The sequence below is a fragment of the Styela clava genome, chromosome 2 (genome assembly GCF_964204865.1).
Source record: "Styela clava chromosome 2, kaStyClav1.hap1.2, whole genome shotgun sequence".
NCBI classification, from domain to species: domain Eukaryota; kingdom Metazoa; phylum Chordata; class Ascidiacea; order Stolidobranchia; family Styelidae; genus Styela; species Styela clava.
Genome location: NC_135251.1, coordinates 6,427,986 through 6,572,164, shown reverse-complemented (window position 1 = coordinate 6,572,164; position 144,179 = coordinate 6,427,986). Strand labels below are relative to the sequence as shown.

Genomic DNA, 144,179 nt, shown 5'->3' with positions numbered 1-144,179 from the left:
CAGAGTTTTCTAACGACCTAAAATCGCCTTTTTCACAATGAAACGTCGAAAAGTCATTTTAACATTTAATTTTAATCAACTTTATGTTTGGTAATGCAAGAAATGGCTAATGACATGTCACCAAGCATGCGGAGTTTAAAATCTGGGAAATTTATTTTAAATACCTTATCTGGTTTGACGTTTCTAAATTTGCATAACGGTCGGTACATTTTTTTGCAAAATATGGAATTGAAACGATACGTTAGGTGCAAAGATGAGCATATAACACCATAACGCAAAGACAACGACTTTTCAAATTTGTCTTTTTTTTGCGATAGCGAGCGCCGTTGGCAAATCTCGCACAATTCACGATTGAGTTGGAGGCGCACGAGTTCGGTGTCCAAACAGAGCGGCGCAGGTCACGTGGTACCGGATATTCGAATACATAGTAAAATGCCATTCAAATATTTTGTAATACAAATATTTTGCCCAGCCTTAGTTGTTACGTGTGTTGTTGTTACGATGACTTGGTATTTTAAATATGCGCTTAAGGTTTGTTGCAATTTCACCTTGCGTTGTTTGTGTGCGGCTCTTCATAACTTTGAGGTTTGAAATGCGGCTCTGGGACTAAAAAAGTTTGAGAACCACTGATCTAGACACTTTTTCAAATACATGGCAAGAGACTGATCCTGTTATACCAATGACGATGTGATTTCGAGTAAGACAGATAGTCTCAGACAAAGCTTATGGTCGGTGAGGTAGGCTTCGTCATATTTGTGCCGCAATAACGGCGTGGTCGAGGCGATTTCCTCTTGGTTGTATAAAATTAGTTGTGTTGTCCAATGTGGTTTAACAATGTATAGGCCTATACAATGTACCATACTTCTTTCCCTTATTACAAACGAAATTATATAATTTTAAAATATAATTTTAATTTATTACAGGAATAACCAAGAAGGTGGTGCATCCAATAGTCAAAACTGTGCTTGTATCAACCCTAACACAGGAAGATGGGCTGACATTGGCTGTGGTAAGGCTATTAGAAGATACGTCTGTCAGTCAGGTAAGAATATAATTGCTTTACACCGAAGACATCAGTCTGATACAAAATGTATTGTCTAGACCAGGGCTTCCCAAACTAGAGGCCGCGGCCCCACACGGGGCCGCGAAACGAATTTCAGGGGCCGCAAAGAGAAACCCTATTTTACACAAAGTACTACATCTATTGTACTTTTTTGGACTCTTGATTCGAAATCCAATTATATATCAAAACTGGTGTAAAACAAAAAACTCCCGTTTCCTAGTGAATACATAATCATATTGTATTTCCCAGAAAATAAGACAGCGTCTTCAATTAAAAAATTAATATGTATGACTTATTTTGGGGGATGCCTTTTATTTACATTTTTCAAAAACAAAATTACAAAGTAGAAAATTACGAGATTTTTAAATATACCAAATGTGAGAACCGAATTCTATTTACTTATAAATAACACGCTTTTATTAAAAATAACTACCAGTCATAGATTATTAATCATTTAAAACGTGGAAAGATTTCTTGATATCGACTAGGTAAAAAAAATTTGCAGATAAGTCATATATATTTTAAAGAAAAGGGCTCATATTAGGATAATTTTTAAACTTCAGGCTATAGGCCGCATTTTCAGGCTCGGTCTTATTTTCGGGGAAACATGGTAGAATCCCCACGCTTGCATAAAACAAATAATGACGGCTTCAATCGTTAAGCCATCGGTTCCCGAAGCCGATTTGCTTAATGCGTCTCGAAACTTGTAGGGTCGCCGTAATTTTCCCTGATAATTTGGCGCGCCCGAACTGCTGCATTTTTTCAAATGTGTAGTGAGTAACAATGCCGGATAAGGACCATGCCGTCGGGTGCCAGACTTCGTAATTCATTATCATTGAGACCTGCATTACCAAACATTGAGCCATGGCTGGACTTGCTATGCAGCATAAAACATTCGCACTCATTACACTGAATAGTCGAGCAACGTTATTGTGGGTGAATGTGAATTTGTTTTTGGGTAGGCCTACTGATAGTTGAGAGTTAACTGTGTCAATAAGATATCAAAAATGCATATTTCTAACTGTTAAGCATTATTAATAGGGGCCGCGAAAATTTTTAATATATTGAAAGGGGCCGCGAGCTCAAAAGTTTGGGAAGCCCTGGTCTAGACTCTAGTGCAAAGTTTCCCAAACTTTTTGAGCCGCGTACCCCTGTTTGTAAATTTAATTTTTGACGGACCCCCATTCTATGTCGTATCAATTTCTCTGCCTAACCAACGAGGATGAATAATGTTTTCATTGCCAAAATGAAAACTCATGTAAATTTGAACCAATACATACTGACGTTGAATACTGGCAGGTCAACGGCATGTTGATAAGATTATGATTTATTTCATATTTAATTATTTTCATATCGTTGCAAACCCCCTGCGCAGTCATCACGGATCGCCAAGAGTCCGCGGACCCTAGTTTGGGTAATCCTGGTCTAGCGCTAAAAAATAAGAAATAGGACATTCCACGTTCGTAAATCGGTAATGAGTATTTTGAACCATACGAATACTGGTTAAACTACGAATATATGTACATTTCACATGGTAGAGTGGCAGATAATTCTAATGAGTTAAAATATATACGAATTTATATAAAAAAAAATCCATTACATCAATTAGTTACATTACATTTTTTTAAATTTAATTTTACAGAACTTTTGACCATCAAGGCTACTAAGGCAGAAGCAGTCGTTATACGAGGAAATTCAACATCTATTACGTTGGAAATAAACAATCAAGATGGGCCAGTGAACATAAATGTTTACAAACTTCCAGACGAAACATCTGTTGTTCACTCTAAACCAGATGTTGAATCCACTTATACTTACACAACAGATCCAATCAATGATTCTCAAAACGTTACTTATAAGTTTGTCGCGACTCCAACAACTGAGACATACAGTAGAGCAGCAACAGTGGATATTTATGTACATTGTAAGTTGACTATTCTTTTATGGAATTTCTATGCCGAAAATTGTTTTGATATGACGTTATTCACATCTTCAGCTCGAAGTAAAGCCACTGTTATCTATGCGAACAGCAACGGTATTTCGGGTTTGGCATATTTCCCCATTTTTAAACACAGGGTGAGTTGGGAGACATGAAATTAAAATCCGAGATATGTAATCTTTGATGCCAAAACAGTTAATTCAACCAAAATCAGTATTTAAACTTCAATATCTTATTACAATATACGAAATATACTTTGTTACAGTCATAAGTCCATTCACAATTGAATTAATCAAAATGAAATATATGTAATAGTACAGCAAACAATACCGGAAATAATCGTTTCAGACAACGCCGAAACGGACTCGAATCATGCTTCTTTATCGGAAGTCATTGCATGAGCTCATAACCTAGAATTACGATCATTTGAAAATTATCTTTAGCAGAGTGTTTGATCAAGAAAATTATGATTAAAGTATTCAAATGAATGCTTTATTTGCTCATCCAATCTTAAATATGAATCTTGTCAATCTAATGCCCAAATTGTATCTCGGTGATGTGCCCACTCTACGCCGTGCGGATGTGCAAGTGCGAGCTTTCAGCGAAAAGCGCAGTCTGGTATGCATCTCTTGTCTACTGTAAAACTATTAATTGTGCCTTGACATTGTATTATAAATTATATCTTTACTACTTTTTTATTTTTAGATCCGGTAAACATAACAAACTTGTATCCGGTCGAAATTTCATCTCCCGTCACTACTGGCCCAAGTTACGTGACTTGTGAGGCAACAGGTGTGCCCACTGCTGAAGTGAAATGGTTCAGAGATGAAATGGAAGTTTCAATAAACACAGATAATACAATATATCAGATGAAGAGCGTTGGGAAATCGTTACTTTGCATTAAAAGCGCCTTTCAATCGGAAGACGGATCCTATACGTGCCGCGGGGTTAATTTTATCGGTGATGCAGCGCAGAAAAGTGAAATGGAAGAAAGTATCACGTTATCAGGTAAACCAGTAAGCAAACGGTACTCCCGAAGTATGTGAACCAAGATGGCGGACATCGGAACGTAGTATGTGTACCAGGTTAGGATTAGGTCATAATTTTATTCCAATTTACCTTTTTTCAGTTCTATTACCAGTTCGGGGAATAGCCAAGTGACTCCCGTAATATTTGTATGTGAAATTATAGCCCTCACCTGGTACACATACATACATACATACTACGTTCCGGTGTCCGCCATCTTTGTTTACATACTTCGGGAGTACCAAATTTTAATCCATAAATACGAACCAATATAAACAGTAAACAAATAATGTTCCGATCGATAAGCACAAATAGAAAAACTTAATATATTGAAATATGAAACAAAAGAATGATGATGGTGCGTGTAGCACATTCAGGATGTCCATAAACACAATTTACAATTTCAATATATCCTAACCAGGTTTGTGGATTTTTAATCAATAATTGGTAAGTATTTCTACTTCATTCAATACATCTGTGAGGGTCAAAACATTATATGTTATCGATAAATTTCATTTGCAATTTTGTTACAACTTTAAGACTTTATGAACTTCCTTTGTATTGCTAATAATATTTGCACAATTTTTTTATTTAAATTTTCAGTCTATGGATCACCAAAAATTACAGAGAACAAAGTACAAGAATGCAGTATTGATGGGCAAATAACAATTGATTGGAAACCTAACAACCAGACTGTCGGTATAATGCACAGGTGACTAAAAAATGTCTAGAGTTTCTTTTCAAACGAAATATTAAACAAATTTTTCTCTAAAAAGGGCTCTGTAAGACAGGCACTGATATTTATAGAGCTAATAGATATCTTGGAAGAGCCTTAATGTGTCCGGTACGTCATCGTCAAGAAATTATTAGCACGTGGGTTGATAGACGATGGCATGTTGTTTAACCTGCTTGGCCAACATTTCTATTGTTCTACCTACTGAATTATCGTGCCAACAATTTCACAATTTTAGAATATTTTAACCCGGACAACCTGATAATAAATATTGTGTGCAGAATTTTATTACTTGCTATTAAATTCTATCTCAATTCAGTTGCAAAACCCCGATTCAGGACTTATTTCCGACCTAATATATCAAATAGACATAATATATCAAAAGCAGTGGCTGTTTTTTCAGAGCCTAATTTGAAACCATAAATATGTGGAATGAAAATACCGAATATGTAAAACGTACGTACTTTACGTACTAAAGTATAACAATTTCTAATAACTTAATATAAAAACGCACTATTCAATTCAAAGCTATAATATTTTATTTAAAATCATTTTTTCGATTTTTTGCAGAATCGAAGCCGTCAGTCACAATAACATATCCCGCAATCATTCACATATTACCGAGGCTAAAGCACAGGAAGTCACGACAATAACAGGACTTACGCCTTACACTAACTATACCATTCAGGTATTCTGAATCGATTGCCTTGTTTACACTGATTGAAATGGTACTCAGAATTAATGTATACTAAAGGAACCCACTTATTTTTAATATCACTCGCCAGATGTTTCATCTCTCATGTGTGTTCATGACTCGGAATATCAAACTAATCCGTGTAAGGTAACCAGAACAGAGACATATAGTCGTATAGTCTGAATTCCATTTTATGAAGCTTTAAAATAGAATGAGCTGAAAGCGAATGTTAACAAGTCTTTAAAGACTCGCAAGGAGCGAATTTCTAGCTTCCTTAATCATTTACATTTTCGTACTAATTTTTATCACATTTTGGCACAGAACAAGAACTTTCTTCTTCTTGCAGTGTTGCAATGTATGACGTAATAAATATGTTACTTTTTGTTAGATAGATAATAGACGTTTTACAAAATATCATCGTATTTTTTCATTAGCTCAGTTAGTCTTATTAATTGTGATATTTAAAATAAGTACGAATACCGATTAAAACATTTCGTTTTTTGAAATTAGTGAAATTTCAACCATCACTTGTAACCTTTGTGAGATATTTTATTCTCATTAATGTGGCTGGCGTTGCCTCTCGCCTAATCCAAGATTAATAAATTGTGCGTGCTTGTTATAATAAATTCATTAGTTTCGTTCCACACTAGGGTACGAAAAAGTAGTATTCGTACCAATGAAGGGAGATTTCCCCAGTCGGTAAAACGACAGCATATCAAAGTTATTACCATCTAGTTGAGTCATTGCGTTTGAAATTCATTTTTTGCATTTTGAGCACTCTTGGTTCATCACGAAACAACAATGCATAAATCACTAAATCATGCTAAAAACAAATTGATTTTTTCAGATCACTGTCTGTCCGGATGAATGTATTACAAAACTGAATGCAACATCGACTGTAGAAACCGGAGTTGGGTTGCCCGATTCAGTTACAGACGCCGGAGTTATTCAAGAGAATATGAATGCCGGATATTGCACAGTAAAATGGTCATGGAGCGATCGAATACCGAAGAGCAGTACGACATTCGAGGTATTTGTAAACATTCATGAATATATAAAACACGGGATTGTACACGAAACTAATCCATAATTTCTCAATCGTTATAATTGACTAGTATAATTGGAAGCAAATTTTAAGAAACAATTTTGCAAATTTCAATGTGATATTTCTAATCCGAAAACCTGTACAAAACTAGAGTTAAAACGTATCCAATCACAATTAGTTTCACGTCAATGCATATTGAACGAGACTGTCATCTGAATAAGGAACGAACACGTAATTTGAATGATTCCGTATTAATAAGCTAAATTATTTTGGAAAATAAGGGAAAAAATGTTAAGATTAAGTGGCATTAAACGAGATGTACTCGATATATTTATTGTAGGTAGCTAATTATTCCATATAGATAATACTACAAATGAACGCATAAAGACATTCTTTGTCGAAAAAATATAAATTACAAAGGTGTGACCGTTGACCTTTTTATATGTCACTTTTTATATTTCTATTTAGTTTATCACATTCTGGGTGATATAGAATTTCATAATGTCTTAGCGTTGGTGGATTGCCACGTACAAATATTTTTCCACATTTTAAATTCAATAATTTGGTTTCGGCGGGACTAACTATTTATCCTTCTTTTATGTTTTTGTGCCGGTGGATCCGTATGCATACAATGCAAAGATGCTGTAGCAAGAATAAAGTTGACTATCCTAAGTGATTGAAGATTCCTAGTGTACACTAACACAAATATATTTCTGTGACGTTTCGGGATAGATTTCAAGATTGAAACACCACTCATTTTATATTATAGATAATTACAGAATCAACTCTCGTCCAACTCTCTCCAAATATAGAGCAACAAACATACAGTAATGTGCAATCTTATGCTGGTGGAACGCTGGAATATTTCCAAGTTCAAATTGAAACAAAACCGAACCGGAACTACAACTTTTACATCAAAACAAAAACCTGTGCCGGGTCAAGCAACACGTCGAGAGCCGATGGAGAATGTGTTACAGATATGGCAGGTAACAATTACATCTATAGTTGAAGTTGGTCATGAAATAGACAATTTTTGTTGTACAGGGCATATAAACCGGAAATTCTACGACTGAGGTGAGATCGCGAAAAATAGATACCATCATCACTCAAAACTATGCTAGAGTCCAACCTAAATTTATATCTGGAAGTAAAAATAGAACTGAAACTTGATATAGTAAAATACAGTGTGACCACAAAAACAGAACCCATAAATGTTTATACCGTCTACAGAAATATAGAAGAAAGCAGAAAATGTATTCTATTTGTTACCCTTCAATTTCTGTTTGTGCTTAATGGTACTCAAAAATTCATGAATCTAGGACGCTCTGCATAAAAGTTATAGAACGAGCACTTTTCTATAACATTATACCATGATAGCAGTAAGCGGTTTGGGGAGATTTTTTTAAATGACAATGCCTCTTAACCAAACCAAATAAAAAGCTCGTCTTTGCTTTCAAAATGTCGCAAACATTTTCACCCATATTGCTCCTTGTGATATGTTTAGTGCAATATCACCGAATAGGTCTTTGTAATAAACCGATCCGCTAGTCTATATTATTATATAAACACCAGATAAAAAAAAGTTTTTTCTCGGAATAAATAAAAAAAAAATTAATGCAATTTTTACAGTTGCTATATTTATTACAAGAAATATAAACATAAGTTTTGGAAATTTGCGTCACATAACGCTTTTTTGCATGAGACAATTCAAAATATTGCATAGTGATGTCTCTAGCCTCTGGGATGTTTCATTGAGGGTCAGCTTCGCGAAAAAGGTTGGAAACCACTGCGTCCAACGTGTAACACCAAACTTCAAGACTGATTCAAACAATGGTTTATTTATCTTGCGAATCTAATATTTATATTTCATCTGCGTAGCACCAGAATCTGTACCAGAACCAACTTTAATGAATTCTACTGAAAACTCACCAGTACAGCCGATAAAAGTCAATGTACCTAATGAGTCGAATGGTACAATAAGGTAATACAAGAGACCCGTCATAAATTTTATTAAAATATATGGAAGCTGAAATATGATTTTCTGACGTCAATTATTTTGCGAAGAATATTATTTAATATTCAATTGGGATGAACTAGGTATGTTATGCTGAACTGAAAAAATTCTGCATGTTCCTAAATGGCGAATAAGGCGAATTTATGGTTTGCCAATGAAGAATTTACACTAATCATACATGATAGCAGAAACGATTATTCAAGATATTTAGTTACGCATTCATATATTTAAAATAATATGGTATCCGATGAGACATTCAGAACTTGAACTATTTTAATAAATTGGACCAAGTAATGTAGGATGAAGCAGATAAGCAAAGCTCAACCATATTGATTCTGGTTATGCTAACAACGTAGTATATTTCCAAGTATCCGTGGGTTCCTATCTGACACTTTGTACGAGAGGAAGTTAGGAATTACTAAAAAGGAATTCAATAAGAATTTAAACTAATGATTAGTTTTAGTATTAACGTTTATTTAGAGCATTCTTCTCAATTGCAGCTGTATTTTTGTGCTCGTGAAATCAGGAAGTAAATTGACAAACAACGCAATAACGATAGACGATATCAACCAGGCATCGAATGTAGCAATAAACCAAGCACCGGGTGATATGGATTATCTGGCTATTGCAATACAAAGGTAAATCTTATATTAAATATATGAACATGTTTATGGATATTCAGTAGCAAGGTCACAATAACTAACTAAAAAGAATGAAAATTTATTTAAAACAAATAAATAAAGTTTCAGATGACCACTTCCGTACCAGAAGTTAAGAAACCTATTGAGTATTTAGCCTCATCAAATATCGATTTAATCAAGGCAAAAATTGATAAAGCTCGGGAAAAGAGTTGGGTGACTAGTCTTGGTTATTGCATAGAGAAGGTAATTGGGACGAATATTTTAATAGCTACTGCTACCTTCAGTTGAAAAAATTATAATGTTTTCTTTATCATTTTCTCTATCCCCGCTAATTTTAAATGTGCCATCAGAGTTAGTTGGAAAACCTCATTTTTATATACCCCGTAGTGGGATGTATAGTGCAATTTTGGATGATATTTAATTTTTATGACATTCAGTTAAAACTTTTCAATTACATTCAAATCATAAAGGATTATTTAAAATCATTGAAGGACTACTTTTCATATTCCAGGTCCGAAATCAACGGTTCTTCAATAGAACTAATTTTGGGCGAAGACACATTTAGTAGCTGCGATATCTCTTCGTCTCCTGGCAATAGAGGAAAACGTGCAACAACACAACATATATCAGGAAGAAACTTGAGACTGAAGGGCGCTGTAACTTACAGGTGAATTATATTACATATCATCTTGCCGCTAGCTAATTTGCGTTAGTAACGCCGCGGTCTAAACTCTTTGATCCCTGAAAGCCGCTATAGCGGCTTTCCCGAGAAAGTCTTCTGACGCTGAAAGCCGCTTTAGCGGCTTTCGCATCCCGTAAGAGGTATGCAATTTTGAAACCTCATATCTCGCGAACCATTTATCATATTTAGACAAGTTTCACATCGTGTGAAAGATAATCTACAAGACTAAGTATAATTTTAAAATTGAGATAAAATATTGTGATCATCTTATGAAAATTGGCAAAATTAAAAAGCATAAAAAACTTCTGTAAATTGCTCAAATCTAATTGACAAAACTCCAATTTGTTTTCGATTAAACCTAGTACATTATGGACAAAATTTGTAGAATTTGAAAATAGCTTTCCAGTGATACCATTAGATTGAACTTATGTTGCACCATTCAAATTTTAGAAGCATTTTTATTCGTGATTTTGTTTGTCGCAAGATCGAGGCGACGTCAAGGTGACGTAAATAACGACCTAACACATTTACGCCGTTACGCAGCGACGTTAAGCAATTACGTTGGCACGTAGCACGTTCACGTTTCATACGAGAAACACTTTTCCTCGCATGCTCGTAACGTCATTTACTTAAGTTCATACTCGTGAAGCGACTAACGACTTGTAAACGATACACGGGGAAATTTACGCATTACATCCAGCCTCAATATCGGTTCGACTAAAACACACAATACGCAGTGTCATTGCCGTTTTAATTGCATAAAGATATGAAAAATACGAATAGCAAAAATAAGGATTTCTAAAAACGGATTGATGGAACATATCGATGGATGCATTGTTTAGCGCCATTGCTGAGTTTTATTGTGCCATATTTTCTTCTTCCGATAGATGAATACTATCCAATATTTCATCTGGACAAAGCTTTCGTTTAAAATCCACTGTAAATATAGCGATATCAAGAATGTAGCGTATATGCAGTAATTTCGAAAATCTAATGAGGCCGCAAAATGTAAAACACTGACCAGGTGAGCTACTGGTGCCACCATGTCTTCCGTGTACCCGTTATCAGTTTTTTTTTTTATTCAATCTTCATGATATCCAACGGTGAATAATTAGCCTTGATGTTTCCGGCGGAACCTCATAAATTCATGAGGATCAAATATTTCGTTTTGGCCATTCATTTTCGTCCCATATCCAAATAGTAAACGTACGTATATAAAATGGCCTTTAGATTCTAGCAATTTTACTATGTTCGATCAAAATTCGTCTGAAAGGGTTTTATCTGCGGCCGAGGATATGATACTGATGCAATGATGACACAATCTGCACTCAAGCTGTGAACGACCAGATGTGCAATTGCGCAATATACCTCACGCAAAGAGTTACGCACGATACGTCGCATGAACGTTATCACGACAATGTCGTCGTCGCCCTTTGCGTCCTTACGCAAACTTGGCGTCAAAATAGTTGATCAATTTTGTTCGCAAACCATTTGAATCGATAGTACAAATTCTGCAATAAAATGAGTTATGCGTATGTTAAGAAAGTCATCCGTATATTCTCCGAAAGGTAATTTTGTCTACTTTTCAAAATTTTACTTATATTGATGATACATTTCTAAAAAATGTATTAAATATGACCAAAATACAAAAAAGTAGTAGATGGGGCTAAAAATAGGCTTACACATCTCATCAAAACATCTCGTGAAAAATAATGCCAGTTAAAAAGAAAAGACTAGATAAGCTTTTATATGACATATTACGGACCATCTGATATCTAATGGTTTAGAAGTTATTTTGGTTTGAAATTAGGGATATTACAATTTTTTAACGCATCAAATCGATGCGACGCCGTGGGAGGTCAGGGTGAGAGAGTAGCATCGTTCTGGGGAATCAGAGTTCAAAGAGTTTTAAAGACTGTTCGGTACCGTTTCACCTCCACGAATATGATACATGCGTCTTGAGCCATTTTTGTGTCAGTCTTTTTCGAACTGGTATTCGGTATTTAATACTATTTCTGTTTTACCATTTGAAGTAACCGGAAAAATTCTCAACGAAAGATATTTTCTTACAGTTACTACGTGGTATCTTCAACACCATCTATTACGTCCGGAAACACCTATTTAAAACAAAGTCCTCCTAGTTCATTTTATCATGACTATATTGAAGGTATATTTATGCAATATTGGCGAGAATGGTCCGAAGTCAGCTTAATTAATGCAGTAGACTTTCTCTAACAACGTTTAAGTGATTTAATTTGCTACTCAGTCGGATTTCAAACAACTAATTTAAACATCTTTTGGAATTTGAAGGACATGTTCCCTTTTAAAACAATGCTTTGTATTTGAATCAAGATTTTTTTATTATACCTAAAATCCTTTTGGAAGTCTCAGAAAAAATAATATTTTTTTTTCTATGACAATTATACATTAAATGTCTGTTGGATTTAAAATTTCAATTTTCTCCTTGTTATTGTTAAACGAAAACAAGCATAAAGCATTTTGTTATTTCTAAATAAATTTTGTACCAATCTGTCGGAAGTTAACAAAATTTTATGCAATGGTATATGATATTTTGCGCTTGTTGTATTAAATCGAATTATTCAAAATTTGAATTTGACACATTTGCTTTTTTTTCCATTTAAATCGAGATTTTATTTTTTATTTTTTTTTTTCATTTTTCGTTGTTGTTATTTTTAGTGATTTAAATATTTACCAACAATTCCTTCCCAAACTTCAGGCATATAAAAATTTGGCTTCGTTCTCCGTTAGAGTATCACACTAATGTTTAGAAAACGCTTTTTTAAATTTTCATAGGCAGCATAGATTATTACTTTGTCAAATTGTTTCTCTGTCGCCGATCAATTTCGATGCAAAAACGAAGGTATTAGGTATAATTTGTTAGATACTTGTGCCACCAACAAGCTTATATATTGAGCGCAGGATTTAAACTCTTGTTTGATCTCTTTACGTAAATAAAACAAGTCATAACTTTAATGATATACATTTTCTTAGATTCCAGTTTGTGGTGGATAGCTGGTATTATTGGTGGTTTGGCTGCTTTGGTTACTGTGGTTCTGATAGTCATTTACATAAAGAGAAGGTACGTCTTTTCGGCCAATTGAGCCATTTTTCTGGTTCTCCTATTTTATCTAGTTTTACTTCATTCTTGCGTGTTAATTTTCAAGTCTTTAGAATATTTTCACAGAAACTATAGTTCGACCAGCATACATATTTCCTAGTTACTAAATCGTTTTTTTTTTTTAAGTTCCGAGTTATCTCTTAGCTCATTTTTTTCTTGCCACGTTCACTGGAACCTTTAAATATGTCGCATTGGATACCATTGCCTAGGATTACGTCATCGTAAACTTGATAACTGTCACGTTGGCTTTTCACTGGTAATCATATCAAAACTCGCAATTTTTGTTGGGAAACAAAATCTTGAGCCAATGTTCGGAATAGCAACTTGTCCGTTTACTCGCTTTACAATAAAATATATATTAAAAATATTGTTTAATTTATCCAGGAATCATATTAAAAAATTGAATGATCGAGATTCCAAGCGGTATAGACTCCCTGCTTCACGAAATGAGATGGATGAAAGTAAATAAACAATTACATACTTATGTTTGAAAGGTTAATTTTAGCGTGATTTTCGTCAATGCCAAAATTTGAAAAAAATTATTTCAAATTCAGTAGTTTAACTTCTTGAGGGCAATTTTTTTTTTAAATTAGGAACAATATAAGTTGTATTGGTGGGTTCTTTTCTAGAAAAAGTAAACTAAACTTTATTGGCGACTTCTTGTCTAAATTTGTTAGAGTGCTCGAGTCAAATATTGGATGCAGTATTGCACATATGGGCAAAATATGAGCAGTAGTGGTTATAACCAAACTGTATTGCGAATTCATGTGTAGATATCAGGACCCGATTTAAAACAATCTTGGAAAGCCGGGAATATTTCATCTACGTCATTTTACACCCAATCTAAAATAAGTGCTGGGTCTCATATTTTCATTGACGAGTAAACCACAGGATTATTACATGCACGCGACTCTAACTTTAAATTTCAACTTTTAATTTTCAGCTACAGTTTATGCGAACTTTGGGGCTGATATTGAAGAGAAAGATGAATCGAAAACTTCAATTTCCGTGAAAGAGTTACTTGCGGTATTTGAACAGAAAAATGCAAATGGCGGAGAAAAGTTCTTGGAAGAGTTCACGGTAAATTTTGTTGTAAAACAAATGTAATCTACAATACATTGAATTTAACTTGTCAGGTAAAGAATTCAAAAGAAACCATGCAATTATACACAGGTTTACAGTCCGTAATGTCTAACACGGACATGGCAAACTACGGCCCGTGGCCTAAATCCGGCCCGTTGCGTAATTCAATCTGGCCCGTCTGATGTGTGATGTCGCAACCAAACGAAAGCAAATTTCGATTTTTTATCTAAAATTGCGATAAAATGTAGTATGGGCAGGAGGCTTATTGTTTTCCACTTGCTTTTGTGACACTGTAAATAAAATCCTGTTCATTGAATATAACTTTTTCGTCGCCCGGTTTTGGCACCTGGTTTAAAAAATCTTGCCCACCCCGTCGTTTGATCGTCAGTAGTTGTGATAGGAGAAAGGCTTGAGCCCTACTAGATGGCAAACCATTGAACCAACCATTATGTCTTCAGGCTACTTCTCATCAAACTACATTGATTCGTACTGAAATAGATAGGGTTTGTCTTCACATTTATTTATCTATCTATTTAATTAATTAAGGCCCTCAAGAGAGAAGCTATTACCATATTTTCAACAGACATAGCGTCAAATGAAAACCTGAAGACTAAAAACAGATATAAAAATATTTTACCTTGTAAGTATATATGATCAAGTAACTCAGTAAACGAATAAGACACTAAATGGATATTTGGACCATTTTGCTTAACTGTCGTTCGTGTAGTTAGAATCGAAAATATTTTTCTTGATCACTGTTCTATAGACTTAATTGTCTAGCCTAACAACGGAAAAGTCTCCTAAATTTTTTTTAACTTTTTATACTTTCCAATATTCTTCATGGTCTCGTTGTTTTGCAATAAATTTTATTATTATTGAATAATTCGGCCATCGCCACACAAACAAATATTTCCCGTAGTTTAAATTAATTTTACGATTACTGAATGTCAACTGACAATCTACTTTGTGTCCATAGGATTTGTGGCTGTTCTTTATGTTTACTTATAGTCAGGATCTGAAAGTAATATAAAAGTCATCTCATGTGTCAAAGTGGGATTAAGAAATGAAACATTAGTTGAACAGTGACAGTGGTGTTCTAAAACAACTAGATTTTATTAATTTATTTTGTTTTACCAGTTGACTTATCCAGAGTTAATTTGAAAGGAGAAAACGAAGAAACATACATTAACGCCTGCTATATTCACGTAAGACAACATTTATGTTAACCGCCCATTGAAAACCAATTCCATAGTGGTGGATCGTAGGTCTAGTCCACTTTTTGAATGATAAAATTTTAACCCATAAAGTGAGATTTTAACAGTCCGGTTCCGTAGCTTTGTATGGCAGGGTCAGACCGTCTATGCATAACGGTAATTTTGTAAAACTGTGCTTACTTTTATTTTTTTATTTTCCGTTTTCAGGGCTACAGTAAGTCCAGAAAGTTCATCGCAACTCAAGGACCTCTTCCAACTACAATAGATGATTTTTGGAGAATGGTGGTTGAGCAGAAATCTAAAGTTATTGTTATGCTTACAAAATGTGTCGAGGCACAAAAGGTACGTACGCAGCAAAATCGAGTATTGTTAATTTCTAGTAATATATATCGGGTGTTCGTGAAAACTTTAGAATCAAAAAAAAATTTGTCGATATCATATATTGTTATGGCCCTCACAGATGAAGACAACAAACCTATTTGAGATATATTGAGAACTGCGCTCCAGCAAACTAGTTTTGACAGTCGAGCTAAGATTTTAACTAGAGATGAGACATAGTTTTTTTTTTAAGTTTTTTTTATTTGAGAATCTTGGTGAAATAGTAATCGTTTTGTTATTCCAGCATTTTTGCTTTCTATCTCTGGGCAATTTGACATGAGAAGATTGCATAGATAATTTGAATTTGTTTGAATTCATTCTTGAAATGAAAATTTTTATATCTCACATCTTATGTTAATATTTTCAGAAAAAGTGTGAAAAATATTGGCCAGACGTTGGACAGGAACAAATTTTCGGCCAAATTAGAGTATCTTGTGATAAAGAAGAAGTTTTCGGAGGCTACAAAAAGAGAACTTTTACTATTTATACTGAGGATGAGGTAAGAGATTAACATTTTTTTGCGTGTAATACGCATTTTTTCCATCTTTTATATACCTATTACATACATATCGAGTCAAAATGAATGTAACCGGGAAAATAAAAAAAATAGCTTTCAAATATTATATAAATTTCAAGAAAATATTTGATGTGTTATTATCATCCATAAAAAAACTTCCAAGCAATAAAAATTAATTTTTCAACTTCACCGTTTTAACAATACAGTGAGAGTTACAATGGGTAGTAATAAATTGAAAAATAGGAAATTTGCTTTTCAAATAAATATTGATTTCAATTATTACAATTCTACTTGGCACCAAAGAAATCAAAATGTTGTATGGACTTCAAGTAACGACCCGGTGCCTTTTTATAATTCATAAAAAGAGGTCATACAAAAATAAAAACATTATAAATTTCGATTGCTTAGTCACGAAATTTAATCAACTTGACATTCTTTTTATCAGCCTGCCTATCAAGTTGAACAATACCATTTCCTGAATTGGCCTGATCACGGAGTTCCTGTTACAACTTCTAACTTTTATCGATTCTATGAAGCCTGTATGGGAAGTCATGGAAATGAAGATTGCCCTATTATTGTGCATTGCAGGTCAGGTATTGCAAGCATACAACAAGTTTCATTTCGTGAAAAAACCACCCGAAAATTTTTATTCTTATTGCTAATGACTTGTGAATTTACTTCAAATGTTATTTCGTAAACGTTTGATTTAAATTACTATGGCATATAGTGTAAAACACGAAATTAATCGCACATTCGACTGGGGCTTAAAATCTTGGGTCTACCGTACCGGTTCTACACCAGTGTGCCATGGCTCACTGCTGGGACACAAGAAAAATTTTGATGTTTGTAACAAACCTATTAAAAATTGCTAGTCATTGATTAATAAATTAGCTAATTTTGACTGTAGTGGCAATGCATGATGATGCTGTTTTCTGCTACTGGGTAATTTACATTTTATTTATCAAAGAGGTAGTGTCTATGGCTAGGCATTTCGAATCAAATATTCGAATCGAATCGAATAGTAAATTATTCGAATCGGTTGAGAGCAAATTTTCGAATCGCCGCCATCTTGTTTTACTCTTTCCGCCAATGGTCAAGTTAAATTTCTCAACTATTTTTCATTGAAGCCATATTTTTTCTACACAATTCTGACATATGACTCTTTTCTGTATTGAGGTATTGATGAAAACGTGTTTTTCTTATTGTCAGTGATGTATTCTATGTTTTCAGTAATTTATGTGTCTGGAGGACCTAAAATAATTAGAAAGTTACATACAATTTTCATACCTTCCAAGTATTCGGGATTCGATTCGAAAAAAATATTTGATTCGATTCTGAAATCATCAGGTATTCGATAATGCCCAGCCCTAGTAGTGTCTATCTTTGGTAATTTTTGCTTGTAGTTTTCACCTTGCATGAGAAAGTTATTGGGCCACAGAATTTCTGTGCAACAAAAGTGGGCCACTAAACAGAAAAAAGTTAAGAACCACTTGTCTGATGCTTGGTTTTTTACTCGCAGTGCTGGAGCAGGTCGCACTGGAGCCTTTATTGGTTATGATTGCTTGATTGAAGAAGCTGCTCGTACAAACCGCGTGGACATCTACCAATGTGTTATTAAAATGAGGCAACAGAGAGTCGACATGGTCCAGACATGCGTGAGTATTCATTTTTTTATACATAAATCTTAAAAACATTAGATATTTAATGATTTGTTCAAAAACATAGAGGATCAAACTTTCGTTAAACTTTCAAAGATTTTTAACATTCTGTGACTCTCCTCAAACAATAGTTTTGATATTAAAGGGTTTCATCACTTATTTTATTTTTCACGTTTGGGCAAAAGAAAAAGTATAAAGCATATAATGAAATTTACTTTTACGGAATCCACAAAATATTCAATAACAAATAAAATCAAAATCGTGTAGATTAGAAGATAAACTTTCACCAGCATCGACTAGGCTTGTGATTTGCAACCTTTTGATGGAGGAGAAACCCCAAGGAAACATACTGGTATAGATGGACTTAATGTGGATCTGATTTTATATTAGATTTTACGATTGTATTTGTTATCGTGTTTGCTCCCGACACTTAATATCTATTTCAACACCATCTTCAATTTTGCATGCGAAACGATTTATAGATTGATTAATTGCTTGTTCTAAAACGTTCTTTGTTTATTAATAACGTAACAAAGTTTGTCTCAATTCACACAGGATCAATACAAACTTCTACATAAGTTTTTGAGCGAAAACCATTTGTTCAAAGATTCAGATGCAGATGACATTGAACTCGGGGTCAAGATTCAGGAAGATAAAGGGTAAGTAACACATCTCGTTCGGATTATTGAAAATTTGCTTAAAGCAAAGTCATTATAACGGAAATGAAAACCGAATGAATACTGATATTAATGTTGCAAGCTACCATTGGCATGCTTATGGCTATATGCAGGGTCATTGTGGCTCCAGAGTTGTCCGTAGCTATTCAGGCATCCAGTACCGGTAGACAAGAAACTATATTTAATTCATGGTCTTCCTGACTGGGAAACCGCAGCTTGTGAAAAATCTTGACAAGTTTTTTGGATAAAAAAATAATTTTTCTTATATAGAAATTGCATAATTAAAATATAATAATGTGCATTCATGACCATTTAAGGAATCTAAATTTATTGTGGTTTTAATTACAAATAGGCTACGAATAAGAGAAATTTTGATGAGCAGGATAATAAAAAACCAATCAAATGACAAATGAATAAAATGTTACCACTCAGTCAATTGTGAAACACTTTCTCAATACTGGGTTGACTAATATTTGTTGATAAACTCGGTTATCCTATATTGATCAACCATATTATGAATGATTCCAAGAAGAAATATTGGCGTAAAATTGTTGTTAAAGTTGAGAAAATCAGTGTGTATTACTAATTGTTTTAGATATGTTCAACGAACTTCAAGAATTAAGGAAGAGTTTAAAAATGTTGATGTTGCTTCTGGAATTAGTAAGATCAGTGAAAAACATGGTATGTATCATAGTTTTACTTTCAAGCTAGGCCGGAAATAGTAACAAAATGTTTCCGGTATCTACTGCTGGACGGGGTCAAATGACGAATTACGTCAAAGGAATCTATATATATATATGGTAAAGAAGGAAAAATCACAAAAAGAACTGAAATTGATTAGTGTCGGTGAAAAGCAAATTTTTTTTTTCAAGAAAAATAATCCTACCAACGACCACAAAATTATCAAAAATAACTTCGGAGAATCGATATATATAGCTCTATATCTGTATTAGCTTGCTACTATTAGCTGTTGATGTACTGATTTATAACCTTCCGATTTCAGCTGAGAACTACAAAGTTATCATAATGTGGCAGCAGGGAGATGGAAACGTGATACCAAAACTAAATGCCAATCATATCGAGGTATTTTCTTCGTTATTTAAATATTTATACATGTCTCTATTCAAAGAATTATTGATTTTGTAGTACATTATTATATTGGAATAACTAAACACGTTTATAGACATAATTTAATGTTTTTATACATGCATTGACTGCAAACATGTGTTTTGTTTGATTGTAAATAACCTCAACGCCCATAAGGTCTTTAGAATCGTCTTAGTGCTTAAAATTTGAATTTTGGAACTTTTTGTTCACAATTATTCAGCTTTCATCTATTTCTCCCAGTTAAACGGAAAATGGTAACTTTTCTTCTAATATATTCCAACTTGGGTCCGATCTCATGTTCGAGCTTAAATAACGTTCTGCACTTTTCGTACATGTATTCTTGAGTTTAGCATCTTTTTCTTTCTTCTATTATATCCGAATTTTTTTTACAGACATACGACGAATCTATTCGCTTGATTGCGTGTGAAGGACCGAAGTTAGCAAATGTTGAAAATTTCTGGAGAGCTGTACTTGATAGTGAAGTCACAACAATTGTAATGCTGAATGAACTTGTTAAGCAAAATGTAAGATTATTTAATATTTATTCGTAGGATATTTATATATATATATATGTTCATTATTTCATCTAGTAAATTTCGGTTAAACAGTGTTCGAAAAGTTCCGTTGACATTGCGCAAACTAGACACGACTTGGTTAGAAATATTTATGCGCTCATAATGAGCCCTTATTTACACATTCACATCATGGGTAAGATATCGTTGACATGCTGTGTCACTGACTACCATTGACTGGGCAGTAAACTTATAATGTTGCTTGTTTCAAAAAAATATATATTCCTCAACGCTGTGAAATACCATATACCTGAATTGTTTGATAAACTTATAGCATGAGTTTTTGCAAGCCAAACATTTCTAACTAATGTAATCAGTATCCAAACAAACAAATTAGTATCACTTACAAATATGAGTGGGGTATTTATTTACTGATCATTCCCGACAGCTTCACTTTTCGTACTGTTAATCACAATACTTAGGTGCACAACATACAGTACTGGCCATCAGAAAAAGGAAAATCAACCACATTTGGAAAAGTATCTGTTCAGCTAAAGAACTCGAGCTCAACAGAGGAATATCTCAAAAGGAATTTTTTGGTTACACGTGGTGATGAACGAAAAGTAAGTTCTCCAAAAAGCAAAACTTTACCACAGTTTTTTTATTTGAAATTTCCTATTTATTTACCATGTGTTATGCTATTTTGTGTTACATAAAATATTTGTCTAGTCTAAAACAATGTGAAAGTTTTGATTTCTGTCTGATGTATTTTGGCAAAAATACTTAGAATAACTTGTGGTCCATAAAAGGTCAAAATCGAATATTAGCTTTTGTCGTATTTAGGAAGTGACGCAATATCACATCTTGGGTTGGAGATCCAGTGCGTGTCCCGATGACGCCACTACTGTACTTGACGTAATCGATGAAATTCAGATGAATGCTTTGAAACAGGATGTTTCAACAGTATTGGTGCACTGCAGGTATGTAGATCAAGATAAATACTTATTCTCTACTGATACTTGACAAAATTAATGAAAAAATTTGGAAACTCAGGATAGGACGGAATTAGGGAATTCGAGTACTAACCCAGTTCGAAGACGAACAATTGTATTTCAAGTCATGAAAGATGAAAATTACTCCAACAATTGTAAAATATTGGACCTTTATGTCGTCTCAATTGAGTACCAGTTTCATATAAGCGATTGTCAATAGTATTAGGTCTGTAGCATGAATCTTCTTTTATTGGAGAGTTTTCCGATTTTATAAAAATAACACACAGAGTAAGCAAAAATAATAAAATCAACAATATATTAGAATCACTGGCGGAATTCAGCAATTTCGTCTTTTTCTCGAAAGTCGTGATCATTAGGAACTTGTTTATTATTTTCATATTGAACATTAGACGACGCAGCACATGGGCAGCGACGACTGATGTTGCATTTGGCGTTTTTAAATTAATTTGACAGATTTATGCAAATTGTGCCATTTTATTTCTTAATTAAATAGTGCGTACAAAATTTTCTGAAATGAGAGAACTTGTTGTTAGTGATTTCGATATATAAGATAACTTTTTTTTCAACTTTAGAACCCAGCCACTCCTTCGAATATATTTTTTCAATATTCCATATTCAAAACTAATTTTTTATTTTCAGGGATGGCTTGGGAAGGACAGGGGCATTCTGTAGCATAATGAATTTGATTTCCCGCGCTAAAATCGAAGGAAAAGCCGATGTGTTCAGAGTTGTGAAGGATTTGAGAGATTGTCGACCAGGAATGATTCAATCATTGGTGAATTAAATTTTGTCGACACTTGAATCTTCGAACTATTCAGTAATTTAGTCACTGAATTTGCTTCTTTAAAAATGGAGCTTTAAATATTGAATCAATAGTAATTAAATTAACAAATACGTTCTCTTACTGACTGGACATGACCCATTCATTTTCAATTTGTCTTCTGATTTTCCAAATCATGTGTGATTTGCTGTGAAATTTATAAACAATTAAAACTTATTCATTATCTATAGCTGTATTTGTAATATTTTTACAAACAATTAATTAAGCAACATTATTTTTTGTTGATTCCATATTGACCACGAAATTGGAGAGTGTTACATATAAGCATTTATAATTATAGGCATATTCATATATTTCCAGGACGAATATCGATTCTGCTACCGAGCTGTTGAGCAGTGGCTATGTTCTAATAACGTCAATAGAAAAGAATTCGTAGAAGAAAATCCATATGAAAACGATGTGCAGTTGCAATATGGTGGTGCGATTTACGAGAATCACCAGATATCAGTTTAATTCAAAAAATGTTCAAAAATATTACGCTTTTATCTGTTCTCCTGATCTCAGGCATTATTCAAATTGTGCAAGTCGTCGTAGTGTTTCATCGTATAATTAAATCATCATTCTCATTTATTCCAGTATTTTAAATGACTGCTTTATGTTTTTTACATTTTGCAATATTTGGTTTATACAATCGTTTATTCTGGATTAATTTTGAATTTGTCATTTTTGTCAAAAGAAAAGTTACTAAAACCATGAATTATTTAACTTTTCAAGTCGTCATAGTGTTTCTTCATATATTTAAATTATCATTCTCATTTATTCTAGTATTTTGAAAACCTGCTTAGTTTTTTTTTTGCTCTATTTCCTCATTATTGTTTTATTCAATTTACTCGTTTATCATATATTAATTTACCAAAAGTTATCATTTTAGTGAAATGAAAAGTTACTGAAACCATGAATTATTTAACTTTTGCAAGACGCTGTATTGTTTCTTTGTACTATTAAATTATCATTCTCATTTATTCCAGTATTTTAAAAACTGCTTAGTTTACTTTATTTTTTCAATATTACCTCATTCAATCTACTCGTGTATTTTGAATTAATTCCCCAAAAGTTGTAGTTTCAGACAATTGAAAAATGATCGAAACCATGAATATTTCGTAGATTCGTAGATTTAGCTTTTGCATTTTTTTGGTATTATTGCAATTATATATAGTAATATATTAAGTCCTCACAAAATTGCAATGTATCTTTTTGTCTCACCAGAAATCAATCTGGATCTTATTAGGCCATATAAGAAGAGTATAATTAAACAAAAACGTTGGTTATTCATCACTTAATAGACATTCGTGATTCAGGTATGTTACAATATTCATAGTGATTCTTTTATGCAGTGGTTTGCTGAGAAACCCAAAAAAAATTTCATGCAACCAAATTTTTGGGGTCGCCGCCCATAGGCTGGGAAACACTGATTTAAAGTATTTCTTAACTTAACTTCTCTCGGCGTTATGGCATGTTTTGCCTATTTAATGCATATAATTTTTAAAGAGATTTTGAATTACAATATTAAGGTAATATACTAACTGAATGAGTTTGAATAATTCCTGTTTTAAATATCCGAAACCAATATATTTCGAAGGGTGTTTTGCATTTTGGTGCTATCAGAGTTACTGTTTGAACACAGATAGCCATTTTATTGGAAATATCAAAAATTTTCATATTGATTACTAAATTTATTCCAAACTGTTTGTAAATGTGAATTAATATTCGACATCTGGCAACGTACACTTTGTTGCGAATAACACAAATTCCGCAATTAGATTATCGTTTTAGTAGCGTTTTCATTCAAAATAGCACATTTTTTCATAAATTTCAACTTAACGACTTTAATTATAGGCATCATCGAATATTTATCAACATTGTAATATACTTAGCAAATTGAATATCTCTATATGAGGTAACGTTATACATTGACGTTAGGAAACGCTAAACGCTGTTTCTTCTTTTATTATTCGATTTCGCACCGCATTGCTTTCATTTTTAATTTTGTTTTAGCCGCGTCATGTTATTTCATAACTCACTGATATAGTGTTATTGCCACTAGAATGATGAAAATTAAAATTGTATCAGACGTCAAATTGATGACGCCAGTTTTCTCCTATATATTTCAGTCATAATGCATGGATCTAAAAAACTTTTCTATGGCGTCACGTTTTTCGTCTTTAATTTTTGATTTTGCTTTATTGGCTGCCTTTTCATTATGATCCCAAATAGTCCGCTAATATTTGTCTATTACAATCAAAACTACGCATTTCATAAACGTTTCCTTATTTAAGTATAATTTTGTTTAGGTATTTAGTGCATGCAAATCCACATATTCAATGTAAAACAATCACTGTTAATAAATTTATGATTATTCACAAAATCTGTGATACTTGTTGCTCAGATGGAAAATCTCAGTTATATATGACTAGTACATTGCTATAGAATATTAGGACTAATGATATTATGTTGATGATTTTGAAAAAAGGCACTTCCAATTATATGTCGAGTTATTAAGGGGCGGAATGGGGTGGACGACAAGACATTCGTGCATTGAAGTAATACGATATTTTAAAAATTTGCAGTGCACGACAATCTTTACGAATTTTGATTTAGTGCAGTGTGTACTTTCTTTCATTGTCACGAAGGTCTTTGATATTTCAGAGATTTCCATGAGTTTTCCAGAATTAACTACAAAAAATTCTAACTAGTGTATAACTTCGCTAAATGCTTTAATATAGAGTAAGGCAAAATTGTTGGAATGACTCTGGTCATATTCAACGTTTTTATACAAAATAGTTAAGCCAAGACATTTCAAGTACACGCTCGATATCGTAGTGAGAAAGGGAGAATGATAATTATAGTATTAGCCACAAACTAGTCGTATTAATGTCGAGGTGAGTATTATCAACATAAAACAACAAGGAATTTTCAACTGCATATAGTCCATTAAAGCTCATTTGTTCAGTTTAGTTTTGCAATAATGAAAGATTGATTGATTTGTGACTCCAAAATGAAAATTAGACATTGACTGAAACTTGATAACGTACAATATTATTTTATTAAAATTCAATATATATATATATGCATCATAGAAAAATAAATATCATGTTTGTCTATTATATCTCAATTCTAACAAAGTTGATATGCACACCGGAATGTAAGTAAGATGGATGAATGTTTTCAAACGCAACTAATCAGATCAGGTTTCAAATTCCGATACGACTAATAAAAGAAATGATTAATAATTGGATATTGCGTGGTTCCATATGGAACTCAACGATAGGTTGGTTATTTGTTGTATGCATTGTCAGGTCATAACTTGAGTGGGATGTTGATATGTATAAAAGTTTGATTTTGAGTCCAGATAGATTGTATATTATTGTTATAAGCGAGCCACCGGGGTTTAATCGGAGTTTGAAATAAGATGCGAACTTGATACGAAAAATGATGAATAACTGATGATTAGACCTGATCAAGACCAAAGTCGAAAGTGGTTTCACGAATTTTATTCAGATATCTTGCCTTTTATTTCTTTTATTCGTTAACATTTGTGATTAATTTTCACCCATCCGATCACATCCTGGGCCTGTGTCTGGGGTGTTCAATCGGTTCAATCAAATGTCATGAACAAAGCTGTACACAAAACCAAACAGAAATTGCAATCGCTTCATTAACAAATACTATTCAAATGTTTTTTATGTTCATGAGATCTTTGTGAAATAGTTTTATCTGTAAATCAGTTTCTGTAGCACAATTATTTACGTAGATAAATATCTATTGCATATCAGTAAAAGATTTTCTAGAATCAGATTACTCTGTTTCATCAAAATTGAATTTCACCTCATGCGTAGTTACTAGAAACATAAAAAACCTAAAATCAAAGTGACTATTAATCTACATAGCGGAAAAAATGATTATTTCTAATGAAAAAGAGTTTTGTATCAATTTTCAAGTAAATAAAGAAAAGTTTTATAGTTTCATATAATGTATAATTAAAACATTTTCTAGCACATTATTTTATTTCATTTCATGAACCATATTTCTTCAAATGCATAGGTTCTCGAAACAACCACATAAGTACAAAAGAAAATAATATTGAATATCACTGAACAAAATTGATTATTTTCAATAAAAAATCACAGGCTTTTATCAACTTATGATTGATCAAGCAAGTAGGTATACATTTTACAGGAATAAGTAGTATATAGATAAATTGACTTTCTAGCACGACATTGCTCCTTTTCATTAAATTGATATTTTTTCGTAAGCATGATTAGCGAGAATTGAATCTTTGTTTTCATACTTGTAATGTACGTTGAGATAACCAGCAGAATCTGAGAAAAATTGTTAAATACTCTGAAATTAGTTATGTATTGACAGATTTAGATTTTATTTTTACAGTGGTTTCCAAATTCAGGTACTTTTCAACTTGTAATGTCGACATTTTTGACTATGTTTGCTTTAAAATTTTCTTGTTTGGTAGATATATTGAGTATTGAGAGCAAATACAATGTCCAAGAAGCAGGAAAAATGAGACAAAATAGTTTTGTATTGTATCTAACCTTCGCTTTTTACTGACTGCGATTGAATTCCAATTGGGTTAATTGAAGGTTGCTCATAAGTATGCTCATCACTTTCTTCTTTTTGAACATTTCGTCTTGAATAAGATTTGACTTAACATAGTAAGTTTAGTGAAAATAACTGGGAACATATAACTGTGAATTTTATAGTATTACATCCAGAAAGTATCACAACAATCAGAAAATTATTATGGACTATCTTATTAAGATGTCAGAATATTTTGCTAATCTCCTAGTAAATTGGCAACTTCAGTGAAAGTAACTGAGAACATATAACTGTGAATTTTATAGTATTACATTCAAAAAGTATCACAACAATCAGGAAATTATTATGGACTATCTTATTAAGATGTCAAAATATTTTGCTAATCACCTTTTTTTTCATATGCCAACGATGTCGTAGTTATAGTCCTTTTGCCTATAAATCTCAAGTAAGAACAGAAAGGTCCATGCGAAATAAATAATTTATGAATTACTACTACCCACTGAGTCATTATGTAGTAATTAGGACATTCTTACTTTTTTCTGACTAATAGGTAAATCAGAATAACAACGACTGCAATCACGAGTGCGCCAACGCCAACTCCAGCTATCCAGACATAGTTTGACTCTGTGTACCTAAAAGTTGATTGTTTTTACTAGAATATAATTTAAGTCATTATTCTGAAATTAGTATATGGCAAATGATCGTAAGCTAAATTAGTAAGTATAGTTTATTCGAGGTTATTACAGGATGAAATAAATTACTATTATTTGAGATCACTGACTAGTTCTAAACAACTTCTTTTCTCTATTTTCTTTCAATCGCTTCGAAAAAGTTAGTAAACGACTTATTTTTAGTGGAGATCAAATTACAACTACAGAAAAAGTGAATACCTTCAGTTTCTTTCAGGTTGAATACCGCAGAAGAACTGCGGTAAAGCAAAACTATACCCGAAGTCACTGAGTAAGTTGAAGTAACTGCGTAGTAGCTGTGACAATATTAGGGGAATATTATAGATCATAATATCGGTTTAAAAAATTTATCAAAAGAATTCGAGTTGCTATTCAAAGCCAATAAAAGGGTTTGTAGTTGAACTGCATGGTTATAAATTCAAATCCTAATTGGCGTATTCTATAGATTGCTTTTCTTCTGGGCTAACTACTTATTATTGAACACGTAATGGATCTAGGGATCGTTTCGGTAATTTTGTTGTTCTTGTTGGTCTTCTTCTCGGTATCCTTATGAAAAAATCGCCCTTCTTCTTGGATTACTGGACCAATTGCTTTGAAATTTTCAATAGTTAAAAATTAATTTAGTTTTTATCTGTATTAAATTTCAATTAGGGGAACACTGTTTTAAACTCATTTCAAGCGATTCTGCGATCTAACATCAGGCATACACAGGTACGGTACTGGTGAGTTACAGTACCGCATAGGATTTCCGGGGAATTGATGATAAAATATTTTGTTTTGTTCTTTTCCCTGGTAACATAGAAGTTACCCGGATCACTTGGTATTTCAAGTTTCGTTGAAATTGAATAAAGAAAAATAAATCCTATTTACAGGACCTGGGAAAACGATGACAGTCCACAAACCTTTTTGACCGCCGATTCAGGTACGGTACTGGTGAGTTACCGCATATGATTTTGGGACGTTTTTTATGGGAAATGGTTGAATGTGGTGCCTAATCTGGTTTTACGGAAATGACTCGGATCACGTGATATTTCGATTCACGTCATGTTTTTGGGACGTTTTTTATGGGAAATGGTTGACTGTGGTGCCTAATCTGGTTTTATGGAAATGACTCGGATCACGTGATATTTCAATTCACGAACTGATTTATGAAGAATAGATTAACGTTGCAGGTCCGGGAAAAGCTATGACAGTCCCTGAACCGTCACCGTATCCCGAAACAGGTACTGGAAAGTTACCGCATGTGATTTTCGGTGAATTGCCGATTTACTGTTCGTGTCCATATATTTGAGCATAGCTCTCTTGTTATTCTATGCTTTTGCGCTGGTGGATCTGTATCCGATGATGTAGCAAGTGTGACAAAAATTAACTGTAGCAAGTAAAAGTATAAAGTAACTATTCTGATTAAATCGAGTGACTTGCTGTACACTAACAGAAACATATTCCTGTATTGTTTTGTCAGACGAAGATCCTTCATCAAGCGTATATGATTTAACCAACCTTAACCAAACAAAATGTTACAAAAATACATTTCTCTTAGTTTGCAGCTCTTGAATAACGACTCTTGAATCACCCAACCCAGCGTAACTCAGGATAGCCAAAAAAAAATAAAAATAAATAATGGTTATGCAGCTCTTACGTGTATGTGGAACCTATTTTAAGCGGCAAGTTCCTTCCAGATATGTATTCCGTTACAGTGCGTTTGATTCGAGTTGAATTACTAGACGTTCTGGTTGAAATATGGCAAAAACTAGCTGTGTCGTTTGTAATTTGCTGGATACAAATATTTTAAAAATCTCACCTGCCACATTTGTAACGCATTCTCCAATTGCTGCTATTCTATTGCTTCCTCCGGCGCAATTCTTTGCATTAGTATAGAACTTGTAGTAAGAACTTGTCTTGTTTCAATTTGAACACGAAATGAATCTAATGATTTTTCTTTGTATGAATGTTTCTCGGTGAATGTTTGTTGGCGTATGTTCGAAGACAGATAAACAAGCGATGCATTCTTGATTATCTGGAAAAATGTACTATATTATAGTTTTATATTTTTTTTATATTTTTTTTGCATAGACAGCATTATTTTTGAAGATTAGATACAAGATATTAAAATGATTTACTTCACACGATGAGTGTACATGCAAAATACATCATCCTACGACACTGTCATAATATTGTTTGGTGATAGCGATGTATAGATGAAAATAAACTTACGAAAACATTCATTGGCAAAAGTACAAATAACGTTTGTATTACAATATAAACTATATTTTGGTGTGCAATTGCCTAAGTAAAGAATTATAATAACAAGAAAGCAATCGATATAATTTGCTAGCTCACCGGTTACGTTATCAAATTTATTTTGTGAAACACCATTACTATCTCATTTCCTCATATTTTTGATATATTACCTCAAATGCTGCATTCGTTTTTAACTTTGACTCCGACCAGTCCCAGGTCAAGGAACATTGGTTTTCTGATACTTTTGTTACTCGGGCGTCTGTGACCGAATCCGGCAAACCAATACTAGTTTTGATTTCAGTTTGTGCATGGAGTTTGGTTATGCACTCGTCTCGACAAACGGTTATCTGAAACGGCATGAAATAAAAAAATAACATTACTAACATTACTGATTACTATTAATTTGTAATTGACTACATGTTGTCTTGGAAACTGAATAGCATATGTGATGTTAATTTAAACATTTTAAAAGTTGAATAATAATTTTAATCCTTATTAAAATCTTGAGCCATCAACTTGAAAGTGACTTTGTCATATCGTGAGCATTTCACACGTTTCAATATTGTAATTTAATACATCTACATTTATTCGTTATTATGTTTTTATGGTAGTTATCGCGTTAATGTTACAGCGTTTAATTAGTTTTTATCGCTAATTTTACCTTAATAGAATAGTAAGTATAAGGATTAAGCTTGTCAATTGTTGTAGTTTCCGGTGTTCGTGCTGTTATGTTTCGTGTGTAAATGGCGACAGTGTCACCGTCGCGAGTTGCCGAAATTCTTGAAAAAAAAATATAATAATTAGGTAATGCTTTTCAAAGGATGAGCATATCTACATCATACATTTTCATTTCAAAATTTTCCGTAAATTTGATAAGGGAAGCTTTCATCTTGCCAAATTCAAACTGCGTGAAGTGATCATATACAGAACTTAACACGCAAATCTGAACACTTTCGAGAATGGAGTTTTATAAATATTCAACTCAGTTCTTTTATTCGATTTTCATCAAAGCTTACATGGCGAACATCGAATCGGCAGTTAATACAGTGATAATGTTAAGATTCAATATGAAAAATTTGAACCTATTTTATCATCAAAAATATTAGTTTAAAGTCGAACATATTCATAACTGGTGGCACTTTTTATTTGATGTGGTGAAAAAACAAGTTTAGCTTCTATCTCCTACTTTCAAATCGTTGGTATATTACAGCTATATGACTTCCAAAGCACCATGGCTGATTTGCAAAACATGTGCACGACGCCGATAGTTTGATTGTTAGGTTTCCATTCAATTGTGACCTTTCCTCCAACATTGCATTCTACTTTACTATCTGTTATGACAGGTGATCCGTAAACTGTAAAGTGATAGAATATACTTTTTATTATCGCCAATTGCAATTTAATTTTTGATAGCATTACACTATTTTGGTCATATCAAAATTATTCAGAGGGAACTATAACTTATATTTTTCACCTGCTAATTCTATTTGTTGCTCATTATTAGTTTCCTGTGCCGGCTCCCCTATATTGTTTTTGGCACGACATGTATAAGTCCCATTATCCAACAATGCTGCATTCATTATATAGAGGAAAGATTTGCCGGTGGCTTTCACTTGATATACAGGACTATCTTCGCTTGTCGAAACCGACGTTCCATCTTTAATCCAAACAACCTTAGGAGATGGAGAACCGGATGCCTCACAGATCACGTGATTTGGGTCTGTCGTGACTGGGGAAATACTGTCGTTGGGAATATGTTGGTAATGTTCACAGGATCTGAAAAACAGTCGTAGGGAATCAGTTAGGAAGTTTCATTGCTTACAAAATTTCATTAAAGCATGCGGCTGTTATTATTTACGCAATGTCTATATATGAATTTCGTTTACTTCCGAAGGTATACTATTTTCAATATGCTGATTTTTAATTGATATTACTCGTAAAAAAGCGCCAAAGTACGAGTGAACGCAATTTTGGAATATATTAATGAAATTGCTTTAACGTTGTGCCGTGGAAATTTTTTAGATCCACCAAAAATTTGCTTGATTTTATTAACTTACCCCACAATAAAAAGCTATTTTATCAAATTTGCAACAATATAAAATCCTATTCGCAATGTCATTTGTACAAATCTAGATTCCTTCCTATCGGAAAATATTGGCCGGTTATTTTATTTTACAGACCATTAAGCGCGCCGTCAATAAATTGCTTAGATTCGAGTTTTGCCCATATACAAAAGACGCAACCAAAACGACGGTTTGTTTATAAAACAATAAGAAAGGTAATGGTTTTCAAGCGTACGCAACAAAGCACCGCGTCGGCGCCACTCATAATAAGAAAATTTTAAAATACAAAAAGAACGAAAGTTATATTCCAAAGCCGGCACTTCTAAAATCATAAAACCTCTTTACAATTCGGCATTTGCGCATATTTGTAGAAAGAAAAAATGCGGAATACCTCGTTGTTTTATCATGACATCAACCTATTTATTTGAGCTAGGTTCTTGATCCCGTTACACCAGCGTTTCTCAAACTGTGTTTGCAAGCGTCTTCCGAGTGTTCCGCGGAAAAGAGTTCAAAATTACGACAAAATTGGTCGCCACAGCGCTCACAGGATCCTGAAGAAGCCGTTCAATATCGCGCCACCGCTGGCCAAAAGCGGAGTAACTTTTTGAGAGTAGTGGCATTTATGTGAACCGTCGGCCTAGCTTTTTGACTGTCAAGTTTCTCATTCATTTTACAGTAAACTTTTTGGTTTTGCTATAGGCAAACACGTAGGCCTAAAGAATAACGGCAAAAGGGTCAACTCTTCTTTCTCTGTCCCTGCCTGGTTTTTGAAATGCTCATGTTAAAGAACTGCTTGCTTCCGAATAACTCATTTATTGTTTTATTCATACACATTCAAAAATAAATAAATAAAACATTTTTGGTAAATGCAATGTTACATATTCAATCATATTTTATTTATGTTTAATACAATTCTGTTAGTTTTTGCGTGGCATTTAGCAACACTAGTTTTCGTTGCGAAACCTTTGGTAACCGCTGCCTTACACCATTTTTCTTTATCAATTTTACACCTCCATTTTTTGGTGTTTCGCGAGGCGAGATAAAAAGTGTAAGTGTTCCGTGACTGAAAAAGTTCGGAAACGCTGCATTATACAATATATTACACCAGCGGTTCCCAAAATTTGCGCCTCGGCGCACTAGTGCGCCGTGACGAGTTGCTAGGTGCCCCGCGAAAATTACCGTATTTCCCGGGGAATAAGTCGTGTTTTTAGACACAAATGTTTGGCCTGATTTTGGGGGGTCGTGTTATTAGGCGGGTCTGGTAATTTTCATTTTTTTGGTGGCGCCCTATTATGTATTAGGTCTTGTTCCCAGGACGCAATCCTGAGTTGGACGCAATCCTGAGTTAAACACAATTAGAGTAAAATTTAAAGACAGTTTGAATTCCCGTAGTTATTATGGATTGAATATTACGCTACAAGGAAACGTCATTATAGGCTATTTTGTTCAATGCAAAAATGCGGCGTTTGCTCTAAAGGCATTACATGGTAATTTGAGATGCCGATGTTGACGCGATTTTACTACCCCGACTTATTGGCAGATTATATGCAAAAACCCATTTTTTCAGGCTTAAAACCGGGCCTCGTCTCATTTACCGGGTGGACCTTTTTGCCGGGAAATACGGTAACAGAATTGTGATAAACATAACTGAAATATGATTGAATATTCTACAAATTGTATTTATTTTAAATGTTTAATTGTTTTTTCTTTCAACTGCTGTGTATATGAATCAATAAATTCATTTCAAATTTTTATTTGTGACTTATTGTCTGCCTCTTTTGTTACGTAACAATATAGGTAACCTCTATTTGATGGAATGTCGTGATCTGCAGTCCATTTATCCGCTGAATCGAGTTTAGTGAACAGGAGTGATTTTTTTAGCATTTTAAATGATATTGCATAGACCCACATGTTCACAAACTTTAAAGGGCATAAAATACACATTAACGATCACAAAATCAAGTTTTGTTTGAAAGCAGCATTTTTTTTTCGTGTAAGTGGACCGTGAGTTTTTTTCCCTGGTAAATTAGTGCCGCGCAAACAAAAAGTTTGGTAACCGCTATATTTACTTACGGTGTACATTTATTCGAACTTTCGTCGATCTCGTATAAGATTTCGATGCGTCAGCTGGCGCTACCACAAATTCATAAATAACGTTATGGACGTCGCTGATTAGGGGAGTAATAACGGTGTAAGAACTGCGTAAGTTATTCACAGTGCGAATTGCATTTGGTTTATCCGGGAGTTTGAACACTTTCATTATCACAGCTTCATTATAGCTCCGTATCTTCACGTTAATAAATGCCCTATTACCACGTACTACTACTACTTTGTCCTTTGCTGATGTGATGGCGAAAAGCTCTGAAACAATATTAAAATAATTATTTACTTCTTTTAACATTCCCATGTAAATGACTTTGGGATTAAATATTTGGTACTTGAAAATGAAAAAAAAATGAAAAGGTGAAATAACTTGTACAGTCATCCTGCCAATTTGTCATTGTTTGGAATAGCTGTGATGAATACTAACAGAGCAATGTCGCTCAACCTTATTTTATGTAGCACACATTTCATGCAACGATTACAATGCAATGTCATTGTACTCATACACTGTTCGAAGAAATTGCAACAATGCCAAATGTAACCTTATAAATTCAAATTCAGAAGTATAATTATTCATTAAAGTATTCTGCAATAAAAACAATAAAATTAGCAAATTTATTTTGAATGGAATTTTTGAACAATTGTAAATTAAAAAACGTAGAATGAAAAATACATACATCGTCCATATAATAGGCATTCAGGACCTGACTTCAATAACTTATTTCAAATATCTGCACTATTTGATCAAAATATGATTAATATATTTGAGATATGCCCAACTTCATAGAAAACTTTAGAAATTAGTCAAAATGAATTATAATTCAAATCATAAATCTTCTAAAATTTCACGAATAAGGTACTTTTTACAGCGAAGCAAGTCATACAGGTTCTTCATATAGCATAGCCTCATATTTTCCATATAGTCACTCGGGTATAGAACAAACTGATTACGCAGTTTAACGTTTCTTACCTGACTGACAGATGTAACGTCTTTGCGAGGTACACATAATGTCTGTCCATGCTCCGTCAGAGTAATTAATTGGTACACGTTTTCTGACCGTCGTCTTCACCTTCACTCTTTGCCCTTTGCAAAAATATTGAGAACTGTATCAAAAGATTTATTCTTTAGTTTTGCGGTCAATTTCAGTTTTATTTCATTCCTAAATGAAATAAAGGTAATGTATCACAGATTCATAAACTTTCCACTAAGGGTTCAAGATTTATTTTGAATGGGATGTCAGTTTGGTTCGTCTATTTATAGCATGAAGAATAATGAGGATGCAAGACTGACATTTTTGTCATTCGGTAGCTTACCAATTCATATATGAAACAGTAACTCTATCAGACCATCTCCACAAATCGAAACTTTTCGTGAGAGCAATATAGTAATCTCCGTCTGAATTTGGTGCAGTTGCGCCAGTGTAACGAAATTAAATACATTTCGCAAAAGCGCACAGAAATTTACTTGTTTTTAGAAATAAAAAACGTAATGAAAATATTAACATGGTTTTTAAGTATGAATGTATCTCATTCACAGTGTAGGTAGTTAGTATTCATATGATAATAAAAACTCGAAAATACTATTAGGACATGGATAAATCGAAAATTTCATATTAACAGAACATCAAAAGCTGTAATCATGTGGTTAAATTCGAGCCAATCAATAAATCTCGCTAACACTTTTATAGTACGGTGTAGGTATGGATGATTTCGGGCGGATAACAGGATTTGGTCTTTGCGTCCACACGCATATAAACAGAAGGAAATCTATAACCATGTGGTTAAATTCGAGCCTATAAAATACAATACGTTTTTTTTCTGAAATTGAACAAGAATGTTTATCTGCGTAGTATATATAAATAAATTACTCTATAAGAACTTTAACTTGGTTTTGCATATTGGTGTCTTTCATCCGCACTAGCCATGCGCCCCGTGCGCTGCATTTCTGTTCTGCTGAACCCTTGCTATCAACTGTAATATCGAATCTCTCAAGTAGGTATCCATCGTCGGTTTTTATAGTTTTCGCGGGTTCTGCAACAAATTACAAATTTATTGAGTATATAAGGAAATTTTTCTTTCTGGTAATCTCATAATTCATTCCGTACATAGCGCTTCACAACCATATTGGGATTGCCTTGTCGTTTTTCATTTGGACTTGTCCTTCCCAAGATGTTTTTGAAACTCTAATTTATGATAACATTATAATAGATTATAACGTATGCAACGAATGCCGATCATGACAACGATTGAAGCTAATAACCAAAAGCTCTGATGCCTGATTAAACCGATATGCTAGTGGAATTGGTATCAGCACACATATCACTGAAGTAATTCTCTGTATCTCTTAGGGTCCGATGACTTGAAATATAATAGTGGCCTCTTGAGCAATTGTAGTTTTGTGGGAAAATACTTTTGCAAGATCGTAGCATCGCAATAAACCTTTGTTTACAATCATGTTATTAATTATTACAATATAACCTCTCTCTTACAACAAGTACCATTAGCAATCAGTCATATCAAAAAATTCCTCTAAATTCTTGAAAATAAGTTGAGATAAAAAGGTCCGGTCAGTCACACTACATAAGTGACAGATTTTCATATAATCAACCCCGTCCCTTTTGTAGTTTGTGACCTCTTTTATAAACTCTGTGACCACTTGCAAATGACCAATGATATTATATTAATTGTAAATTCATCGACTGTTTTTGACAGGTTCGGTGAGCAAGCGTAATGCGTTCGGAAACTTTGATTTGTTTCATTGCAAAATGATGCCTACCTTGCGCACTGACAAAAAAGTTTAAATTTTTTATTATTTCAAATCACCGTATTTCTCCGTGTATAGTACGCACTTTTACGGGTCAAAATTTCAAGTTCAGAATAAGGGGGTGCGTATTATGCATTTACATAGAAAATATCGAAAAATATCAACCCTATTTTTATGCCTAACTGGCTAATAATTCTCACATGAATTAATCTTAATCGTTTTAATTTCATTTAGCAAAGTCTGTTAAGATCTGATCATGCTTGTTCATGTTACTTTAAACGAAGCACATTTTTCTCCGCTATCTTTTCGAGTAATTGAAGTTTCTAACAATCTATTCTAACAATCTATTGATTCTAACAATCAAGGAGAACACTTGTACATACGACCTGAATATTGATTAAAAAAAAAAAAAGTTTATTTATGGCTTTCAATTCTTTGAAATAGTTCAAGCATATAAGACGGTTTAACTAATTTTGCTATTTCAGACATGCGTTATATTCAATATTTTAGTATTCGGTTCCAAATCGATGTAATGATAAGCGAAATGAAAAAAACACTCTTTTATTCTTCTTCATTAGCATGAAGGTAAATTTGTTAAATTCGTTTTTTTGAACATTAAATTAGTGGAATAACATTTTGTACTTTCTCATCACAACCTTCATGTCGAGCCTTTTCGTAGTTATAATAAAATCACTGTATATCCAGAATTGCGCTCAAATCTGATAAAATCGATCATTTGCATACCCGAATATATTAATTAACATTTGCTAGTGTTTAAATATATAAAGACATTTTTGGGAACGAAAAGGTATAAGAATCTAGGAAACTACCCGGGATGAAAATATTGACACAAAGTAATCATGCCACTATAAGTTACTACATTGCGAATGAATAACAATTTATGTTAAATCCTCAAAGAGCCTCGTAATATCATCAATCTAGAGATGAAACGCATGGTGATGACAATGACTAGCGACTATGACTAGTGTTGTTTGGTACCACTCCATTACAGTATGACAAAATATTCTTTAACTTGACTGAACACACACAGCTACTTTCAATAATAATCTCGCTATCAAATCATTTCTAACGGGTTGCTATATTTAAAACAAAATTCAAATAATTTATTAATTCTGTCATAAATCATACTTAATGCATTCAAAACTTTTATTTCCAGCGAAATCCAGGACATGTCATCTTATCCTGCGTACTTACTACTATCAGTTTTATGATCCAAATTAGTTGGTCGCGTAAGGTGATTTCGTGAAAAAGTTTAATGCCCTTTTCTCTGAAATCATCGGTTTTTTACCTTGAGGATAAATATAAAAATCACATTTTATATCTCACCAATCGAATGATATACAGCGTATAATATGTTAGCGTATCGTGCGCGCACTTACTCATCAGTAACGCTTAGTAAAGAATCTCTGATTCACAGCTCTCCCTCCGATGATGATTTAATGTTTCTTGCGACTGACGTCGACATTTAGATAAGAATATTTTTAATATTATACCTCCGTTTTTATTTGACTTTGGGTTGTAATTCATTATAATAGGATATGTTTACAGAAAGAGCAGATAAAGCATTTTGACGTTGGGTTTGTTTTCATTTTACAAATATACCAATGACCACTGAGGACCGCAAACATATATCAGTCACCAATAACCTAATCTATACTATACAAACAAAATTCCACAAAAAGTTTACCGGGATAAGATTTAATTTGACACCTGACCTAATTGATAAAATACTTAGTATAAATATAGTGGTTAAAGTGTTTTTGATCCAAGTAGTGGAATGGTACATAATACCACGAAAAAGTTTTACAAAAGTCCCGATGACTACAGTCCCTTGATATTCTCACGAGACCATATTAAAAAATCCTCCCTTACCCACCCCACCTTGACATAGTTTCTTCGCCGAAACTTTTATTTCAAAAGCCCCCTCCTCCTAAACACCTGCTTCGTAAGATGCTGGGAGGGGAATGTAAAAATTTTGGTTCTAACGTCACAAGATGTCGCACTAGCACGCGAAACGTCCTAAGCCACGATGAGATGCGAGGTGTCCCTATCAAAGAATTTTACTATTCAAGTCCGTCATACCTCAGGAGTCTGAATTACCCCGGCCTATTATACGAAACTTTCGTGTCGAAAGGACTATTTGTTCAATCAATATTATCCAAACGGTTTGAAAATTTGACTCCGACAAGCTATATTTAGAAGTTGATTTCTGCTCCAATACCATTAGGGCATAATACTTTTTGACTCAGACACAATCCCACTCTGTTTTATATTCTAATGTTTTTGTCATCAAAAATAAGTAGATGTGAATATTGCGAGAATGACGACACGCATAAACATGAACAAATTTTGAACGACGTCATATCGTATTGTGTCAATGAATGACATGTCATTTTGTATTGTGCGCAGTTTGCTGATTTGTTGATGACCTTCATACTATTTAAACTTCTATTACCTTCAAAACAATTTGGCGAACCGGAATGGCACTGAAAAGATTATTTTATCGATTCTTCCATTGAGAACATTCTGATCAAAAAAGTTTTCTCAATAAACATTATTCACGTAAGATTGTCACGAGCATTCGTAACTAGTTTGACGGACCCAACTTAGCATGATAATTTGGAGTAATTTTCATTCATCGATATGCTGTTGTAAAAGATTGCTCATTTATTCACTTCACTTAAAAATATCATATCTTTACAGTCAGAGAAATAGAACAATTTGTACATATGAATACGTGAAATTTGAGTTAAAATGCCAGATCAAGCGTTTTTATGGATAAATCGAAAATTTCATATTAACAGAACATCAAAAGCTGTAATCATGTGGTTAAATTCGAGCCAATCAATAAATCTCGCTAACGCTTTTATAGTACGGTGTAGGTATGGATGATTTCGGGCGGATAACAGGATTTGGTCTTTGCGTCCACACGCATATAAACAGAAGGAAATCTATAACCATGTGGTTAAATTCGAGCCTATAAAATACAATACGTTTTTTTTCTGAAATTGAACAAGAATGTTTATCTGTGTAGTATATATAAATAAATTACTCTAGAAGAACTTTAACTTGGTTTTGCATATTGGTGTCTTTCATCCGCACTAGCCATGCGCCCCGTGCGCTGCATTTCTGTTCTGCTGAACCCTTGCTATCAACTGTAATATCGAATCTCTCAAGTAGGTATCCATCGTCGGTTTTTATAGTTTTCGCGGGTTCTGCAACAAATTACAAATTTATTGAGTATATAAGGAAATTTTTCTTTCTGGTAATCTCATAATTCATTCCGTACATAGCGCTTCACAACCATATTGGGATTGCCTTGTCGTTTTTTATTTGGACTTGTCCTTCCCAAGATGTTTTTGAAACTCTAATTTATGATAACATTATAATAGATTATAACGTATGCAACGAATGCCGATCATGACAACGATTGAAGCTAATAACCAAAAGCTCTGATGCCTGATTAAACCGATATGCTAGTGGAATTGGTATCAGCACACATATCACTGAAGTAATTCTCTGTATCTCTTCGGGTTCGATGACTTGAACTATAATAGTGGCCTCTTGAGCAATTGTAGTTTTGTGGGAAAATACTTTTGCAAGATCGTAGCATCGCAATAAACCTTTGTTTACAATCATGTTATTAATTATTACAATATAACCTCTCTCTTACAACAAGTACCATTGGCAATCAGTCATATCAAAAAATTCCTCTAAATTATTGAAAATAAGTTGAGATAAAAAGGTCCGGTCAGTCACACTACATAAGTGACAGATTTTCATATAATCAACCCCGTCCCTTTTGTAGTTTGTGACCTCTTTTATAAACTCTGTGACCACTTGCAAATGACCAATGATATTATATTAATTGTAAATTCATCGACTGTTTTTGACAGGTTCGGTGAGCAAGCGTAATGCGTTCGGAAACTTTGATTTGTTTCATTGCAAAATGATGCCTACCTTGCGCACTGACAAAAAAGTTTAAATTTTTTATTATTTCAAATCACCGTATTTCTCCGTGTATAGTACGCACTTTTACGGGTCAAAATTTCAAGTTCAGAATAAGGGGGTGCGTATTATGCATTTACATAGAAAATATCGAAAAATATCATCCCTATTTTTATGCCTAACTGGCTAATAATTCTCACATGAATTAATCTTAATCGTTTTAATTTCATTTAGCAAAGTCTGTTAAGATCTGATCATGCTTGTTCATGTTACTTTAAACGAAGCACATTTTTCTCCGCTATCTTTTCGAGTAATTGAAGTTTCTAACAATCTATTCTAACAATCTATTGATTCTAACAATCAAGGAGAACACTTGTACATACGACCTGAATATTGATTAGAAAAAAAAAAGTTTATTTATGACTTTCAATTCTTTGAAATAGTTCAAGCATATAAGACGGTTTAACTAATTTTGCTATTTCAGACATGCGTTATATTCAATATTTTAGTATTCGGTTCCAAATCGGTGTAATGATAAGCGAAATGAAAAAAACACTCTTTTATTCTTCTTCATTAGCATGAAAGTAAATTTGTTAAATTCGTTTTTTTAAACATTAAATTAGTGGAATAACATTTTGTACTTTCTCATCACAACCTTCATGTCTAGCCTTTTCGTAGTTATAATAAAATCACTGTATATCCAGAATTGCGCTCAAATCTGATAAAATCGATCATTTGCATACCCGAATATATTAATTAACATTTGCTAGTGTTTAAATATATAAAGACATTTTTGGGAACGGAAAGGTATAAGAATCTAGGAAACTACCCGGGATGAAAATATTGACACAAGGTAATCATGCCACTATAAGTTACTACATTGCGAATGAATAACAATTCATGTTAAATCCTCAAAGAGCCTCGTAATATCATCAATCTAGAGATGAAACGCATGGTGATGACTATGACTAGCGACTATGACTAGTGTTGTTTGGTACCACTCCATCACAGTATGACAAAATATTCTTTAACTTGACTGAACACACACAGCTACTTTCAATAATAATCTCGCTATCAAATCATTTCTAACGGGTTGCTATATTTAAAACAAAATTCAAATAATTTATTAATTCTGTCATAATGCATACTTAATGCATTAAAAACTTTTATTTCCAGCGAAATCCAGGACATGTCATCTAATCCTGCGTACTTACTACTATCAGTTTTATGATCCAAATTAGTTGGTCGCGTAAGGTGATTTCGTGAAAAAAAAAACATTTCGTGTCTATGCATCTAGTTTAATGCCCTTTTCTCTGAAATCATCGGGTTTTTACCTTGAGGATAAATATAAAAATCACATTTTATATCTCACCAATCGAATGATATACAGCGTATAATTCGGTAGCGTATCGTGCGCGCACTTACTCATCAGTAACGCTTAGTAAAGAATCTCTGATTCACAGCTCTCCCTCCGATGATGATTTAATGTTTCTTGCGACTGACGTCGACATTTAGATAAGAATATTTTTAATATTGTATCTCCGTTTTTATTTGACTTTGGGTTGTAATTCATTATAATAGGAAATGTTTACAGAAAGAGCAGATAAAGCATTTTGACGTTGGGTTTGTTTTCATTTTACAAATATACCAATGACCGCTGAAAGACCGCAAACATATATCAGTCACCAATAACCTAATCTATACTATACAAACAAAATTCCACAAAAAGTTTACCGGGATAAGATTTAATTTGACACCTGACCTAATTGATAAGATACTTAGTATAAATATAGTGGTTAAAGTGTTTTTGATCCAAGTAGTGGAATGGTACATATTACCACGAAAAAGTTTTACAAAAGTCCCGATGACTACAGTCCCTTGATATTCTCACAAGACCATATTAAAAAATCCTCTCTTACCCACCCCACCTTGACATAATTTTTTTCGCCGAAACTTTATTTCAAAAGCCCCCTCCTCCTAAACACCTGCTTCGTAAGATGCTGGGAGTGGAATGTAAAAATTTTGGTTCTAACGTCACAAGATGTCGCACTAGCACGCGAAACGTCCTAAGCCACGATGAGATGCGAGGTGTCCCTATCAAATAATTTTACTATTCAAGTCCGTCATACCTCAGGAGTCTGAATTACCCCGGCCTATTATACGAAACTTTCGTGTCGAAAGGACTATTTGTTCAATCAATATTATCCAAACGGTTTGAAAATTTGACTCCGACAAGCTATATTTAGAAGTTGATTTCTGCTCCAATACCATTAGGGCATAATACTTTTTGACTCAGACACAATCCCACTCTGTTTTATATTCTAATGTTTTTGTCATCAAAAATAAGTAGATGTGAATATTGCGAGAATGACGACACACATAAACATGAACAAATTTTGAACGACGTCATATTGTATTGTGTCAATGAATGACATGTCATTTTGTATTGTGCGCAGTTTGCTGATTTGTTGATGACCTTCATACTATTTAAACTTCTATTACCTTCAAAACAAGTTGGCGAACCGGAATGGCACTGAAAAGATTATTTTATCGATTCTTCCATTGAGAACATTCTGATCAAAAAAGTTTTCTCAATAAACATTATTCACGTAAGATTGTCACGAGCATTCGTAACTAGTTTGACGGACCCAACTTAGCATGATAATTTGGAGTAATTTTCATTCATCGATATGCTGTTGTAAAAGATTGCTCATTTATTCACTTCACTTAAAAATATCATATCTTTACAGTCAGAGAAATAGAACAATTTGTACATATGAATACGTGAAATTTGAGTTAAAATGCCAGATCAAGCGTTTTTATCTTTCCGAAATCGGCGTTGATTAGATTACAACACCCTGATAAAAGTACCGCTAAATATACCGAAACCCGCCAGAATCACTCTACATTCATTATATTTGAAATCGAAGTTTTTTTCGAAAGTAATTCAGAATATACGGCGTTAAGATAAGTACGTGAAGTGTCATCCAAACCATTAAGTCCTATATGAAAGTACGCAGAATCTAATTATTACGCATATCCTCACTTTAGTCACAACAGAATAAAAAACCTGACACCGTTTGATCCCACAAGTTGCTTTTAAAACATTCATCCATTTTACTGACATTTTAAGGTTCAAATCAACTGTTGTTATACTAAATAAATAGTGGAAGGGTGCGTACTTTTTAACTTCATTTCAAATTATGCATGCCTTCCAGGTATCTCTGCATTTTGATTATCTGTTTATTTTTTGTGTTGTTCTGTTTTATGTCAGGATACCGAAATAAAATGATTGATTGATTGAATGATAAAAATCTCTTTTTCTGTACTATACATTTTTTTGTAATGTGAATATATATTAATATATATTTGAATTTTCACATAAAATATTTTCCGCTACAGACTACATTCGAATGCCAAATTTTCAACGCTGAAGTCATGTCGGTTCATTTCCAGTCACATATCTTGAACGAACCAAAGCAGCTGAATAACAATGGAGACCATATTGCAGTAATACAGACGGTTATTGACATTGTATCACAATTTCTTTTTTTTAGGTCAAAATCCTACTTATCCCTTAATTTTATCATTTCTAATACTCATAAAACCATTTTGAAGATTTCGATTCAATATGTTTGACGTGATGAGCACGTTAGTGTACGGTAGTTAAAACTGGAGTCCACCAATACCGAGTCCTTCTAATTACTATTATCATGTATATATAAACAATATTTTCTTATTCGCTGTAATACTTTAGTCAGCATTTATGTTAATTATACACAAGACAGGTATATGCACGCAAATGTCAGTGTCGATAAACAACAAACTCATTATGGAGTCGGAAGAAGAATCATGATAGTGTGATTCATTCTTGTTTTGTGTTACTGTACGTAATAGTTAAGCAAGGTTTCGTCCTATTGCAAAGGAGTTACACTAAATATTAATTTGTTAGCTGCTGGCTGGAAAGAATAATATAACAGATCAAGGTTATCCGATCTTATTGGAGTCGTAACGCGGGAGTTATATGGTTAGGTAATAACTCTAGTTACATATCTGGCTCGCATCTTATACTGCGTGCGTAAACTTAATATACGTGCCAATATAACATCAGTAACATCATCGTTTGGCGACAAAATCAAATAATGATTTGTTTCCTTGTTTCGTATCTTTTCGTTGGCAAAATGTGTTTGTAGTCAAAGAAGATAGACTTGTGGAACATTTTGGCCTGTTTGTGGGATTAGGATAACGTAAAATTAATTGTATAATATAATATATTTGGAAGTGATTTATTAATACAGTAAAACAAACTATTAAGTAGATTTAGTTTAAATCTCTGCTCATTAGCGCATTTTGATCCGTTAATAGCTCATAGTGGGTTTATATTTCAGATATATCATATATATATAGCTTGTATGTATATATAGAGAAGGTTCTACTATAAGTACAAAAGGGATTAGAGCAGTATAAAGTAAGAAGGATTTATAATATGTTTTTGCTTAGAATAGACACAATAGTTTAGGAAAATTATTGAGGTAAGCTTTGAGTAAGAAAAGATGGTTCACAATTAAGTTACTTCGTGGAAAATATTGACCAACTTCATTCATTCAATTGTACTGATGCAAAATATATTCCCTTTCCCAGATACGATATCCTGAACGGGGTGAATGAGCTATAACAATGAACTCGAATTTAGCTGGATATATTCTACTCGGCTTGCTTTATTTGTTTTTACAAAATGAAAATCTTTTTGTCAGTGCTCAAGGTAAGGTTATCATTATTAGAAATTAAAATAAAATAATTTTGCATGATTAATTAAGACAATTATCACGTCGCTTTGGGGTGTCGAGAAACCAATCAGACGCTAACTCACAACTTATTAAATGAAGCATTTGTGAGTTATCACCAAAACCTCCGAGGAAGAGTTAATAGAATGCTCACAAAACACAGAATATTTAATAAAACGTCTGGTTAGATATATAGAGCACATCCGTATAATAATGAATAACGTGGAGCTGCCATTTAGTACAAAAGTACATTTGAGGCAGAGTCCATTGCAAAGCAAGAACTTTGCAAAAATATGTTCCCGTCAAACCTCATTATCGCAAAACTCAATTTTTGTAAAAATGTAGCCTTCAAGCACTATGAACATGATCCTAAACAGACCTCATTAAATCTTTTTTTTCGCAAAATGCGACTGAGCTAAAGACACAAACTAATATGCAGTACATATTGGATGCCAACTAAACTCACGTTAATTTTGTGTTTTGCATCGTTAAATGAGAAATGAACATTTAAACTATCTCGAATGAATTACAATTAAATAAACTTCAAATGAATGGGTTTTGATAGACTAATATTATAATCATCAGACGGACGACACTTTGTATCCCAATTCAGTGGAGAACAAATAAGAAATTAAGTGAGATATTGATCAGTGGCATATCTGTTATCGCTGATTGGAGCTTTTGAAACTGATTTATTATTTCAGTCGTTTTTGGTCCATTATTCGTTAATAGATTATACTGATTAATCATCTCAGAATATCTTGGAAAGGTTAGGCCGAAATTTAAAAAAGAAGGCAAGATAAATCCAAAATTGGTTTATTGGCGTCATGTACGAAGTAAATTATACAATAATATGAATTCCACACTTCTTGTTATTCACTTATTTAATTTCTAACAGAACCTGCAAAAACTATAAAAACTGACGATGGATATTTAATTGAAAGATTCGATACTGAAGTTAATACCATGCGTGCAGCAGAACAGAAATGCAGCGCACGTAGCGCATGGTTGGTGCGGATAAAAAACAGCAATATGCAAGACAAAGTCGATGCTCTTCTTGGGTAATTTATAAATTTTCATTACTCAACATTCTTGTTCAATTTCATAAAAGAGTAGTGTATTTAATAGGATCGATTTAGCCAGACGGCTACCGATTTTTTTTTTTAAATTAACTTTTTAATTTCCCTTGCCCTAAAAGCGAATGTTTATTACCATATGACTACTAATTACTTATAATGATAGCATTCATATTTCAAAACTATGTCAATACTTTCATTACGCATTTTATTCCGAAAACAACCGACTACCTGAATTGAATGATGTTTTTGAAAAATATGATAAATAACTATGTTGGATCAATTTGTTTTGTTACAGCGGTGCAACCGCAAGCAATCCTAACGGAAATTACTTCATTGGACTCATGAAAACTTCGGGAACTTGGAAATGGTCCGATGGATATCTAGCTGCCTCGTCTGTGAATTGGTGAGTTTTTAGTGACTGGATTTCAAGATAGGTGCTAGAAAAAATACTAGAAACTATTGCATTCACTCACTTCGCCAACTTGTATAACGCTATGCCAACCCGCCCTTTTGTAAAAAAAAATCTTGAAAACAAAAGTTGTCGAAAGTAATTTCATACGAGACTCTATATTAGAATCGGCACGAGTAATAGGGGAATAAAAATCGATGAATTGATCTTCTATTATAAGGAAAAAGGTCAATAATGGCTGAGCGAAACTATCAGTGCTTAATAATTATAACGAAGTCACGTGTGTGCCCTCTAATGAGCGTGAAACTAAAGAACAGCAAAAAAGTCAATCTGTATTCCCATGTTTGTATGCATAAACAACTGACATCGCTCACCAAATACATCTTGAAATTTGCGGAATGTTTTTGCCCATATTGGAGACCTGAGATTTGAGTTTAGACCAGTGATTCTCAAACTAGGGTTTGAGAGCCGCATGCAACAACCTTTCCTGCGGCTCCCGTTAATGTTTTAAAAATTAATTATTTTCAAAGGAAATTTTTCATTGAAAACTAATCATTGACTCGAAATTAAAATGCTGAAGTCTATTAGTTAGTCGAATGGATTCGCCCGTGTTTATTTGCGTAGCGTTGACTAACCTATAAGATGCAATAGTGACGCAACAGTGAGCGTTTTCGCGGCCAATCGGACACTTTTCACTTAGAAAGAAGATTTTAGACATGGCTGTAATCATTGGCTTGCTTTCGTGGATTTTCAGTTTTTGTCGCATTTCCAGATCTTATGTATAAATCAAATAACTCGATGATTATTTTAATTTCTATAGCATTTTAATTTTGTTCCAGTAATCGAAAATAGTCTCGAGAAATGTGGCGATCATCTCAAGCAGCTACTGCACCTTGCATCCTCAACGATTACGACCCGCTTTGAAAACTTATCAGAAATCAAAGCCTAAATAAATAGCTGTTCGGCTAGGGTGGGCAAAATGGAATTTTTTTTCGAATCGAATATTTTGAATATTTTTTTTATAGATAACAGGGATCCAGAACTTCGGAGGTCGATACTCCATTTGGAAATTAATAGAAACATTGAAAAGTCGGCAATAAAGCGTTTTTTAATGGGTAATTTTATCATAATTGCTGATTGTCTTTGTCACCGCGATCGTTTTGGCGGCGATATCCTAAAGTTGGTATTCTATATTTCCGCCCTTTCTCGTTTTTGCAAGAATAAGCGGTCGCCGAATATCAAAATTTCATATTTCTAGTATACCCTTGCGTTTACATCAGCGACAGCTGTTGAATACATTTAAGGAATAATTTTAGAACCAAATTAATTCTATTCTGAGTTTTATCCTCTGCCTTGGATTCGATCTTCCTTATCACCGCTTGTAAATTACCCGTGCATGTTTGAAGTGAACGATAACCGAGATGCAGATATTTATTATAATGATATTTGAGTTTCTCATGCTTTTCTATGGTGTCCGTGTTATTTTAGTATTAGATAGATAAACCTAGCAAATTTACGATTGCGTGAATCCTGCATGTTGATTTAAAATAGCGATTAAATAAATTGGCAATAAAGGCATTTCTAGGCCTTTGTGCCTAATAGAGGGTCAGACTCTAATTATACCTAATTCCTTCAAGTTTTATCGTTTTTTTTTTCAACAAAACAACACCCCGATGGTTATTATAGCTAAAATACTTACTGAGTGTTTTGAGTGTTTGAGTGTGAGTGTAATGAGTGTTTTCCATACAAGTAACTCATACCAGCTTTTGGAAAAACTTTTGGTCATTTTTAAATCCATGCTATTTACATAACTAGAGTGTTTTAACGACCTAAAATCGCCTTTTTCACAATGAAACGCCTAAAAGTCATTTTAACATTTAATTTTAAGCAAGTTTATGTTCGGTAATGCAAGAAATGGCTAATGACATGCCACCAAGCATGCCGAGTATAAATCTGGGAAATTTATTTTAAATACCTAATCTGGTTTGACGTTTCTAAATTTACGGAACGGTCGGTACGTTTTTTTTTTTTGCAAAATGATGAATTGAAAGGATACGTTAGGTGCAAAAATAAGCATATAACACCATAACGCAAAGACGACTTTTCAAATTTTTCAAATTTTTTCTGATAGCGAGCGCCTTTGGGAAATCTCGCACAATTCACGATTGAGTTGGAGACGCTCGAGTTCGGTGTCCAAGCAGACCGGCGCAGGTCACGTGGTACCGGATATCCGAATCGTAAAATGCCATTCGGATATTTTATTATTCGAAAATTTTGCTCAGCCCTAGTTGTTACGTGTGTTGTTGTTACGGTGACTTAGTATTTTAATTACGCGCTGAAGGTTTGTTGCTATTTTACCTTGCGTTGTTTGTGCGCGGCTCTTCATACCTTTGAGGTTTGAAATTCGGCTCTGGGACTAAAAAGTTTGAGAACCACTGGTTTAGACTATTAAATATCATCCATTAAATATCATTATAATGAAAAATATCATCATGATTACCGACCTATAGGTATTGGGTAATGACAAGAGATTTCGAGAATATGACATTTTTTTCGCTAATTTTCTACCTATTCATGCTGTCGAGATTTTGTGATTATTTAAATCAATAGTTCTATCATGAACACTAATAAGGAAATGCCAAAGTAACACACGTGTGTTTGTGTATTCTGGCACATGTTTACTTTAATTTAAAATCATCATATCATATTAATTAATCATCATATCAATAAACCTATTATACATCTGGATTATTTCATTTACGATTAAAATAAAGTCATCGACCCAACTCACAGATATAAAGTCAATGTTATGGTTAGACCACCTAATGTTAGATAGTTTTAGCATTTTCTTTATCTTGATGTTACAACATCTGCTATTTAATTTATTCCCAGGGCACCAGGTGAAGGTAACGATGACACTACTTGTGCATCTATTAAATACGATGACGGGAAATGGACTGATATTGCATGTAACACATACAGGCGCTATATATGCCAGTCAGGTAGTCCTTCTGTTAAGTTGTGATGATCAGTTTATTTTGTTCGCAAGAGAAAACATAAATAGATGGAAGAATACGTGATATATTACACGTGTATGGCTTACTTCGCTGTAACAAACAAGGTTAATTGTCTAAAATTAAAACTCGTGTTTATCAATGCTGAAATAGCCAACGTTTACTGTGGAGTTAAAGAACTCACCAACTAGTTTATTATTTTATCGATCAAATAGTGTAGGCATTCCCAATAGCTGTTAACGTCAAGTCCTGAATAACTATATTCGCAATGTATTTTTTTTTCGATGGCGATTTTTTTATTCGAAAATATGGGATGGGATGCGATTTAAACCCGAGATTGGGAACTCTCGATATTAAGATAAGTTGGGTCAAACGTCACAAACACAAGGCTATCGCTGCCACCTCATTGCCATCAGTGCAAGAAATCTGTGCCGTGTTGAATCATGCAACAAATAAAGGTGGGAGAATTTGTGCCCGCTCTACTAGTATTCATTACAAGTACTCGGAAGTTAGCACAAATAGACAGAAAATTTTGTATACTTAATGTCCAACATGCTATATATATTTATATATATTTGAGTTTTCATGTATTGGATATTTGATTTCAAAGACATTTATTCGAAATTGGTAACAACATAAGACAAGTCTGGTAATTAATAGGTCTTAATATTGGTTCAGAACTTCTGACTATTACACCAACAAAAGAAGTAGTAATAGTAGTACGTGGTAATACGGCATCAATCAACGTGAAGATACAGAGCAATGATGGAGCTGTGAAATTGCAAGTGTTCAAACTCCCGGATAAAACAAAACCTGTTCTCCCAGTAAATAACGTACCCAGTTCCTACACCTATACTACTCCCCCAATTAATGACTTCCAAAGCGTTATTTATGAATTTGTAGTGACACCTACTGCCACAACGATATCTTATACAAGATCGGCAAAAGTTCGACTAATTGTACACTGTAAGTTATTTTTCATTTGCAAAAATTAGATAAACAAATTCTGATAGTATCGAAATTTTTAGCTTGTCATAATCATGTTGATGCCATGGTATATATATATATATATATATATATATCATGGCATCAACATGATTATATATAGTGAAATGTTCCGCAAATTATTTCCATACAAGCAAGCGCTGATCGAGGGCATATATCGTACATCCTGTATTTTATATTTATAACCGGGTTTTTTTTATTATTAAATATTTCTCATTTCTCAGAATAAGGAGTTATTATAGGCTTAATTATAGTGAGCCAATATAAACTTTATAACAAATATAATATGCGTTTTACCAACGTTTCGGATATAAATTCATATCATTCTAACGAATTCTTTGCTTATGAGGTCTGAAAATGATAAGGGATTTTCATATTGCTATAGTTATGCGGTACTTAATAATATGTACGATATTGCCTTTATTTACTGGTAATATAATGGCTAATATATCACTGCTATAATTGACATCAGAGCTAGTAATTTGCATTAGATTTGCGTTAATTTACTATTGCCCTGGACAAAATTCTATTTACAACATCTTTACAATACACGAGAGAATGCGAAAAGCATGCACAATATAATATAAAGTAAATATTATATCACATTTGGTGGAACTTGCAGATGAAAATATCGAACAAATATTATCTTGATCGGAAACGGTTTGACGGCGCAACCTTGAAACGACATTATTAGTATTGCGCACACACACGCACCCGGGACTGTCTTTCGTGTATTACCAATTGGGAATTTGTAAAGGGCAGAAACAATACTCTTGGAAAAAATAATCGCATATCTAACGCAAGAAACATTTTAACTAATTGCCAACCATTGTTTTTCAGATCCTGTAAACATCACCAACATATTCCCAACTGCAATCTCATCCCCTGTAACCTCTGGTCTAAATTACGTGATCTGTGAGGCATCCGGTGCGCCCTCTGCACAGGTGGTTTGGATAAGAAATGGAACGTCGGTTCCATTACGCGGAGATAGCACTGTATATCAATGGAAACCCACTGGAAAATATATCCTCTATATAATGAATGCAGTATTGTCGGATACTGGAACTTATACATGCCGTGCCACCAATAATATTGGGGAACCTGCTCAGGAAACCAAAGATGAACGAGAGATAGAATTATCAGGTGGAAGAATAAATTAAATCTAAAACTGATGTTAGGTACTGAATCTGTTCGATGTTTGGCAAACGGGGTCTGTCAATACCCGTAAGAATATCAACAGCGCAAAAGACGCAAAATAATATATATATATATGAAATTGCAGACTTACTAAAGAAGTCACACTAAACAATATGGTTTAATAAGTTCAAATAATTTTGAAGAAATATTCAAAGTCTGCTTGATTGAGAAAAATTAATTATGTAATATGAAGACTTCTTTTACAACAGACAACGATAAAGAGTATATTTTATATTTCCCAGTGTACGGATCACCTGTCATAACAGCTAGCGAAGTAGTAAAATGCAGTGTTGGAGAAAAGGTCGCAATTGAATGGAAACCTAACTATCAAACAATCGGCGTCGTTCACAGGTAAAAAAAAGAATGTAGAAATATGTATTCACATACTGGATTCCTATTTAGCATTGTACCGAATAAGTTGACATTTATGTAGTTCCATTCTAGAAAGTTTTAAGATTTGCATGTTGAATTCTGTATAAGTTCACTTCCCGCACTCTGGATTTAGTCAGATGAATTTAGTCAAATTTGTGCAAAAGTGCGAAGTAAAATTATATGGTCTGTATATGCTCATCCTTTGAAACGCAATATCTAATTAGTATTTTTTTTTTAAGAATTTCGGCAACTCGCGAAGGTGACACTGTCGCCATTTACACACAAAACATAACAGCACAAACGCATGAAATAACAACAATTGAAGAGCTTGTTCCTTATACTAACTATAACATCAAGGTAAAATTAGTGATGCAAACTAATTAAACGTTGCTAACATAAAAACTAAAAATACTAGAATATTTATATAACTGTATTTGATCCTAATATAATTGCTCGTGAAATGCTCTCAAAATGGTGGAGTCGCATACAGCTCAAGATTTAATTTTGGATGCAAATTATTCTTCAACTTTTCATATAAAACGTTTGAATTATCAGCCAATGTGATATTTAGAAATAATTCCAGATTCCAGGACAACGTGTAATCAATAAAAATTTAATATAAATATCGAACAATGTTGTTTTCTTTATACCCATACCGTTTCAGATAACCGTTTGTCCGGATAAATGCATAAACAAACTTCATACACAAACGGTAATCAAAACCAGTCTTGGTTTACCAGATCCTGTCACTGACGCTCGAGTTACAAAAGTATCAGAAAGTCAATGTGCCGTGACCTGGGACTGGTCGGAGTCAAAGTTGAAAACGAATGAAACATTTGAGGTAATATAAAGAATAATTGAGGAAATGAGACGATAGTTGCAATTCCCTATTTAAGCAATTACAAACCAAAATATAGTGTATATTGTAATGCAAATTATAAGTGTACTTTTCCAATAAAGGCCACCCAATTGTTCTTGAAAGTATATTTTTATCTATACATCGCAATTACCCAACAATGAGTGGCAATGTTGTAGGATGATGTTATTCATATAAACACTCATCGCGTAAATCGTTTGGGTATCTTGTACTTTTATCGTGAATAATGCTCTTAACGCAAAGGAAATATAAAAACTATAATGCGACAAGTCTAACAATATAATACATTTTTCTAGATAATCGAGAACGCAACACTTGTTTTTCTGTCTTCGAACATACAACAACATACATTCACCAAGAAGTATTTATACGAAGGCAAATCATTAGATTCATTTCGTGTTCAAATTGAAACAAAGCCGAATCGCAATTACACTTTCTATGTTAATGCAAAGAATTGCGCTGGAGAAAGCAATAGAATAGCAGCAATTGGAGAGTGCCTTACAAACGTGGCAGGTAAAACTTCTAATTAAATTTTGTCGGACCAGAAAAAATTGAAGATAGAATTTACAATAGGTCGTTGATTATTCATTCTCTGTGTGTAACGTCACACATGTCCTCAATCAATCATTTTTGTGTGCAGCACCAGAACACGTTCCTGTACCGACAACAGTTCAGACAGAAGAAAACTCAGCGACCCAGTTGATAGATATCACCTTTCCTGATGAAACAAGAGGACCAATAGGGCATGAAATTTCATATTTCGTCAATGTTATGTTTTAAGTAGAGTGTAATAGCAAGGCTTACAGAAATATATTGATTCACGAGTTCATGTTCAATCCTAGATAATTAGTTTTTCTCTCAATATTTCAGGCATGTTGATGCGTTTTGAATCAATTCAAAAATTCTATTTGAATCTTTGTATAGATTCTATACGAATCTATACAGAATGTTTTTTTATAATTAAACATTATATTTTTAAGGTTAATGAGAATTCAGTGTAAACAATTGATCTGTACTATATTCGTGGTTTTTAAGTTGATTCCCAATTTCAGGAGAATTTCACCTAATTAGAAATTTTTGTTCCATGTCGTATCCAATTTATATTTCTTATCATGAAACGTTTATCTTCCCATTTTTTTTAAATGTATTTAATTAGATTATATATTTCGCAGCTGCTTGCTTGTAATAGTAAAATCTGGTGAAAGTGATTTAGAAGATGAAATCACGATGGAAAAGTTGACTCGATTATCACGAAATGCATTGATTGGAAAATCAGAAGAAAACGAATTTCTCGCAATTGCAATGCAAAGGTATGGGCGTAAAATGTAATTTTTCAATCATAGGTACGGATTGACATTTGGAACCTAAGTCAATCTCCAACCCTTAAAGCACTAGATCACCAAACACAAAACTTGGCTTTCAAATTTGTTCAAACTTTCTCAATACTCCAACTTTTAATATAGGAGAAGCAAAGTTTAATTCATTTTTCCTAAATGCATGTGTTCCCAGGAGTGTTGTTTCTGTTTAGTTCATTGGCGAAATCTTGTTGAATGCCATCAAAATTAATTATTTTTAAAAACCAGTTCAACTTGTTCCTGCATCATTTTCATATTTTGTCTAGTTTTATGGTTGCATCAACTTTGAACTATCCTTTTTCTTTTTGACTAATCTCCAAACCGTTCTGCCGCATTATCGCAAAATAGTCACATCAGGTGAAAAGTATTAGTCTATTTATCAGCAAATGATTTGGACAAGTCCAATTCAAAATCCAAGTAATCCTCTTCCCTCAAGCATCGTCATGTTTGTTACGTAAGCGTAACAAATCCCAACTGTAGTCAAATGATATACAATTCAATATTAAAGGTCAAAAATTAAAGATCCAAAGGTGCAAGTATCTCTAGGAGACGACAAAGCAAGTTTCTGTCATCTTTTAACGGGTACGACTAGAGCCAAACGTGCAGTAACGGAATACATATCTGGAAGGAACTTGCCGCTCAAAATAGGTTCAACATACACGTAAGAGTTGCTTAACCATGGCGTTTTTATTTGTTAGAAGGTATTCTATGTTAAGGTATTTTCCGTAATTTATGGGTCATGCTGCAGGCTAACACAGATATATTTCTGCAATGTTTTCTCTGACTAATGCAGGTTGAATCATATGTGCCTGAAGAAGTCTGACTTTGGTCAAACAATAAGTTACAAAAATATATTTGTGTTAGCGTGCAGCAAGGCTTGAAATATTTAGAATAGTTATCGTCATTCCTGCTACGGCATCGTATACAGATCAAAAGCATAGAAGAAGAATGAGTAGATAGTCCGACAGAAAGCCAATCGATAGAATACACTCGTTTAGTTTTTGTTTTATATTTCCCAATTCATCAACAGTTCTTCTTATTGTCTTTAAATGCCAGCTCGAATTTTTTTGAAATTTGTTAACCAGAATATATGGTCCCCAATAGTATGCTAATATTGTCACAGCTACTACGCAGTTACTTCAACTTACTCAGTGACTTCGGGTGAAGTTTTGCTTCAACGCAGTTCTTCTGCGGCATTCAACCTAAAGAAAACGGAAGGTATTTAATGTTTCTGTACTTGTAGTTTGATCTAACTTAAAAATTAAGTCGTTTACTTTTGTGGAACGATCAAAAATAAACTTTGAAGAAAAAAAGTTTGTTACATAGTAATCTCAAATAATATTAATTCAATGTTATCCTTCAATAACTACAAATAAACCGTACTTAACAATTGAGCCCAATATCATGTTCCGAATACTGATTCAAAATATAGTGACATGAGTTATATTCTTGTAAAAACAAGCAACTTTTACTCACACAGGGTCGAACATTGTCTGGATAGCTGGAGTTGTCGTTGGCGCACTCGTGATTGCAGTCGTTGTTGTACTGATTGTTCTATTAGTCAGGAAAAAGTAAGAATGTCTTATTCATTAAATTATGTCTCAGAGGGCATAAATATTCATAAATTATTTATCTCGCATGAATTTTTCTGTTCCTAGATTAAGAATTATAAGCAAATGCACTATATCATGGCACCGACGGAAAATGAAAAAAAATAGTAATTCTCAAAACATTCTGACTGCCTAACTTGATAGTTGATAAAAATTGTGACACCCTCAGGATGTAATACTATAAAATTCTCAGTTATTGTTTCGAGTTATTTTCAATAAATTTACCATGTTATTCAAATTTTTTTCAAGACGAAATGTTCAAAAAGAAGAAAATGACGATCATACTTATGAGCAACCTTCAATTAATCCTATCGGAATTCAATCGCCGCCAGTAAAAAGCCAAGGTTAGATACAATACAAACTCATTTTTCTTATTTTCTCTATGCTTTTGGACTTTGTAATTTCTCTTACTACTCAATAGTAACTTCAGGAGGTCTTTGAAAAGTATCTGACTTTAGAAACCTTTAAGATACTAGAATCTAAATGTGCTAATACATAATTGATTTCAAAGTAATCAACACTTTTTCTCAGATTCTGCAGGTTATCTCAACGTGCATTACAATTATGAAAACGTAGATTCAATTCCCACCAACAATGCTTATGAAGAAATAACAGTTTAATGAAAAAATGACAATGTCTTGCTAGAAAACTGATTTAACTATATACTACTTATACCTGTAAAATTTATACCTATTTGCTAAGTTGATAAAAAGCTGTGCATTTTTATTGAAAATAATCTATTTTGTGTTCAGTGATATTTAATAATATTAGTTTTGTACCCACGTGGTTTGTTTCTAGCAATTATGCATTTAAAGAAATATCAGTTTCATGAAATGAAATAAAATATTGTGCTAGAAAATGTTTTAACTATATACTATATAACACTTTTATATATTTTCCTAATCAATTAAAAATTGATTCAAACTTGTTTTTCATCAGAAACAATCAATTATTTTCAGTTATATTAAATATTAGTCGTTTTTGCTCAATTGTTTATGTTTCTAGTATCTATGCATGAGAAGAATTATCAATTTGGTGAAACAGATGACATCATTGTAGCAAATCTTTACCGAAAAGGAATATATATCTTCAAAAATTATTCCTATTTGCTTAATCAATTAAAATTAATAAAATCCCGTGTTTTTCATGAGAATTGATCAATTTTTTTCAGGTATATTAAATAATAATGTTTTAAATATAAATATAATGTCTTTATTAACTATGCATAAAAATATATATCAGTATAGTATCGTGCTAGAAATTATTTAACCTTCATATATTTATATAATATTTTCCTGTTTTCTTAATCAATTATAGGTTGATAGAATCCTGTGTTTTTCATCATAAATAAACAATTTTTTCAGTTATTATTAAATAATAGTCTTTTCGATTCTAATTGTTTATGTTTCTAGTAACTATGCATAAGAATAAATATCATTCTGATGAAATATAGGAGTATCGAGCTAGAAAATATTATTCTTGTATACCTTAGGGTTTGTTCTATTTACCTAATCGATTACAAATATCAAACCTATAAAATTTTTACCTATTTGCTCAATCTACTAAAATTTGATCGATATAAATTAATAATAAATATTGGAAATAATCAATTTTCTCCGGCAAAAAAATAAATAAAATTTGTATTGATTTTAAATGTTTGTGTTCCTAACCACTATGCATATGAAGAAGTATCAGTATAATGAAATAGAATAACAACATGCTGAAAATATTTTACATATATACCTATAAAAGTTTACAAGAACAACACAGATTGATCAAAACCTATGATTTTTATTGAAAATATTCAATTTTCTAAGGTGATATTAAATACAATTTGTTTTAATTTTACTGTCCACGTTCCTAGCAATTTGTGCACATAAAAAAGTATTAGTTTGATGAAATAGGATATGATCGCAATATAAAATATTACACCTATATACCGTATACGCCCATGGAAATTTTATCTATTGCTTAATCAAATACAAAATAATCAAAGTCTGTAATTTTAAATGAATTTAGTTGACCTTTTTTTATGGAAATAAGTAGTGCTCCTAGCAACTAGGTATAAGAACATTTATCATTTCCGTTAAATAGAATAGAAAATGTTTTATCTACATACAATATATACCTTCAAAAATTATACCTATTAGCATAATCAATTACAAAAATGATGGGACCCTGTATTTATTAATAATCATTATTAATCAATTAATCATTCATGAGTGATAATAAATAATATTTGTTTCCATGTTCCCAGTTCATGTGTCCTGTAACTATGCATATGAGGAAATACCTGTGGGATGAAATAGAATAATATCGTGCAATTTTTTTTACGTATAAATACCTAAACAATTTTTGTCTAATCAATTACAAATTGATTAAAACCTGTGTTTTTTATTGATAATAATCTTGCTAGCTATGTTTTATGTAGTCTTTTATTGCAATAAAAACAGTAATATAAAAATCTCATAGTCGCTATGATTCCGCTATGTGGAGCTCATTTTTATAGGGGGAAAGAGTAATTTCTAACAACATAACATAACATAAATTTATTCAACGAGGCTCTTTGTTCTTAAACTTCGAAGCCAACCAGAGGCAGAATATTGGACCTTTTTCACTTCAGTTCTGTCCACAGCCCGGGCGTTGGTGAATGACAATTATTAAATTTCATCGATAACGGATTTGACCGCACAAAATTAGATAAACCCCCAGAGGATTCTCTGTTGGGAAAAAAATCCATTTCTTAGTAACCATTGGTTGGAATGTCTTCATTTGGATTTGATTGACCAACAAATTATACGGGATAAATTATTTTTAAATGATAGAATTATAAAAGCAGCAATGGTGTTAATGAAAATAAAATATCTTCATTTATCAGGACTGAAGGATGTAATAATATCGACAGTGGAAGGATTCCCGATAAAATCCTGTAATACCTTTGTTCAAATAATAAACATCAGAAAAAATCACTGGATAAGATAACTATTTCGGGTCAGTTTCCTGAATAAAATCATGCATCAGTGTATGACAGTCTTTTATCGAGTAATTATCCTGAAATCGTGCAAACAGCAGTTTGTCATCTCAGTGGGACCAATAGTGACAGCATCACAATTGAAGTGATGGCTGTTCAACAGCAGCGAGGAAATGAATGTGGGTATTTCGCTATAGCCAACGTCCTAGCGATTTGTAAAAATATAGATCCCTGTTTACTGACGTATAGCAATAAATTTAATGAAGGGCTCGAAATGGCATTTATTCAAAATGATATTGACGTTTTTTGGAGTCACATTAAACCTGAAATACATTCTACCCAAGTACCCAAAACATGCCTTCGGTGGACTTGCAGAGTATTTTGCCATTACAGGATGTCTTGTGATGGATCTGAAACATTGCAGTGGACAGTGTGTGAGAAAATGTTTCATAAAAAATGTGAAACTGACGAATTCCGGAACCAGACCTGGAAATGTCGGAATTGTCGTACTTATTCAGTTGAAGATTCAAAAAAAAATGGAGGAATTGAAAACTTGGCAAGATGCCATATTACCCCACCATGAACACCGATGGTAGTGTCAATCTACAATAGCATCCGTGACCCATTTCCATATACAACCTTGCCCACTGGTGACAATAAAATTGGATGTGTTTCCAATGAAACATATTGCAAATTAAGCGGCAACACATCCAACATTTCGACGGGCGTTACGTATAAAATCGACCTGGACAAATCATAATTTTAATTTTGAAGCCGGATAAGCTAGATATTTCAGTAATCTTTCACACGATTATGCATGAAATTGCCCATGTCATGGTGCCGGTAAAAATAGCCAGCCAAGCACATGCAAAAGAATTCAAAAAATGTGGGAGATTCATTCTAAGGCATATTAAATTGAATCCAAAAATGTTATTCGAGCAGTGGCAGTGTTTTTCAATTTTTGACAAGTCAGTTCTTAATAAGTCAGTATGATGGGATATTTAAATATTTTCACATGTAATGAAAATACCTTTCTCGAAATCTAGTTGCAAGTACAAGCTGACAATTAAATTGTGTAATTATACAATCTTGTCGTCATTTATTTCGTAGAATATAATGTTGTGCCATTTTAATGCTCTAAAATATTATCTTATTTCTTTACAACAGAAGTTTTCTAATGGTGCGACACGGCGCACTGACGAGTCATTTTAATATTTAATATAACAAATATTTACCAAATATTTAATTGGCAAGTCATGCTCTACTGACTGTAGGTATGCATATTTGAATAAACTATTACATAACTGTAGTCAATAATTACTGATAAAATCAAACCACAATGTTACTTTCTGAGTTCAGTGTAAGATTAGTTCAATTTAGTGAATCCGAGAATTTTGTGAATTTTCTTGAATAACGAATATTCAGCTTGTGCTAAAAACAATACAAACAGTTCATCCAAGGGCTATATCATAAGTTCATAACATTGCTAAGTCCTCACGTCTCATAAAGCTAACCAAACTTGATTTCTCACTAGTGCGTCGCATGAGCGGAGGGTTTTACAAAGGCGTCTTATCACAAAGATTTAAGAACCACTGCTTTACGACATCTAAATTACTATGCTTTTTATTTGCCAAGATTGTTGTATATATAATCTATTTCAGCATTACTATCGTTTCATTCTCATGTCAATGGCATTTCCATATTTTTCTGGTCTTTGCCTATAATAAATGACATTTTCAGTTGAATCGTTTTTTTTATTTAACAAACTGATAGCTTGGATTCAATTTTTTAATTTAATTTTTTTCTTAACCACATGCACCGGCAACTCCATGTCTTATTATGCACAGGCAAATTGTAAAGGCTTACCGCTGAGTGATGGTCATATCATGGAATGATGTTCATATCAATATTATATCCACTTTACGCTAGTTGCAAGTCATTTTTTATATTTCAATCAATAGCCGTTATGGAGTTTCTGTAAGCGTAAGCACACTACTCCAATGCGTCAACGAGTATGGTCTCCTCATATAAACATAAATCTGGCGATGCTTTCTCGAATAATCAATATGTAATGTGTGTAATGATAGTTTGCACCAAACTTTAATTTGATTAGTTTATTGACAAAATAACCAAAGAAAACCAAATAAAAAAAAACGAATAACCAAAAGAGATTTACACTGTCTTCGTTGGCAGCGACACATTTCGCATGTTATCACAATCAGCTGTTGTGGGGCTTTATCTTATGGCATTATGGATTGCAACCTATTGTATGTATTCATGCACCACGAGAGGCTGGCATTGTAAGCTTCGAACAAATAACATGTAGAGACTTACTTGTCACTAGAGACTAAATCATGTTAATATCACAATATTTTATTACATATATTTTACACTTATTGTAAGTAGCTTCATCAAAAGCCGTTTTGGAGTTTCTGAGAGTTATTTTTAAAACCCTAACCCTAAAACACTTATTATATCATATGTATATCCAATTGGCTGTACATGCATATGACTTGGCAGTATTAGTACATCACTTTAATGGCTGTATTTGGATATTAATTGGCTGTATATGGATATGACCTTGGCTGTATATGGATATTTAGTTGGCGCTATATGTATATTTAGTTGGCGCTATATGTATATTTTTGGCTGTATATGTATATCACGTTACCAACCCCAATCAAAAGAGCTGCGAGTTGTCCTCTTCCACCTATGGATGCTCGTTTCGATATAGAAAAGCATTGGCCTCTTGTGTCAGTCAATAGAATACATTGTAGAAAAAGGATATGGCATATGAAAAATAACATAATCTGTGCAAAATGTGGTGTATAACTTTGCCTGAGACAATCGCCAAACTGTTTTCGAGAAGTTCATCAATAACACTCACATTATTTCACTTCATGGTTATTTTTCATAATTTCTTCCAATTTCTGTTACTAAAATTAGAGTACTTTGTCAATTTTAGTAATTATTTTCGATCAAAATACTACTAAAAATATTGTTTTGAATAACCTCAATTAATTTTGAATATTGTGTGGACATTTTTAGGCTAGACAAAATATCCAAAAACGGTTACTAAAAGTCACAGTTGCTTATACTCATATGTATTTAAAACTTCTTTTGCCTGATATTGATGCTTGATAAAATGTTTTTACAATACAAGCATTCTAGAAATATTGTGCCATTTTTTCGTGAATGCATTGTGGGTCAAATATGGTGCCTAAGAAATTCACCTCTCCCCATAGGAGTAGTTATCGAAAAATAAAGAATAAAATGAGGTCGTTTTTTGAATTTTACACCTCATTCTACCACTAATAATTTCCTCATCAGATTTTACGACATCATTCATTGAAAGGTCTAAACAACCTTTCTTCGTTTTCATTGTTGGAACCCAACCTGGGGCAGAATATTTGTTTTAATTCAGTTATGTACGTAGCCAGCCAGGGGTTAGGAAAATTGGCTGTTTAAATTGTATCAACCACAAATAAAATACAGATAGGTGCAGACGAGCAGCGACTTTTTTTTGAAGTCGGTTTTTAGGTGTTAGTAAGAATCTAGGAACACAATTCTAAGAATATTGCATATTAAATGAAAGTAATAAATAAAATATAGTTAAAACCTAAGAACACTCGCTTATTCACTCACCCATGCAATAATTAACCGATTTTCACATCACATTAATTCCTAGATCACATGAGATGGAGTAATTTCATCGTGGTGTGGGCTTATCCAAAAATTATTTCGTTTTTGTATCTTTTCAAAATTTGATAATCCATAATATTCTCGTACAATATCAATTGGGTACATGTATTATTGTATTCTATACGCGAGATGTCGCCATTCAGATGATTCGAGTACAAATTTGAAAGTGTTTAAATGAAGTAACGCTTTGTAAAAACAAGCATTCATTATTTTCATTTTGGACTGAAATGGATAAATGCAATATATGCGATTTTTCGTTTCAACGTTTCGTATTTGTATATTTATGTTAATTTCTTGCAAATCAATATTTAAACAATACTTATAAGATGTTCAGCCCCCTGTGTTTGAGTACTGAATAAATGACACCCGAAAATTTGCACCCACAAACGATTGTTCCCATGAGCATACGTTCAAATGAAATTTGTACGGCAGTTTGTACTCATAAACATTTGCACCAGTGTACATTTGAACCCATGAACAGGTGAACACATAACCATTTGCACCCGTAGACATTTGCACCAGTTGGCATTTGAACTCATGAACATTTGCACTCACAGACATTTGCACCCATGAACAGTTGAACACATAGACATTTGCACCAGTTGGCATTTGAACCCATGAACATTTGCATCTACAGACAATTGCACCCGTGGGCATTTTCACCAGTTGACATTTGCATCCACGAACATTTGCACTCATGGACATTTCGACCCGCGGATATTTGCACCCACAGACATTTTTACTCACAGACGTTTGCAGCTACATATATTTGCACCAACGGACATTTGTTTGAGTATACGAAGTCAATTTGTCTATGCATATACACTCAAGCAATTTCTAACAAATATGATAACTGTTAGACTACAATAATGTATGTTGTTAATGGAAAGATGATGTCGATAACAAATAGGAAGATCGGTACCAAGTTTCAAAAACTCCACAAAAATGCTGATATCAACAAAGACCGGAACCTTGAAAATACTCTCTATCGAGTTTTCGAATGAAGACATTTTCGGCTATAGTATGATTTACAACGACGCTTATTAATGTTACAGTGATAAATGGAAATTGTCACACGACGCCGTATTATATTAAGTAATAACAACTCAATATTGTAATAACATACAGTGCCAATAAATCGACCATAATATATTGTCAAAACTAAACTTAATCAAAACCCATTTTGTACGACAAGGAGCTCCAATTATTTACTGTCTGCGTGAGCTGCATTTACGTACATACTTTGCTATAGCTTGTGAAATCTGCCTTGATTCGCATCATATAGATAGGTGAATAGGAAATGCACTGACCTGAGTTGAAGCAGGGACTCGAGTTCAACTAAATAGCCTGTGGTTGTAGGGATTTCCATAAAGTCTTATTAGGAGTTTTTTCGATACCATGTATTGTTTCGGCCCTCAACACATGTATTAAATGAAGTAAAATATGTAAACAATTACTGATTAAAAAACAACAAACTTGGTTTAAGACATATTGAAAACTGACGTCATAACAAAATTGAAATTATAAAGGGACTTTATGGAAACTTTATGCATGTGAAATACAGAAATAGAGATCATTTATTTTTCTAATTAATCGGATCCAACAAAAGTTGATATGAACCTTAAAATGTCAGTAAAATAGTTGAATGCTTTTAAAAGCAACTGGTCGGATCAAACGTGTCAGGTTTCTGATTCTGTTATGACCAAAGTGAGAAAATGCGTAATAATTAGGTACCGCGTAATCTCATATAGAAATCAGTGACAGGTTATTTGTTGCATGTTTGGAGAGTCACATTCTGAATGTGGAGCTTATATGGATTTGTAGATAGTAGCTTTTTATTGTGTTAGTGAAAGAAGATTGACCCGAATTTGTGTTTCTGTTTGAAATAAATAACGAAATTAATAATTATAGAATATTTATATTTTATACCATAAGCTTTTGTTCGTGATGATATACTTAAGATTTATTGCTTAGATCAAATTTTGGGCTTTGAATGAAAACGCTTTAGCTCAGAACGGACACAACCCTGGACATTGCTTTGTTATAACAGAACGAACTTTTAATTTATGCTAATGTTGACCGATTACGGATGGAGATTCACGTTTTTTCCGACTTCCGAACATAACTTCGAATTCAGACACAATGAAATAAAGTGATTGGGGCGAATGTCTGTATATTTAGCGTTGTTTCTTATTCTACTCATCATGGTGTTGAGCTAATCTATCCAAGCCTGATTTCGGAAAGACAAAAACGTTAGACGTGGCAATTTATCTCAAATGTCATGTATTTGTTCGTGAGACCGTTCTATTCCCATACGTCTGTATAAAATATAAGATTTTAGATATAGTGAATGAATGAACAAACTCAATGACAAAATATTGGTGAATGAATTGCTTCTGTTGTGATCCTGTTTCAATTTCGCTATTAAAAAGATTTACCAGCGCTTGTTACGATATTACGTAAAAAATACTAATCAGGAAAATAGTTTTTCGAGTTGCTTGGGGAGAAGGTTCTCAACGCGAGAATCGTATAAATAAACCTTTTCCCGTGTCATTCAGGTTTGTTAATTTGTTTAAAAGGTAATAAGAGTTGATCAGGTTCAACAAAAGGTGACAAACAAGTCATCAAACTGCGCACAATACAAAACAATATTGCAGTCATTGGCTCAATATAGCATGTCGTTAATCGAAACAACTCGGACATGTTCATGCCGGTCGTTGCTGTCGCAATATTCATATCTAAAATTTTCTGAGACAAGAACAAGAACAAAGTGATATTAGGTCAGAAGTGAGTGTAGCCTCGTGTTATTGGGGAAGAACTTCAAACTTAAAGAGTCAACAATTAAATTTCCATCCAGTTCGAAAATAATAATTTAATGTATTGTGGACACGAAATTCACAAATGGATATTTTTGCTCAATTTTTGTTGCTGTGAAATTTTCATTTTTCAAACTAACAGAACAAATTTTTAGAACTCAGAAATGATTGAAGTAGTTGTAAGATTTTTACAGGTATTTTTTCCTGGGTCCTACGAAACTCGATATTTCATCCAAAATTTTGCAGTTTTTTTCAATTTATGAAAGCGTTTCATAGGATATATGGGAACACTTTTTTATGACATTTGATGTTTCTCGGCATATATTTGAGATTTGCCCTTTTGCGGTACTTCCAGTAATCAATGTTATTCAGACCTATTCGCACCAGCACAAAGCACACAATTGTAAGATTATTGAAAAGCAGTGGTGTTTTAATATTGTATCTACCGTCAAAACTCAATATGGAGAATAAAATAATTGTTCAATGAAAACAAAAACCGGACGTGGTATCTGCGCTTAACTGGAGAAATATCCTGCTATACTAAATTACAACCCCCACTCAAATAAAGACAATAAATGCATCGTGGATATAATAATAAAAAATAATACGCTCCACTTATAGACGTCAGTCGCAATAAACAATAAATTACTCATCACGAAGTCGGCGGAAAAACTGTGACTAAGAGATTCCTGAGCTCGCTAAGTGTTACTAGTAAGACAGTGCGCTTACGAGACGCTGCAGTATTATACAATGTGTCTCATTCCATTGGTGAATTATAAGATAGGGTTTCTCATATTAATCCTGAAGAGAGAAATGCGAAAAGTGAGCATTGGCATCTACAACACGTGAAGCCTATATACGGAGTAGTCTTTTGTCACAAAATCATTTTACGACGCAAACAAATGTGCACCATAGAGTGAGTTATAGGTAGACAGGGTTCGATGATCTACTCTGAGTTAAAATGAATATAAGAAGGTTTATGGCGAAGTATGGAGTGAGTCACGTAACTGACAGTCAGCGTTAAACAATTTGTGTAAAATATATCATGTATCAAAAACGTAATATTATAATTAGGTAAATTAATTAAAACCTGCTGCAGAACAGGATTAAGATCCATTGTGAGAGAATGGTACTAACTACATTGTGTAAGCAATTATTTACAGTCAGTAGTCATGTTTTGTAGATCTAAGTCACTCAATAATTACATGGAGGTCAGAATGTCGGGAATCAATTATACCCGTATTCGTGTTAACCGCTGGGTGAACGTAATTTCGATTTATTTATGACATGATGACATAACGTTTCCAGAATTTCACCGCATTCGAACAAGATAGTTTTGCTAAACAGATTTAACATTTAGTTCGATTTCTTAGATTAATATAATATAGAATGGATAGCAGATACAATAACGCAATATTTTGAGTTTTTTTAACAAACACTGAAGAAGTTCATACTTCATCACATTACCGTATTAATAAATACTTTGTAGGAGGCTTAAAAATAATATAAAAATACTTTATATAGAATGCTGTAAAATGCTAGATAATATTCCCATGTTCAAAGATACCTGATATTTGTCGGACTTTGACATAATTCTTGATTGTAATGTGTTTTAACTATGGGTGAGAATGGTCTTATCTAACGGTTAGAAAATAATATGAGTGTGTTGTCGTGACATGGTTTCTCTGAATTTCACGGTATTCAATTTTTTCTAAACAAGCTAAGCACACTATATTTGGTAAGAAATTATATTGCAGCCAGAGTGAAGTTTTCAATACTATTATTACTATTTGTTTTCACGGTCGATACTATTGTTCTAAGTTTTCAAACATAGTTTTGGCCCAAACCCGGAAATACCACTGAACTCAAATATTGGAACACTATCCTTCTGAATTCAACAATTTAAACTCTTAATCAGACCTGAACTATCCATGTCATAAACATAATCTGACGTATACATAATCGTCTGAAAATTTAGAATAATTTTTGAACTTTTTTTATTTCCGATTTCTAACCTGTTCATAGTTGAGCCTGAGCCTTGTTTCTGTCTGATTATTTGCGAGAAGACGTAAGCGTCCATGAAATGAATAATACTAATCTATACTCATACACAAGAAATATAAAAACACGAATCTTCAAACGTCATATCTTTTATTGAAAGAGTGTCTTCTCCAAAAAGGCATTTGGCTGAACAAACAATGTTAATCGAATGCGTCGACAAAGCAAAATATTTTTCAACAAAATTTCGAATGCTTTTTTTAAAAAACAAGTGAAAAGAAGCCAAATTACATGATATCAAACAAAATTTACAAAAAAAATTTGGAACTTGGTTACAACAGCAATTGCCCGAAAGTTAGCGGAAAAAATATGATTAGTTTAAAGTAATTCGAAATAATAAAAAAAATTATCACATCCAATTAGTTAGGTGCTGCATTGAACAAATGAGAGTTTTGAACTTTCGACTGCCTGTACCTAATTTAATCAGGAAGCAATAATAACGCGCATATTGTTTGCTTGGCCATCAGATTTGAAATATAATGTTTGTAGTACCAAAATAAAAATTTGGAAATACAGATATAAAGCCTTAGGCAAATGGTTGAAATAAAAATATACATTAAAATTTATGATATTCTGTCGGCTAGGAAAACGATAATACTTAAAGCAGGAATTAGACTTGATTAAAGACTTAGAAGTGTAATCTTATGAACTTGAAATTAGCGCAAAACTGATAGTTCGGTCGCAAGTTTTTAATTTTATTTATTTAAATTCATTCTTTTTCTCAGTTGAAATATTTATAACAAAATACATTTACAAGATGGATTATAATCAATAGATCTATCACTGACCGAACGAGAATTACAATGAACTCGAAATTATATGGACATATTTTACTGAGCCTGCTTCATTTACTTTCACAAAGTAAAAACTTGTTTGTCAATGCGCAAGGTAAGTTAGGCGTCATTTTTCAAGAAACAAAACAAAGTTTTCAAACACGTCAGTCTGACGCACCGAGCCTGTCAAAAAATATTAGTAAATATTAATATAATATTCATCAGTCATGTGCAAGTGATGACTGAGTTTATAAACGAACTACAAAACGGGAGGGGGGTGGATTATGTGAAATTCTGTTGCTTATTCAGCATGACTAACCTGAAACCCAATTTTCCTATAATGTTTTTAGAAATCTAGAGCATTTTTTTTTTATATAACTGATTGCCAATAACATGGTTTTTAATTAGGGTTCATTGCGATGCTACAATTTCGCGAAATTATTTTTCCACAAAAATAAATTTGCGTAAATGTCCACTCATATAGTTAAATTTATCGGAATCTAAAAAACATTGAGCATTCTCTCAGGGCATTGGGTGATCATCCCGATCCCACTAGCACAGTGTTTCCCAACCCGAGTCTGCGGTCTCAAATGAATCCAAGGAGCGTTTTAATGAGTCCGCAACGAGCCAGAAATTCACTGCGGATCGCAAACGTTTTTGCGAAACTTAACCATCAGCCAAGTTACGATTTACGCTAGAATTTACATAAAACATAAAAAGTAAGTTTATGTACATAGCATTAATTGAGTCAATGAGTACTGGTTACTGAGTAGGGCTGGGCATATATTTGAATTTTCAACTGATAGAATAGCAATTTACTATTCAAAAAATTTGGTAACACGTGACGCGACAGGTCACTTGCGCGTCGCTAGTGGCGTATCTAGGGTGTGTCAGACATGGCTCGTGCCACGGGCGCCGTTTGGACAGGGGGGCGAAAACGGCGTTAATAATAAAACGTTTCAATGAATTAAATTCAAATGGGATTAACTAAAACTCGTATTTTTACACAAATAATAACATAGAAGTATCCTAATTCATTAATATTCATTATAAATTGTCAAACAACTATCAAGGGGGAGCATTTTTAGACTTTGCCGTGGGCGCCATTTTAAGTAGAAACGCCACTGCGCGTTGCTCAATCAAACGATTGGATTTCACTACTCATTTGCGGAATTCCGAAAACACGAGTCTGTACACGCTTCGATGAATCGATGTCTGAACAACACCTAAGTGGTGTTTCTCGCGAGTTCGAACAACGAGGTTAAATATTTTTTCTGCAAGGTCTTTTTCAATGGTGGCAACGCAGAACGCAGAACACCATAAGTTTTGTTTTACGATGGTACTAGAAAAAAAAAACGCATAACACCATAAGTTTTGTTTTACGATGGTCCGCGACCGATTAAAAACGCTTATTTAGACATTGCAAATCGAAAAATTTCGACTGCTACCGTGGTATACCTACCAGGGCATTTTCCCTTAGGAGTCCTTGTTTAACTGCCTCCATATTGGTACGTACAGTACTGGAGCGCCGCAAGTGTTGTACGGGCAGCTCAGATTTGTCGGATTCACCAAAATACGGATCAAAACAAAATATAATCGGGCACTTTACCACTCAATCAGCAAGATTCAAAAAGTGACAAAACAATGCCCCTTTTCGCATTCGCTCAGAGACTTTACTCACTCAGACATATTTTCAGGCGTGGTTGTAAACAAGACCTCGTTTTCGCGTTTTTGAAATCCATCAGTTAGTTTTCAGTTGCTTTGGAAATCATAATGATAGTTTGAAGCACATACCCCATTTTTCAGGCGCCAACTCGCTAAACCACTTTTAAAATAACCCCAAAAATTTTGCAATGGTAAAGTATAGGAAGAATGTTCCGGGTGTCAAAGGTCGGGGAAAGGTCCATATTAAAGCAAGGCGATGAGTATGTATTTTTGATTTACTAGTAATTTAAATATATTTTAATAAGTACTAAATCAAGTTGTACTCCCTGAAAATTTATAGCAGATAGTAGGATTTTTCTAACGACGATAACAAATTCGCAAGATTGAAAAATATATGAATCAAAACTGAATGTAATTGGGCAATATATTCTCACATTATATGTTCGCAGATTGCCGTGGCATTTTAAAAAAGTAATGCTTTCATCTTGTCGTAAGTCGACGCAACCGCGAGTTACCATTAGGAATGTAAGTCGAATATTTTTTTTTTAATCGAATTTCGAATCACAATGTTCCGATTCGAATATTTCCGCATCTGATTCTCTTCAGTATATAATCATAATATCGTTAACTTTCATCAAATTTGGAAGAAATATAATGTAAATTTTGATTAAATAGCAATAATGAGCTTAAAGAATTAAGAAAGTTACCAGAAAAACACAATGCATGGATGTATCAACTACCAAATATATTACGGCTATGAATCATTTTTTGTTACATAAAGGTATACTCAGTTACATATTTACTCACATACAATAATGTTTGCAAATAATACTGGGTTTATAACAATTGTTTCTTCCAAAATTGACCAACAAAATCCATCCAAATTATAATCGCTTGTTAGTACCGTATGTGCCATGATTTTAAAAGAAGCAATGATAGCGAGGCAAGCATCGCAGACATACATGTTTTTAATAAGGTATGGTGCAATGATGTTTTATTATAATAATATTATGTAGATAATTTAAATAAACGTTCAAAATATTTGTGAAACTTTGTAACATTTTAAATAGTCGAACAAAATTGAGCGAAACCATTGGTCCCTTGAAAGCTGCTACCAATATGAAATATGACGACCTTGGGAGTGTCACGGCTTTGGAAAGCTTTAAACGCAAAGATAATAAATGCTTTTGGTCGATATAACGGTAGTGCCGCTGTGTCGTGCAGTTGCCTTGTGGTATCTATTAAATTGTTTTTTGAATAGAATCAAGCTCTTTTTTTTAAATTGCTTCGAATTGATGTTGATTCGAATCGCCTCGATTCGAATTTCTGAAACATACATCCCTAGTTACCATGAACACAATCAAATTAAAATAGAACGACATTTCAAAGTCTCGTCGTTGTCATGGATTGAATATTGTGCAAAGAAAAGACCATTATACAAAAAATGAACGCATAATTGCGAGGAATTTTCGATTTCGAAGTTCGTTAAAACTCTGTTGTGTTTGGTTTTATTGCTTCTTCACACAGAGTACGCTTGCAATAAACGCTCCTTGAGTCCGCAAAGGTTTTCGCCGGTGAGAAAATAGTCCGCGACCAGGGAAAAGGTTGGGAAACGCTGCACTACCATAACGGTTATCACTCATTAGAGCTTTTGGTTAACTACTTCAATTGTTGTCATGATCGGTATTTGTTGCATACGTTAAAATTCATATTGGTACCATAAATTAACGAACATCCTGGAAACGATAAGCCCAAATAAAAAACGACAAGATAATTCCAACGTTGGTTGAGAAGCGCCATGTACGGAATGAATTATGAGATTACCAAAAAAAAAATTTCATGTTTTTTCTATATATCTGATTAATTTGTTACAGAACCTACACAAACTATAAAAACCGACGATGGATACTTACTTGAAAGATTTGATACTGAAGTTTATACCATGAATTCAGCAGAGCAGAAATGCAATGCACGTAACGCATGGCTAGTGCGGATAAAAAACACTAATATGCAAAACAAAATTAATGCTCTTCTAAGGTAATTTATTTATTTTCATTACTCAACATTCTTGTACCTTTTTCATAAAAGGGTGTTGTATTTAATAGTCTCGAATTTTGCCAAACGGATAACGATTTTTTCATTTAAATTAAATTTTCAATTTCGCTCGCTCAAAAAGCGATTACGAGTGTTTATTTCAACTACCTAATACGAAAGGCTTTCATATTTCAAAACTATGTCAATACTTTCATTAAATATTCCAAAATCAAAAACAACTGACTACCTGAACTGCATGATGTTTTTGATAAATAGCTAAATAATTATCGTTACAGTGGTGCAACTGCGAAAAATCCAAACGGAAATTACTTCATTGGACTCACAAAAGTTTCGGGATCTTGGAAATGGACTGATGAAAATCATGCTGCTTGGCCTACGAATTGGTAAACTATTAGTGACTGTATTTTAGAGAAACGTGGAAGATACTAGAAATTATTTCATTAACTCACATTGCCAACTTGTAGAACGCTATACGCCCAACCGCCCCTTATGCAAAAAAACGTTTCATTGTTAATTGATTTGTATCTCCATTATTTCATCCAAGAAAGAATTGGAATGATCGACCTGAAACTAAAATATAAAATAATTTTCCTGGACATTTCATACCATCGAAGCCAATACCGGGTCATTTCATACTAAGGAATCTTGACTATTTCATTAACGATTAAAATGAAGCAATCGACGCAACCCACAAATGTAAAATAATTGGAATGGATAGACTGCCTAATTTCAAATAGTTTCAGCATTTTCTTTATCTTGATGTTACAACATTTGGATGTTACAACATTTGCTTTTTTTACAGGGCATCTGGAGAAGGTGACGATGGCAGTACGTGTGCATCTATCAATTACGATGATGGGAAATGGACAGATATTACATGTTATGCATTCAGGCGTTATATCTGCCAGTCAGGTAGACAGTCCCTCTGTAGAGTTGTATTGGCATGATCAGTTTATTTTATTCCCAAGCAACAGTAATAAAAGAAAGAATACGTGATATATTATATTTGTATGGCTTGCTTCGCTGTAACAAAGGAGAGAATTTGTCTAAAATTAATCGTTTTCATTAATTCTGAAATACCTGAAGCTTACTGTGGGGTTAAGCCCATCCCAAATAGTGTAATCACATCTTGACCAAATAGTGTAGGTAAGAATGAATTTTTCATTCCATGGCGATTTCCGATTTGACAATATTAGGATGGGACGCAATTTGAACCAGAGATTGGGAATCCGCAACGTTAACATTAGTTGAGTCGAACGCTTTAGACACTCGGCTACCACTGCCACAGAATTGCCATCGGCGCCTGAAATCTGTGCCATGGTAAACCATGTCAGGCAGCAAATAAGGTTGTGCGACTTTTTCGCTGCTCTACTAGTATTCATTACAAGTACGCTGAAGTTAGCACGAACATACAGAAAAATTTTATGAGTAATTTCCCACATTCTATATTTCTTATATATGCATATATATATATATATATATATATATATATATATATATATAAATTACAGTATCAAATATTTGATTTCAAAGTCATTTATTTGCAAATGGTAAAAAAATCGTTTGTGACTTTTTTGAATATTGTTTCAGAACTTCTCACTATCACACCGACATATCAAGTAATGGTAGTAGTACGTGGTAATACGGTATCTATCAACGTGAAGATACGGAGCTATGATGGAGCTATTGGATTGAAAGTATTCAAACTACCAGATAAAACTAATCGGGTCCTCGCAGTGACCAACGTAGGCAGTTCTCACACCTACATTACTCCCCCAATTAATGACTTCCAAAGCGTTATTTATGAATTTGTGGTAACACTAACCGCCGATTCGAGATCTTATACAAGATCGGCAAAAGTTCGACTAAATGTACACTGTAAGTTGATTTGTTTTGCAAAAATTAGATAAGCAAATATTAATGTGATCAAGATTTCCAGCAAGATGTTGATGTCATTATATATATATATATACGTGAATTGTTCCGCAAATTTTTTTCACACAAGCAAGCGCTGATCGAGGGCATATATTGTACTTTCTGTATTTTATATTTATAACCAGGGTTTTCAGATTCGAATCTTTTTCTATTTTTAAATATTTCTCATTTCTCATAATAGGGAATTATTATAGGCCTAATTATAGTGAGCCAATGTAAACTTTATAAGACATATTATCTAAGTTTTCAATGGAAGTTTCGAACGCCTAAACAAATTCCTAACACTTTGCTTATGAAGACTGAAAATAAAGTTAGCAAAAAATACAAGGTTTTCATATCGCCAGTAATGCACTACTTAATAATATGCTAAAACGTAGTGCTTTTCTTTACTAGTAATATATTTGGTATTGATTATCGATATCAATGCTGGCGTAATTCGCGTGATCTTGTTATGGTTTACTACTTTTAAAGCGCTATCGCCTTGACCAACATTCTCCAATGAAAAAAATTTCACGGCGCAACCTTGAAACAATATTATTAGTATTGCGCACAAGCATTTGAGACTTTCTCCCGTGTATTACTATTTAGGAATTTGTAAATGGCACAAACAAACGGTTCAAAATAATTGTAATCTATATAAGGATAGTGGGAAAACCATGAAGATGAATTAGTTGACAAAATTGCATCTCTAATGCAAGAAACATCAATTGTTTGTCAATATTTGTTTTTAGATCCTGTGAACATCACCAACATATTCCCAACAACAATCTCTTCCCCAGTAACCACCGGCCCGAATCACGTGATCTGTGAAGCATCAGGTTCACCTTCTGCACAGGTAGTTTGGATAAGAAATGAAACGTTGATTCCCATAAGCGAGGATAGCTCTTTATATCAAGTGAAAACCACCGGAAAAGCTTTCCTCCATGTAACAAATGCAGCATTGACTGATAGTGGGACTTACATATGTCGTGCCACCAACAATATAGGGGAACCGGCTCAGGAAACCAAAGATGAACGAGCGATTGAATTAGCAGGTAAAGAATATATATATATTATTTCAACTCTGTTTACCGAACGAACTTACTTGCCACCCCTGGAACCTTAAAGGCGGACGATGAAATAATTCATATAACTCTTAATGCATATAACTCTTACATTCAAAAGATATTTCAGGCGGAAACGTCTTTTATCGAGCAAGCGGTTAAGGCTCAATCGAACGAATGCACTTTTGCAACCGTCGCGCTCACCAAATAATATCCAAGTTCTGAAGTATTACAAAAGCTAAAATACAATAGCTATTTATTACACGTGGTGTTGGCGTTCAAAAATATTTATGACATACAATGGTGTTTAGAATACGATTTTTGTTTGCACATTTTGAGAATTATACCAGATTATACATGAAATTCATGAAGTAGATTCTTATATTTGTTATAATTTGACCTAGTTGCTTGAGCGTAGTGTACAGCCGGAGCATGAGAATACATATTTAAATCATCAAGCCTATGTGTCTGAAACAAATAACTGGTCAACTAATCCAATACATGACATGGATAGGTAACGTGGCGAAAGTAAGTGATTCGCCATATGATTAAGTTGACTTATAGGCTCTCCTCTGCCCTGGATAAATATGTGTATCCCTCACTATGCTATTCTAAATTGTTTACTTTGGGATAGCGCTATCCATACTTCTTTTCTAAGCAGGCTTTCTCCAATCAATTCAATAAGGTTGATTCACGGTTGATAAGAAAACTATTGAGCGCAAGCTAACTCCCAAAAGCGCAAAATCATTATATCAATAATTTCACTACATTACGTACGATCTGTTGAAATGCACAGGATTGAAATTAAAATTTTTATCAAACTTTTTTATAACAGCAGTTTTGGGGAGAAACAAATCCTGAAGTTCAAGGGGTCAAAATATATAAGTTAAACCAAGCTCTATATAACTAAAAGTTATTTGTGCAAAGGGGAACAACAATACTGTAACCCAAATTGTATTTGTATTTGAATATATAGATTGGTATTATACTACAAATAATGTCGCATACCTATACATTGAGCATAAAGAAAAAATGATAATATCAAAAACAGTAATACTTCTAATCAGTGGCGGCGCGTCAATAGGGCCAACCGGGGCAATGCCCCGGTTGTTTTTTCGGTAAAAAAAAAAATTTGACCGATTTTGCCCCGGTTGCTCATTGTATATCGTATTCTCTCTTTTATCTTCCACTCGCCGCGTTTGTCTCGTTTGTTTTCTGTTTCTTTTACTAAATCCTCGGGGCCGATCGGGGCTAGCCCCGAAATAATGACGATACAATGCCGACGTTTCCCACAACAACGTGTTGACATATTCACGCATTCCTTCTCGTTCGTTGGTTGCTTGAAGAGTTGATAGTTTCCTCGCCTTCGTTTTTGTCGCTTGTTTCGCTATTTGAATCAGTTAGAGACCTTTAGTCCATTTGCTTTCGATTTTCCACATTCCTTTTGAGCTCCTCACTTCTTTCCGGCTTCGCATTTCTCAGCCTTAGACCTCATAATGAATAAGGTTGATGCACTACTTCGCACTCCGTTTTCGCAGCTGCCGCTGGAACAAAAATTAGAGGTACAACGTCTTGGGCCTTATCAACCAAAAAATTGTTCACTGGAACAATCCCATGACGGAGGAAAGCGTCGGCGTACATTCTGCGCAGAAACTTGGTATAAAAAACACGAATGGTTGTGTTACAGCGAGGACAAAAATGCACTTTTTTGTTTTTATTGCCTACTTTTTGCTACCGCCCGTGACTCACGTTGGTGTAAATTTGGTTTTAGAGATCCTAAACATCTTTCCGAGCGTGCCAGGGATCATCAATCTTCTATGGAGCATCTGGACAATGCAGTAAAATACCGAACATTCGGAAATGTTAATATTGCAGCACAGTTGGATGAAGGACGCGCGGTTTCTATTCGTCGGCACAACCGAAACGTCGAGAAAAACCGCCAAGTTTTCGGTCGATTGATAGATGTCTTGAAGTTCATTGGTTGTCACGAGCTGTCCCTCCGTGGACACGATGAACGGGCTGGCTCTTCTAATAGAGGGGTATTTTTGGATATGGTGGAATACACCGCATCCCTAGATACAGTATTGAGAGATCATCTTGATGCCGCAACTGTTTCGAAAGGGACATCTAAGGATATCCAAAATGATTTGCTAGACTCAATGTATAAAATTTATTTACAACATTTGGCTCTGGAAATTGAGAATTGCCAGTTCCTTTCGATTCAGTCTGACGAGACAACTGACATCACGTGCGTTTCCAAACTGGCTGTGATTTTCCGGTTTGCCGAGAGATTTCACAGCTTTTGTACCAATCGTTGATCGCACGGCTTGCGGGATATCGGCTGTACTGAAAGAAGTGTTACAGCCTTACAACGCGAAGTCAAAATTGATAGCTCAAACTTATGACGGCGCGGCAGTCATGAGTGGGTCGAAACATGGTGTTCAAGTTTATATAAAAGAAGATTTTCCTCATGCGCATTTTTTACATTGTTATGCACATCAATTTAACCTCGTTATTAAAAATATGTGTCTTGATACCCCTCTCGTCCGTATATTTTTTGCAAATGTTTCGGGTTTTCTTCATTTTTTTCCGTTTTGCCGAAGCGCTCTGACCTCCTTCGCCAGATATGTAGCCGCCGTCTCCCAGCTTGTGCACCAACACGTTGGAACTTCCAATCACGCGTGGTGCAGGGCGTGTCCGAAATTAGGTCTGAGCTCATGGAGTGTTTCAATGGCATTCAGATCTCTCCGGTTGGGACGAACGCTCTGTGAGGGAGGCGGCAGGTCTAAAGCGTCTGCTAGAAGATGGTGAGTTTTCATTTTTTCTCGCTTTTTTCTCCACAATATTCTATCACGTGGATGTATTATACGGCGCATTGCAGCCAAGGCTAATGGATGGAGCGTCTGTGCAGTCGTGTATTTCAGACTTCTGCGATGCTGTATCTCGTATCCGGGAAACAATAAAATACGACGACACATGGAGTGCTTCTTTACGCCGCGGGCAAACAACGCAGCGTTTGATTTTGTCTGCAAAGGAATGCTGTGACATTCTGGTGAATCAAATAGGCGATCGTCTGCGCACTGAACACCTTGCCGCGTTCTCTTTGATGAACCCCAAAAATTTGCACGTCAATTTCCCATCCATTTGTTGGCTACTGTCTTCAAATTTTACCCCATGATAAACGTGGGTAAATTGGAAAATGAATTGCGATGTATATACACCAATCAAACTTTTTTGAACATCACATCAACTTGCGCGCTCTATGGGTTCCTCATAGATAACACTCTAGTAACTACCTTTGCGGCGTCTGCAAAATTTCTGGACATCATTTTGACGACGCCTATTTCTTCCGCCGACGCAGAGCGAACATTCAGCACGCTGAAGCGTATTAAAACGTATATTATTTCTGGGATGCATGACTTTAATCAGCGCGTTATTGAGCATTTTGCTTCCAAGAAACCGCGGCGTGTTGCATATATGTTCAAGCAGTAGAAGTCTAGCAGCATATATATCTATGAGTGAGCGACGCATGTCCTTATCTTTGCATTAACTTTCCTTTCTTCATAGTAACGTTTAAAACCTTATTTTAGGTTTTGTCTGCTTTCCCGAAGTTTCTGTTAATATGTCATTGTATTTATCTGGGTAAATATTGCCTTTCCTTTTGAAAGAGGTTTCAAAATAAACTATGTCTATATTTATTAATCCCTTGACTTGGACCGGTTTTGAAGACACTTTCTTATCGTTAAAAATTGTCGCTTTTGCCGATTGGTTGTTACCGATGGAATGGTTTTTATACTCATAAAATGATTGGAGAACTTACAGCGCTCATCCTGTCCCCGTAGATGGGGGTGACTTGGTCCCGCAGTAGCTTGCCCCGGTTGTCAAAATGACCACGCGCCGCCACTGCTTCTAATTTATAATAAAAAATATCACTTTACAGTGTACGGATCACCTGTCATACTAAATCGCAAAGTAGAAGAATGCAGTATTGAAGGAAAGGTTACAATTGAATGGAAACCTAACAATCAAACCATCGGCATCGTTCACAGGTAACAAATGATTTGCAAAAATGTTGCAAATCAATTTTGATCTAAAGAAATTATTCAATGATAATGAATTATATTCATAAAAAATGACATTTTTTTATTTTGTCCCTCTAACGTCTAACTAAACAAATCTCTGTACAAACAGTCATTGCATATTAGAAGCTGATATATCAGGATGAGCTGGAATGTTTGTGTACGGCATTTCCAGCCCTAGATAAAATACATCCTGCGGAGGTGGTGGGCAAAACAAAAATTTAACGACCGCCTTTTGCTTATAAATAATTCTCTAGTTGCATGTATTACGTAAACTTGCAAGTTACCTCTATTCCTGTATCATATCACAAGCTCAGTTACATTAAGTTATCAGTTACAGTGAATCATATCGAATTGGCTAATTAATATCATATACGATTATGAATAGATAATCGGATGAAAGGCTGTCGTTCGCCGTGGTATTAAGCGACCTACATATCCCCCAAAATCAATAAAAAATCCAAATTCAACCATTTTGCAATAAAGTTTCATTGCGCTAAGCAAGTTGACATTGATAAAAATTTCAAAATTACCAAGGTTTGCGTCACAATTCCTCAAATTTAATTCTTTCAACGTTTACGTAATGATTTGTGTGATTATCATTGAATTTGTGAAAAAATGACATGAATACTTTTTTGCAATTTCTCTACCTTTGAGTAAAGCATTGTCGATTTTTTTCAGGATCTCAGTAACTCGCGAAGGTGACACCATAGCTAATTACACACGAAACATAACAGCACAAACATATGAAACCACCACAATTGAAAAGCTTGCTCCTCACACCAACTATACCATCAAGGTAAAATAATGTAGACTTAGTTGTATTTATGTATATGATGTGTTTCTACAAGCACTTAATTGAGAGTTAATAACTCAACCGCCTCAAAACCGTTATTGATTGAATTAGGCTAAAAGGTTACACTTTAAAAATAGATAGAATCATAATTGATGAAAATAAATTGTGTGACATGTTCACAAAAGTGAGAGATCGCTTTCCGTCCGATGTTTTCTTTTGAATACCAACCTTTTTTAAATAATATGAAATTTGAAACGATGCCATTGTGATATACACAGGCTTCCGGATGCTGATTCAGCAAATGTGTCTTCATAGAGTCATACGTAGTACCAAATTATGTAATTCTTCTTAATGTCATAGTCTGAAAGTTGATAAACCAGATATCGTTTTAGATAACCGTTTGTCCAGATGAGTGCATAACAAAAATCCACGCACAAACAGTAATAAAAACTGGGATTGGGATACCGGATCCGGTTACCGACGCCCGAGTTGAAAAAATCTCTGATCAACAATGCAACATCACCTGGTCGTGGTCGGGGTCAATACAGAAAGCGGATACGTCATTGAAGGTAATTACCAATATCGTGGAATATCTCCGAAAATTTTGATTTTTACGAATGTAATTATTAATTCGTATATACATAGTAAATTGTTCATATTATAATAATGTCATAATGCCGTATTAAACATGATAGAATGTACATTCGACAATTAAGAGGGCACGTTATGTGAGAAATGCGCTATGGTGCCTTCATAAGTTATTGTGATCTGACATCTAGTACTACGTTATCATTAAATTTATTTTCTACTATACATCGAGCATACAAAATTTGCAGGTGAATAGAGTCATGGCACCAAAGAACTTGCACCAAAGTCAATCAGCCAGTTTAATTCATTCTAAAAACTAAATAATGCCTGAAATACAATATGAAGCCTTCAATGCTAATATTACAAAAGAATTTTATATATAAAATTTACCGGGATGCTAAACAGAGCGATCCCGTGAACAAGAACAAATGAAAATTAGATAATTTAAGAATGAATTAATTAAAAATACCCACATAAACTCTTCATATATATATATTGTTGATTCTAATGCCAATCGGCTTCTACTTTTGTACCTTTAGTAACTATAAGTCAGTTTCTGCGTGCGATATTTCTATCGTATCAGTTATCTCTTGACGCTTTTATAAAAGCTGCCTAACTTACTTCAAGTTAACTTGTTTCAGATAGTCTATGCATTCAAAACATTTTTTTTAAAGGTTGACGAAGAAGCTAAACTTGTCCAACTGTCGCCAAGTTTAACGCAACAAATACTTAGCACAAACTATACATACAAAGCAACAGAATTGGATTCTTACCGTGTTCAAGTTAAAACGAAGCCAAATCGTAATTACACTTTTTTCGTTAAAGCAATGAGTTGCGCGGGCGAAAGCGATAGAATAACAGCAGTTGGGAAATGTGCCACAGATATAGCAGGTAAAATAAGTTATTTATGATAATGAAATTGCACTAACCTTGCAGACTTAAACGATTTTCCTTGTTGTCCCATGTCGCTAAAATATTTGCATCTCCTGATAAATCCAAGCATGACAAAGCCTTATTCAACGAAGATTTGTTAACGGGGCTCACTTGTCGAATACCATTTCCACCGTGAACTGGTAAGTCCAAGCTCAAAGCCCGAATCAAAAAAATTATTTGTATTTTAAAGAAATCTGGAAATAAATAATTAAATTAATACAGTTAAATCATAAATATATTTATGCAAACTTTACTTAGAGCGATATATATTACTTAGAGCGTGTACTGGCTCACAAGTAAAGTAGCCCCGCATTTGGTAAAAGTGACTGAGTGATACTAATAAAATACGACTAACTACTGAAATCACATAGAATCAAAGTAGTACAGATCACGCCATTAAATGCGTAACGGCGCAAGACTTGGAGCAGGTCAAGTAAATACAATCAGGAAGGGGTTACTAGGCAATAGTAATTTCACACTACTGTTATATGAGACTGTAATCAAGTACGGTCTGTCTTCCCCTACAGCAACACGTGGTCATGTACTGGAAGCCGGCAGTCAACTCCCGTAGTAGGGAGAAGTTTAATATTCTTATTTGCAATAGTTATCCCAAGGGCAAAACAAATTTACACCCGAACTAAAAATACCTGTCCTGATCATATGACAAACTATGGCCGTGAATAATTATAATCTAGGATATAAATGCATATTTTGATCTTATTGGTTTAGGCGGAATTAAATATTCTGGAGCACATCGCGAAATAGAGCTTAGGCCACTTCAATTATTTACACAGATAAATAGGAAACCAAATAAGGAACAGCCCTGTCACCCTGTTAGAATTAGATTATACTAATCATCTGCACAACTCAATCAAACTCTCGCTAACTTGACTACTGCAGCTGCAGCCTGCAACCCGTCGATAGTGGCTCCCCCCGCTGAAATGCATTGTTTACACTAATTGACCCGATGGACCGCGACTGCCGTATTGATTTGTCACAATTTTTCGTGTCAAGTACTGATGAAAGGTAAAATTGCTCAGTTAATCGGTATTCAGTAAAACTATCAGAGATTAACGGAATATAGATTAAGAATTTTCAAATTAGAGTACCTACCTGTGTGCAGTATTAACTAATACTGTTATATACTAGACCGTTCCTTTAATGAGGCGAAGTCGATAAATATTTGAAATATAAAAACATCTATCGGCCAGTGGATCTCTAACTGTTTAAGCTGCGCCCCCTCACAAAAGCACTTCAAAAATAACTAGTTAACAATAGTAAGGCGGAAATATGTTTTATTGGAAAAACACGTTGAAAATACGTGGATGGAACGTAAATATCCAAAATAAAAATGTGATATCCAATTTAGGTCAGGCAAAATCAAATCTAACAAACATTCTTATTTAGCTCCGTACCTTCTCAAAAATTGTCTACCCCCCTTGTGGAGCGCGCCTGCCGTTTGAGAACAACTGAGTCTACCTAATCGATTTCTCAACTTAACAAATGCACAAAATTTTTTGATTAAATGCACAACGATAACTTCCACAAAGTATACTTTAGGTATTGATTAACCAATAGCAGCGTTGTCTTGTTTTTTCTAATATTGCTCGTTTTTCTTTGTAGCTCCAGAAAATGTTCCCCCACCTTCAACGATTCCACCAACAGGAAATTCGCAAACGCGAACAATACAAATTACTATGCCAGACGAGACCAACGGCCCAATTAGGTAAGGCGCAAGGGTGGGTAATTACTTTCCTGAGTGGGTTACAGATAATGACCTTGGTTACTAAGCCGAAGACTCAAAACTCAATATGAAAAACTATGAATAAAACAGTTCATTTGAAACAGCCTTGGCGTTTATAAATTAATAATAAGCACAATTCAACAATTGTAGTCATTATGACGGTATTTTCATTATTATTTTCAAAATTTATATCAATGAAAACTATAGTCGTAATTTCAGACACAAGTAGGCCGAATGAAACACCTCGATGGGCCGGATCCGGCTCGAGGGCCGTAGTTTGCCCACCACTGGGTAAGAGGTTCCAAATCCTATCAGAATACATTCATTCTAATCCAGGGAAAAAATTTCTAACCACGAAAGAATGCTTTCCAGAGGAGGGACTTTGAAGTTCTTGTGGAGGGGGGGGGGGGGATTTTGCTTGTAATATTTCGTTGTATTATTACCAGGTTAATGTTTGATATAATTCATTGACAATTATTATTATCTACATCCCATTTCATACTCATGCAAGCCTATGCAATGCTCCCAACAAATGCGCAAAATGTCAGTAGGTATATGCAGGTTTTTGATGATATGTGGGGGATGCACTAATCAATTTATATTGTTACATTAGTGTACATATCTCAATATCAAAATGTTTTGATAACTTATTAGTTTTTGTACGGATTTTCAGTTAGTCATCTAAACCCCATTTAAAAGCATGCAAGCCTGTATTTATTGGAAATTTATTAATTGTGGGTGCGTTAAAAGGAATATAAAAACTTTAAATGAACTGTGGGATATGGACCAGTCATAGTATATTGTTATGTTAGTGTGAGTCTATCATTATCAAAATGTTTTGATGGCATATTTACATATGTTTTCATGCCGATGCTATTTCTGGCAAAGAACGAAGTCACTTAACACTTGGTAAAATTAATCACACACTCTCTAAGATAATCAAGATAATCAACTAATAAGCCAAACGTCAATTATTGTGCTAACAGTGACTAACGACTGTGCAGTGTATCAATTTGCGTATTTTGCTATGGGTTTGACGTCAAATGTATATATCACTCGTGTTATATTTTAGATAGGTTTATTTTGTTGTTGCCTAGGTTTAGCGTAATGTGTGTATACCTATCCTACGTGATAATTTCGTGGGTAAGACCTAGCATGCAGGGACAAATGTGTAACACTTTATTGTTCGTATTTCCACAGCATGTAATATTACATTCTTGCCCAGCATGACGTCTTTTTTAGAGTATTTCATCGTATTTATTTCAGGTATATTTGTGTACTATCATAAGCTTAAATCCCGCATTGTGTTTTACACATGTATTAAATTTTTTACATGGTACATTCATGTATAGGGTTACCATGTTTTTGTGACCTCAAAGCGGGATGCATCCAAAGTCCAAAGACCAGAGATGTGATATATATTTTAAATTTATCGATTTCAAATTCGGTGCCTACATTTACAATCATCACGGCTGTCTTTATTGGCCATATTGTCATAGAGAGTTCGTGCGCTGTTTGTCTAAATATAGGTTTCAGTTTAAAAAATTAGAAATGAATTTACGTTAACGTTAAGCACCCTTCTGGCGTACGTGGCTTACAAGTAACAAATTGTAAAAATTCAAACAACGAAACTGTCAAAATCACGCATACACATTCAGTAACTGGGCTACCGGTACGCTACAAACAAAAACAGTATTGACCCCAGTTTCAGGCAACTTTTCTGAATATCCCGCCTTTTGTGCTGGTCCTGTGTATTGTAATATTTTTGTATCATAGCACAATTCAAAATAAATTGTCTTACACAATTCAACACTGAATATGCCAGCCTAACACCAGCACGAATTAGAAGTAATTTTGGTGCAGTATTTTATTATAGTAATGATCGCAAATTCAAAGCAGTGAAATGGGCATTGATCAAGGTTACAAAAGTTCTACAAACCAATAGTTTTGTGAACAAACCACTTCTATAATTACCATCTGCGGATCATACCGTCAGGGCATGACGTTTAACTTATAAATGACACGGCAGGACAAATTAAATACACAAATTACTATATGCGTTAAATTTGATTTAAGCATTTACCAATTTTTAACAGCTGCATATTCATCGTTATGAAATATGGTGGCAACACATCAGAAGATGCTCAGGTTACAACAGATCAGCTTGAACGAGCATCGGAAGCCTCATTGGCTGACGCATCCGATGGCAAAGAGTATTTAGCAATGGCTATACAACGGTAAATCGTGTTCATAAAAATTATTATTTCAATATCGCGGAACTGCAAATAAGTCGAAATTGTGAATGCACAATTCCATATACATTACACCCAAGACTTTGGAAATGATGAGCGTTAGAAATACGCTCGCCATCTAACCTCTGGCTACCAAGCGTGGATTCACAGGTTGGAATCACATTGAATGTGTAATTATGTGCAAGAGAATAGCTCGATTCCTCGTCGTCTCTGGGTGGTTCGCGCAAGTGCTAGTCGGTTGAGACTTTCTTCGCCACCAAGCCTATGCTTTTGAAACAAATAACTAGCCAGCTACTCTCATAAAAAGAAAGCAGGGAGACTACATTGAAAGTTGAATTTATTTCGCGTGAAGAGCAGGCAACGTATAGGGCGTCCATGCAGTTCTAATATTTTTTAAAATTGCAACGTGAATTTATCTATACCATATATTGACTTCATAACAAAATTGAAATTGTAAAGGAACTTTATGGACACATTTCATCTTCATAATGAAACTAATGACAGTATCTGATTGATCTCTATTTCAATTTCAGATCTACAATAAAAGGATCCGTGGTAGAAAAAACACTCGGAGATGGCACTTCGAGTACCTGTGACATTCCATCTTCGACATCGTCTACAGATTCATCACGGAAGAGACGCTCGACCATGCAACCAATCAAAGGGAAGAATTTAGAATTGGAAATGGGTTCGACCTATACGTAAGATGATTGAAGTCCTTCACTTTTCTAGAACACTTTAATTTTAGCCGTGACCCGAGTGTTAGAAGTGAACATGTTTAGATACTAAGTCACATGCGCTCGTGAGCGCGAGTGGGTAGTTTCGCTCTATTCTAGTTGATTTATTGGCATTCATGTTGTTGTTGCTGTTAGCGTTGTTGTTGTTTGAATAAAGATCTTTTTTTCTCCAAGTACTTGACCAGCCGCTTTCAACTATTGCCGGAGGCAAAAAATAATAATGTTATTTTTAGAAAAAAGTACTCTGCTGTAATAGTATTGGTGTATTGGCAAGAAGTTTCAAATTTTTTCGTATATTCTTACCCATACTCCATTGCAGTGGTTCCCAACCTTTTCTTCGAGCGACCCAAATTTTGGAAAAATAAATTTTGTGAAAACCTGAGACCGAAGTATATACTCAAATACTAAACGCGGTGCTTTTGTGGCCTAAAAATAAATGACTAAAACAGAATAATAATAATAATTTTTAAATAGCATTAGTTTTACCAGAAATTACTTCAAACTCAGGCAAAAAAGATGCTTTCCAATGTTACGCTGTGAAACTACCAATAATATGCTATTGAGCTCCACTTTAACGTCAATTACAAAATAAACAATAAAATTTACTAGAGAAAAAAAAAAACAAGCGACCCAATAGAAGTTCCAGGCGCACCATATTTAGGTCTACATGGGCAAACTACAGCCTTTGGGGCCAAATCCGACCCTTTTGGTAATTCAATCTGGCACCCCTGATGCTGCCACGACCCAACTAAACCAAATTTGGCCCCGTGGTCCAAAAATCTTGCCCACCTTTGCTCCATCCTCATTACTTACTTGTGAAATCATTATCAAAGCAATACCGGAAGCAATAATAGTCTAATTAAAACAGGAAACGATATTCTCTATCGGTATACTCTTGGCCTAATCACACTTCACATTATAGTACGTCAAGGTTAAAGAGTCGTTTCTAAGAATAACATTACCTTTTCCATATGTCCTAATAGCTTCTAAAGCGGGTATTTTGTCCCAAATTTTAATGCCAATTTTTGGAATATCTTTATATCATTTAGTGTTGTGGTATTGTGAATGACATTTTTGGTTGTTTCTATTTATTTATTGGACACGAAGTGAAAGAATGTAGGATGTCCATAAAGTCCTAAAATTTTGTTAAATTGCATAGGGAATTCATCGATTCTATATATTATTATGTTTAAGTAATCGATCAAATTTTCAGCACTCAAAGGCCGAAGAAGTTATAAGATTGCTATTTTCATTTACTTTCATAGTCCTACGGTACCCGATGTTTTACTTAATATTTTGCTCTTTTTTCTATTTAGCATACACCGTTGAATAACATCTAGTACATACCTTCATACTACCATTGTTACAATTTTTTATACATTCGGCAACTTTTGTCGACATTGAGCGGGTCATCCAACTCATGCGTCCATATATATATATTCGAGCATTTCTTGTTGAATGTATCCAGTTAACAAAACCTCATTTGAACAGTTAAACATGAAACACAGTGAAAACGTTTTGTATGCCGTTAGTTCTTTCTAGCTCTGTTTTCACTGTAACACGAAGATGTTCAATTACAGCTACTATGCAGTTACCTCAACAACAAATGGAACAAAGGTTTGGCTAAAACAAAGTTCATCAGTATCTTTCGAACACAAGAAGGCTGAAGGTAATCTGCCAATCAGTATTTTGTATTTTGTTACCAATGCTGAAAATGGGTGCAAGGTGCACAGATACATTTTTTAAATTACAAAGAGGCTTTTTGGGCATCCTTATATCTCAGTGTGAAACACCGTTCAATGGTTCCTGGGATAATGGCGTTACCTGTGGAAGTACCAGTAACTCACCAGTTGTTAAATAAACCATCTAGTGATCAGGATATTCTATCACTGATCGATTTGATTTCAGTCTATAACGAAATGTGTATTACCCTACTGCGAGCGCAAAGTATTTACCAGAAAAAGTTTCTTTATCAAATTGTTATACGTGATTCAACAGTTTTTCTGTAGTAAACTATGTAATTGAAATAAGATTTCCTGGAAAAGTCTGACAAAGGATATACGAAGTGTTACAGACATACATTTTGGTAGTGTGCAGTAAGACTCTCGGATCTCTTACAATATTAATCTTAATTGGCGCCCCATAATCGTTAAACGTGGTAAAGGTTTAGAATCGCTAAACTGACAACTTATTTTCAGGTAACAGCATGATATGGATAGTCGGAGTTGTTATTGCTCTAGTGTTATTGATTCTGATCATTATAATTGTCGTTTGCTTACGGAAAAGGTAATTTGAATTCTAGTCCATATATATATATATATATATGATTGCAGTCGTTGTTGTACTGATTTTCCTATTAGTCAGGAAAAAGTAAGGATGCCTTCATCACTAAATTATACGACTTAATAGGCATGGTAATACTTAAGTTATTTATTTCGCATGCATTTTTCTGATCCTAATTGGGAATTATAAGCAAATGCACTATACCATGGCATCGCTGGAATAGGAAAACGAATAGTAAATCTCAAAATATTCTGACTGCCTAATAAAATAGTCAATAATATATTTCATGATTGTGTATGATAACTCCAGGAGGTATTACTATACAATTTTTTATTATATGTTCTCAATTGTTTTCACTAAATTTACCATGTTATTTCAAATCTTATTCAAGACGAAATGTTCGAAAAGAAGAAAATGACGATCATACTTATGAGCAACCTTCGACTAACCCTATTGGAATTCAATCGCCCCCAGTAAGAAGCCAAGGTTAGATACAATACAAACTACTTTTTCCTATTTTTTCTGTGCTTCTGCACTTTTTAATTGCTCTTACTAGTCGATAGTATCTTCGAAGCAAGAAATGTTAGGGCAAACATAGTTCAACCAGTTGACATTATAAATTGAAAAGTATCTGAGTTTAGAAACCCTTAGGATAATAGAATCTGAATGTGGTAATACATAATTGATTTCAAAGTAATCAACACTTTTTCTCAGATTCTGGAGGTTATCTCAACGTGCATTACAAGTATGAAAACGTAGATTCAATTCCCACCAACAATACTTATGAAGAAATAAAAGTTTAATGAAAAAGGACAATGTCGTGCTAAATAAATAATTCATCTTTATACGACATATACGTGTAATATTTATATCTATTTGCTTGATCAATCACAAGTTGATGAACACCTGTGCTTTTGTTCATTGAAAATAACCAATTTTGTTTAGTGATATTCAATAATATTTGTTTCGTTGCTAAGTGGTTGGTTTCTAGCAATTATGCATACAGAAAAATATCAGATTCATAAAATGAAATAAATGTGCTAGAAAATGTTCCACCAAAATACAATATATTCCTATAACACCTTTATATATTTACGTGATCAATTAAAAATTGATAGAAACCTGCGTTTTTCATTAGAAATAATTATCCCTTTTTCAGGTATTTTGAATATTATTCGTTTAGACTTTAATTGTTTATGTTTTAAGTAGCTATGCGTAAGAACAAATATCAGTTCGATGAAATATAATAGTAACATGCAAAAAATATTTACCTTAAATAGCTATAAAAGTTTTACCTATTTGCATAATCAATTACGAATTGATCAAAAATTATATTTATTGGAAATAATAATTTTTCCAAGCAATATTGAATAAAATTTATAATGATTTTATTTTTTATGTTCCCAGCAACTATGCACATGCAAAAATACTCATTTGATGAAATAGGATGATAACGCAATATGAAATATTTCACCGATATATACTGTATACAACTATGAAAAAGTCTAATTTTTATTGAAAATAAAATAATTATCATATTTCAGCTTTTAACTGTTTTTGCTTCAAGTATCTATGGTCATAGTGAAATATAAGTTTATATACCCATATATTATATATGCCTATATAAAGTTTTACTTATTTGCCTATTCAATTGCAAATTGAACTAGCCATGTTTTTTAATTGGAAATAATCAATGTTCCTATAAACTATGTATATGATAAAATACCAACTCCATGAATAGAATATGGAATAGAATAGAAAATGTTTTATCTACATACAATATATACTTTATTAGGTTAAATGATACGGTTAGTATCTTAATTAATTAATATTTGTGGGAAACCTGTGTTTTTTATTAAAATTTATCAATTTTCTTGAGTTATTTCAATAATATTTGCTCTGGTTTTATTCGTTTGCCCAGTAACTATGCATGTGAAAAAATAACCTATTTATGAAAAGTAAGAGAATATTGTTTTAGGAAATATTATAGTTTTATACTACATACGCACATAAAGGTTTTATCCTTCTTCTCAATTAATTCCAAACCTTTGATATTTGTGGAAATTAAGCAACATTCTTCTGTGATACCAAATAATATTTGTTTTTGATTTTAATTGTTCATAATTGCAACTGTGAATATAAAGAAATATCTGTTTGAAGAAATAGAATAAAACACTTCTAGGGAAATATCTGTATACTATTTATGATAATAAAAGCTTTTTATTGGAAATAATCAATTTTCTTAATTGGTGATAAATATTATTTGATTTGATTTTAAATAATCAATTGTTCAACATGTGCGTTGCTTAAAAAAAGGAATTAAATGTATAAAAATAAATTTCCTATCATCTCTTATTCTATTATATGTAGTCTTTCATAGCAATTTGAGCTTTTATATAAAAAAATCATAGTCGATATGAGAGACAGATGATAGAGGAACACTTTAATGCATAGTGGGGCAAACTTGGTACATCGCGGAAAACGTCTTCTATTTTAGTCAATTTTTTTTTATACTGTCCCCCTTGGTTATGCTGTTGAGTAACGGATTTACTATTCATCTGCAACGCATTTTTTCCGTGGCTCAACGAACGGAGAAATATTCAGAGTTTCGTAGGTGGGTTTCAGTTTCCGTGCGGGGTCACTTATAGGTTATATCTCGCTGATTGTAATCTTGTGTCAGCTGGGCTGAGAGACGTGAAAAAATCTGTGATGGCAGTTATTGTAGCGATGACGAGGCCTAGCTTAGCAAGTTTTACTTATTTTTCCAGCATTTTGAAGTATTTCGGTAGTAATGCGTGTGCCAAACTTTGCACATCATACATTTAGAGCAGTGGTTCTTAAACTTTTTGAGCCGCGTCCCCATTTTAACAATTCACAAACTTCGCCCCCCCCCCCCTCTGTTTGCTTTGAAAAAATGCTTTTGTGATGGTCAGGTTGCTATATATCACGATGGCGCTGTAAGGGTGTTGGTCTCATAGCGTGATTGCTCAGATTGTTTAGGCATAAAACGCATCGGAGTACAACTTCGCCATTCACTATTGTATGTATAAAGCCATATAGTGGTCATCATACATTCTCGTTTTTCTGCTCAGTTTGAAATACCTGATAAAGTCAAACTGTTTTTTAAGTAAAACTAAACACGCAATAAACCTATGCACTGATGTATTTTCTGTTTAAACGTTTACATAAGACATGTAAAATTTTAATCAATTGTTTACTTCATCACTATTGAGTGATTGAGCAAAAATTATTTACTGCAAAAATGATTAACTTTGCTGTTCATTTACTAAGCAACAATTATAGACTTGGCTTGCCTAACGTTTTCCAAATTCACTACCAATACATTTGGACAACCACCAGGTTCAAAAATACAGTTTACAGAATGGAGAATTGCGAATGAATTTATGTGAATTTAAAAGCAGTTTATTTCTGTAATATGTATTATGCATGTGGACGTTTCCCCCACCATTGACCGCTGAAAAATAAAGTCGCCAAGGCGTTTGCGATTGCATTTTGTTTAAATCTTAATTGTTTTCGTCAGGGTGACGTGTTATTTAGGCCGTAAAAATCTTGATTTCCATGTTTATTCTCCCAAAATCAGAAATTTCCCTCGACATATTTTCGTGCGAAGACGATAATAATTACTTTTTTTTGTTCTCGAATGGAACTATGAACCTGTGAGGAAAACGAGTTAGTTTTAATTATATAATCATCAGCGACTAGATGCTAAAGATAGAATAAAGAAGTAAATCCGCAACCAAAAATTTCTTGCTTGAAAAAGCAGCATTATAAAGAACTAAAAATTAAAACGGAAAACGTCTTGTTTGGGGATGGACCGCGACAAATAAAAAACACTTTCTTAGACATTGCAAATCTCATAAATACCTTGTGAGTGCGGCACACCTGTAGTGTTATAAAACTACCGACTTGAAATAAATTCACTCCGTGGGATTTCATCGCAGACTTAGGAATTTCTCGAACGGTGATATCTTAAAATTGATAGAGTGGCAGCAATGCGATAGAGCGAGGTAAGAGTTGCAGGGACAGCTCATATTGGTGTAATTTGCAAGAAAACAAATAAAAAAAATGTAATCGGGCACATTGCCACACATTTTTATGTCCGCGGATTACCGTGGTATTTTGAAGCAGTGGTGCTCTTTTAACGATGCAATAGCAGATTTAATTTATCACAACTAAACAAATAAAGAAACCATCTTAAATATGTATATCGGTCATGGACTGAATATTTTATTCAACAGAAAAACCATTACAAATCCGTTGAAGAAGTCGACTCTTTTGACGAGTGGCGTAATCTCGAGGACTGTTTCAGGAGCCGTACCGCGGGGATTTCGAGTCGATGAATATGTATTTTTCATCTACTAATATACTTTATATGTATTTTCATTAGACTAAATTAAATATACTTTCTGGTATTTTATTTAGTTTTCAGATTAAGAGCCACTGATTTAGAGGTATAAACTTTTAGGTTCTGCGTCGTCTGTGTTTTTTCTTGATCTACTGGTGTGTAGGTTTATATATTTTCAGTAATTGAGCATGTTTATATATGTATTTATTTGTATATTATTATTTAGTTATTCAGTTGTTCTATAATTCAGCCATCGAAAATTCTAGGTCTTGTCCTGTAGTCATTGGTAATTAGTTTCTCGAATTTCGATGAGTGAAATTCAGCCACATTTTCCTTATAAGCCAGTGGACTAATTGCTGAATTGACGCCGGTAAGGTTTATTCTAGCTTTAGTAATTCCTTTCTGTTACTTTTTTACTATTATCAAGCCCTTTTGATTGTCACGTCAGTGATGACAGGATAGTTTGAACGCAAAGAAAAAAGACTTGAATAGTGAAATATCTAAATAGGCTTAAAGAGACACTGTTTTTATATTTAGATCTATGTACCTATTATCTGTTAGATATATGTTAAGTCGTGACACTATTGACCGTGATCGGTCTGAAAAACTAGTTTACGATCTTGTATATAATCTGCCTAGGAACGAAGATGAAAGTGAAGTAGATTGAGAGCATGATTCGCATCATATTCAGCATATTTAGGATAACAGCAATGAAGAACATTTTCTACCATCTAGTGCAGTGGTTCCCAACCGCGGGTCCGCGAAGCTTTTTTGCCGTCCACGAGAGATTTCGTCGTTTTATTTTTCTGTGGTCTCAATCGCTTTATCGAAATCGAAAAGATGTAGTTGCGTTGATTTATTACGCAATTTCTCTTTCGCAATCATATTGCATAAGTGCGCCCGGCTTCGTCTTGGCGCTGTGTAATCACACTTTTCGCTATACCGGTTACGATTCATCGCAAAAGCGCTCCGTCGAATCTTGCACCCGTTTCAATTCTTGGCCATCACATTATTTGATAGTTTTTCCTCATTTGAAATGTTTTTATGTGCTTCTTTACCTAGAAGCATAGTGAGTGCCCGCCATTGCATTTATTACAAAAATAAATGTTATTATATCATGTTACATTTCTTTCAATTTTTTGCCGGTCCGCGAGTACATTTTATTTAATTTTACAGGTCCGTCAGGTTGACATGGACATGTCATGTGTCAATTCATGACTTCTTTGCAAGGAAGTACACTTCTGTAATCCGCTTCCAATAAGAGATTTCCGCACTGAAACGGCTACATGCCTGTAGATGGGAAACAAATTGAGTCGCCATGGTCGCCAGAGTATTGATAGTGATCACCCATCAACACCATAGAAAGAGCTGCGAGTTGTCTTCTTCCACCAATGGATGCTGGTTTCTATAAAAAAAAGGCATTGGCCCCTCGTGTCAGCCAACAGAATGCGTTGTAGAAAGAGGAGATTCCATATGAAAAGTAACATAATCTGTGTAAAATGTGGTGTATAACTTTGCCTGAGACATTCTTAATACTGTTTCCGGGAAATTCACCAATAGCATTTACATCAATTCACTTCATGGTTATTCATCATAATTTTTTTCAATTTCTGATATTCAAATTGTAATACTTTGTCAATTTTAGTAATTATTTTCGATCAAAATATTGCTAAAAATATAGTTTTGAATAACCTCAATTAATTTTGCATATTGTGTGGACATTTTTAGGCTAAACAAAATATCCAAAAGCGGTTACTTAAAGTCACAGTTGTTTATTTTCTCATGTACTTAATTAATACTCGTTTTGTCTGATATTGATGATTACATTTTTTTATATAAGCATTTTAGAAATATTGTCCCATTTTTCCGTTTATACATAGTGGGTCAAATATCGTGCATAAGAAATTTACCCCTCCCCATACGAGTAGTTAGCGGAAAAAAAGAATAAAATGAGGTCGTTTTCCCGAATTTCACACCTCATTCTATAACTAATAATTCTCTCATCAGAATTCACGACATCATTCATTGAAGAGTCTAAACAACATTTCTTCGTTATCATTGTTTTAACCTAACCTGGGACCGAATATTTGTTTCACTTCAGTTATGTACGTAGCCAGGACTTAGTCAAATTAGCTGTAAAAAAGGATCAACCACAATTAAAATACAGAAAGGTGCATCCGAGCCGCGATTTTTTCTTTTTCTATTTGAAGTCGCTTTGTTGGTATTAATAATAATGTAAGAAATATAAGAATATTGTATAAATCAATGTATTAATTGAAACATGTTTAAAATCTATAGCACTTGATATTCCCAGACAGTCACTCACCCATGCAAATACTAAAAGATTTTGACCTCATATAAATTCCGAAATAAAATGAGATGGAGTGTTGCAGGCATAAGCGAACCCAAGAATTAGGCTGTTCTAACTCTCTTGCAAATTACATAATTTATATTATTCTCATACACCAATCGTCAATCATCAATTCAGTACACGCACTACCAAACTGCTTCGATGACATACTTGTCAAAAATACCTCCAACCGAAGAAGTAGCTCCGATTTGTTTCTACCCTTCATGGGTAAATCTGTAAGCCAGCATTCCCTGTGTTTTAATGAACCCAAACTTTGGGACTCTCTTCCCTCGTATTTGAAAACATTGAAGTCTGAAAAATCTTTTAAAAAACATGTCAAGTTTTATCTAATTTCCAAATATTATAAATTACTGTTTCAAAAACTTACTGATACGTGTTAATAGTTTCGAAGCAATCAAACCTCAAAGAAAATGTGTATCTTTTTGACGATCCATGACCAAAAAGTTGGGTTACTCCTCAGAGTCCTCACTTGCACTTTGTTTTCTTTTGTCAGCTATGAACAGCTATAGAAATCCTGTTATAGTTCCTGCAGCTACTAACTACTGGGACTAGGTGTGCTGTGTAGCTCTTTTATACCTTACAAATTGTAATTAGTCTTGTTTCAATCGCAATCTGGTGAAGGCATTCTTATCATTGTATATATATATATATATGTTGTTTGCTTTGTCCATACTTGGATGGTATTTTTTTATGAATAGCTGTTAACTTTCTGACAATTGCATGGTCATGCATCTTTTCTTGGAGTGGAATCTTTATTATTACACTTGTATGACTTTTATTTTTTGCATGAGTGGTGGTATATCCCGATGAGGGTTGTAGATGCTATAGTTCCTGCAAGATACCAAGTATTGTAACTGGGCAAGTATGACTTTTATTTTTTGCATGAGTGGTGGTATATCCCGATGAGGGTTGTAGATGCTATAGTTCCTGCAAGATACCAAGTATTGTAACTAGGCAAGCAGTCGAGCCCTTTAATAAATTTTTAATTTTGTGATGGTGATTTTAATTTGATGTGGTTTTCTACCTCTCAATGTAAGAATGCACTTTATGTTTTGGAAAGCTATTGCTGTGGAGTTGACCAAAGTGTAGATAGTGTAATATGATCAAAGTTAAGTATTTTTGCATAGTGTTACACATGTGTCCCTAACAGAAATTGCCTTTGGATCCTCTAAACACCAATATAAAGTGATAAGAATTTAATGATCAATACCTCCTAAAATAATTTAACAATCTCCTAATAATTAATAAATTGGTCAACATATATCCATATATGCAATCTTTCAAACACCTACTCGCAGATTGTTTTTTCGTTTTTTAGGCTACGTCACTATCATCGAATGACGTGAAATATGTGAAGAAATTTCCAAAGACTGACTATGTCGAATCTTCCGTATTAATCTTAAAGGATCCTATGAAAAAACATCCTCAATTCCTTTATCCTTGCTCCCACCCTTTATACCCAATAAATTACAATACCTACCTCAGTATCAATCCCCAAATCTAAATATATTATACTTAAACTGTTATCAGTAGTATTTGATAATTGATGTAATCTGGACTACACTTTGGCGATATTTTGGCATGTCTTTGGTGAATGAAAAGGTTCAGCGCATCTCTTCATGCACTTAACTTTGGTTGGGCAATTTGGCACTTGACTCCATTTATAAACGGCTTGGCGAAATCATTTTTTTTGTCCTTGTATTGAATACTGTTCACTCCTGTTTGGGAATTTTTACAAAATTATTAAAATGGTGTGGCAAACAATTCTTGTTATTTATTATATTTCTTATCTTTTTTTCTAATTTCTTTTTTATGTGTTTATTAATTTTTTTTTGGTTACCATATAATTTATCTGAAGCTTCTCTCTTTTTTCTAAGTTTATTAATGCCCTATGCTTGAGTGTGTGTGTGTGCAGGTGTGAATGATTTGATTCAGTAGTTTTAGGTCCTTTTGGCAATACCTTCCATCTTATTTTCTGTACGTTTTAAACCTTATCCAAGGTTTTGTTTACTCTCCTGATTTCATAATCAGTTTTTATTCATTTGTTTTTATCAACCGTTTTATCGCCTTTCTGCTGATTGTGAAGTCGGTATAAACTTATCTATCTTATCTTATTTATTCCATAAGCGAGATGTCGCCATTCAGTTGATTCTAGTACGAAATCGTAGATGTTAGGAAAAGTAATGCTTTTTAAAAATTATGTATTATTATTGTATTTTCGGACTGAATTGGATAAATGACATATATGCGACTTTTCGTGTCAACGATTCGTATTTGTATATTAAGGTTAATTTTTTGCGAGTAAATAATCAAAAAATACTTATGAGATGTCCAGCCCCCTGTGTTTGAGTACTTAATAAATGGCACCCGACTATTTGACCCACAAACGATTGTTCCCATGAGCATACGTACCAGAAAATATTTGCACGGTTTATATTCATGAACATTTGCACCAGTGGTCAATTGCACTCATGAACAGTTGAACACATGAACATTTGCACCCGTAGACATTTGCACCCATGAACCGTTGAACACAAAGACATTTGCACCCGTAACATTTGCACCAGTCGGCTTTTGAACCTATAAACATTTGCACCAATTGACATTTGCATCCATGAACAATTGCACCTACAGACAATTGCCCCCTTCGGCATTTTCACCAGTTGTCATTTGCATCCACGAACATTTGCACTCATGGATATTTCGATCCGCGAATATTTGCATTCACAGACATTTTTACCCACGGACAATTGAAGCTACATATATTTGCACCGATGGACATTTGTGCCGAGTATACGAGTTCAATTTTTCCATGCATGTACAGCCAAGCAATACCTAATAAATAAAACTTTTTAAAAGCTGTTAGGTTACAATAATCTATGTTGTTAATGAAAAGATGATGTCAAAAACAAGTAGAAAGATTAGTACCCAGTATTGGGTAAAAACTCTACACAAAATGCTGATATCAACAAAGATCGGAACCTTGAAAATACTCTCTATCGATTTTTCGAATGAAGAAGTTTCCGGGTATAGTATCATTCACAACGACGCTTATTGATGTTACAGTGATAAAATGGAAATTGTCATAGGACGCCGTGTTATAATATGTAATACCAATACAATATTGTAATAACATACAGTGCAAATAAACCGACCATAATATATATTGTTGAAATTAAACTTAATTAAACCCATTTTTTGTACGACAGGGAGATTCATTTATTTATTGTCTGCGTGAGCTCCATTTACGTACTTTGCTGTAGCTTGTAAAATCGGCCTTGATTCTCATCATATAGGTGAATCGGAAATGCACTGACCTGAGTTGACGCATGGACTCGAGTTCAACTGAATGGCTTGTGGTTATGGGGTGTCCATATAGTATTAAAAAAATTTAAAATTGAAAAGGAAATTTATCGATATCATGTATTGTTTCGGCCCTCAACAGATGTACTAAATGAAGTAAAATACGTAAACAATTACTGATTAAAAAAACAACGAACCTGGTTTAAGCGATATTGAAAACTGACGTCATAACAAAATTGAAATTATAAAGGGACTTTATGGAAACTTTATGCATATGAAATACAGAAATAGAGATCATTTATTTTTCAAATTTATCGGATCCAACAAAAGTTGATATGAACCTTGAAATGTCAGTAAAATAGTTGAATGTTTTTAAAAGCAACTGGTCGGATCAAACGGTGTCAGGTTTCTGATTCTGTTATGACCAAAGTGAGGAAATGCGTAATAATTAGGTACTGCGTAATCTCATATAGAAATCAGTGGCAGGTTATTTGTTGCATGTTTGGAGAGTCATATTCTGAATGTGGAGCTCATATGGATCTGTAGATAGTAGCTTTTTATTGTGTTAGTGGAAGAAGATTGACCCGAATTCGTGTTTCTGTTTGAAATAAATAACGAAATTAATAATTATAGATTATTTATATTTTATACCATGAGCTTTTGTTCACAATAATATACTTAGATTTACTGCTTAGATCAAATGTTGGTCTTTGAATGAAAACCCTTTAGCTCAGGATGGACACAACCATGGACTTTGCTTTGCTATAACAGAACGAACTTTTAATTTATGCTAATGTTGACCGAAAACGGATGGCGATTCACGTTGTACTTATTAACGCCGTGTAAACTGCAATATTTTCCGACTTTCGAACATAACTTCGAATTTAGACACAATGAAATAAAGTGATTGTGGCTAATCTATCACAGCCTGATTTCGGAAAGACAAAAACGTTAGACGTGGCAATTTAGCTCAAATGTCATGTATTTGTTCCTATAAATGGTCAGACTGTTCTATTTCTATACGTCTGTATAAAATATCAAATTTTAGATGTAGTGAATGAATGAGAAAACTTAATGACAAAATATTGGTGAATGAATTGCTTCTGTTGTGATTCTGTTTTCATTTCGCTATTAAAAAGGTTTATCATATTAGGTTACGATATTACGTGAAAAAATACTGATTAGGAAAATTGTTTTTCGAGTTGCTTGGTGAGAAGGTTCTCAACGCGAGAATCGTATAAATAAACCTTTTCCCGTGTCATTCAGGTTCGTTAATTTGTTTAAAAGGTAATAAGAGTTGATCAGGTTCAACAAAAGGTGACAAACAAATCATCAAACTGCGCACAATACAAAACAATATTGCAGTCATTGGCTCAATATAGCATGACGTTAATCGAAACTCGGACCTGTTCATGCCGGTTGTTGTGTCGCAATATTCATATCTAAAATTTTCTGAGACAAGAACAAGAACATAGTGATATTACGTCAGACGTGAGTGTAGCTTTGTGGTATTGGGGAAGAACTCCAAACTTGAGGAGTCAACAATTAAATTTCCATCTGGTTCGAAAATAATGATTTAATGTATTGTGGACACGAAATGCATAAATGGATATTTTTGCTCAATTTTTGTTGCTGGGATATTTCCATTTTTCAAACTAACAGAACAAATTTTTAGAACTCAGAAATAATTGAAGTAGTTGTAAGATTTTTACATGTATTTTTTCTTGGGTCCTACGAAACCCGATATTTCATCCAAAATGTTGGTGCTTTTTTCAATTTTCTGAAAACGTTTCATATAATATATGGGAACTCATTTGTTTCACGACATATATTTGAGATTTGCCCTTTTAAGGTACTTTCGGTGGTCAATATTATTCAGACTTATTACGTCAACACCAATCGCACCAGCACGAAGCCCACAATTGTAAGATTATTGAAAGGCAATGATGATGTAATATTTTATCTACCGTCAATACTCAATATGGAGGATAAAATAATTGTTCAATGTAAACAAAAACCGGACGTGAAAATGTCTTATCTGCGCTTACTAAAGACATAACCTGCTATACTAAATTACAACCCCCACTCCAATAAAAACAATGAATGCATCGTGGATATAATAATAAAAATAATATGCTTATCCACTTACAGACGTCAGTCGCAATAAACATTAAATTACTCATCATGAAGTCGGCGGAAGAACTGTGACTAAGAGATTCCTGAGCTCTCTAAGTGTTACTAGTAAGTCAGTGCGCTTACGAGACGCTGCAGTATTATACAATGTGTATCATTCGATTGGTAAAATAAAGAATAGGGTTTCTCATATTTATCCTGAAAATAGAAATGCTGAAAAGTGAGCAATGACGGCTACAACAATTGATGCCTAGATACGAAGTAGTAATTTTTCACGAACTTTTACGCGGCCACCTAATGTACACAGAGTGAGTGATAGTAAAAAAGGTTTGATGGTCTATCCTGAGTTAGAATGCTGAGTTGGAATGAGTATGAGAAGGTTTATGATAAAGTTTGAAGTGGGTAACGTAACCGACAGTCAGCGTAAAAGATACCATCATGTTTCAGAAACATAATATCATATTGGTATTTCGAACCTGCTGCAGAACAGGCATAAAATGCATTGTGATAGAATAGTACTTAATGCAATGGGGAAGCGTTACTTGCAAGTCATATTTTGTATATCTGAGTTAATTCAATCAATAATAACACGGAGGTCACGATGTCGGCCGTCGGGGATCAATTGAACCCGCATTCCTGGCTAGATTTCTACTGAGTACACATAATTTACACCTATTGTACACGGAATAGGCCTTTGAATCGTTCTTTTATTATCTGGTTGTTGTTCTTGTTCTTCATTTTAGACTTTTCTTTCTATCGATATGAAGAATCGCCTTTTTTCAATTCTTGGACCAATTGCTTTGAAATTTTCAGTGGTTGAATATAATATTTTTTGCTAGAAGGCTATAACTTTTACATGTTTCAAAAAATTTTGTGGGGTCCATAGAAATCATTTTCGTGTGCAACGACGTAATCAAAATTGAATATTGCGCAGGAGGTTCCCCGATCGCAATTTCATGGATAAAGTGTGTAGTCAACTTCCTAAGAAACGCGAAAACAATATTCCACAAACGACATATTATTTTGTTAACATTTATGGTATATTCTTTAAACAAGCCTATACCCCAACAAACAATTGTAATAGAATGAGTAACAATTGTAATAGTTGACCGAAAACGGATGGCGATTCAAGTTGTACTTATTAACGACGTTATATACTGCAATATTTTCCGACTTTCGAACATAACTTCGATTTCAGACACGACAAAATAAAGTAATTGTGGCGAATGTCTGTATAATTGGCGTTAATTGTATTAAATGTATTTGTTCGTGAGACCGTTCTATTCCTATACGTCTGTATAAAATATAAGATTTTAGATATAGTGAATGAATGAGCAAACTTAATGACAAAATATTGGTGACTGAATTGCTTCTGTTGTGATCCTGTTTCAATTTCGCTATTAAAAAGATTTACCAGCGCTCGTTACGATATTACGTGAAAAAATACTGATTAGGAAAATTGTTTCTTGAGTTGCTTGGTGAGAAGGTTCTCAACGCGAGAATCGTATAAATAAACCTTTTCCCGTGTCATTCAGGTTCGTTAATTTGTTTAAAAGGTAATAAGAGTTGATCAGGTTCAACAAAAGGTGACAAACAAATCATCAAACTGCGCACAATACAAAACAATATTGCAGTCATTGGCTCAATATAACATGACGTTAATCGAAACTCGGACCTGTTCATGCCGGTTGTTGTGTCGCAATATTCATATCTAAAATTTTCTGAGACAAGAACAAGAACATAGTGATATTACGTCAGACGTGAGTGTAGCTTTGTGGTATTGGGGAAGAACTCCAAACTTGAGGAGTCAACAATTAAATTTCCATCTGGTTCGAAAATAATGATTTAATGTATTGTGGACACGAAATGCATAAATGGATATTTTTGCTCAATTTTTGTTGCTGGGATATTTCCATTTTTCAAACTAACAGAACAAATTTTTAGAACTCAGAAATAATTGAAGTAGTTGTAAGATTTTTACATGTATTTTTTCTTGGGTCCTACGAAACCCGATATTTCATCCAAAATGTTGGTGCTTTTTTCAATTTTCTGAAAACGTTTCATATAATATATGGGAACTCATTTGTTTCACGACATATATTTGAGATTTGCCCTTTTAAGGTACTTTCGGTGGTCAATATTATTCAGACTTATTACGTCAACACCAATCGCACCAGCACGAAGCCCACAATTGTAAGATTATTGAAAGGCAATGATGATGTAATATTTTATCTACCGTCAATACTCAATATGGAGGATAAAATAATTGTTCAATGTAAACAAAAACCGGACGTGAAAATGTCTTATCTGCGCTTACTAAAGACATAACCTGCTATACTAAATTACAACCCCCACTCCAATAAAAACAATGAATGCATCGTGGATATAATAATAAAAATAATATGCTTATCCACTTACAGACGTCAGTCGCAATAAACATTAAATTACTCATCATGAAGTCGGCGGAAGAACTGTGACTAAGAGATTCCTGAGCTCTCTAAGTGTTACTAGTAAGTCAGTGCGCTTACGAGACGCTGCAGTATTATACAATGTGTATCATTCGATTGGTAAAATAAAGAATAGGGTTTCTCATATTTATCCTGAAAATAGAAATGCTGAAAAGTGAGCAATGACGGCTACAACAATTGATGCCTAGATACGAAGTAGTAATTTTTCACGAACTTTTACGCGGCCACCTAATGTACACAGAGTGAGTGATAGTAAAAAAGGTTTGATGGTCTATCCTGAGTTAGAATGCTGAGTTGGAATGAGTATGAGAAGGTTTATGATAAAGTTTGAAGTGGGTAACGTAACCGACAGTCAGCGTAAAAGATACCATCATGTTTCAGAAACATAATATCATATTGGTATTTCGAACCTGCTGCAGAACAGGCATAAAATGCATTGTGATAGAATAGTACTTAATGCAATGGGGAAGCGTTACTTGCAAGTCATATTTTGTATATCTGAGTTAATTCAATCAATAATAACACGGAGGTCACGATGTCGGCCGTCGGGGATCAATTGAACCCGCATTCCTGGCTAGATTTCTACTGAGTACACATAATTTACACCTATTGTACACGGAATAGGCCTTTGAATCGTTCTTTTATTATCTGGTTGTTGTTCTTGTTCTTCATTTTAGACTTTTCTTTCTATCGATATGAAGAATCGCCTTTTTTCAATTCTTGGACCAATTGCTTTGAAATTTTCAGTGGTTGAATATAATATTTTTTGCTAGAAGGCTATAACTTTTACATGTTTCAAAAAATTTTGTGGGGTCCATAGAAATCATTTTCGTGTGCAACGACGTAATCAAAATTGAATATTGCGCAGGAGGTTCCCCGATCGCAATTTCATGGATAAAGTGTGTAGTCAACTTCCTAAGAAACGCGAAAACAATATTCCACAAACGACATATTATTTTGTTAACATTTATGGTATATTCTTTAAACAAGCCTATACCCCAACAAACAATTGTAATAGAATGCCGTGAAAAGAAAATATCTTGCAACAAAATGATGTTTCTAATGAGTAAGCATATGGAGTGGGATTCGTGGTACGCTCTTGGTTAGGATAGAAATAAAACTTTAGGCATATGGTTAGAATAGGTACATAAAATAAAAACATGTGGCAAAAATTTTGGTTTGCATCAACCAGTTTTACTCAATCGTCTTAATGCAAAATAATTTCTTTTTTATCAGTTAACAAATTACATATACACGATGAATAATAAATAACAGTTTCATAATTATTGAGCAAATGAATGACAACAATGAATTTGATTTCACCTGGATATATTTTACTCGGCCTGCTTTATTTGACTTTACAAAGTGAAAATATCTCTGTCAGAGCGCAAGGTTGGTGCTTTGTCGTTATCTTTTTCAATAATAATACAGCGAAGTTGTGCTTACTCAAAATAATTTTACACACGTAGTCACTATGACGCACTGAGTTTGTTGAGAAAGCAGTCGTGAAATTTAAAACTGATTAAAAACATTGATTAGTCATTTGCAAGCTATCAATGCAAACATGGTTCGAGAGATGATAAAAGGGTGACGCCACCGACGGTACTGAACTATAACAAACTTTCAATATTAAAAAATACATTTATTCAAAGGCCCTTTATCACGACGCGTTAATCCTACAAAAACAAACTTGATTGTCGCAAAATATCGTTCAAGCAAGAGTGCATTTACTTGATGTGCATTCTTCAACACCTCACACTCCAGTGGAAAGCTTTTGTGCAAAATTTGATTGAGTGAAAGACACCAATCTATTACTCAGTAGGCTACAAGTGGGATGTCAACTAAACTTACGCGACCACGTGGTTAAAGGATGCCACATTCTATTTCAAAAAAGCATTAAGTGCATCGTCAATTAGGAAATAAGCAATGCAATTTCAGTTCTATTACAAAACTGGAAACCGAAAACAAAACACCAGCATATAATGCAGAACGTGTTGAAGTAAACTTACATGGGCGAACGAAAATTTGCGTCTTATAGTTGAATCCGTCAAAACGTACGAGATAGTTGGGATTGTTACAGGGTTATGGGTGATGAAAACGACTCCACAACTTGATTGGATATTAGCTTATTGTATTTTTATGATAAGATCTCTTGATTGACGTTGCACACGTTACAATCAATACTAGTATCTCGAATCAAAGATCTCCGAACGTGTTGGGACGGTAACTCTCAACACGATTCTAGGTTGGATAGGGAATTAAACATAGTGGATAAACATAATTTAACCCGAATACTATAGTATTAACCGTTTCTGACGTTGCTCAACTTCCTGAATCAGACGGGCTTATTTGAAGCAAGATTTAATGGTTCTCACTGTTAACCTCATTATATATATTTGTCACAGCGCCAGCAACAACTATGAAAACTGAGGATGGATACTTACTTGAAAGATTCGATATGGGGATTAATGGCCAGGGTACAGCAGAGCAAAAATGCAGCCAACGTAAAGCATGGCTAGTGAATATAAAAAACAGCAATATGCAAGACAAAGTTAATGCTCTTCTCGGGTAATTTATATATTCATTGTACTCTGTTGAATATCCTTGGTCAATTCCTGAAAAAATATAGGCTCAAATTTATAACCCATGGCTACCTTCTACTTATGCGGCATTTGTGAGTTTCATAAGCATATGAAAACTAACGTCTACCTACTACATGGAGTGACATCTCTTCTGATACTATTAAGCTTGATAAATTTGTTTGCTACAGTAACGCAATTGCAAACAATCCCAACGACAATTACTTTATTGGACTCGAGAAAAGTTTTGCATATTGGAGATGGTCCGATGGAGTTCGTGCTTCCTTTATGAACTGGTAAGCTGCTAGTGAATGATAAGATAGGAGCAGTAATATCCTCACCATCTCATGGATAACTTATTGACCACCAAACGCGTCCGTTGACACAAAGCACGTTTTAGTAAAAAAAAACAGTAGTCTATCCAAATAGTAGAAGTAGTCCGACTGTCCGAGTCACATACGAATAAAAATCAATAACAAGTCTTCTATGAGAAGAAGTTCATAAAATTTTGACACGAAAAATGATGAAGGGAGCAACGTAAAGTATTATCAAGGGGGCGTGAGACGAAATCATAGCAAAAATGGCAGATATTCACATGTTTCTTTATGCGATGAACGAACCAAACTGACATTGCATTTAAAAGATATTTTGTACTCTTTGTGGAAAAATTCAATATCTGTGATACGTTTCATTTATGACTGAAATATAACTGAAATTGGCTACAAAAATATAGGACAATTTTTCCCGATCACATTTGAAACCAGAATTTTCTGTAGGTAAATGTGGATTACTTGTAAATTTTCATACCAGAACAGTCTGACGCTGTCCTCGTTTAATAATTTACACAGGACAGCGGGTGAAGGTAACGATGGCGGTCAGAATACGTGTGTATCTATTAACTACTTTGACGGAACATGGACAGACATTGCATGTATCGCATACAGGCGGTATATCTGCCAGTCAGGTAAGAAAAGTCTAATTAGTAATCAGTTTTTTTTACTCAGGTGAAAATATGAAAAATGTAAGACTATGTTATATGAAGAATATGTATGGCTAGCTTCGCTGTAAAAAAGACGTTATTTGTCCAACTTCGAAAGATCCATGTTTTGATTTAAAATTTGTTTTAACTAATTTCTGCAATATCCAAACTTTACTATGAAGTTCCAACTAGTTTAAATCATATTTTGTTCAAATAAAGTAAACACTTGCAATCGATATGCCTATATTGACAACTTATTTCTCGCGAGGCAAACGCTCAAAACACAAGCAATTGTAGACACTTCACTGCCGTCGATGCATTTAATCTGTACCACGCAAAATAATGTTGGACAGCAAATAAATTTAAACACTTGGTATTGAACTATTAGTATTTATTACAAGTGCTCTAAAGCTAACACAAATAGACAGAAAAGATTGTATGAGCCACATTTCTTCATTTTTCAAGTATCTTCATAGCAAGTATCAAAAAGTTGATTTTATTCAGTATGAGTCATTTACTAGAAATAGTAACAGCATCACCTTAGTATAATACCTTCAAAGCTTTTTTATTATTGTTTCAGAACTTCTCACTATCACACTGACAAATCAAGTAATAGTGGTAGTACATGGTAATACGGCATCTATCAATATTGCAACAAGGAGCTCTGATGGGGCTGTGATAATGAAAGTGTTCAAACTCCCGGATCGAACAAATGCAATTTTCAGTGTGAATAATATACCCAGTTCTTACGCCTATACTACTCCCCCAATCAACGACTTACAATACGTTGAATATGAATTTGTTGTAACGCCTGTTGACCTGTCGAGATCTTATACGAGATCGACGACAGTTCGAATAAATGTACACTGTAAGTTAATTTTTATTATACAAAAACTAGATATGCAAATATTGATAAAATCGGATTTTCAGTTTCTATGATTCTGATGTTGTCATGATAATATTGTAGTGCAAGTTTCCTCTATACGAGCATGCTGATTGGTAAGAAATTTTATGATTTTAGAATAGGCGGCCTTGACATATAGCGTACCTTCTTCATTTATTTTGAAATTTTCTTCTTTTAAATTCCTTTATTTTCTCAAATATTGATCGTGCGCTTCATAGATTGCGCCGGTGCGATGCTTTGTTGTCATTTGTCAACACTTAAAATCAGTACCGGTACTATTGTATTATAAACAAACCGCCGTTCGCGCTTGTCTTGCGCTAGGTGCGCCTGATTTACTGACAAAACTCCAATCTGAGCAAAATATTAACGGTGAGCCTTATGGTCCGTAAATTACGGTACTGAGAATAAATATAAATCACATGATTTATTTTGCCGGAAGCTAATACAAAAATCGAATTTTGCGCTAATGAAGACCTTTTGATCGACATAACAACATAATATATAGATAGTTTGCCAGTCATTCCCTTTGATACGAAAAGGAATGATGTCATGATATTTACGTGACGTGTTCCGGAAATTCTTTCCTCACAAGCAATCGCTTACAGGTCATCGGGGTTTTTGACTTACATAACCATTCTCTGATTACGAGATTTATGTTTTTAGAGGGATATATCGTATTTCTTGTATTTATATTCATAACCAGGGTTTTAGGTTCGATTTTTTTTTTTAATAAATATTTCTGATATCTCAAACAAAGGGGTTTTTACAGTCCTTATTCTAGTGAGTCAAGGCAAACCTAATAATTCATCTGACCTGCGTTTTGCCAAGGTTTCGGATGCCTATACAGAATTTTAACATTTTTCTTAGGATGCTTAAAACGACACGATACTGCCTTTCTTTACTGGTAATATAGTGGCCACTGATAAGTGATATTCGATATCACTGATGGAGTATTTCGCATTATTAGTTATGGTTTACTACTTTTAAAGCGCCTAAACCAATATTCTCAAATGAAAATAAATCTACCTTTATAAACATCAGATTGCAAAAACGATACAAGAGAAAGTGAAAATTTTCTGGTGGTATCTGATTTGGTGGTATTTGCTGATGAAAAAATCAAGCAAATATTCTGATGATCGGTAAAGGTTTCACGGCGCAGCCTTGAAACAATAATATTATTATCAATTGGGAATCTGTAAATGGGAAATGACGCAAACAATACGTTTCGAAATAATTTGAATTGATTTACGGACGGACGGAAAACTCTAAAGATGAATACATTCACAGAATCGCATCTCTAACGCAAGAAACATTTTAACTAATTGTCAACCATTGTTTTGCAGATCCTGTAAACATCACCAACATATTCCCAACTGCAATCTCATCTCCTGTAACCTCTGGTCTGAATTACGTGACCTGTGAGGCATCCGGTGCGCCCTCTGCACAGGTGGTTTGGATAAGAAATGGAACGTCGGTTCCATCAAGCAGAGATAGCTCTGTATATCAATGGAAACCCACTGGAAAATCTATCCTTTATATAATGAATGCAGTATTGTCGGATACTGGGACTTATACATGTCGTGCCACCAACAATATTGGGGAACCGGCTCAGGCAACCACAGATGAAAGGGAGATTGAATTAACAGGTAAAGAACATATATTATTTCAACTCTGTTCACCGAGCGAACTTACTCGCCACCACTGGAACCCTAAAGGCGGACGATGAAATAATCCGAATTATAGACTACTTTGAACGCATATAACCCACTTACATATATTGAGGGGAAGTTAAGACGAAAGATTCAATTATCATGCTAGCGGTAAAGGCTCAATCGAACGAGTGAACCTTTGAGACTGGCGCACTCACCAAATTTAATACAAGTTCTGAATCACGCACTGAAGCTAAAGCATAGTTGTTGTTCATTCCGAATAGTAACGTGGTGTTGGCGTTTGCAAATATTTATAACATACAATGCTATTCAGAAAAAGATTTTTGTTTGCACATTTTGAAAAAACAGATCATAAATGAATTCCATAAAGTAGATTCTTATTTTCGTCAAAATTTGATGAGCGCGATGTTCTTGTTGCTAGAGCGTTTTATAGGGACTGGACTTAAAAATACATGTTTTAATATCACCAAGTATTCAATTTTATGCGTATGGAACAAATAACTAGTCAACTACTGCTATATTAAACATGGATAGGTAATGGGAACGATAGTACGTGGTTTGCCTTATGATTACGGTATCCCTTGCTATACTATCCTAAATTGCTATTTAGATTGTATGACTTCGATATAGCACTTCTTTTCTTCCTTGCTTTCTGAGCAGGCTTTCTCTAATCAATCCAATAAGGCTACGGTTCTCAACCGTAACTATTAAAAGCAAAGCGAGCAAAATTTTCCGATAATATCATTAAGAGAACTATATTACGTACAATCTGTTGAAATACACAGAATTCAATGAAAAATGATGTAACAAACTATTTATAGTAGCAGTTTTAGGGAGAAACAAACGAAACATAATACCAATTGATGATTGAAGTTCTATATATTAAAATATACAAGTCCAACCAAGCGCTGTATAATTGAAAGGTTCGAGGGGAACTGCAGGGCAGGAACCCAAATTGTATTTGCATTTAACTATATAGTTCGGCATCATATTACAAGTAAATTTGGAGAAACCTCCATACTGCGAAAAATGGAAATATGATAATATTAAAATCATTAATTCATCTAACTCATTGGTTCTCAAACGGTGGGGCGAATTCTGATAAGGGGCGGCATAAAAAAATTGAGAACCACTTATAACTAATTAATATTAAACAATCACTTTACAGTGTATGGACCACCTGTCATAATTAATGGAAAGGTAGAAGAATGCAGTGTTGGAGGAAAGGTTACGATTGAATGGAAACCTAACAATCAAACAATTGGCGTCGTCCACAGGTAACAAATTAGATGCGAAAGTGGAGCAAACCAGTTTTGATCAAAATAGGTCGTTCATGATAATGCATTGTAATTATGAATAATAACATTTTTCTCATGATTATTTTTGTCCCTATAATACAGCGTTTCCCAACGTTTCTTGGTCGCGGACTATTTTCTCACCGGCGAGAACCTTTGCGGACTCAAGGTGCGTTTATTGCAACCGTACTCTGTATAAAGCAGCAATAAAACCAAACACAACAGAAAAACCAAACACAACGAATTTCAAAATCGGAAATTCGCCGCAATTACGCATTCGTTAAAAGAGCCGACATTTTTGGTGTATAATGGATTTTTCTGTCGCACAGTATTCATTCCATGACAACGACGAGAATTTAAAATGTATTTCCATTTCAATTTAATTGTGTTCATCATGGTAACTCGCAGTTGCGTCGACTTACGACAAGATGAAAGCATTACTTTTTTAAAATTCCACTGCCATCTGCGAACATAATAATGAGAGAATATATTGCCTGAATATATTCAGCTTTGATACATATTTTTTGCAATATTGCGAATTCGTTATCTCTGTTAAATAAAAATCATACTATCTGCTATAAATTTCCAGAATGTACAACTTAATTTATTATTTTTTTAAAATATATTTGAAGTATATATATTAGTAAATCAAGAATACATATTCATCGCCTTGAAATTCTCGTGAACAACTTCTGAAGTAATCGTCGCGTATACGTCACTCGTTAAAAGAGCCGACTTTTCAATGATATTTTCTGTTGCATAAACTAATCAATCCATCCCCATGTGTGATTCTTTTAATCTGTGGTTGTGTTAACGAAATAAGAGCAATGCTACTAAGAAAATATCATGACAATCCGTGGACACAAAAATGCGTGGTAAAGTACCCGATTATATTTTGTTTTGACTCGTATTTTTGTGAATTCGACAAATCTGTGTGAATTCGACATTACTACTGTGCGTACCAATCTGGAAGCAGTAAAGCAGAGAATCCTGAAGGAAAATACCCTGGTATGTATACTACGGTAGCACCTGAAATTTTGCGATTTGCATTGTCTAGAAAAGCGTTTTTAATCGGTCGCGGACCGCTTTTCAATTTAGAAAGTTTGGGTTGCCACCATTTACACCTACCAGAAATTTTTTTCATTCCTCGTTGTTCGAACTCGCGAGAAACACCTATTACGAATCTAACGAATCGTGTACAGACTCTTGTTTTCGTCGGAAATCCACAAGTGAGTTGTGAAATCCAATCGTTTGATTAAGCGACTCGCAAGTGACCTGTCGCGTCACATGTTACCAAATCTTCGATTAGTATATATGCTATTCTAATAGTTGAATATTCGAATATATGCCCATCCCTACTCAGTAACCAATAATTATTGACGCGATTGATGTCATGTGAATAAACTGACCTTTCATGTTTTTTTTGTAAATTCTAACGCAAATCCTAACTTGGCTGATAGTTAATTAGGTTCCGCAAAAACGTTTACGGCCCGCAGTGAATTTCTGACTCGTTGCGGACTCATTTAACCACTCTGCAGACTCATTTGAGACCGCGGACTCGGGTTGGGAAACACTGCTCTAATAACTAAACAAGACTCTGTACAAACAGTCATTGGCATATAAGAAGTTAATATATCAGGATGAGCTAGAGTGTTTGTGTTACGGCATTTCCTGCCCTAGATTAAATTACGTACATCCTGTGGAGGTGGTGGGCAAAACAAAAACTTAACGACCGCCTTTTGCTTATAAAATATTTTCTAGTTACATGTACTACGTGAAATTGCAAGTTGCCTCTAATTCTGTGTCATATCACAAGCTCAGTTACATTAAGTTATCCATTACATTAAATCATATCAAATCGGTTAATTAATGACATATACGATTATGACTAGATATTTGGATGAAAGGCTGTCGTTTGCCGTGTTTTTGGTCGACCCACATATATCCCAAAATCAATATAAAAACCGAATTCATCCATTTTCCAATTAAGTTTCATTGCGCTGAGTAAGTTGACATTAATAAAAGTTTAAAAATTCCCAAGATTTGCATCACAATTCCTCAAATTTAATTTTTAACGTTTACGTAAGGATTTGTGTCATTAAAAAAATATTATCAATAAATTTGTGAAAAAATTATATGAAAGATTTTTTTGCGATCTCTCTGCCTTTGAATGAAGCATTGTCGATTTTTTTCAGGATCTCAGCAACTCGCGAAGGTGACACTATAGCTAATTACACACAAAACATAACAGCACAGACATTTCAAACTACAATAATTGAAAAGCTTGCTCCTTATACTAACTATACCATCAAGGTAAAAATAGTGTAGACTTAGTTGTATTTATGTATATGTTATGTTTCTACAAGCACTTATTTGAGAGGTAATAACTCAACCGCCTCAAAATCGTTATTGATTGAATTAGGCTAAAAGGTTACACTTTAAAAATAGCTAGAATCATAATTGATGAAAATAAATTGTGTGACATGTTCACAAAAGTGAGAAATCGCGTTTCGTCCGATGTTTTCTCTTGAATACAAACCTTTTTTAAATAATATGAAATTCGAAACCATGCCATTGTGATATACACAGGCTTCCGGATGCTGATTCAACAGATATGTCTGCATAGAGTCATACGTAGTACCAAATTATGTAATTCTTCTTAGTGTCATAGTCTGAAAGTTGATAAACCAGATATGTTTTCAGATAACCGTTTGTCCAGATGAGTGTATAACAAAACTCCACGCACAAACAGTAATAAAAACTGGGATTGGGATACCGAATCCGGTTACCGACGCCCGAGTTGAAAAGATCTCTGATCAACAATGCAACATCACCTGGTCGTGGTTGGAGTCAATACCGAAAGCGGATACGACATTGGAGGTAATTACCAGTATTGTGGAATATCCCCAAAAATTTTGATTTTTACGAATGTAATTATGAATTCGTATATACATAGAAAATTGTTCATATTATAATAATGTCATAATCCCGTATTAAACATGATAGAATGTACATTCAACAATTAAGAGGGCACGTTATGGGAGAAATGCGCTATGGTTCCTTCATAAGTTATTGTGATCTGACATCTAGTACTACGTTATCGGTAAATTTATTTTCTACTATACATCGAGCATACAAAATTTGCAGGTGAATAGAGTCATGGCACCAAAGCACTTGCACCAAAGTCAATCAGCCAGTTTAATTCATTCTAAAAACTAAATAATGCCTGAAATACAATATGAAGCCTTCAATGCTAATATTACAAAAGAATTTTATATATAAAATTTACCGGGATGCTAAACAGAGCGATCCCGTGAACAAGAACAAATGAAAATTAGATAATTTAAGAATGAATTAAATAAAAATACCCTCATAAACTCTTCATATATATATATTGTCGATTCTAATGCCAATCGGCTTCTACTTTTGAACCTTTAGTAACTATAAGTCAGTTTCTGTGTGCGATATTTCTATCGTATCAGTTATCTCTTGACGCTTATTATAAAAGCTGCCTAACTTACTTCAAGTTAACTTGTTTTAGGTAGTCTATGCATTCAAAACATTTTTTTTAAAGGTTGACGAAGAAGCTAAACTTGTCCAACTGTCCCCAAGTTTAACGCAACAAATACTTAGCACAAACTATACATACAAAGCAACAGAGTTGGATTCTTACCGTGTTCAAGTTAAAACGAAGCCAAATCGTAATTACACTTTCTACGTTAAAGCAAAGAGTTGTGCTGGTGGAAGCAATAGAGTAGCAGCTGTTGGGAAATGTGTCACAGATGTAGCAGGTAAAATTAGTTATTTATGATAATGAAATTGCACAAACCTTGCAGACTTAAACGATTTTCCTTGTTGTCCCCTGTCGCTAAAATATTTGCATCTCCTGATAATTCCAAGCAAGTTTTGTTAACGGGGCTTGCTTGTCGAATACCGTTTACGCCATGAACTGTTAAGTCTAAGCTCAAAGCCCGAATCTAAAAAATTATTTGTATTATAAAGAATACTGGAAATAAATAATTAAATTAATACAGTTAAATCATAAATATCTTTATGCAAACTTTACTTAGAGCAATATCCCGTGTACTGACTCACAAGTAAAGTAGCCCCGCTTTTGGTCAAAGTGACCGAGGGATAATAAAATAAGAATAACTACTGAAATCACATGGAATCAAAGTAGTACAAATCACGCCAGTAAATGCTTAACGGCGCAAGACTTGGAGCAAGTCAAGTAAATACAATCAGGAAGGGGGCTACTAGGCAATAGTACTTTCACACTACTGTTATATTAAGACTGTAATGAAGTACGGCCTGTTTTCCCTCACCGCAACACGTGGTCATGTATTGGAGACCTGCAGTCAACTCACGTAGTAGGGAGAAGTGTAATATTCTTATTTACAATAGTTATCCCAAGAGCAAATTTTGTTTACCTATAACTGAAAATACCTGTCCTAATCATACGACAAACTATGGCCGTGATTAATAATAATCTTGGATATAAATACATATTTTGATTTTATTAATTTAGGTTGAATTAAATATTTTGGAGCACATCGCGAAATAGAGCTTAGGCCACTTCAATCATATACACAGATAAATAGGAAACCAAATAAGGAACAGCCCTGTCCCCCTGTTAGAATTAGATTATACTAATCATCTGCACAACTCAATCAAACTCTCGCTAACTTGACTACTGCAGCTGCAGCCTGCAACCCGTCGATAGTGGCTCCCCCCACTGAAATGCATTGTTTACACCAATTGACCCCATGGACCGCGACTGCCGTATTGATTTGTCACAATTTTTCGTGTCAAGTACTGATGAAAGTTAAAATTGCTCAGTTAATCTGTATTTAGTGAAACTATCAGAGATTAACGGGACATAGATTAAGAATTTTCAAATTAGTGTACATAGCTATGTGCAGTATTATGACTGTTTTAACTAATACTGCTGTATACTAAACCTAAACCGTTTCTTTATTGAGGCGCAGTCGATAAATATTCGAAATAAAAAAACATCTATCGGCCAGTGGATCTCTAACTGTTTAAGCTGCGCCCCATCACAAAAGCACTTAAAAAATAACTAGTTAACAATAGTAAGGCGGAAGTATGTTTTATTGGAAAAACACGTTGAAAATACGTGGATGGAACGTAAATATCCAAAATAAAAAATGTAAATATCCAAATTGAGGCAGGCAAAATCAAATCTAACAAACATTATTATTTAGCTCCGAACTTTCTCAAACATTGTCTACGCCCCCTTGTGGTGGGGAGCATGCCGTTTGATAACCACTGAGTCTACCTAATTGATTTCTCAACTTTGATCAAATGCATAAAATTATTTGATTAAATACACAACAATGACTTCCACAAAATATACTTTAGGTATTGATTAACCAATAGCAGCGTTGTCTTGTTTTTTCTAATATCACTCGTTTTTCTTTGTAGCTCCAGAAAATGTTCCCCCACCTTCAACGATTCCACCAACAGGAAATTCGCAAACGCGAACAATACAAATTACTATGCCAGACGAGACCAACGGCCCAATTAGGTAAGGCGCAAGGGTGGGTAATTACTTTCCTGAGTGGGTTACAAATAATAACCTTGGTTACTAGGCCGAAGACTCAAAACTCAATATGAAAAACTATGAATAAAACAGTTCATTTGAAACAGCCTTGGCGTTTATAAAACTATAATAAGCACAATTCAACAATTGTAGTCAATATGACGTTATTTTCATTAATATTTTCAAAATTCATATCAATGAAAACTATAGTGGTAATTTCAGACACAAGTAGGCCGAATGAAACACTTCGATGGGCCGGATCCGGCTCGAAGGCCGTAATTTGCCCACCACTGGGTAAGAGGTTCCAAATCCTACCAGAATACATTCATTCTAATCCAGGGAAAAAATTTTAAACCACGGGGAATGATTTCCAGAGGAGGAACTTAAGTTCTTTGTGGAGGAGGGTTGCTTTTAATATTGTGTTGTAATATTACCAGATTAATTTTTGATATGAATCATTGACAATTATTATTATCTAGACCCCATTTCATGCTCATGCAAGCCTATGCAATGCTCATACCAAATGTCAGTAGGTATATGTCGGTTTTTGATGAACTGTGAGGGATGCACTAATCAATATATATCGTTACATTAGTGTACATATCTCAATATCAAAGTGCTTTGATAACATATTAGTTTTTGTACGGAATAAAAAGCATGCAAGCCTGTATCATAATGGAAATTTATTAATTGTGGGTGCGTTAGAAGGAATAAAGTAACTTTAAATGAACTGTGGGATATGCACCAGTCATGGTATATTGTTATGTTAGTGTAAGTCTATCATTATCAAAATGTTTTGATGGCATATTTACATATGTTTTTATACCGATGCTATTTCCGGTCACTTAACACTTGGTAAAATTAATCACACACTCTCTCTCTGTGTGTGTGTGTGTGGCGGAAGATAATCAACTAATAAAGCCAAACGTCAATTATTATGCTAACGGTGTCTAACGACTGTGCAGTGTATTAATTTGCGTATTGTGCTATGGGTTTGACGTCAAATGTATATATCACTCGTGTGATATTTTAGATAGGTCTATTCTGTTGTTTGCTTAGGTTTAGCGTAATGTGTGTATACCTATTTCGTGGGTAAGACCTAGCATGCGGGGACAAATATGTAACACTTTATTGTTCGTATTTCCACAACATGTAATATTAAATTCTTGCCCAACATACCACATTTTTTAGAGTATTTCATCGTATTCATTTCACGTGTATTTGTGTACTATCATAAGCATAAATCCCGCATTGTGTTTTTCACATGTATTATATTTTTTACATGGTACATTCATGTATAAGGTTACCATGTTTTTGTGACCTCAAAGCGGGCGCATCCAAAGTCCAAAGACGATAGCTGTGATATTTTAACGTTATCGATTTTAAATTCGGTGCCTACATTTAAAACCATCTGTTTTCATCTGGCTGTTTTTATTGACCATATTGTCAAAGAGAGTTCGTGCGCTGTTTGTCTAAATATCGGTTTCAGTTTGAAAATTAGAAATGAATTTACGTTAACGTTAAGCACCCTTCTGGCGTACGGGGCTTACAAGTAACAAATTGTAAAAATTAAAACAACGAAACTGTCAAATCACGCATCTACATTCCGTAACTACATTCTGTACGGTACAAAGCAAAAACAATATTGACAACAGTTCCTTCCTTCCAACAGCAACTTTCCTGAATATCCCGCCTTTTGTGCGGGTCCTGTGTATTGTAATATTTTTGTATCATAGCACAATTCGAAATATATTGTCTTACACAATTCAACACTGAATATGCCAGCCCAACACAAGCACGAATTAGAAGTAATTTTGGTACAGTATTTTATTAAAGTAATGATCGCAAATTCAAAGCAGTGAAATGGGCATTGATCAAGGTTACAAAAGTTCTACAAACCAATAGTTTTGTTCACAACCCATCCCCTATATTGACCATCTGCGGAACCTACTGTCAAGGCATGGCGTCTAACTTATAAATGACACGGCAGGACAAATTGAATACACAAATTACTATATGCGTTAAATTTGATTTAAGCATTTACCAATTTTTAACAGCTGCATATTCATCGTTATGAAATATGGTGGCAACACATCAGAAGATGCTCAGGTTACAACAGATCAGCTTGAACGAGCATCGGAAGCTGCATTGGCTGACGCATCCGATGGCAAAGAGTATTTAGCAATGGCTATACAACGGTAAATCGTGTTCATAAAAATTATTATTTCAATATCGTGGAACTGCAAATAAGTCGAAATTGTGAATGCACAATTCCATATACATTACACCCAAGACTTTGGAAATGATGAGCGTTAGAAATACGCTCGCCATCTAACCTCTGGCTACCAAGCGTGGATTCACAGGTTGGAATCACATTGAATGTGTAATTATGTGCAAGAGAATAGCTCGATTCCTCGTCGTCTCTGAATGGTTCGCGTAAGTGCTAGTCGGTTGCGACTTTCTTCGCCACCAAGCCTATGCTTTTGAAACAAATAACTAGCCAGCTACTCTCATAAAAAGAAAGCAGGGAGACTACATTGAAAGTTGAATTTATTTCGCGTGAAGAGCAGGCAACGTATAGGGCGTCCATGCAGTTCTAATATTTTTTAAAATTGCAACGTGAATTTATCTATACCATATATTGACTTCATAACGAAATTGAAATTGTAAATGAACTTTATGGACACATGTCTATCTTCATAATGAAACTAATGACAGTATCTGATTGATCTCTATTTCAATTTCAGATCTACAATAGAAGGATTCGTGGTAGAAAAAACACTCGGAGATGGCACTTCAAGTACTTGTGACATTCCATCTTCGGTATCGTCTACAGATTCATCACGGAAGAGACGTTCGGCCATGCAAACAATCACAGGAAAGAATTTAAAATTGGAAATGGGTGCCACCTATACGTATGTTGAGTCCTTCACTTTTCTAGAATACTTTATTTTTAGCCGTGACCCGAGTGTTAGAAGTGAACATGTTTAGTAACTAAGTCACACGAGCTCGTGAGCGCGAGTGGGTGGTTTTGCTCTATCCTAGTTTATTTATTGGCATTCATGTTGTTGTTACTGTTAGCGTTGTTGTTTGAACAAAGATCTTTTTTTTCTCCAAGTACTTGGCCAGCCGCTTTCAACTATTGCCGGAGGCAAAAAAAAAATGGTATTTTTAGAAAAAAGTACTCTGCTGTAATAGTATAGGAGTATTGGCAAGAAGTTTCAAATTTTTTCGTATGTTCAGTATCCATACTTCATTGCAGTGGTTCCCAACCTTTTCTTCGAGCGACTCAAAATTTGGAAAAATAAATTTTGTGAAAACCTGAGACCGAAGGACATACTCAAATACTAAACGCGGTGCTTTTATGGACTAAAAATAAATTACTAAAACAAAATGATAATTTTTAAATAACATTAGTTTTACCAGAAACTACTTCGAAATCAGGCAAAATAGATGCTTCCCAATTTTACGCTGTGATGCTACCAATAATATGCTATTGAGCACCACTTTAACGTCAACTACAAAACGAGAATATCGGTCAAAGACCGAAGACTTATCGATCGAAAGTTAGGGGATCCCTCTAAACAGAGCTCTTACCCCATCACTAATTAATTAATAACTCTAATTATACGGCATAATTTGCCCAAAATCAATAGGCTTCTGGTCCGAGATATGATGAATGAACATGCAAAATCTGGAGTAGATTCAATCTCGCTTTCGTGAGATATCGCGATCATCTAACAGACAGACAGAAAATTACCTATCAACATACTTACCGATTAAATTCGATAAGTAACAATACGAGAATATCGGTTGGAAACCGAAGACTTATCGATCGATAGTTAGGGGATCCCCCAAGACAGAAACTGAAGTTTCGATTCATCCGCTCTTGTAACTTGCGCACTGCGCATCGCACACACACACTCGGCGGGTTTCAAAATTCTCTCGCTTTACAAAAATCTAGATCACTATATCAATAATTGATTGATAACTCGCTAATTATACGACATAATTCGCCCAAAATCAATAGGCTTCTGGTCCGAGATAAGATGAATGCACATGCAAAATCTGGAGCAGATTCAATCTCGCTTTCGTGAGATATCGCGTGCATCTAACAGACACACACACAGACAGACAGACATACAGACAAATACCTATCAATATACTTACCGATCTTAAGATCGATAAGTAATAAACAATAAAATTTACTAGAGAATAAAATGAATTTTTTGTAAAAAAAAAAGCAAGCGACCCAATAGAAGTTCCAGGCGAGCTATATTTTGGTCGAAATGGGCAAACTACAGCCTTTGGGGCCAAATCTGGCCCATTGGGTAATTCAATCTGGCACCCCTGATGCTGCCACAACCCAACTGAAACCAAATTTGGCCCCCTGGTCCAAAAACCTTGCCCACCTTTGCTCCATCCTCATTACTTACTTGTGAAATCATTATCAAAGCAATACCGGAAGCAATAATAGTCTAATTAAAACAGGAAACGATATTCTCTATTGGTACTCTTGGCCTAATCACACTTCACATTATAGTACGTCAAGGTTAAAGAGTCGTTTCTAAGAATAACATTACCTTTTCCATATGTCCTAATAGCTTCTAAATCGGTTATTTTGTCCCAAATTTTAATGCCAATTTTTGGAATATCTTTATATCATTTAGTGTTGTGGTATTGTGAATGACATTTTGGGTTGTTTCTATTTATTTATTGGACACGATGTGAAAGAATGTAGGATGTCCATAAAGTCCTAAAATTTTGTTAAATTGCATAGGGAATTTATCGATTCTATATATTATTATGTTTAAGTAATCGATCAAATTTTCAGCCCTCAAAGGCCGAAGAAGTTATAAAATTGCTATTTTCATTTACTTTCATGTGTTTTACTTATTATTTTGCTCTTTTTTCTATTTAGCATACACCGTTGAGTAACATCTAGTACATACCTTCATACTACCATTGTTACAATTCTTTATACATTCGGCAACTTTTGTCGACATTGAGGGGGTCATCCAACTCATGCGTTCATATATATATATTCGAGCATTTCTTGTTGAATGTATCCAGTTAACAAAATCTCATTTGAACAGTTAAACATGAAACACAGTGAAAACGTTTTGTATGCCGTTAGCTCTTTCTAGCTCTGTTTTCACTGTAACACGAAGATGTTCAATTACAGCTACTATGCAGTTACCTCAACAACAAATGGAACAAAGGTTTGGCTAAAACAAAGTTCATCAGTATCTTTCGAACACAAGAAGGCTGAAGGTAATCTGTCAATCAGTATTTTGTATTTCGTTATCAATGCAGAAAAATGGGTGCAAGGTGCACAGATACATTTTTTAAATTATAAAGAGGCTTTTTGGGCATCCTTATATCTCAGTGTGAAACACCGTTCAATGGTTCCTGGGATAATGGCGTTACCTGTGGAAGTACCAGTAACTCACCAGTTGTTAAATAAACCATCTAGTGATCAGAATATTCTATCACTGATCGATTTGATTCCAGTCTATAACGAAAATGTGCATTACCCTACTGCGAGCGCAAAGTATTTACCAGAAATAGTTTCTTCATCAAATTGTTATTCGTGATTCAACAGTATTTCTGTAGTAAACTATGTAATTGAAATAAGATTTCCTGGAAAAGTCTGACAAACAATATACGAAGTGTTACAGACATACATTTTGGTAGAGTGCAGTAAGACTCTCGGATCTCTTACAATATTAATCTTAATTGGCGCTCCATAATCGTTAAACGTGGTAAAGGTTTAGAATCGCTAAACTGACAACTTATTTTCAGGTAACAGCATGATATGGATAGTCGGAGTTGTTATTGCTCTAGTGTTATTGATTCTGATCATTATAATTGTCGTTTGCTTTCGGAAAAGGTAATTTGAATTCTAGTCCATATATATATATATATATATGATCTGAAAGTACGACAGTAAAAAATGAAAACTTGTGGTGAAATAACTTGAGACAAAACCCGATATGAAATGTAGTTGATTTATTTATCTGAGGTGTGTTTCACGATTTATTTATTTTTTTTATAAGATTTTTGACAAGCTTCTATCACTAGGTATATAGAAATATAAAATATATTTTTGTGATCATATTTTTTCGATTCATCATTCAAGCAATGGGTATTTTTATTTGCATCTTGAATGAGAATTTTTTCTTGATGTTAGACCACTAGATTTATATTTGAAACTGATTTTACATGTTATTTGCAGAGCACCATTTTTAAGAGTTTTGCATTTTAAAACTCATGTGAGTTTTCATTCAAAATAATTGATGGTAACATTCACGGCAATACAGTTGTAACAATAAAAAACGCTATAAAAAGTTTATAGCAGTTTTTCAAATGTGCATGTGTGTTCCATATGTAGAAGCAAATGAGCTATGAAAAAAAAATTATATTAAATATATTCAAAATTGCATACAAAATAGGTTGCATGTTTACTTAAATGTAGGAAACTTTTAATTTCTCAATTTTTCAAAAAATATGCAAATGGGACATGCTGACATGTTATTGTTATTCTACAGACGGGGTGAGAAATATGATGATGTGACGTATATCAAGGAGACCAACACCGCAGTAATTCGGGCTCCGTCGTTATCAACTAGAGAAGACGAAGGTAATATTATATCTATCTTATTCTAGAATCTAGATAGAAGACTAGACTAGACTAATGATCTCAATTTATAAAATTTCCTATTTTTTACTGCTATTTCAGTCAATTATGTCAATACATATAGTGGGATGTTGAGACCTTTCAGAAATTGAATATACCTCATTGATTGATTAAATAATCTGCCTAATTTATTTCGATGTTGGAAAAAAATTGCTAATTCAAATTTTCGGTGGTTGAGAACTAAAGTTTTTTTCAAAGGTCTGTAGTCTATTGCCTTTATTTTCATCCCATTTTCTTAAGATTCGCTAACGCGCTTTGCCAACTTTTTGGCGTTGAACGAGAGCAAGTGCAATTCGTTATAATTTATGGAAAGTGGATGAAGCTATGGTTCGTTGATGATTAGGGAATTGCAATCCAAAAGCTACTTCCAAGCCAGTCAAATACCAATACAACCCAGTAAGCCGATAAAATACATTTCAGGAGATGTTTATGCAAATGTCGGGGCTCAAGTTGACGATTCACGTTCAACAACTTTGATTGCACTGAAAGATTTATTCTCTGTGTTTGAAGATCAAAATGCAAATAACGGAACGAAGTTTTTCAACGAGTTTACGGTAAAGCTTATAATTGTATGCACTGTATTATTCATATAATACTTGTGTCGTATTTATCACCCTATTTCCTGATAAAATTATTTTTCTCTGGAGGTGGTAATTACTTGATTAAAAGGAAAGTGAAGTTATCCGAATCTGCACGCTCGATTTGTTTAAGAAAGCCCTAGAATTAAAATACTTTTAACCAGATACTAAATCCTATTTCATTTCACAAGCTTGGTTAAGAAATAGTATTATGATAATAACCAATATATTGATAAACAAGAGTATCGAAACGGTTAAGAAATAATATTATGAAGTATGTCCCATTTTAGCTCAAAATCATTACAGCCAAGAGTGTTGAACGGAATGAATTAGAATTTCCATTTTTATCCTCCGTGGAAAGAGAACCGATAAGTCGTCTTAACAATACTGCAAACCACGATTACTTGGTCGAGTACCGGTTTAAGTCGGATTGCGGAATAGTAATGGATGCTATTTTGTCAGATGCGTTCGAGCCCGCGAACCCGCGCAAGATAACAAGAGGTTCAATAAAAGCATTTCTTAACGCTCGTCACAATGCGCCAACCGCCTTACCGACTAACCGGAAACATTTTTTTTTTCAATCAACTTTTCTAAAGCCTGGTTGAACACATTATACTTTTATGATTTCTGCTTTTAATGCAATTTTTCTCTCGTCTTGCACAGAAAATGAAACAGGAAGCGGTGACAACGTTTACCACTAAACTCGCTTCGAAGGAAAGTTTGAGAAAGAAAAACCGATACAAGAATATATTACCATGTAAGTGTTTGAAATCTGCGCTCAATGGTCATCTGAAAAAGTCTTGTCGGTAACAAATAAAATGTTATCGGAGATTCCAAAGTAATTAAAAAACATAAGTTTGATAATTTGATATTTCCGACCCGGGCAACTTGGAGAATTTGATTGGGGTTTTACAGTCGTGCTCCAGGATACAGAAAAAGTAAATAATGAGACGCAACGTCAAAACTATTATACGAGGTGTACTTAGATTTTTTTATGAACATTTGTTCGAGGCGAGATCACACACTCACTCAGAAATAAGAGATATTGATCTGTGACAAGATATGTCTAATCGAAACCACTTTATGAAAAGCGTATCAGCATAGATCCTGGTATTGGTTGGTAATTTACAAAATATCATCAAATACTACAACAATATTAAAACACCCGAGAATTCACAACAATTTAATATTTTAAAACAGTGGATCTCAAATCTTTTAAGCCGCGCCCTTTTTTAGATTTTTTTATTCTTACGCCCCACGTCAAAAACAAGTAGCTAACATTAAGTTACAAATACCAGATAGTCGGCGAACGTATGTAAACGCCATTGAAAATACGTGGATGAAACGTAAATATTCAAAATAAAGAAATGTAAATCTGCAAAGATCAAACCTAACGAATAATTTAATATTTTAGTGGCTTGTATACCACACGAAAAATGTCTATGCCCACCTTAAAAACCACTTTTGTAAATTAATCAATACCAACTTGCATGTCACTGAATCCAGTTTTTGCTGAACAAGAAACCGTGTAAACAGAAAGTCTAAATAATACGTAATCGCGTATAGTAATTGCGTATCGAATAATCTTGAATCTATTTTTCAGTCGATTTATCAAGAGTCCACCTCAAAGGAGAAGACGAGGAATCATACATTAACGCTTGTTACGTCCATGTGAGTACGTTTCTATTACAAAAATCGGTAGATATAAAAAAAAAGGTATTTTTTATAATTATATTAGTTCAATTTTACTCTGAATGAATATTCGAAATTATTTACGAAATTTGCTACATCACATGTTTCCGAATTCATTTTGTCGCATTTTTTCATTAAACGATCACACCAATTTGTCAATTAAATTTGCAAATGTATTTGAAGCCGTCAAACTTTCATTATTTGGTTCTTTGTATTAAAAATGAACTGCTCTCAAATTGCCATTAAACATTGATCGTAGACTTCGTAGTGATATTAAACGCCACCATTTTCATTGAGATATCTGAAATTTGGAACAACTAAAAATTTTCGGGCTTGTCATAAGAGCTTGCTAGATTTGTTATATCTTCAGTGTACTGGCACATTCTCTAGATCTCCTTGTAACCCATGATGTATTTTTATACTGTAGAAGATCATATACATTTGTTTTGAAAAAAATAAATATTCAGGGCTACAGCAAATCCAAGAAGTTCATTGCAACTCAAGGACCTCTGTCTTCCACAGTGAATGATTTCTGGAGAATGATCGTTGAACAGAAATCCAAAGTTATTATAATGTTGACAAAATGTTTTGAGGCACAAAAGGTTTGTAACAACAATAAATTGCGATGTCTGACATAATGCCAAAACTTACAAAATTGCATTCTGGGCGTGGTTAGTTTTTTCATGAAGCGTTTTCATGCATACTGTTCGGATAAGACTGGACAATCACACAGCAATACCTGAGCAGCTACTATTTAAAAAAAATATCCCGTTTATCTACCTGATTTACTAGAACGTGAAAGAGCATAGGGTTGGAACAAAATATTTATCCCGCGACTACATCATGGTAAGTTTCACATTCTAACCCCTAGACCAGAACTACTCAACTATTTTTACCAAAGATCCGCATACAAAACTTGAAAATATCTGGGGTCCTGTCATTACTGAAAATATATTCTATTATACAAACGAATATTCAAATGCATCATTCAACAAAATACAAAAGCAACGCGCAATGTCGCTTTTTGGTACCGGGATAAACTAGAGAAAATAATGCTAATTATTTTAATACAAAAAACAGATCAGGTCCAAATTGAATAATTCAAGGTTCCGTATTTGGAACGCCAGTTGAGTTGCCATGCCCTAGACCAGACCATCGTAATCACACTGCTTGCTTTAATACACGTGATAAACTATAGCTAAACATTGACTACCACGCATTACTCATGAGTGCGTCGCTACTAACTTTTTAGTCATAATTAACTTCCTGTTCTAGAAGGAGCGTATTGAACGGCTAGATACACCTTGTTTAAAAGGAAACACAAAATAATTCATCAATACTAAGAAATTGAGATCAAACTTTAATGTATTTTCAGCGAAAATGTGAAAAATATTGGCCTGACTTGGGCAAGACACAAAAATATGGAAGCGTTAAAGTATCTTGTGACGACGACAGAAGTTATGGGGGATACAACATACGAATTTTTAAGATATCTCATGGCGATTCGGTAAGCAATATATGGTCAGGCAGTAGCTAGGTTGATGAAATTTCAAGTCCTGATTAGACGGGGTGCTCTTGGTAGATATGGGTTAGTTAAAATTTATTGGTATTTTGTCAATTTCTCCGAATTAATTGATTTCACGGTATGTTGCAACAATGACGTTACGATGTATTAATGCAATGTTAGTATCGTGATCTAAGGTTTAGAAATGTTTATGTGGCTTCCAATTTTTAATTGCCTGAGAACTATTTGAAGTCTTCTAGCACTCACAACCAGCTGAAAACTGTTGCTTGCCTTTTCATGAGTATTGAACGGGTTGTTATTTAGGCAGTTACGACGTTTACTTCATCAGACCCAGCGAATCTGAATGCTTTATTATTCTCTAACCTCTTCAATCACAGCCTGCCTATCAAGTCGAACAATATCATTTCCTGAATTGGCCCGATCATGGAGTTCCTATTACAACTTCTAGCTTTTATCGATTCTATGAAGGTTGTATGGAAAGCCATGGTAACGAAGATTACCCTATTATTGTGCATTGCAGGTAAAATCGGTTGCTTTTGTAGCTGTCGTACGTCAAATAGCACTGTGGTGTCTTAACCTCGACAAATAATCTAATAAAAAAAAAAAATTATGACTGTAGGTCTACTAATACTGCTATACATGAAAACAATCTTTTGTCTGCGCTACCACTTTGATCGGCACTGCAAAATAAGGTTATCAAGTAATTTTTTAACTAAATTTTATTGTAGAAGATGTATGCTTATGAATCGATTTGTTAAATTTTTGTTGATAGTGTTTTTTTGTTGTTGGAAAAAATCAATCTAGTTTGGATTTTCATTACAAGACAAAAGAAATCGCTTTTTTACTATAAATTTCGTCTGGAACCTATGGAATTCGATATTTCAACAGTTCAAAAGTTTCGATGTTTGACTTTAATTATAAAAAAAACATTGTTATTCCGCACTTCTTGACCACCTTCGTTACGCATGTCTGCAGATATTTTCATCAAACTTGGTGCTCAGCTGATGTCTCCATACCGGTACCGATGCGCGATCTTCGTCCATATATTTGAATATTGCGCTCTTGTTTTAGTGCTGGCGCCGGTCGAACAGGAGCGTTCATTGGTTATGACAACTTGATCGAGGAAGCTGCTCGCACAAACCATGTAGACATCTATCAATGCGTTATCAAAATGAGACAACAGAGATTGGACATGGTTCAGACAAGCGTGAGTGATCATTTTGATTTGACATACGGAAGTGCAAATTACTTGAAGTATTTTTTTGTTTCGTGATCGAAAAACTTTTACACGACGCAATGGGTTATCTATGATTTCCACTACCTATGCTTACTCTAATTCTTCGTTCAAATTCTTAGCCTATAATGAATGTACCATCGATTTCCATTTATTTTATAACTCTGTGCTTCAAATGTTTACCGTACGGAAAATCTTTTTAAGCAAAATCGTTGCGTTTTTTTTTGCTATAAGAAAATTAGCTCAAGCAAGGTCACACGCACTCCTCAGCAGTAAAAAAGATTGATTAGCAAAATTACGGGGTGACCACTGAAGTGCCAATGAATTTTAGAGTAGAATTACATTGAGTTGCCATCTCTCCAAGGTTACACATATCTTGAATGCCGTACGTGTGCAAAAATTCGTCACAGCTTACAAAAATCCAATATTGTAAATAAAATTCCACAAATTCAAATTGAAGTCTTTTAGTTAACCATTTTCTTATTACAGGACCAATACAAACTTCTGCATAAGTTTCTCTTGGAATATCATTTGTTCAAAGATACAGATTCAGATGAATTCGGAATCAAAGCAAAAATTCAAGAAGACAAAAAGTGTGTGTTTACCCTCGTTTTTGACATTGGTGTGAATAAGAGCTATGTCTTTCAACCAATTCATGTTCTCGAAATTTTATTTTTTATCAGACAAATATGGGGCCACGTTAACGCAAAAGCTGATACGCAATATACGCGACATATTCAATATATTGCACTTTCACTGAAGCAGCTTCTTTTATGACACCAAGAGAGCAATGCTTAAATATATGGACACGTTAACTAGAGCGAAGCAGTCTTTACCTTTGACGCTACCGGTACCCTCAAAAAAATTTTCGCGTAGCAGGAATTTACAGAATCAAACCAAACAGCCAGTATTTCCATGGATTAAATAATACTGCGAAATTTGGACAAAATATCAGATTTCATACGAAATTTAGAAAGAAATAAAAGTGATAGCCTTCTGAAAAAAAAAATTAATCTTCAACCACTGAAAATTTCAAAGCAATTGGCCCAGTGATCAAAGAGAAAAGCGACTTTTTCAAAACATAAACAACAACAACAAAAATTTCAAAACGATCCATAGGTCCACTAACGTGTCCAATAAAAGAAAAATTTATCAAGTGTGGTCTTTCCAATGATACGTGAGATCTCGTATTTATACGCATTAAAATCAATTTTGATTATACTCTATTGCAGGAGTGCTAATGGAACATCGAAGATCATGCAGGAATTTGAAAACGTTAAAATTGCATCAAGCATCAGCAAAATCAGCGCAAAGAATGGTAGGTATCATTGACCAATTTTGAATATGGTTAGCATGGATGCATTATTGAATATGCGTTTGTAAGAATATTGGACTGTGGATTTTCTATAACATATACTATGCTTATGTCTTTCACAAATATACCCTTTTGAAGGCCCAGTCGTGAGCTGTGGTATTAAATTTGTCACAAATTGACCAACCTCATAATGCTGCTATCAATCAACATTGTAAACCGATACCTGATTTTTGGGAAATTAAAAATAAGTAATAAGCAAGGGATTTCTGGAAAATATTCAACACCAAGTTTCTCATCGATACAGACATTGAATAAATCGCATTTCTATTTTTCATATTAAAAAAATGTGTGTCTCAACTCAGTAAAAAACGTTTGATTTGTTTCTTATTTGGTCTGAATTTGAAGAGAAAATAGTTAAGGATATTGTAAATATATGAGATGTCGGCCATTCACGATTTTCTTAGTACTTTGGAAAAGTGTGGAATATTGGGCTTTTAAATATTGGATCATTATCATTTCAGCTGAAAAGTATAAAGTTGTCATCAAATGGCAACCAGAAGATGAGGAAGAGAAAACTAGTATAAATGCAAATCATATTGAGGTAAAATGAAATGTTAAAATATACAGTTTCCTAGTGTAATGCTGATATTTTGAACATAAATGTAGGTATGTATTCAAAACAAAATCTTCAGTTTCAAAGTATATGATCTTTCGTTGATAAGTGCTTGGCAAACTCATGGTTTTGTTAAAATAGTTATTTTACGTCAACCGAAAATTTTAATAAAACGTAATTATTAATTAAATATCCAAAATTTCAGAAAAAAAAAGTTTGAATAATTTCGAAAACGGTTTGAGGTAATATTGTTGAAATCCCCGACGCAAAACTGATACAGCAGCAAGACTACAAACAGCGATAACCCCCAGATTTAACCGTATTTTACGGACCATAAGGCTTAAATGCTTTATTGTTTCAAAAATCGATCGTGCGCCTTATAAGTAGATGCGTCTAATGTATGAGTTAGGTAGTGCTTTATGCTTTATTGCTTATCTTGTTGGGTCTTATAAACCGATGCACCTCAAATATAAGCAATTTATTTATGGTTCGCTTTATAATCCCGAACGCCTTACGATCCGTAGAATAGTGTTAGTCAAAAGTAAACAAGGAGAAAGAACTTGCAGTTCAGTACACAATACCCTAGTACACCCCATAATTTATTAGCATTCAATACATATTTATATATTATATCTATTTACATATTCTTCCCTTCTGATTAAACGAGCTGCTAGATTGTGGGTGGGCGAACTATGAAAAATATCTATGTATATCCATTCGCTACAGCAATGGTCTTCTTTTACAGGCATACAATGAATCTATTCGCATGATTGCTTGTGAAGGACCCGTTTTATCAAATGACGATAATTTCTGGAGAGCAATTTTTGATAATGATGTCACAACCATAGTAATGCTGGATGATCAAAATGTGAGACAAAACCAAGTTTTTATAAAAAAGGGGGAAAACGAGAGAATTGAAACTAAGCATATCAAGAGTATAGTACATCTTCATACTCGTTGGTAAAATTGCAGTATATCGAAAACGTCGTGTCTCACCCTCCACCCCATTTTTGGACAGTTGTCCCACGTTGTTATATATTTAAATTTTATGGAATCGAGAATATAATCTCTGAGGAGGGTTTGGAGTCTGGAATCGGGAGTTTTGCATGACTGTTGCTAGAGTATAATGTTTTATTCAAATTGAAGAGGCTTGTTTATTATTGATGTTTTGTAGTTTTTGAGGTATTTTCACCCGTATATGAAAGATTATATTAGACATCTAACACCTGGAATATTTCTGACACGGCATTACATACCCAATTTATTGGTGGGTGAATTAGATTTGACCCCCAGATGTGTAATCTGCACAACTAAGTTTGACTCTGAAACACTGACATGGGCACACTACAGTCCGCGGGTCAAATTTGGCCCCATTGGGCAATTCAATCTGACCCGCCAGATGCTGCCACAACAGAACTAAAACCAAATTTTAATGTTTTAGCTAAAAAATAACTTACGGAATTTGTTAAGATTGCGATTATTGTTTTCAACTTTTTTTGTAACACTGTAAATATTGTTCATAAAATGTAACTTTCCAGATCACACTTACTAGGCACGTCATTCAGGTGGGCAAAATTTTTGGCTCATGGCACAAAAATCTCAGCCATCCCTGCTGTAACCCCTAAGCCAGGGGTTCTCAAACTTTTTGTGTTGCGGAGCCCTTGAAAAAGTTGACTATTATTCACGGAGCCCCAAAATAAATGTTAAAATTGTTACTTTCCGAATAATATTTCTGAGTAAGTCAAAAGTAATGTACTTATTTTAAATGCTTAACCTCTTTTAATAGGGTTGATACAAGTCATAAATGAATCTAAATGTAAAAGATGAATTATATATACTAAAGCTGTAAACTTGATACTTGATACAAACATATTAATAAATTAGGGGTCGGATCTTTTACCTTTAGATATTTTTGAAAGACTCAAAAGGCCGCTAATAACGTACTCGATTGCATTTTGTTACGATCGCCGATTGTTTTCGTCAGCATGGCGGTGTTTATTCTCCCTAAATCAAAAATTTTCCTCGACATATACATGTATGATGTATTGTTCCACAATGACGACGAGTATTGCTTTTTTGTTCTCGTGGGGAATTATGAGTTCAATGTGAAAAACATGTTACCATATTATAGTCACCGGAGACGAAATGCTAAAAATAATAAATAATAAAAGGTAAATCCGCAACTCAAATTTCTCGATTGAAAAGCGGCATACTGAAATATTAAAACTAAAACTTAAAATGGGAGATAACACCATAAGTTTTGTTTCAGCAGACTCACGTCAGATTAAAAACACGTTCATAGACATTGTGAATCAAAAATTTGGTGTTATGTTGGGTTTTCTTTGGTTATTCGTCGTAGTAACTGCGAAACCGAAACACAGTCAATTGTGCGCGCGATGTACCTATTTTTCCATTCTGAAACTACCGACGGAGCCGCATGCAATGAAATAAATTTCCATCTTTCGTATTTTGCCCCGACCTCTTGTTTTGTAAACGGCGACATCTTGCTCGTGAGTGCGAAAGAACAAAACCAAGCTTGACAAATCCCAAGATCGCAAAAATACGACTTCAATTTATGTATAGTTGGCAGTTATTCGCGTATTTTATGTTATTTCAGAATAGTAGTCTTTCATTTCAGTAATCCTAATAGTAAAATTAGTCAATTCAGTATTTTAAAAAGTAGTCGAATAGCTTGCGGAGCCCCTGGGTTTCTTTCACGGAGCCCTGGGGCTCCGTACGGAGCACTTTGAGAACCTATGCCCTAAGCTATCGCACCGGTTACATCATAAATGACGCAGTAATTTTGTTTTTTCAGAGACGCGAAACACAATACTGGCCGATAAATGAAGGCGAGCCATGTCGAGCCGGAAGAGGTTTGGTTCAACTATTGAAATCATCTCCAAATGCTCAATACGTGGAAAGACATTTTTTGATGGCTCGTGATGGGAAGAAGAAGGTACGTTACTTTTCGTACCATAAATTAGGCCACAGATCTTTGCAAAAGTATCTTCGAAACTACATACATTTTAATAAATATTTACATAAATCACATAAACCGTGATCCCAAGAACTGAGGAAATATTTGAATAAAATATCGGCTCGTATGACATTTAAAAAATATGAAAGCCATAGCATTCTAGCAACTTTTTCAATCTTTATATACTGAAAATTTCAAAATTAATTGATTAATTAGGTGTTTTTTTCTCAACAACAACAAGGGTTTAGCAAAATTTTTCATATTTAATTTGTATTCTTTCAAAAATGACAGTAACTCTTTTGAAATATCACCACTTGTGATCACTGAATGCCAAGAGTTGCTTAACATATAAAACACTTTCACACAATTCAATTTTGCACAATTTGGTCAATAATGAAACTTGTTATTTCAATGGTCTCAAATGTTGCAATATTCGGATCTTTTGTACAAAACCCTCGCCAACGCTCGTAAATAGGAATAATTATCTAGTAGTGCCAATGCCAAGATTGCGCTGAAAATTTAAGTTCTTAAATCGTTCCTAACTCTAACTTGATAATTACTAATTTGTTATTTTAAAAACGTGGCGAGGTCGTTTCTCTAAAATCTAACATTTTTGCATTAGTGGCGAGGGCTTTGTACAAAAGATCCCAATATTCTTTCCCTACTTAGCTGATATTACAAATCATTCAATTGAGAAATGGTGGTTTCAGCTTCTTTGTTTTAATCAATATCTTTTTGATTTTGCTTTTCAAATTTATTAAATCGCGAGTGGTGTTATTTCATTAATCATGGTAGTCACGTTCAATTATAATATTGTTATTTCTTAGGTTTAGCACAAAATGCTGTTTGCAAAGTGCTTTGTATTTTTTATAATATAATAAAAAATCTCTTCTGAATTTTTAAATTCTATCGAGCCAAATTCCTTCGTAAATTCTTTTTTGGCGTAAATATCAACCACTCATGCGCGATTCTTCCAACTAACGTTTGTCTTTTGAATTTACCTGGATAACAAACCCAAAAACCAACCACACTGGCAATATTTTTTAATCTTAAGATAAACGAAAAAGAAACCTAAGCTTAAGTCATTTTTCAGAGCATTACTCAATTTCACATTCCCGGGTTGAATCCTACTGCATGCCCTAAAGACGTAACAGCTTTTGTTGAGGTCATACACAAGATACAAACAAAAGCAGAAAGACGAGATTTATCAACAATACTGGTGCACTGCAGGTAAAATAAGACTTGTGTCCGTTTGCGGTCACTTGATTTTTAATGATCGAGACTAAATTACAATAAATACTGATGACTTGTCAGTGGTACTCAAATTTTTATGCTCCGTGGTTCTCTTTAATAACTCTTAACATTTCGTGGCCTCATGCTTTCAATATAGAAAAATATAGAATATCTACTCTTGTCATTGTCAAACTAATAAATGGGAATATGATGACAGTGTTAAGCAGTACATAGTACATAAACCCCGAGCGTCGAGGCGAGTCATTTTCTCGAGTCGCAAGCGTTCAGTTGATGACGAGTTCGGGTCATATCATTTTGATGACTTGAGTCATTTTCATTAATGGGGACTAAAATCTTACTCAACGAGTCAATTACTCGAGCATCCTCAACAGGGGCGTAGCCAGAAATTTTCAAAGAGGGGGGGGTGGGTGAAAGTTTTTAAAATTTCGAGTTGCCAATTTTGACCATAATAGTTAGCAGATCCGGAAAACGAAGTCCTGAAGTCCTGAGGGTCCAAAAAGCGTTTCAAGCTACGAAATATTGCTATGCATGCTACAGAAAGATGCTTTTTATTACTTTTCACCTCCTCCCTCCTCAACACCGCTTGGAAGACCAGTCAGTTTGTGTCGCTATTTCTCAGTCCAGACCAGACTCGAATCTACAATGACTTAATCTTAATTGACAAATGTATTTTTTAATTGGCAAATAATGCTAAATATTTCCCACTCTTAAAATCAAGTTCACATTATTCCAGGGATGGCCTCGGAAAGACAGGAGCGTTTTGCGCAATACTGAATCTGATTTCCCGCCTAAAAGTTGAAGAGAAAGCCGATGTTTTCAGAGTTGTAAAAGATTTGAGAGATTGTAGGGCAGGCATGATTCAAAAACTGGTAAGTTTCAGTTTGACCTATCTAACATATCAAAAATTTTGATTATGCGACTTATTAGCTAAAAGCGTAAGTGTAAATAAATTGAATTTCACTATCAACCTTTACATCTATATATAACGAGTTACGTGTTACACCGTTATACGACGCTGATTCTGGAACTGATGGAAAGTAAAAAACAAATCACATAGAGCCCCAAAAAGTTTTTGAAATAAATAAAAATAACAAAAAATACAATCTAACCAGTGAAAATTTTAAAACAACTAATTCAGTAATTAATGAGAGAAGAGTTGGACATTTCGTTTCTTACAATTAACATCTCATTTTTATTGTGTATATTTGGCTTGCTGAGTATGGTCCTAATGAAATTTTTGTTGAAAGTTGTATACTGAATTCTACAGGAGGAATACCGTTTTTGCTACAAAGCTCTGAAGCACTGGTTCAACAATGACTATAAAGAAAGCGCCGTTGAAGAGAATGCGTACGAGAACACAGCTCAATCCAAACAACAGGAAGAGGCTATTTATGAAAATCACCAGCCGGGAAACAAATAAAAGAATTTTATTTTCAACTTCATCTTTCTTGATTTATTTGATTTCCTCGGAAAGTCGATTTGAGACAGAAAAAATCGGAAAAAATCTAAAAGAATAAAATTACCTTCAATCAACAGACGGCCCCAATCCGCCAGAAATAAATATTAAAAAAACTATTCGTCAGATTATTTCATAGGGAATTTATGTTTAGGGGATTTCCATTTCATCTCGTCTCAACACAAAAAATCAGAAAAATTCCCAATAGCGAAATCACCATTAATCAGTAGACGGCCCCAATTCCCCATATAAAAAAATTAAACAAAATACCATTTTGTCAGAATTTTCAATAGAGAATTCGTGTTTGTGGAATTTTAATTTTATCTGCCATTATCATGAAGTCGAATATTTTTCCAAAACAAGTTTTGCTCATGGACGCCTGCGATCGACTAAAGGCCTCAATATTCCATAAAAATAATAAAAAAAATAATTTCCGTCAGAATTTTTCATAGGAATTTAGGTTTGTTGGATTTCCACTTTATCTCGCCATTAACATATAATCGAATATTTTTCTACGCCAGTTTTTGCTTATGAATTTAGAAAAGTGCTTGCCTTATTTAGTTTTTGGTAGTTTAAACTATTAGGAGCGTTTGAATGAACATCTATTCTTTGCAGAAGAACATATTCTCAAATGTTTATTTAAGCAGTTTATAAATAAATATATCATTAACTTTTTTCTATACTTCGTGAATATAACATTGAAACATATGAATATACCAATAAAACATGCGGTTTTACAACTTATCTTAACATTTTAACTACAAAACTATAGTTCTTTATTTTAAAATTTCTTTGTATAGTGAAACATTAAATGGTGACCTTCGAAGGTCTCTGAAATTAGCAAAAATTTTCACCTTATAAAACAAACCCAAGTTATTGTTATTGTATCGTTTGCTATTGTTTACTGTACTTTTTCTGATATTTTTTATTGGTAAATATGATATGCAGTGTTTTACATCTTTTATTAAACCAGGCTTTCGAGGAGGGTACTTTTTTGGGTAAAAGGCCATAACCCCCCTTTTTCCGAAGGAGGAACTTATTAGGATTATCCTAAAAGAAAAGAAATCCTATACAAAGGTTTAATAATTCGGTGAATCCCATGCTCTCGATCAGCTCTAGTTTTACACAAATACCATTATAGTCCAGCAAATATTTTGTATATATTCGCCCCTCTGCCCCCACAAAATTTGACACGTTAAACTGAGCTAATGAAAGATAATCAGTCAACGAGATTGATACGCGTTATTGTATATTTCTCTAAAATAAAGTTAACAAAAAATCTGTAAGTTTCTAAACGAGATGTGTCAATAATTTAGTTGGTTAAAAAATATAACAGGAACTACAGCGTTACTGAACAATATTCCTTTGAGATGCTTCACTAATCCACACTTGAATTATACTCAAAAAAGCAGTCGCTCTGAGGTAGGACAGAGTATGGGAAATCAAGTTCATATAGTATTAAAAATAGGTCCTAATATTAAGCCTTACGTAATGTGTTGTTCAATAATTTAGGATTTATCAGTATTATTACACTATTATCATCATATTACACAACTTGACACATCTGACCATATGCTTATTTTATTCTATGCATTTTAATATGTATGTTTTTCTATATGAAAGAATAAAAGAAATTAATTTTTATCTAGATTCAACTGTTTCCGCGTAAATAGCATTAACTATTTGTTCTACAAAGCTATATTGCACATCTTTGCACACCTGCCTATAAGTAATATGACTATATTTACTATGCATGCTTTTAGATTATTATTTACCGTTTTACTGTCTACTCCAAAAGAGAAAAAGAAATAAATATAATTGAGATTTATCTTTTTCTGCGTGAATAGCATTAACTATTCTCTTCACAATTTTTTTAGATACCCATTGGAGATTTTAAACCAATAGGTCCAATAGATAATGGACAAAGTGATTTTTTCCAAAAAAAATACTAATAACGAGAAAATGAACATAAAAAAAGAGATTGTTTAAATAATTAAAGCTGGGAGTTGCGACCTATAATTAGTTCTTGACCACCTCATCAAATACATGAATATTACAGACACTAGGCTTTATTGGACCGATGGGTCGTTTTCTTATCATGCTGTTGTTTTTCGTCGTTCTTTTGTTCTGGTTGTTATGAACAAATCGATTTTCCTAATTACTGACCAATTGCTTCGGAAATTTCATTGGTTAAAGGTTTATTTGTCGCTAGAAGGCTATTGCTTTCATGATTTCAAAAAATCTTGGTGTCCTATATGGGAATCGTTTTTTGTGTACGGTGACGTCATGAAAATTGCGCACCTGTAGCGGTTCCGCGTTTGCGTGCTTTACAATTTAGTCGTCAGGCGAAGTCGCAGTACTGGTAGTCTACTGTGACAGATTGCATACCCGTATTACTTTGTTTTGACTTTCGTGTCTATGTAATTAAGCGTTGCTGTCATGTTTCAATAAAATCATTATTACACATGATTCTATACTATAATTGGTTAGTCTCAGTAGCTCTTGCCATTTTCGTGGTTGTCCGTAACTTTGCTCTGAGATGAATTGCCTATGTTCTGAGTGCGCGTGACCATGCTTTCAGCAAATCTCCTTATAAAAAAAATATGACTTAGACAAAAGTAAGCTAAGTATGACACAGCAGGCGCGATCGCAATTTCCAGTAAAAAGAAACAACAAAATCCAGAATAAAATCAGAGGTATCAAACATAAATTACAGCAGTGGGCTCGTTATGCAAGACAGTTTGCTCAAGCCTCTCTCAAATAGTACGGTAGTGCACCAGTACAGCGAGTCCTGGTATCAAAACAAGCCGCAACGATGATCTTGCAATAACTGGTACCAGCACGCAGAGCAGCGGTTTTCAAATGGTGCGCCGCGGCTCACTAGTGCGTCCCAAAAATTTGCTAAGTGCGTTGCGTAAATTAACAGAAATGTGGTAAAGATAACTTATATATGGTTGAATATTTTACATATTGTTTTTAGTATACATGTTCTGTTGTTTCCTAATTATTATTAAATGATTTATTCAAAGTTAGCAATTTGTTACGTGGTGCGCCGTGAGTTTTTTCCCCTGATAAATTGGCGTCACACGGACAAAAATTAGGAAACCGCTGCGACGTAAAGAGTTCCTTCCGGGCCGTATTTTTCTGAATTAAATGTAGTTGAGTAAAAAAATCGATTTTTGTTTTAACATAAACTATTAACATAGTTCAAGTATTCCACTTCGAATTAAATAATTATTATCTGCCCCCAAAATCCCCCCTTTCGTAATTAGGGTTGTTTTCTCGATCCGCAGATTTATATAGCTGTAGTTGATAGACATCTGTATTTTTTCCGCGTGGAATGGTTTTTACTTAAATTCCGTAACATATTTTAAACTGTAATTTAAATGAGATTAAAAATTGCGGTATTGTGTTCGACTTATGTGCAGATAGGAATTGAATGGACTAGGAAATTGCTTTCAGTTTGGCACACATAATCTTGGTAAATGAAGGCGCCATCACTTAAGACAATAATATTAAATGCAAGGTAAGAGAACGTTTTCGTGTAAGGGTCGTGATCTCATTATTGAATAAATTTTAGTTCATTAAGATATTAGGTTTATTTTGAGGTCGATTTGCAATAAAATATTAGTTGTAAACCTGCTCTCGGCACGAAAAAGGTTGCTGACTTTAGATCCAGGGGACAACGTACCCTCCATTATTAGGTCATACAATCCTCGAGGCGCGATTACCTGTCAGTCTAATTGCCACGACAACAATACAGGAGTTATTTACTGGTGATGACGTCCGTTGGATTGAAAACGTTTCAAGAAAACATAAAGGTGAGTTATTTGTTTCTACATAACGTGTTCGTAACACAAGTCCGCCAATTTTCAACAAGCACTGCATTCAGAAAAAGCCTAGCACCTACGTTGATTGCTGGACTTGTTTGATACCGGTACTGAAAAATTGAAAGCATTTGAAGGAGAAACCAGAGTACAAAAAAGTGAGATATTTGATCCTTCATAACGAGTCATTTTCAGCCGGTGTGTCAGATTCTCACACAACGTATCGCACAGACCTTGATTGCTACTGTACAAGATTTAATTTATACTTTTAATTGGAAACGTTTAAATGGGTTGCCAGCCTGATCTGTGTACGTGTGTCGCATTGTCTACTACTGCGGTTACGCATTTGCCTTTCGTTTTCCTATATTTGCGCATTACTCTATTTGTTGAGGGTGGGTTTGATGCTAAACTAGGTAGCGTTAGTGAGTGTTGCATCATTCTAATGAATTGTTGGAATACCAAAAAATATTTTTATTCAATGTAGCAATAACGTCGGCGAAAGTCTAGTTAGGCTCTAGCGTATCAGTGACCAGAACAACAATAAATAAGCTAGTATCAGCAAGGACATTTCTTGGAACTGAAAAGCTCTTTCGAACGAAATCTTCAAATGTAAGTAATTTGCCTCATTCATTACCTATTGGATTAGTAAATTAGGCTAGTGAATGCCGCGACATTTAGGTTGGTTGCTGGAGTACTAGTGAACCTTTCTAATCAAAACATCAAATCTGTCACTGATTAGTCACGCAGTCTGATGATCAAGACAATAATGCAGGTACTAATGTACCGGTAATGTGTCATCAGTTGGGTCCAAAACGTTCCTAAGGGAACCTAAAGGGTGAGATATATTTCCATTAATTTGCGTGTAGTTTGCAGAATAGTCTGTCAATGTTTTAACAATTCCCTTTCTAGACTTTCATCAGAAAATTAACGATGCGAGGGGCAACAGATTATATCCAACGTTAAGGGGGTGAGTAGAGCGGGATTAGGAACCACTGGCTCGGCTAATGGACAGAACAGCGATAAATGAGCCGGAATACTGGTGGGTTAATGGCATTGGTTGGATTGAATATCTAAACAGAAAATCCCTAAGGTGAGTTATGTGTCTATACAATGAGTATATTAAATGCAAGGTAAGAGAACGTTTTCGTGTAAGGGTCGTGATCTCATTATTGAATAAATTTTAGTTCATTAAGATATTAGGTTTATTTTGAGGTCGATTTGCAATAAAATATTAGTTGTAAACCTGCTCTCGGCACGAAAAAGGTTGCTGACTTTAGATCCAGGGGACAACGTACCCTCCATTATTAGGTCATACAATCCTCGAGGCGCGATTACCTGTCAGTCTAATTGCCACGACAACAATACAGGAGTTATTTACTGGTGATGACGTCCGTTGGATTGAAAACGTTTCAAGAAAACATAAAGGTGAGTTATTTGTTTCTACATAACGTGTTCGTAACACAAGTCCGCCAATTTTCAACAAGCACTGCATTCAGAAAAAGCCTAGCACCTACGTTGATTGCTGGACTTGTTTGATACCGGTACTGAAAAATTGAAAGCATTTGAAGGAGAAACCAGAGTACAAAAAAGTGAGATATTTGATCCTTCATAACGAGTCATTTTCAGACTGGTGTGTCAGATTCTCACACAACGTATCGCACAGACCTTGATTGCTACTGTACAAGATTTAATTTATACTTTTAATTGGAAACGTTTAAATGGGTTGCCAGCCTGATCTGTGTACGTGTGTCGCATTGTCTACTACTGCGGTTACGCATTTGCCTTTCGTTTTCCTATATTTGCACATTACTCTATTTGTTGAGGGTGGGTTTGATGCTAAACTAGGTAGCGTTAGTGAGTGTTGCATCATTCTAATGAATTGTTGGAATACCAATAAATATTTTTATTCAATGTAGCAATAACGTCGGCGAAAGTCTAGTTAGGCTCTAGCGTATCAGTGACCAGAACAACAATAAATAAGCTAGTATCAGCAAGGACATTTCTTGGAACTGAAAAGCTCTTTCGAACGAAATCTTCAAATGTAAGTAATTTGCCTCATTCATTACCTATTGGATTAGTAAATTAGGCTAGTGAATGCCGCGACATTTAGGTTGGTTGCTGGAGTACTAGTGAACCTTTCTAATCAAAACATCAAATCTGTCACTGATTAGTCACGCAGTCTGATGATCAAGACAATAATGCAGGTACTAATGTACCGGTAATGTGTCATCAGTTGGGTTCAAAACGTTCCTAGAGAACCTAAAGGGTGAGATATATTTCCATTAATTTGCGTGTAGTTTGCAGAATAGTCTGTCAATGTTTTAACAATTCCCTTTCTAGACTTTCATCAGAAAATTAACGATGCGAGGGGCAACAGATTATATCCAACGTTAAGGGGGTGAGTAGAGCGGGATTAGGAACCACTGGCTCGGCTAATGGACAGAACAGCGATAAATGAGCCGGAATACTGGTGGGTTAATGGCATTGGTTGGATTGAATATCTAAACAGAAAATTCCTAAGGTGAGTTATGTGTCTATACAATGAGTATATTAATACTCAGCTTTTATCAGTGCTGAAGCAACTGGTCACAACTGATACCGTCATACTGCTGCATTAGGATACTGAGTATCTCGAATGGTGAAATTATATAGTAGTAAAACAGGTAGAATAAAACTACATGTTTAGTTTTTCGAGATAACATTCTCTGAAATTTGAAGACTTGACGCTTCCGTGAATTATGGCTATGTTTATTTCTAGGCCGTATTGTATGCATTGCCTGCCCTGAATAAATGGTAAGTAATAATTGATAACTCAGTTCATCGTGCAGTTGTCGGACACATAGTTCAGGAAGCGAAGATAAATCTGTCTAGAGTGAATCGACTTTATTTGTAAACAGACAAACAGTATGCGTAGCAGGTATTGCAACTACGCGGCTATATATATTGTGATTCAGTAAGTTCCTAATTTGATAATCAAGTTTTCTATGCTGCCTGCCAATCTAGGTTAGAAGAGTCTAACTAACCGCATGAGAACAGGGTTCAAATATATGAACACTAATGCCAAAGTGAAGTAGTGCGGGTATCAAATCTTTCCCAGTACCGGGAGTCTTTCCGACTGCGACCAGACTGGGAAAACGAGGCCTCGGTAAGGCCGTGCTCAATTTTTAATTCGGATAACGTAACTTACATAAAAAAAACGAAGTTCATAAATTTTTTATAACAAATAAAAGTCATAGCCTTCTCGCGACAACAACAATCTTCAACTATTAAAAATGCCAAAGCAATTGGTCCTGTAGTTAGGGATAAAAGCGACAACAGTAAACTATCTCAAAAGGTACTTCCTAAGTACGTGAAACAAGATGGCGGACACCGGAACGTAGCATGTGTACAAAGTTCGGGTAAAGCCATAATTACAGGTAGAAATACTACGGTAGTCACTTAGCTATTGCCCGAACTCGTAATAGAACTAAAATAAGGAAAATTTGAATAAAAGTATGGCCTAGCCCTAACCTGGTACACATACTACATTCCGGAATGTTAGTCTACATAGTTCGGGAGTACCCCTAAAAGATCTCGGTCCACCTACGTGTCCAATATTTTTGGTGGTTGATCAACGTATTCCCAACCTCTTCTCCTTTCTCTGCTCTCTGCTTTTGTATTGCCGAATTTGTATGTACTGACTGCGAGCCACTGTAACAAGCGTCAGAACAACCGTACTGAGTGGTTCAAAGGCCTTGCATTACACTTTTACTCTTATTTTTTGTCTCTCCAAAGATGAATTTATATAGTATATTGCGAAAATTTTCAATTTTCATTTCACTCTGCTTTTATGGTTGGTGTTGTTTACTGTATCCAAGATCTGATCACAGCCGTCTGTTTCGTGGCAGGAATGTGAACATGAAATACAAGATTTTGACCTACTCCAAAGGCAAACGGCAACGGCAAACGTTTGACATTTTTCTTGATTGGAACTAGTTCTATTGATATACCTTATTTTACGGTATACGGCACATTGTCAATAAAATGCTTAGATTTGGGTTTTGTGCATACATAGGCGGTGCCGGGCTATAATACGCAACCGGTACTGGCTGTGAGTAATGAAGCACTATCTGATTCATACATCAGGCGCTCTGACACATACAAAGTGATTTAAGGCGCGCTTCAAGGTCTATGAAACACGGTATATAGTTTTTCCACCTCTCCCACGCATATGCTCATTTTTTAGGATGTTCGCAATTCTAGCAAAATACATAGAGGAGACTGTTCAATATTTCACACACACATATATATTAAAAATTATATCAACAAAGTCATATATAAATATCTTGATGCACACGAAAAAATAATAATTCAATGTAAAATAGTTCGAAAATTATTTATAATATTAATGAAACTACAGCGCATTGCAAAAAAAGCTGTAAAACAGTCTGAATCAGTGGTTTTGAACCTTTATTGTGGAGCGGAACCCCCGTGATACCTTTTAAAGCCTCGCTTGTGCAATACCACGGTAATATTAATATATCTTATGGCCTGTTATAGAATTTTTCAAAATATTAATATATATAAAAGAACCGAATACTGGCAAAACAAAATGATTTTTAAAGTTTGCAAGTTCACTATTATTGGCAAACCTAATAGGTTTTTATTCGAACAATATACATAAAATAATAGTCTTTAGAAAAAAATTAAATGTAAACTAAAATGTACTGGTGGACGCATTGTTGAAAACCCCTGGTCTAATGAATGTTTGATGAAAAAAAGGGATCATAACACGAGAGCAATGTTCAAATATATGGACACGTGCACTATCTACCTAGACCAGAGCGAAGCAGTCCTAACCTCAGACGTTACCGGTACCCTCAAAAAGCTTCCGAGTTTTCAGTAGCAAG

At 34.1% G+C, this 144,179-nt stretch overlaps 4 protein-coding genes and 1 long non-coding RNA gene across 8 annotated transcripts in view; 3 read left to right on the top strand and 2 right to left on the bottom strand.

The window, feature by feature from the left end:
• Positions 1-4,863: 4,863 nt before the first annotated feature.
• Positions 4,864-22,429, top strand: LOC120336068 (receptor-type tyrosine-protein phosphatase epsilon-like). Its single transcript, XM_078118977.1, has 25 exons — positions 4,864-4,901; positions 5,332-5,449; positions 6,303-6,485; positions 7,270-7,486; positions 8,379-8,481; positions 9,015-9,152; positions 9,667-9,822; positions 11,910-12,004; positions 12,850-12,937; positions 13,361-13,437; positions 13,920-14,056; positions 14,606-14,699; positions 15,197-15,264; positions 15,481-15,615; positions 16,019-16,150; positions 16,614-16,756; positions 17,688-17,823; positions 18,382-18,485; positions 19,099-19,184; positions 19,507-19,586; positions 20,003-20,134; positions 20,605-20,745; positions 20,966-21,102; positions 21,775-21,910; positions 22,277-22,429. The coding sequence occupies exons 1-25, from the start codon at positions 4,864-4,866 to the stop codon at positions 22,427-22,429; spliced, it is 3,027 nt and encodes a 1,008-aa protein (XP_077975103.1).
• A 7,685-nt stretch (positions 22,430-30,114) lies between these two features.
• LOC144414533 (uncharacterized) lies at positions 30,115-31,063 on the bottom strand. The gene is made up of 3 exons (XR_013470428.1): positions 30,932-31,063; positions 30,644-30,812; positions 30,115-30,236 (listed from the first exon to the last, which is right to left on the bottom strand). It is a non-coding gene; the product is annotated as an uncharacterized LOC144414533 (long non-coding RNA).
• A 13,934-nt stretch (positions 31,064-44,997) lies between these two features.
• LOC120336065 (uncharacterized) lies at positions 44,998-58,489 on the top strand. Its single transcript, XM_078118976.1, has 17 exons — positions 44,998-45,118; positions 46,039-46,201; positions 46,515-46,622; positions 49,521-49,630; positions 50,321-50,608; positions 51,488-51,790; positions 52,054-52,195; positions 52,456-52,573; positions 52,881-53,057; positions 53,390-53,606; positions 53,734-53,836; positions 54,266-54,403; positions 54,957-55,109; positions 55,572-55,666; positions 55,929-56,019; positions 56,308-56,402; positions 56,590-58,489. The coding sequence occupies exons 1-17, from the start codon at positions 45,034-45,036 to the stop codon at positions 56,676-56,678; spliced, it is 2,475 nt and encodes an 824-aa protein (XP_077975102.1). The 5' UTR covers positions 44,998-45,033; the 3' UTR covers positions 56,679-58,489.
• Positions 58,490-68,334: 9,845 nt separating this feature from the next.
• On the top strand, positions 68,335-137,291 carry LOC120336894 (receptor-type tyrosine-protein phosphatase F-like). Of its 4 annotated transcripts, none has more exons than XM_078109834.1 (31): positions 68,335-68,493; positions 71,918-72,080; positions 72,374-72,481; positions 72,901-73,010; positions 73,689-73,976; positions 108,935-109,237; positions 110,430-110,538; positions 112,752-112,869; positions 113,260-113,436; positions 114,131-114,347; positions 116,002-116,104; positions 118,177-118,317; positions 118,867-119,034; positions 121,305-121,393; positions 121,925-122,012; positions 122,671-122,762; positions 123,240-123,373; positions 124,061-124,154; positions 125,001-125,068; positions 125,557-125,691; positions 126,465-126,596; positions 126,992-127,134; positions 127,686-127,821; positions 128,338-128,441; positions 129,081-129,166; positions 129,685-129,764; positions 130,522-130,644; positions 132,592-132,732; positions 133,847-133,983; positions 134,741-134,876; positions 135,275-137,291. In XM_078109834.1, exons 1-31 carry the CDS (start codon positions 68,409-68,411, stop codon positions 135,425-135,427), a joined length of 4,161 nt encoding a protein of 1,386 aa, XP_077965960.1. In that variant the 5' UTR covers positions 68,335-68,408; the 3' UTR covers positions 135,428-137,291. The 4 variants fall into 4 exon arrangements, with proteins under 4 accessions (XP_077965960.1, XP_077965961.1, XP_077965959.1 ...); XM_078109835.1 differs by lacking the exons at positions 108,935-109,237; positions 110,430-110,538; positions 112,752-112,869 and adding exons at positions 74,765-75,067; positions 79,017-79,125; positions 79,837-79,954; XM_078109833.1 differs by lacking the exons at positions 68,335-68,493; positions 71,918-72,080; positions 72,374-72,481; positions 72,901-73,010; positions 73,689-73,976 and adding exons at positions 104,356-104,521; positions 105,535-105,697; positions 105,900-106,004; positions 106,557-106,672; positions 107,268-107,555.
• Positions 137,292-143,559: 6,268 nt separating this feature from the next.
• LOC120336138 (uncharacterized) overlaps positions 143,560-144,179 on the bottom strand; it is a 19,342-nt gene continuing 18,722 nt past the window's right edge. Inside the window, exon 10 of the mRNA XM_039403744.2 lies at positions 143,560-144,179. This exon is cut by the window's right edge and continues 2,899 nt beyond it. The gene's annotated coding sequence lies outside the window, so the exon portion shown is untranslated.

Bases quoted from the DNA above. Each gene is read 5' to 3' on its own strand.
- LOC120336068 (XM_078118977.1), top strand. From the start codon at position 4,864: ATGTGTCCGGTACGTCATCGTCAAGAAATTATTAGCAC. The intron at 14,057-14,605 runs GTAAATTTTGTT...TAATTAATTAAG, and splicing joins AGTTCTTGGAAGAGTTCACG to GCCCTCAAGAGAGAAGCTAT. The intron at 21,103-21,774 runs GTATGTAGATCA...TTTTATTTTCAG, and splicing joins ACAGTATTGGTGCACTGCAG to GGATGGCTTGGGAAGGACAG.
- LOC120336065 (XM_078118976.1), top strand. From the start codon at position 45,034: ATGAACTCGAATTTAGCTGGATATATTCTACTCGGCTTGCTTTATTTG. The intron at 51,791-52,053 runs GTGGAAGAATAA...CTTTTACAACAG, and splicing joins ACGAGAGATAGAATTATCAG to ACAACGATAAAGAGTATATT. The intron at 55,667-55,928 runs GTATTTAATGTT...TTACTCACACAG, and splicing joins CAACCTAAAGAAAACGGAAG to GGTCGAACATTGTCTGGATA.
- LOC120336894 (XM_078109833.1), top strand. From the start codon at position 104,428: ATGACAACAATGAATTTGATTTCACCTGGATATATTTTACTCGGCCTG. The intron at 104,522-105,534 runs GTTGGTGCTTTG...TATTTGTCACAG, and splicing joins TATCTCTGTCAGAGCGCAAG to CGCCAGCAACAACTATGAAA. The intron at 118,318-118,866 runs GTAAATCGTGTT...TTTCAATTTCAG, and splicing joins TTAGCAATGGCTATACAACG to ATCTACAATAGAAGGATTCG.